The sequence below is a fragment of the Pseudorca crassidens genome, chromosome 5 (genome assembly GCF_039906515.1).
Source record: "Pseudorca crassidens isolate mPseCra1 chromosome 5, mPseCra1.hap1, whole genome shotgun sequence".
NCBI lineage: Eukaryota > Metazoa > Chordata > Mammalia > Artiodactyla > Delphinidae > Pseudorca > Pseudorca crassidens.
Window position 1 is genome coordinate 79,595,704 of NC_090300.1, and position 144,179 is coordinate 79,739,882.

At 45.6% G+C, this 144,179-nt stretch overlaps 1 protein-coding gene across 5 annotated transcripts; it reads right to left on the reverse strand.

Annotated features, from left to right (window-relative positions):
• Positions 1-215: 215 nt before the first annotated feature.
• LOC137225117 (kalirin-like) lies at positions 216-117,645 on the reverse strand. 5 transcript variants are annotated; one of them, XM_067738662.1, is made up of 27 exons: positions 117,322-117,645; positions 77,178-77,458; positions 75,670-75,774; positions 72,145-72,240; positions 62,958-63,088; positions 58,433-58,499; positions 56,456-56,559; positions 56,205-56,274; positions 55,796-55,882; positions 54,868-54,960; positions 54,062-54,112; positions 53,113-53,190; positions 49,598-49,783; positions 49,055-49,226; positions 45,377-45,615; positions 43,306-43,559; positions 39,603-39,726; positions 38,443-38,502; positions 24,501-24,528; positions 23,809-23,980; positions 22,519-22,640; positions 21,723-21,854; positions 20,040-20,204; positions 18,156-18,234; positions 12,177-12,377; positions 7,944-8,082; positions 216-7,387 (listed from the first exon to the last, which is right to left on the reverse strand). In XM_067738662.1, the coding sequence occupies exons 1-27, from the start codon at positions 117,404-117,406 to the stop codon at positions 6,842-6,844; spliced, it is 3,867 nt and encodes a 1,288-aa protein (XP_067594763.1). In that variant the 5' UTR covers positions 117,407-117,645; the 3' UTR covers positions 216-6,841. The 5 variants fall into 5 exon arrangements, with proteins under 5 accessions (XP_067594763.1, XP_067594760.1, XP_067594759.1 ...); XM_067738659.1 differs by lacking the exon at positions 72,145-72,240 and having other exon boundaries at positions 75,670-75,771; positions 117,322-117,642; XM_067738658.1 differs by lacking the exon at positions 72,145-72,240 and having other exon boundaries at positions 117,322-117,641.
• Between the last annotated feature and the right edge of the window lie 26,534 nt (positions 117,646-144,179).

The following is a 144,179-nucleotide window of genomic DNA, read 5'->3' on the forward strand; positions in this document are numbered from 1 at the left end:
TTATTTGGCACCTTTGGATAGAGACATGCCTTTGAATACTTCTCCAGGCAACAAAATTGTTGCTTTCTTTCCAAATGCTGGGTAAAACGTGTTATGTAATAATAACGCAATATTCTCACCTTGTCAAAGGCTTTCATATATTTGGAGGAAGAGCAAAAAAATTACTCCTTTCTACCAGAAGTTTTAATTAGAAAACAAAAGACCACCAGAAATAATATCTTTAGTGTAGTATATTTATAGGAATGCATAACTTGAGATGTACATTTTGAAGTTTCATCCATAACTTATAACATTTACCGTAGTAATAATAACAAGACAGCAGGTCATCACTTTACATCACACATGAGTGATTTTGACTTACAAATAAAATATTTACAACCTACCTTTACAAAACGACGTTGTGTGCATACAAAATGAACAACTGCAGAAAAATTTAAAAATAATGAGACAACCAAAAACCCAGAAGATACACTTAAGGCAGACCAGCAAGACACCGAAATAATTAAGGCTGTGGAATTCTTCTGCACCTTGAAAATATAGAGCTATTTATCAATACTGTGGAGTGATTTTAAATCAATTGTTACAAGCCTGATGGAAGTACGTACTTATATGTATATGTATATGCATAATGGTCCCTATGGGGAAACCTGTCCACTTACAGATAAGGCCCTTTATCTGAATGGCCAGAGATGCCCACCCCAAACTCTCAAAAGCCTTGGTGGGGAGGGGTCACTCAAAACCAAGAGGTGCCAGTGAAGTTTGCAAACCAACTGTTAAATATTCAAATATAAAGATCCTTCTGACTCCAGGTAAAAGGAATAACCTATATGATGATCCCACTATGTTTCAAGCTTTGTTCATTTGGCTTTGTAGACTTCAAAAGACAGCAAATAATTCCCCAGTGAGTAGAATCTAACTCTACCTATCAGCCCTAATGGTTTTGAATGGCCCTAGATGGTTTTCTACTAGAAAAATTGACACACCTGGGCTGTCTTCAACCGGATAGATTTCTGCATATGAGCAATAACATATACATACATATTATACACTATATACATGTACAGATGTACATATATCCATATTTTCCAACAGTTTGCACTTTGATCACTACTGTTCTCTGACTAGGATCTCATTCTGAAGAACAGGTTTAGTTTTTTCACAGTCTTCACATTTGTCCTAACTACTAGTTTTACCCACCTTCCCCACAGAGTAGGCCAAAGTTTGGCAGAAACAGAAGAAAAAGCACCAGGGTCAAAAAAATCAAACACAGAGATGACAGATATGGCTTAAGTTAGTAAGAGAAGATGTATGTTTTGTTAACTTCAAATTCATAACCACAGTCTTTGACATCACAGTAACAGTCTCCATAACACTCCAGGATGTGGCTTCATTTCTTGATGGAAATCAGGCATTGATGGAACTATTATACTAGCTATTCCTGGGCTAGCAAATTCGCTTGCTTAAATTAAACCTCAGGATTGGGACTCTGAGAATTGTCATTTGCACTCCTTTCTACCACCCTCCATTTTCTCAGCCATCCTCACTATCTGAAATAACATTTACCTGAATAAACAGTTAATCTTGATCATTTGAATAAAAAGTAAATCTGACGACATTTTAGAATCTCCCAGTAAATAGGCTGACAGGAAACACAATAGCCCATGAGTATTAATTTCAGTCTTTCCATAAATGTCCCTTAAAGATGAAAATTTGTCTCGGAGTAATTGTTTTTTCCTCTCCTCTAACTTCTACATGTACTGAAAATGAGGAAGAAATGTCTTTCATAGAAAATATGGCCTGTGATATTTCTGTGTTCTACTATTTTTGTATAGATTTCTCACATGCACAATATTCTCTATGAAAGACGTCTAATGCTATGGACAAATTTCAGTCGTTTTTAATCCTCTAGAATTAATGAAACAACTAAGAGCCTTATAGTTTTTAGAAAATGGATATTAATGTGGTAGCTCCCCTTTTCTTAGTGGAGAACTGGTAAACCTTATCCTTCCTAACTCCTACCTGGGTTTAATCATTCATTTCCAAATGATCCCTAGATTTTAAAGTTAAGAAAAACTGTAATGTAAATAAATATACTGAGAGCCCACATACTATGTTTGCCTAACCCGGACTCCACAGAGATGCTACACAGGAGAGAAATAAATAAGGCCCACATTCCTCAAAACTGAACAAGGAAGTGGTGAGTTTGCACTTTTGCCCTACTACAGAGACACCTTATGTTTGAAATATTTCCTCTTCTATCAAATTCATGGGACAAGGTTTTAGTTAATACACAGAAATAACCACCATCTAGTTTATGACATATTTGCTCCCTCATATTCTCACAAATCTAAATTTCCATGCTCTTCCACAGGGCAAGAAAAAAGTAATGACTGGGCTTCCCTGGTGGCACAGTGGTTGAGGGTCTGCCTGCCGATGCAGGGGACCCGGGTTTGTGCCCCGGTCCGGGAAGATCCCACATGCCGCGGAGCGGCTGGGCCCGTGAGCCATGGCCGCTGAGCCTGCGCGTCCGGAGCCTGTGCTCCGCAACGGGAGAGGCCACAACAGTGAGAGGCCAGCGTACCGCAAAAAAAAAAAAAAAAAAGTAACGACTAACTCACAGGCACTAAATCATGGAGACTATGGAAAAGCAAATATGCTACTCCTGAAACACCTAATTATCTTTAAAAAAAAATCCAAGGTTTTCCCTCTGAAAACTAAGAGTCCAATTCATTTCTACACCTGTACGTTTAATTTGCCTCATTATAGATACCTGTGAGAATCCGAAGAAATGAGTTGTGATATCAGAAAATGTTTTATTCTCACTTCTGCCCTCCCAGTGAGGAAAGTGCCTGTTTGGGCTCTTCTCTGTCAATTTTTCTAGAACGTAAAGCTTGAGAAGAGTGTCACGGTTGCTTTGGAGGGCATCTAACTCTTTGCTTCTGCCATAAGACATACTGGAGAAAACAGTTTATTGACAAACACTTCATCAGCTCTCCTAACCTTTTTCTGTACACAAGCTTTTAAATGATTGAAATTACAGGCTAAGACCAAATAACATTCAGACAAAGAGCACCTAGTACTTGCAATTAAAATTAATTTATAGAATTTAATCTCATGGGTTTTCAAATGGTATCTAAAGACATGAATATTGAAATCCTGGAATGTTCAAAGTTACTGTCGATAAAATTCTTAGCACTGGCAGTGTGTAGCACTTTAAAAAAATCAAAGTATTTTCTAGATATCCCAACTAAGGTATTTTCCCAACATTCCTATGAGATTAATTCCTCCCTCCATCCCCCCAACTCCCATTTTAACAATGGGGACATTTGGGGCAGAAAAAACAAAGACTTTCTGTAAGAAAGGACGAATCAGGAATAGCTGAGGTTGAAACTCAAGAATTCCTGGGCTCACCCTATGTTCAGATGGTTTCATTTAGAAGATATTTTAAAATAAAGAAAAAATGCTGCAGTATCAGTCAATCTAAATACAATGAACTTCTTTATCTCCCAACCTCCCCTCTGAAAGGCACTACTATTTATAAAGACTTGTGAACCACAAAGCGGTGCAGCCAGCTTTTCCTCTGCTTCCTCTACTCCCCCAAGAGTGTTTATGGCTGTCGGAGACCTGAAGGACACCTCCAACGTTATGATTTTTTTTTTTAAATTTTCCTACATTCAGCTGTAAGCGGATATAAATCTATTTAATTTGAAACAAATATAAAAGATGAAGTAAATTATTATACCTTAGAAAAATTATTGTGGGTTGTCCCTGATCGTTTCCTTCTTTCTGCATCCCACCCTTACAAAACAAAACCCCCCCAAAACCCTATGCAATGAATATAAGCCAAGCAAGAAACTTGTGACCTTAACCAACATTTATTTTTCCCATTTCAACTGGAAGTTCACTCTTACTAATTCCTAGTTAAGTTTTGATTGCAAGAACTACCATAATTATAGTAGAAGGGGACTATTTCCTTGTCTCTCCCCTCTTCTCTACCACAAATACTGTATGTGTTCATATATCCTATTAATAAATATCTCTGTCAAAATAGGTACAAGAAAGTGGTTCCTAATCCTTCATCCCTCACCACAGTTGCCCACAGAGCAACCTAAAGTGTATTTCCCAACCCCATCTTCTGGGATTCCTTGTTATTTCCAGCTTGCTATGGAGAATTCTTGAACCAGGAATGCTATCATCTTATCCCTGTTGCGAAGGACCAGGAGCTTTGCAGATAGGATGACTCCTTGTTAGTTTTCTTCAGTTATCAGACTATATAAAATATACACCCTTTCTTTTGGGGCCTCTATTAAATCCATTCTACTCTAATGATTGTACTTTGGGTCCAGTTAACAAAGTCATACTACTTTTCATTTCTCTGTCCCTCCTCTCCTGTCTCTTCACTTCCCCAACATGTGTACTTGGGGGAGATTCCAAACAACCTCCCATCTGGACCATCCCAACTCTGATGTAAAACCTGTTATAAAAGCTTTGGCTCTGCCTAATACTCTGTCAACTGCCCTCCTGACAACACGACTTCATTAACGCTCTCCTGTGCAGTCTGGACACCATTGTCCTCCTCAAGCAGAAACTCAAGCTTGTCTCCTACATGGTCATAAAAATTCACAATGACTCAGCAGGGAGCTCTTTATTCCTCATCCACAGTGGATGGAACAGAACTCGCCAAGCCATACTGTACAGATATCTGGAATCCTCAGTGCCTGTAATCTATCCCATGATGTGCCCTAGGGACCAGGCTTTCTTCTTTTATGTTGTATCTTATAATGAAGACATATTTACTAAAAGAGTTTTTAGTAAATATGTTTTAAATTTCAAAATACTGTATCATATAGTATTTGTATATACCTATGGGTTTGAATGAAGAATATAAAGGGTTAGTCAAGAGAGAGCTCTGAGGAAGGGAGCCTTGATGACCCAGGGCCATATGAAAACTAGGAAACGAATACAGTCGGAGTCAGTTTCCACATATTTGGTTAATCCTGAAAATACATAAGTGCTATCTAGTCTTATTGCTTGTACTTTCTACTAATTTATTAATCTATAATCTTGGATGGGATGAGGTGGAGGGTGGATGAGGAAATTGACTTTGTTACCAATGGAAAAGAATGATGAGTATTTTTAATTCTACATTTCCACTGTGGGAATAAGTGTTTTTATATATTAACGTTCAGGCTTAGTTTCCACCATTCCTCTTCATTAAGATTGGTTTGTAGTTCTATTTATCCTTCATAAACTTTTCTGCTTGCACTTCTGTGCTGCATGATTTTAATTTTCTCAATCCTACTACAGGAGAGAAGCGATGCCATTAAACCTGATTTGGACAAACAGTTAAGTTATATTTTTAAAATATCATTCGCATAACAGCAATTTTGGAAACACATTCTCGGAAACAAAGGGTGGATCACGTACAAATACAAAAACTCTTTCCCCAAAACTAAAAAAAAACAAAAAAAACAAAAGAAAGGAAGAAAAAGCCATGAAATGCCCAGGTTTAATTTTTTTTTCCCACCAGTGGAAAAAAGGGCAGTTCATAATCATCTTGTACAGAGAATATACACCAGAAAGCAGTGTTGGCCTCAAAGTGCAATTAGTCCTTTTAGCCCAGGGAAATATTGGTGGCTGAGAGGTGATAGATATTGCAATCACAGTTAAAACTCAATGCTCTGCTAGGGTGATGTATCAGATTTTAGTCCATGGCTTCAGAAAGGACTTGGGACCAGGCCTTTCAAAGGCCTATATGGCTGCCTCCTTTTGGTAAGCACCCCTTCACTTCCATAAGGGGTTAGAAATAAAGCAGGCCAGCTTTCGGAGGACTGCATTCTGCAGCGGCAGAAAACATCAGAAAGCATTGTTATGCTGTTCACAGGAACTGTAGGAAAGGTTTCTATTTGCACTTCTGTATGAACCTGTTTATTTGTTACCTATTTGAAATCAAGTGTAGACATTAAAAAATAGCCCCACACCTCTTACTGTATTTGGACTTATTTCCTGGCAGGCTTTCCTGCCAGATGAACTCTGAGCTGCCAGTGAATCTGGGGATAGCATTTCATAAACAGAACCTAGGTTAGTCAAATACCTGTGACGGAGAGAAAAATCTTCTCATTCACAGATTGCGAAAGGGTAACATTGCTTTCTCTTAATGCACAGGTTCTGGTAAAAGAGTTCTATACAAGATTTATAAAATGCTCTAAAAAACCTGTCATCTAATTGTGCTTAGTCAAAACAATGTAATGCTTCAGTAAATAAGTCACTGTCTTACCTGGAGTACTCAAAGTTACTTATGATTGATTTCATATATATCTCTATATTATAAAACTCTGAAAGCTGAATGCGATATATTTTACTGTATGTGTACATGTATCCTATTAAGAAACTATATCTAAGTAATCTAATCCAGTATAGTTGACATACATGACATCTCTGTTAAATAGAACTTTTTGCTTAAAATTTCAGCCAAGGCGGAAACGTTTTATACTCACTTCAGTGAGCCGAAGTTTTGCCCAGTTAACCACTCATTTTGGAACACGCAATTAAAATTTCATAACAGCTGCTATTCTTCTTATCTTTGCCTCTCTTTTGAATACTTTCCGTGACTATTTGCATCTGTATCCCTTCTGGATGACCTTCTGAAAAGTCCCTGGATTTAGGGTGATTTGACTGCTGCTCAGACCCTGAAAAACCACTGAGGAGGTTTAAGAGGTACATCTCTCCATCCAGAAAACCGCGTGGAGTGAAATCATGAACAGAATTATTTACAGACACATTCAGTCTTGCTTTGGTTCACACTGCACTTCCATGTGAAACCTCGAGGGCTGGGAGACGGCTACGTCCCTTGGTTTACCCTGTTGACAATGTAGCTCTTGACGTTGGGAATAGGCCGAACGTCGTTCTGGTGCTTGCGGCGCTCTATGAAGCACGCCAGGCGGGAGGTGTCCAGGGGGATTTTGGAGTAGCTGCCATTGTGGGGCTGCAGCCATGGGTGCTGCAGGCAGGTGGCTGCCGTGGGCCGCCTCCGAAAGTCTTCCTGTAGGATCACATTGATGAAATCTCTGGCAGCATTGCTCACGCCACAGAAGTACTCATGGGGGAAGCTGAAATCCACCCTGCATACATTGATACATGTCTCCTCCTTGCTCTCATCCAAGAAAGGGGAGACCCCGCTCAGCATGACATATGTCAAAACCCCGATGCTCCAGATATCAGTGCCCAGGGACACAGGGATGCCTTGGATCACCTCTGGGGCAGCAAACTCAGGGTTCCCAAGCAGGTGGTGGATGTGGAAGTGACCTGAGATCTGGACAGCATCCTCTAAGTCAATGAGCTTCACGCGAGGCACTGGAATCCGAAGGTCAATGAGCAGGTTTTCGGGCTGCGGAGATCCAAGGAGGTGGGGATAAGAGAAGGCAAGTTCAGCTCTCTGTTTTGACTACCAGTAGGACTCCATCCATTCAGACACGGTTCTGCCATTCTTTGATAAAGCCTGTAGTATATGGGACATTCCCTATGTTCAAACTGAACTAAACCCTGAGGTTAAATGGTACTTTAGGGAAGTTGTTTGACATTGGAAACCATGTCTTCTTAACTAGCCCTTACTTCCGCACTACATCAAGAAAAGGATAAATTATTTATTTTGGAGAACAGGGGCTTCTTTTTCAAAAAGATGGTGACATTTAGTGGATTCCGTCTATAAAGTTAGACAAGGTGGTTAAAGCCTCCCTCCCTTCTCTAACCCCAGGTGTCATGGGACTCTGGGGTGTTCTCACTAATTCACGAATAACACACTTAAATTGTGACAACCCATTTCGTATTTAATATTCACAGGGATTCTAGTGTAAGTAAATAAAATGAGAATTTACCTCCCTCAAGGGTAATGATGGCAGGTTAGACTTAACCATTTCCCTGCTAGGGTTGCTACTTCTTATTACCTTTATGTCCAAATGTGCAACCCTGCAGTTGTGAAGGTACTGCAGGGCTTCCATGATGTCTCGTATGTAGAAAGCTACTTTTTCTTCCATCAGCTCATCATGATTCATAAGGTAGTCTAAGAGTCGGCCGTCATCCATCCTGAAAATAGGGAGGAAAAGGCAAAGGAAATACGTTTATAAAGAAAACAGAAAAATAACACACACAAAAATCTGTAAGTTTGCTAACATTTCTCCTACTCCCTATTATAAATGAAGATCAATGTTGCAACACATGCATATTTTAGTTAGAGCCCAAAGTTAGTACAATGTTCAGAACTTATACTAAAAAGATAGATAGATAGATAGATACATGCATGTTTCAGGGAAGAAATCTGTATAACCTTAAGACACATTATGTTTCATTAACTTTTGAAACTGCTCACAAGGAAAAAGGTCTGACACCCCTTTAAGAGAGATTAGATTGCAAAATAGAGAAAGGAGGGAGAGAGAGATCTTGCAATTGTCTGAATAACTGGAATCTGGTGGCTTCAAGGAACCTCATATATGTCTTGCAAATAGCTTTTACTTGTCAATTTTTAGTTGGGGAAAAATAGAAACTAGGCAAAGTTTGATCTTGACATTCTTTTTTTTTTTTTTTTTTGCGGTACGCGGGCCTCTCACTGTTGTGGCCTCTCCCGTTGCGGAGCACAGGCTCCAGACGCGCAGGCTCAGCGGCCATGGCTCACGGGCCCAGCCGCTCCGCGGCATGTGGGATCTTCCTGGACTGGGGCACGAACCCGTGTCCCCTGCATCGGCAGGTGGACTCTCAACCACTGCGCCACCAGGGAAGCCCTGATCTTGGCATTCTTGACCCCCCTTTTGAATCCCATCCCTCTTGGGCAACTTTCCAACCTTAAAAACTATATCTGAAAGCCTGGTACAAGGGGCCAGCCAGACCTGGATTCAAATCCTGGTTCTGCCACTAACAGGTTGGCGGCTTGGAGCAAGTCATTTAAACTATCTGTGTTTTGGTTTCTTCATCTTTAGAGTAACAACAACAACAATAATAATAGCTATTTCATTATGAGGATTGTCCAAGGATCAAGTGAGACAATGAGGCATTTAAGCATAATTGGTAGCAATAGTAAGTGTGCAATAAATGGCAACTATTTTCAGGTGCTCTGGGCCCTCTTTAGGAGGGAGTGACCAGATGTCAGGCAGCTGGTCTCTAATATGCATTGGGCCATTGAGGCCCATCCCCAGGAAAGGCCCAGGCAGAGGAGCCTGAGCCAGAGTCAGAAACTGCTTTTGAACACAGCTGACATCCCCCTGCCAAGTTTCCATTCTCCTCTCTAGCTTATTCCTTCCCACAAACTTGTTCTCTTCTCCCACTTTCCTTGACCGGATTAAAGGCTAGGTCCCATGAAGGCCTCCTTTGCCTTCCTCTGATCCTGCCAGGGTGGGATAGGGGTGGTGAGCATGGAGTGGAGTAGGACTGGGCTTGTTAGATGCAGCCCCCTGAACTTCTTAGAGCGTTTTAGGGAGAAGTTAACAGTAGCTCTACTCTGAGACCAGAAAGTCTCAGCCACCAAGTTCATCCTTAGAGCGCTTAGATAATGCAGATGCCCAGGTCCCTCCCTAGACTAGGGAATCAGAACCTCAGTTGCCTGGTAGAGAAAAGCTCTACCAGCAATTTAGATGGCCACCAAAGGGGTACCCACAGTCATGGCATAACCAGGGTTTAGCTCAGGTACTGCCTCTCCACAAATCTTCCCTGAACCTCAAGTCCAGTCAAGCCCCTCTCTATGTTCTCACACAACTCTCTCCAAAATATGCATTTACTAGGCTATGCTGAAATCATTCATTTACCTATGGACTTTCTCATTAGACTTCTAACTCCTCAAGGGCAAGAAATATAACATTTAGGGCTTCCCTGGTGGCGCAGTGGTTGAAAGTCCGCCTGCCGATGCAGGAGACACAGGTTCGTGCCCCGGTCCGGGAAGATCCCACACGCCGCGGAGCGGCTGGGCCCGTGAGCCGTGGCCGCTGAGCCTGCGTGTCCGGAGCCTGTGCTCTGCAACGGGAGAGGCCACAACAGTGAGAAGCTCGCGTACCGCAAAAAAAAGGAAAAAAAAAAAAAGAAATATAACATTTCATCTTTGTTCCTGCCACCCAGGCCCAGGTCTACACAGCGGGTGGCACATAGTAAATGCAATATTCATCTCAGTTAATCCCTGTAACATCTCTGAGAAGTGGAAACATCTTCAGAATTCACAGATAAGGACCCTGAGGCCCAGGAAACTAAGTACACTGCCCCAAATCACAGAGCTGGAATCAGAGCCCAGGTTCTCCATGCCAAGAACAGCTTCTTTCCATAACTCTGTGGCAGCCTGGTAGTCAACACCTTCCCTCAGAATGGTAATTGACAAGTCTGAAGAGGCAAAGGTTCTGGGTCTGCTGTACCACCTTGGTTGATACACAAGTGACAATACTTTTTATTGGAACTCAAGTACAACATGTTGTCACTTGTAAACAAACATAGTTCACTGTCAACAGAATGTACCTTTTGAGTTAGGAAGCTCTTAACAAACAGGTTAGGCTCTGAAAGGCTGTTTGTAAATGTATTTATGAAATCCAAAGTGACAATCTTCACTATACTCCAATAAAAATTAAAAAAAAAAAGAACTGGACTAAATAGTAAAGCATGAGGTCAGAATAAGTGGTAATGTGCATATAAATTAAACTTATTTTTATCAATCGAAAAAAAAGAAAAACAAAGTGACAACTTACCAGCTACTACACAGCTATAGGAAGTTAAGTATCACAAAAGGATTACAATTACTAACAGTGATGGTTTTTCTCCTCTTGTTTCTTTTCAACCAGTTAAAAACTGTAGCCTAAGATGTTTGCATTTTGGCTTTCTTTTTTTCATCATAAATAAATTTACAGAAAGTTACTGCTTCGAACCCCTCCCTCCGCCCCCCCCACACACACCTAGACTAACAAGCACACAAGAGCAAGACTAAAATGACAGTTGAAAGGTGTAAACAGAGGTGCTTCTCTACGGAACGTAGGTTCATGTGGAGCCAGACACAGCACTGGTCTTCGGTGTAAATGTCTATCTCCTCTCCAGGTGCAGGGCCTCATCAGCACCAATCAGACAACATTTCTACGAGGGCTCCATACTTCTGAAAAGATTGTTCTCTTTAGCCTCTGTAAGATCTCCCTAAACCACAGAGCACGATCTCTGTTCTTAGCCTGGGGAAGAAGTGGGAAGGATGTGACCTTATTGGTCTATTCCGGGGCCCAGTACGTAGCCCCAAGTATATGGCTGCCTGAGTCCCTAGAAAATCTGGAATGAGTGGAAGGTTTTTTTTTTTTTGGTACGTGGGCCTCTCACTGCCGTGGCCTCTCCTGCTGTGGAGCACAGGCTCCGGACGCGCAGGCTCAGTGGCCATGGCTCACGGGCCTAGCCGCTCCGCGGCACGTGGGATCCTCCCGGACCGAGGCACGAACCCGCGTCCCCTGCATTGGCAGGCGGACTCTCAACCACTGCGCCACCAGGGAAGCCCGAGTGGAAGGTTTTGAGGGTAAGATTCTGCCCTTAAAGGAATTTCTTGGGTGGCAGATTGGGGATGCTATGGCAGTAGATAGATGCACAAACCCCTCTCTTTAATTCAACTCCACCCCTGTCAATAAGCCCATTGTCCATAAGCTTTTCCTAAACTCCTGCCCAGCCCAAGAGTCCATAAGAGAAAGAAGATGAAAACTGGAGTGAGAGAGATGTGGGTTCAAGTCCCAGCTTCTCCATTTCATAGTTTTAAGGAGGTACTTTTTTTTTTTTGCCGTACGTGGGCCTCTCACTATTGTGGCCTCTCCCATTGCGGAGCACAGGCTCCGGACGCGCAGGCTCAGCGGCCATGGCTCACGGGCCCAGCCGCTCCACGGCATGTGGGATCTTCCCGGACCGGGGCACGAACCCGTGTCCCCTGCATCAGCAGGTGGACTTTCTACCACTGCGCCACCAGGGAAGCCCTAAGGAGCTACTTTTAATGATCTTCCTTATCCTTGACTTTCTGATCTATAAAATGGGAATAACGTTTTTATACAGTGGAGGGGAGAGTGCATGTTACATAAAACACTCTGTAAACTAGAAGACATAGTATGAAATGTAACTGCCATTTCCATTAATTGTGGGCAAGAAATAACCCCAATAGCTCGGGACCACCTTCGAGAGATGACGCCTATACTTACAGTTCCAAAATCAGGATGTAGGAAGTGGGGGACTCATAGGTGTCATGGAGAGTGATGTATTGGGGATGCTGCAGGTGCTGAAGTAGGGCAGCCTCGTGGGCAGCCTGCTCTTTTTTCTTCATTTTTTTGCTAACAAATTTCACAGCGACATCTTTGCGAGTAGCTTTGTGAATGCACTTCTTTACTATGGAGAACCGGCCTCTGGAAAACAAAAGGAAGAAAGTGTTTTGCCAAGATTCCTCAATCAACTAGGTATCATTTTATTGAAGGATATGAGAAGTTTTATCCAAAGTGATTAGACAGTAACATTTTATTAGGAATCGACTTTTCTGTACTTTTAATTATAATGTTATCATTCAGAAAAGCCATCTTTCCTTTCTTAGCATTTTAGGGTTCTTTGAGATGCAAAAAACTAAACAATATTTTTAGTCATTATATTTTTCTGTCATTTTGAACATCAACCACAGGTTCAGTTTTCTTTTCTGAACAGAATATATTTCTATAATATATAACAGTGACAATGTTAAAGAAGGAGGAATTCTGCTTTACGGTAATTTCAAAACATTTTCTAAAGAGGCAATTTTTTCATTTTATTTTATATTTATGATCCTTCTGTTACAGAAAATTTCCAATATACACAAAAGTAGAGAGAATAGTAGAACAGATCTTCTGTGTACCCAGCAGCCAGCTTCAACAATTATCAACGCTTTGCCAACCTTTCATCTATTCTTTTCCCACCTCCTGCCCTTTTTTTCTGGAGTTTTTTTTTTTTTTTTGCGGTACGCGGGCCTCTCACTGCTGTGGCCTCTCCCGTTGTGGAGCACAGGCTCCGGACGCGCAGGCCCAGCAGCCATGGCTCACGGGCCCAGCCGCTCCGCGGCACGTGGGATCTTCCCGGACCGGGGCACGAACCCGTGTCCCCTGCATCGGCAGGCGGACTCTCAACCACTGCGTCACCAGGGAAGCCCCATCTGGAGTGTTTTAAGTGCATGTTATTTCTTGCATAAATACTTGGTTTGCATCTGTAGTTGACAAGGACATTTGAAAATATATAACCACCATGCCATTTTTATATCTAACAAAATTAACTGTAGCTGAAATAGACAGAATGGTTCCCAGACTCACCTGCAGGCCTATGGAAGGTAGTAAGAGAGTGAGATAGATGGAGAAACTGGTCAGCAATGGAAGCAGAGAGAGGGAGGGTCAAAGAGGTGATAAGGCAGCATCATCCAAAGCCTGTTCATGAGGTGCCCTAACCCAAGAGCAGAGGAATGAGCAGTCCAAAGGGCAGTCCACTCCTCTAGCAGAAACGAATGCATCAGACACCAACAGACTCCTTGACCTGGCTCTGTGTTCACCAAGCAACTTCCTGATAATAATTTTTTTTTTACTATAGATTTTCCCCAAAGAAGAGAAAGCCCTAATTAATAAAGCAAGTATTAGACAAATATTAATCAAATGCCTATTACATGTCAGACATCATTCTTGGCCTAGTGAACAAGTATTTGGTCAAACTGGCAGCTCTGTTTTACATCATCCATTAATAAACTACCATTCTGCGTTTTAACAGCGCCCTCTCTTGTTTGTTTATTACAGGTCACCTCCTTCCAGAGGACTTTGGATACAGGAAAACAATTGATTGCTGAGGAGAGATCTCCTGAATTAGTGGTTATGTCAAGGTACTGCTACCTTAATTTTTAAAATATATTTTGTGTGTATCAAAGTTATGCATCCCCATGGTTTGAAAAGTCAATTAGCTTTAACAAAGTTTCTTATTAAAAACAATAGTGCCTCATCCTCCACCCGTCCCCATTTTTCTTCCTCTAGAGGTAGTTTAATGTATCACTTCAGTGTATTTTGCTGATTATTTAGGTATTTACTTCTATGACTCTAAATATAGTATATTTTGTATGGCTATTTCTTGACTTTTCAGTTTTAGTTATTATCTGTTGACATCCCACTATAGAAGATGAGATTTTGGTCTCTTTCCTTCCTTTGTCCCCATCACACAACCACTTTTCCCATCCCCTGTCCCCCCAAGAGAATTATATTGTAATCAATATTCAGTGTTTCCATTATTGCAACTATGTCAGTGTTGGTCACAGTTAAACCTCTAGTAAACTATGACTGTTTTTCCTTTTTGTGGTAAAATGCATTCTTCAATCTTTTCTGAAAAAGAGTGCATGGGAAATAAGTTGTTTGAGATTTGCATATCTAAAACATGCTTATTCTACATTTATATTTGATTGTTAGTTTCTCTGGGTATAATTCTAGGTTGAAACAAAATTTGAAGGAATTATTCTATTGCCTTCTAACTTCTAGTGATTGATGATGTTAACTGTTAATGTTCAAAGCATTATTATTCCTAATCCTTTGCATATGATTCTTATAAAAATATTTAGCTCTCTCCTCACTGAGATTTCTCCCACATTCTTTAGCTCAAATGGACACTTTCTGTAGTTCCGCTGGCCAGAAATATGGGATTCTGTCAAGAGTTTTAGCCTCTGGCATCCTCATACACTTCCACGTGAATGCCCTTGTGGGTAAAAGAGTAAGAGAGGGGCTTCCCCGGTGGCGCAGTGGTTGAGAGTCCGCCTGCCGATGCAGGGGACACGGGTTTGTGCCCCGGTCCGGGAAGATCCCACATGCCGCGGAGCGGCTGGGCCCGTGAGCCATGGCCGCTGAGCCTGCGCGTCCGGAGCCTGTGCTCCGCAATGGGAGAGGCCACAGCAGTGAGAGGCCCGCGTACCGCACAAAAAAAAAAAAAAAAAAAAAAAAGAGAAAGAAGAAAGGGGAAAAAATAGGAATCTCCCTGCTCTCTTCCTGTCTTTTGGCCATAAAGATGGATTTCTCTTGGAGATTTTGCTCTCTGTGCCTGCTGCACAGTTCACTGATTTAGCCCACCCTTGGGTTAAAGCTAAGAGATCAGGAGAAAAACAAAACACAAAAAACCCCTCAGAACATAATAACCCAGAAAACTCAGTGCCACTGTCCTTGTCTTTTTTCAGGTGTTAACTTCCCTCCCCAATCTCTGTTACTTACTTCTCAGAATGCTCAGGTAGCTGCTATCTGTATTTCATCCGTGGATTCTGGTTGTAGCCAGTGGGAGAGAAAGGCTACAATGGGCTTACTCCATCTTGGCCAGCATCAGAAGTTGGCTCATTTTAAAAGCTGGGGACTAAAAAGCTGTTTGGAAGCTCTGCGTGTGTGGGTGGAGCCTGTCAACTCGACCTTCACTGTAGGGTGATCTGAATGGACTGTTTTGTCAGGGGAAACTCCAGAGTCAGTATCTTTAAGTCCTTCCTCTTGAGCTGGTCAGATTCTCCAGAGAAAGACCCTCCTACTTTCTGTCTGGAAGGTGAGGCCCTGGCTGTCCACCTCTGGAGGTCTGGTGGGTAGGACAGCAGGGGTTCTCAGAATCTAGCATTTATCTATTCTCACAGTGGCCCTGTTTGGAGTATGGTTCCATTGCCCTCAGTGGGGCTGGTATCCCTGAGAACAGAGGCACTCTGTTTCACCCTTTCCAGGGGATAAATCTTCAGTCTTTTCCTTGATTGGGAAGGACAATCACACAGCTACCTGAAGCTGGGGAGGAGGTCTGGAGCCACAATTTCTTCTCACACAAGGTTCAGACAACCCTTCCAATTTTAGCATCTTCATTACACATATTTCCAGAGGTACTGGATGCTTCCAGCACCTGAGCCTTCAGGGAATTCTGCTGCAAAACTTACACTGGCTCTCACTTGACCCCATAACTGACTTGGACTGAGTTTCTCAGGTCTCTCAGTCATTTGCCACTTTCACCTCCTTTTCTGCTTCTAATACTTGCTATCTCTTCTTCCAAGGTCCTCATCTTTACGTGCCTGCTTAAAAAAAATCCTTTACTGTAGATTCAGTGAAGTCTCAGGAGGGAATGAAAACGGATGCCTGTGTTCAACCTGCCATCCTTACCTGGAGGCGTGGTACCGCTACCTTTTGGGATCCTGTACAGGTAACCAGGTAGCATTCCCAAGGGATAAGTCTTTGGCGTCTTTAAGCTGCAATGGTGCCTATATAGTTTATTTCTGGTTAAGTATGCCATGCTCAGGTGCTCTTTGCTTCTATGGATGGGCTATAGGAGTGAAGCTATTTCTTTTTTGTTTTTTGTAATACTTAATTACTGGAGAGCTATTTTTAACAAGATAGTCATATAGATCTAGAATTTTAGGTTTAGGTGTGACGGAGAAAGCTGACTCACTTACATGGCCCTGGCACAGATATCTTTTATGTATCTCATGTAAGTATCTATATGTTTTATTTCCATTCTGTTAATATACAACATTTTAAAGGATCTTCTAAAAAGATGAAGACGATACTACTTGGGAGAGAGGGAAAGCTTCAGGTTATTGGAGATGAAATTTTAAAAAAAATCAATTGCTTGGAACAGATCAGAAAATTGATTTCCCCTTAAGAAATATCAAAACGTCCATCTCTTCTATGTAAAACATGCCTTAGCCTATGGCTATCAACAGCAAATACAGGCCTTGGGGAGGAATTAACCGGTACATCCAGGTGGTGCAACCAATTTCATTTAGAACCAGATGGGGATTTGATTTGCTTATTATTGGGGTCATATGTAGCTTCACAAACTTTAATATCATGGAGAAAACTAGATTTCAACTACTAGAACTTATTTTTGAAAAAAATTGCTATGATGAGAAACAACATATATTAGTAAAACAAGCACAGGCTTAAAGGCAGGTAGCCCAGGGTTTGAATCCTGGTTCTACACGTACTAGTTGTGGGATTTTGAGAAAGTTACTTGACCTCCTGAACCTGAGTTTCCTTTACTGGAAATCTACTCAAACACTACCTCATGGTGTTGTAAGGATTAGCTTAAATAACCTTTGTATACTATCTGCATGGTATCCAGAATGCTATATTACTCAAAAAGCTTCATCATCATCACCATGTCAATTTCCACTGGCTTTATCTTTTCTGTTTGGCTACACAAAGAAGATAGGAAAGTAGAGCTAAAGCTGGTTTTTGATGAAAGGAGCTGTAACAAAAGGCAGTGAATTACATTGTTACTCCTGCCTAAGAAATGGGAATAACGAACATTTTTGCTCTCTCCACAACCTCTGTCACAACCACGTAGGAAATTTTACCGTTCATTGAGAGCCGTCAATCAGAGATGGAGAGGACGCTAATGGCCGAGTGCTCTTTTATTTACACATCACAGGAGGGTGGGTGACTTGTAAGATCTACCCACATTCTCTCACCTAGACTTCCTGGAGACCAATACATCACAGGCATGTAAAACCTTCCCATCAACGATTTTGTGAGACAGGTGATACATTATTTTTCACTATTCTGTTAAAAGTCACATTTCTATCCTTTTTCATTTTTGAGGACACATTTTTCTAACCAAAAGAGAGAGAGAGAGACCTGTATCCAACAATTAGTGCTTATGTATTCTTCTGAAGAACACATGGAACTTCTTATGAAAATTGACCATATAGTACTCACAAAGCAAGTCCCAACAAAAATCAAGGAATCAGTATCATGTAGACCAAATTCTCCAACCACAAAGCAATTAAATTAGAAATCAGTAGCAAGAAGACAATTTTTTAAAATCTCATACATTTGGGAATTTTAAAACAGTTCTACAGTTGGGTCAAAGAAAAGAATCATAGTTGAAGGAAAAATACCTAGAACTGAATAATGAAAATGCCACATACCAGAACTCAGGATTTAGCTAAAATTGTACTTTGAAGAAATGACTGAGCCTTAAATTCTTATATTAGAAAAGTAGAAAGGCTGAGAACTTTAATGTAAGCAGTTAGAAAAAGAACCATAGAAAATACACATAAATACTCTAGTTTTTTCTTAGTATAGAGAAAATGCCCTTAGTGAAAGAAACACAAAACAAGAAGTCGTTATTATCATGTGATGTTTTTAAGTGTTCATGAATAAAGGAACAGAAAGCTGGATTATTACCTTCCAATTTCATTCAGCTCCGTATAAGCTGAATCAAAATTTTCCTTCCAAGAAATGGTGGTACCATCAGCCGCCGCATCTTTGGAAGAGAAAGAATCCATTTATAATATTGAGAAAGCCATATAAGAATAACGAAAAGGTTAACAGAAAAGCTCCAGCATCACCCCCAAAGCAATTCTCATGACTAAATATGGAACCTAACTCAGTGGGAAAATGCCACAATTCTCTGAAATGTTATCTTAAAAAAATATTATCCAAGGGGAAACTGACATGACAGAGTCAGACTCCCTGTACCATCTCCATAAACGAAGGGAAAACTCCGAACAATCAGAGATGTAACTTCCGGATGTTGTCAAATAGAAATCTGCTAGAAAAAATTAAAAGGGAGAAAGAAAAACACTTTGAAAGGCCTAGAAAAGCCAGTGAGAATCAGGCCTGCAGGGAGGTTGCAGCAGAGAGGAAAGGGGAAGAGTTATACGGCCAAGGGGAAAAGGAAACGAAAGTGCTCCAAACATTCTAAAAACTGCTTTCTCACTCCTTTGTTCTCAGCATGAATGAGCTTATCTGGTGTATTGAGTGATTTAGCCTAACCCCAAATCTTCGGTGGTATTACCTTGTATGATGCATTAATTCCCTGGCAATGATTTACACACACACACACACACACACACACACACACACACACACACACACAAAAAAAAGCACGCACACAAATATCTATCTGTGTTGACTGCTGGGGAGCAAGGCTCACAAAAAGCAGCGGTCATCCCTGGGCGGGATTTAGGCAGTGGCCTGGGAGAAGAGTAGTCAAGCCTGCAGCACGTCTCTTTTGACCCCGGTCACCTCAGGCTGCCCAGAGCACAGCCGGGCTGAGCCTGGACATGGCTAACCCATATTGAGTTCTCAGGAAATAGAGAACTGGGGCCAAGGTTTCCCAGTGAGTCACAGGCCCCTGGGAGCAGAGCTGAACCCGGCTGGCAGTGGGGAGAGGCCTGGGGAGCATTTCCGGAGCTAACCACGGGGGCGGGGCTGCAGCCTGGGGCCCTAGAGGGTCCACAGCTCCTCTTGAGACTCCAGGATGCCCTTAACCCCAAGACACAGGTTCACTGTCTTTTAACTACAGTGACCTCCTCTCCCTGCCCCAATGTACACAGCCCACTGCCCTGCCCTGCCCCAAACCTTGCTATTTGGAGCTTTCTTTAGGTTAACAAGTTTCCTCTTACAAAATGTCCCAGGGACCAAGGTGGCTTGATGAGCTAATGAATAGGGGGGCAAAATAAGAACCACGTTTGTAAAATACTCATGTGCAGCTAGTTAAATGCATATCTTAGTTGTTCAACACATCCACGTAAAAACAGATCCATGTTGAAACAAGACATTGTGGGAGGGTTGGGGGTGGAGAAACTATTGAGTACTCATTTTGCCTCAAATCCTTCAGGCAGGTTGCTTTCCTCGCCCCGTTTTAAATTGGTGGGTGGGGCTGAGGTACACGTAAGGCCGGCAGGGGCTCCCAGGGAAGAGGTGGCTCAGTGTTCCCATCTCAGAAGAGGGTTGGTAGCATCTATGTGACTCATGGCCCCTGCCTGCCCCTCTTGGTCCCTGGAGACGCACACAGGTGCCCAGGAACCTGGCAGGCCCAGGGTAGACATGGGTGGCAGCTCTAACTTGAGCCCTGTACTTTACGGAAACACCCTTCGTGAGGCCTCTGAAATGCCACTTGGCAGAAGCCGACAAGCAAATCCAGGTCACCTCTAGCTCCGTGGCCTATTGACACTGCCAGTGGGCAGTGACATGCCAGTGGGCAGCCAGTGCCAGTGAGTATGTGACAGTCGGCCAGGTGTCTTGTCTCTGTCGCCTGGGGTACTGGGCATGGCTGGGACTCACCGTATTCTGGAAGTCGCACGAACTCTGAGGGCTCGCTGGGAAGGCTGATCCCCCAGGGGTTACTGGCACTGACTCTGAACTGATAAGGACTCCCAGGACTGAGGTCCTCAATGACAAGGTAAGTGTCCAAGGTCGACGCTACCGACTGCTGCCAGGCCTGGGAACCTAGGGCACAGTTTCCGAGGAGAAGGAAAGAGGAAAGGCCAGAGGCACATTGTTTCAAAGACCTTTAGCGAACAAAGAAAGGAAAAGTGACACATTCCATTCAAGGGACAGTTGTGGTCACTGCCTCCGGCCTTGAGAGCCTGTGGGCTAACTGTGGCAGGTTTGGGTTCAATTTCCTAAAAGACTGAACACATCATGAGAGCGGTACAAGCAGCTGGCCTGTGGAGTCTGTTCATTTTCAAATGGGCACATGGGAGAGTGAAAAGACATAGAGCATGCAGAATTTACAGAAGCACACACGGCACATTTTTAACAAGGCCAGAAAAGTATATTGTGAATTAATAACAAAGTGAGAGAAAATATGCGTTTGGAAATTGAAACAGAAAGGAACATGTATGGAGCAGTAGGTACATGTAAAATACTGCGGAAGGAGTCTTCCCATAATTCTCTCTTTTAACCTTCTCACTTAAATCCTCAGAAATCCTATGAAGTTGGGAGGATTAATCTCACTTTACAGACAAAGAAACCAAGGCTCAGAATGATTAAATAACTTTCCCAAGAGAACTTAGTTCATCTTACAAACTATGACCTGAATAATGCTAAGGGAAATACAGGCTTGGAGAGATACGTCTCTCAGCTCAGCATCTATCGATACCTTTGTGCTGCTTTGAGAGACACAGTGAACAGCTAAAGAAAGAGGCAAACATAAACAGCTTTATAACTGCAGAGGGCCTGTTTAAGAGAAGAAAGAAGGGTTAAAATAAGAGGAGTAACAGAGAGTAAAACGGAGGATTCTGGTTCCAGGTGCCAGCAGTTGCTTTCAATTCAGGTGTGTGGCTCATCACACGGCTCAGAGAGGTGTTTTGTTTTAACAATTAGAGCTACCTGGCAGCTTCTCATTTCAACTAATTCTTCTGGATAATAGTGGTTTCTAACTGCTAAGGAAATGTATGCACGCTTAGCACGTAAATGTAACAAATTTAAAAACTGAACTATTTGAAAAGTCATCATATATATATATCTATAGTGGTCTCTAAAGTTTGTCTGGGGGTAAAGTTGGCGGGCGGAGGTGGGGTAGACCTCTGCTTTTGCCACCCTAGTTACTTCTCTGGGAGAAAGATCACAGATTAGCAAACTAGAGACCTGGGTTCTCGCGCCAGCTCTGCCTCTTATGAACCCCAGCCTTGTGTTTCTTAACTTTCTTTAAGCTTTAGCCTCATCATCTGTAAAATAGGCCCGATGGTCCCTGTCTGAGTGATCGGGCTGGTTAAGCAGAGAAGTGCACGTGAAGGTGCTTTGCAACCTGTCATGAGTCCTTATTCTGGCAAAAAACCCTGCTCGGTGTTTGAGATCAAAGGTGGCTGTAGCCCGGCACTGAGGCCTTTGTGCTGAGTTGGAAGACAATACTTGGAAGGAATAGCTGATGAAAGGCTTAGAGGCAAATAGTTTTATGACTCTGAAGGCCCTCCTTAAGAGAAAGAGAAGATAGAAAAAGAAGAGCAGGGGGAGACGGCGCACCTTCCTCTCTGTACTCCACAGTGTAACCAGAAATAGTGCAGTTTCCCGTGCTGGATGGGGGCAGCCAGCGGAGAATCACAGAGGTGCAGCTTCTCTCCTGGGCAATGGGGCGGTTAGGGGCCGCTGGAACACCTACAGAGACAGAAATTAGGGTCAAATGCTATTTCTGCAGAACTTGGCATTTTACACCAAGGCTGACACACCTAACCTGTGTCTCAAATGTTTCCTACGACCTTCTCCACCGAGTGGCACACCTTTCCCTAGGCCCGAGAGAGAGCTGGGAGATGTACCTTGCTGTCAGAAGTTCTTCCTCGGACTAAATGCTGCACCCTGGAGAGAAAGCTTGGTCAGAGAACTAGGCTTTAGGAAGTGTACGGTAGGGCCCGGCCAGCTCTTATCAAAGATTCATTCTGTTCCCATTTGCTGGAACTTTGCTTTGGAACTTTCACAATGTACCTCTTCTTTCCCAGGTCTCAGGGATCCCTTGTAATGTCCAGTTAAAATGTCTGACTAACACAAATTCATAGAGACAGAAAGTAGAATGGTGGCTGCCAGGAGCCGGGGGTGGGGAGGAATGGGGAGTCGTTGTTTAACGGGTGCAGAGTTTCAGCTTTGCAAGATGAAAAGAGTTCCAGAGATGGATTACACAACAGTGTGAATGTACTTGACACTACTGAACTGTACCCCTGAAATTGGTTAAGATGGCAAATTTTATGTTATGTGTATTTTACCAGAATTAGAAAATGAATATTAAAAAGAAAGCACAAAAAAGGTTTGACTATCCAAGAGACTGTACCTTGCACTTTAACGGTAGCAGACGTTGACGTGGTGCCGTGGTCATTTGCTGCTACGCAGGTATAAATACCGCTGTCTTGGGGCATCAAATTGCAGATTTTGAGGGTGATTTCCCCGGAATCACTAGGGACACGAAAAGGATGCCCTTCAGACTCCAGTAATGAGACAAGTGACTATAAAAGTATAAGGGGTGCTGAGCTGAGTCCTTAGGACCAAGGTCTAGTCCCTGTTCTGTTACCTTCTTATACACTTGGGTGAGAACCTTGCCTCTCCATCTCCCCAATGCCATACAGAGGAAGAAAATTCTTGCCATGCCCATCTCTCAAGTTGGTTGTAAATGAGGCTTAGTAGAGGAGTAAAATGGGATAAGAATCAGAACGTGGTTTGAAATATATAAAGTCCTATGCAAATACTGGTCCCCAATATAACTAGTGTCATTGCCACCTAGCAACTTGGTCCCAAAACATTTTCAGTCCACAATCAATAACAAGTGGTACAAGAAAATGGAAAGAGAATGAAATGTTCAAGTATTTCACATTCTACATGTGGGACCCTCCAGATAATTAAGTGACTTAAGCAAAGGCAAATTCCTCTACTAAATAACTTTCCCAGTAGTCCCAGCCTGGGGTCCAGGACATCAAGGGGAAGAACTGCTCTGAAAGGGTTAAATGCAGAGGTCACAGTCAGCCCTACTCCCTCCCCACTGGTCGCCACAAAACCTGGTGATCTCCATGAGCCTCACCATGCACTGACTCTCAAGCTAAGCTCTCTGGGTCCACTGATACTTCAGGACCTGGCCAGGGAGTCTCTGCTGGGAACCCCATTTCACATGCAAAAACATTAAGTTAAAGGATGCAGTGTCTTGATCCTTAAGATGTTTCTTAAGCATCTAGGGCTTGCTATGGCTTTCCTCTGTAAGCAGTACTGTGCAAGAAAGTTCTTAATTAGCCGCAGTAAATATTAACAGAATAATTGGGAGGCCGCCAACCAAATTTGTTAAATAGTCTTTGTGAGAAGCATGCTTGTGGCTGGATTTTCTGTTTTCTATTGCACACTTTGGAGTAAGTCATTTTTGTTTCTTCTAAGAAAATTGTTCTTTAGTTAATGAAGGAATTGAGTATACCACTGTTTCACAGGATTCCGAGGGGCACAAAGTTTCTGGGCTAGAATAGGCTCCAGGGCAGCTCTTCTCTTGAGACCAAGTAACCAGAACAGGAGCTACATGCCGAACTTAGCCTCCGGGTACTGCACCCAGGTGCTGGGGTTGCTGACGTGGGGAACGTTAGCTTACCAGGAGGAGACCGTGTACGTAGCTGAGCTGTTGTCAGTGTCAAGGATGTTCTGGTCTGGACCCTTCCAGGTGATGGTGGGCTTTGGCCGCCCACAGACTTTGCACTGCAGTGTCACTGTGTCCCCAAGCAAGCAGGTCACATCCACTAAGGGCACGAGGAATTCTGGCGCCACTGTGGTCAAATCAACATCGATATAAATTTGCATCGTTCAGAACAGACAGAATAAAACAGCTATTTTATAACACAACCCTCTCATTCCCCACCCATGTTGTGTAACGATTCACAAATAACCTTCAGCTTAACTCTGTAGAGCCACCTGTGTCCCGTGAAAAAGTATTTTTAAAGTAATAAAAAAAGTAATAAATGTTTATTTTAGATTAAATTAGGAAATATAGATTAAAAAAGAGAAGAAAAAGCTCCATGGTGACATCACACAGGGGTTACTGTGAACAGTCTGGTATATATCATTTTAGACTTTATATAAACACAAATTTTCTTACAAAAAGTGGATCCCATTATACATATTAAAAGGTGTGGTCTTTTTCACCCTAACAGTGTATCCTAAACATTTTCCTTGTCTGTAAGTAGTGAACTATATCACTATTGTTTAAAGGTGCTACCTCAGTGCTGGATTTGCCGTAATTTATTTAGCCAATCGCCACGTACTCAATTCTGTCACTTTTTAACTCACCTTCTTGGATGAAATTTGGATTTAAGATCTGAAAAACACAAAGAAACAGAAAATTGCTTAAATCCTAAACTACTAAAAGAGAACGGGAGACTTCTATCCTAGTGAGTAAAAGGAAAGTACAGTTTGGGGCGAGAAGCGTGGAGCCCAGCTCCTGTGGCTTGTGACTGCTTCACTACTGCAGTAACAACAAGGCCGCCTGGTTTACTTTCCCATCTGCTCTGACTGTTCACATTCCCTCTGGGCAGCCCGGGCCCCAGGCAGGTTTACTGTGACTACAGAGCTGGGCTGGCCACAGCTGGCCTTGTTATCCTCTGTCACCTCACCTGCTTTTCCTCCCTGCCCTGTGCCATTCTCCCCCACCTCAATATGCACTCAAGCATCGTGATGGCACTGATTCTTCCCAGCATCGGGAATTTTCCAAAACAGAGCGACTGACATCTATTAAACTGGAAGTCATGGACATTAACCAGCCCAGTGGTTTCCTTCCAGCACCTAAATGCAGAGCTTGTCTGGTTGAAGGGGGAAGAGGGAAGCCCCAGCTGTCCATCCTGCCCCACTGAACTGCTCCTGTAGCCCAGGCCTCCACAGGGCAACTTGCAAAGCACTGCACAGCCCTTTTGGCTGCACGGTTGAGGAAACAGAGACTTGGGCTGCCCTAGGGACCTATCTGGTCACGTGGCTGGTTGGCAGAGGCCGTGCTGGAGCCCTCTGCACACTACGGTGTCTGCTTTGTGACACCATGGATCTTACAGAAGGGAAGACCTTCCAGTCGACTGGCCATTACCCCTTCTTGAGAAGATGTCACCTTGGTTTTTCTCCTATCTTTTGTATTACCTGTAATCCTACAGTCTGGGTCATAAAGCTGGGTGGGGGGAACAAAACCTGGGCTTCCCAGTAGGAGAGGCTGGCGCTTACCTCTTTTGCTTAATGTGATTTTATCTTCGTTTTTAAAAACTTACTATCATCACTTTCCTTCACCGTAACATGGTGATAAATAATACCTAGTACAAAGCGTTATCATGAAGATTAAATGAAATATTGTATGTCACACAATGCTTGACAAATAACAAGTATTCAGTGACTATTTAAATAAATTATCTAAGTCTAATCATCTCCCTTCTGCTAAGAGGCCTATCGTTGCAGGGGCTTATCTCTAACAGTTCATCTTGCAAAATTCTTCTTTCCTTCATAATGAAGCTAGGAGGCTCCTGTGTCTTGCAAATCGTCTGTTGGGGCAGTCACACTTATCTCCCCAATTTACCCAAGTCATAGGTGAGCTTGGCTTCTGTGTGGTTTTACCTGACACAGGCACCCACACGAGCCCTTTGGAAAAAGATATTTCCTCCTCTGAGTTCCCCTCTGCACACCGATTGCCTGCATCTACCGCCCAGGTTTTTCACGAAGCAGGCTGCAGAAAACTCTTGCAACGCCAAGTCCCGGGGCTGAGTGTCTCAAGACTCTGACCATCACGGTGCCCTATACTAGCCTCCAAAGGCCACTCACACTACTGCCTGGCCTGCTTTTAAATCAATGGTTTTCAATCCTTGACCCAGGTGGCTTTAAAAACACACAAACCCCCCAGTGCCTGGGCCTCATGCTTAGAAATTCTGTTTTAATGGGTGTGAAGTGGGGTTGGGACCAGCAGTTTTAAAAGCTGCCTCAGGTGAATCAACATGCAGCCTGTTGAGGAAAGCTGCTGAAAGTTCCCCTCCATCCAAGGGGACTGATCTCAGATAAACCAACTTCCTGCCCCCGAGTCTTTTCTGGGGGTGGGTGTGGAGGGTGCATGGGGCATTTGGTAAAAGCGACTGCTTCTCCCACACCTTAGAAACCGCCTCTATGTGAAGAGGCCCTGGGCCATGGTAGGCAGAGAAGTGTGAAGAGTTGCTCTAGTTGAAAAATTAACTAAACTACCAGTACATATGGTGGGCAGTCCAGCATCACTTGGAGGGAGCGCCAAGGAGGCCATAAACTGGTCCACCTGACTTAGGTGAGGTGGGAGAATGACATCGAGCCAGTCATTTCACAGTCAAAGAAAAGGAAACTAGGAATATTTCCTAAGCGTTAATAGTGGTCTTCTTGGGGTGATGAGATGAAGGGTGGCCGTCCACCCACCCATTCAAAAAACGTTGCTTCTTGAGGCTGGTGTAAGGTTTTGTGGCTACAGAGATGCTAAGCCATAGGCCCTGACCTCAGGATTTATAAAACATCTGCACATTGGTGATTTCTTTTTTCGTTTTCTTCTTACCTGGGCTTTCCAAATATTCTGCAGTCAGTATGTTTCACTTTTGTAATATTTTTTTTTTAAGGCAAAAATGGTTCACTTAGAGCTATTAGACCGTAAGTTCTTCAAAGACAGGAGCCATTTGTTATTCATCTTTGTACCTCACGCCTCTAGCCCCCGGTCTGCCACGTAATGGGCATTTAATACGTGTTGGTTGAATGAGTATTTGACCTATGTCCACATTTCAGTTCTCCAATGAATTTAGGACTGATTCATACACAGAATCTGGAAGTAGGGCCAAAAGATCTATAACATAATTACTCCTGGGTATAATACTATTTGAATAGAGTCTATTTTCAAACACAATGGCACGCAAACGTTTTGGAAAATGATTAAAAAAAACCAAAACAATAAAATCAATGGCCTCTGAGAGAGGAGGGTCTTAAGAGTGTGGGTTGCAGGAGGGACTGTAAACTCTCCAGCAGACAGAGTACATAGTACCAGGCCCTAAGCCGACACACTCCCTGGCCTTGAACAACATTCCCAAGCACCTGAGGCCTCGGTTTTATCTGTAAATTGGGGACAATAATGCCCACCTGGAAAGTTGTTTGACTGAAGGGCTCTATTTCATGAAGATTTACTGAGCTGACCCTTGGTTAGGTGGTGGTGGCCTGCCCTCCCTGGGCCAATGGTCTAGTGGGCAAGATGGAATTAAATGGCTCACAGTGTCCAGGAGGGAGCCTGGCTGATGGCGATAGCCAGCCTCCAGCAAACACGGAGCACTGGCCTCTCTCTCGTCCTACCCCCACTCAATCATAAGGACTCCAGGGTAAAAAAGATTTGGGAATGCTGCCAGCTTTGTTCGACGGCCTGTATTTCCCATCTTGATGGGAATCCACAAGGGAGCAGGACATCGAGTCCACGCCAGGAGACACAGGGAGGAGAAAGATGACAAATGGAAGAGACAAATGGCACTTTCCTACGTTATAAAAAGTTAAGTGGGGTTTCGTAAACCTGCACTGTGGCAGTACTTCTATAAACATCCCAAACGGCTGCTTAGAGAATTTACCTTATTCCTCTTTCTTGTCACAACCCCAACCGTGTTAAGTATATTGTTAAACACAGGGACCGTTTAAAAAGAAAATCTTCCTAGCTTCCGTGTAGAACTTAGTGCGGACTTTGGAGAGAAAGGCTGCTGATACGGCTTAACTGCAGCTTCTCTCTGGAGGCGGCTTGTGGAAGGCACCCGTCTTCATGCCGCTGCCTCTTGGCTGGCCTAGGTGTTGCTGACAATGGTAATACCATCACTGATTTGCTTAACCTTGCATGGCTGGCATAAACTACTCACAAACTCCTTCACTTGCCCCTCCAAAGCACTGGGAAGAGGTGCCGAGCACCTGTTACCTATTCCCATTTCCAGAGGAGACAGGGAATTAAGTGCAGCCTTACGGAGACAGTGACGGGGAACTGGCCCCCAGAGCTCTTCCCACCTCAGTGCTCAGTGCAGAGGCAAGGTCTGGGGAAAAGCATCGCGAGACTTTGTCATCAATGTCAAAGGCCTGCCTGCTGACCTTTAATCCCCATCCTTGCTGTACATCTCATCTCTACCCAGTCCTCCTCTGCAAACTCCTCCAGCAAGGACCAAGAGCCTGGAAAAAGTCCATACCCATGTTTTCCTAACTGTGACTCTGGATTCTGCCCATAGGAGATTCCTCCCTCATTTATTTCTCTTTCTGTTTTGAAGCAAATCAGAGTATGGACTGGAGAAGAGTCATGCCAACCTTCTCACACTGTATCTTGTATTTGCCTGCGGCTCCCTATGGACTACAAGGCCCATGCAGGCAAGGGCCACGTTTCATTTCATTGTCATTGCCTCAGAGCCTAGCGTAATACCTAGCACATAAGTGCTCTGTTGATATTTGTTAAAGCAATGAAAATGTGAAATGGTGGGGTCCTAAGTTGGGGGAGGAGAGTTGAGAAAATGCCTTGCTGTGAACTTGGAGTGTTTTCGGATTTCCATTAGTCTGGAACTTGACTTGTTCTGGAATCTCATTGGTCAGTCAGGGTCTGAGATTTAGCCAACAGTGACCTTCCTCTCCTCTCTGCTCTTCCAGAGGCTGCTCCCTATGGCTCTGATCACGCACTGCCATCTATCCACACATCTTCCCTGCATGTTAATTGCCCCACCAGACTTGTGAACCATTCAAAGATAGTAACCTGTTCATGTACTGTTTTACGTACTGTTTGTTATGTTGCTTAACATAGCACCTTGCACATAGCAAAAGATCAAGTAAAATTTGTTAAATCAAGTTAACTGCGGCCACTCAATGAGTAGACTAGAATTTAGGTCTCCTGACCACCTTGTCTTATGATCACCGGTGGTGTGGGCAGGGACCTGAGGCGTCAGTCTGGGACCCGAAGGGTTAATCATAAGATGCAGCTATTTCCTAAATGCTAACATTTGCCTTCATTAGAAACAGTCTGGGGGCCACGTAAAGTGGTGGCTGGGCAGGAGGAGAGATCTGGAATCTAAAATGGAAGTGGCCGTGGAGGGAAGAAGACATTTACATAAAATGCACACTGTCTCTCTGGGAGACCCAAGCGCAGGAGGAGAAGGAGGCTGGTACAGGCCGGTGGGAAAGAACTGCTGGGAAGCCTGGTTTCATTTGAACAGCAGAGGGCGGCAGGCGGTAGTGCGTCCTCCTAGAACCACCATGACGCGGTCCATCAGCAACCCAATTTCTTCCTTCCGGAGAGAATTCCATCCGTTTTCTTGATTTTTCTTCAAAACGACAGGGCAGTGAGGTAACAGGAGAGAATCACAGGCGAAATCAACCAGCAATGAATAACGCGCTGAGCTCTGAGGAAATCTGGAGTCTATTTTTCTTGCCAGTCAGTGTCCAAGATTCTGACTTCAAGACCTGAGAGTGAGGGTGAAATCCCATCTGCCTAGAAAAGCAGGTGTCAACTGACTCCAGAAGAAAAATACCTGTTTTTTTTCTAAATCCCTCATCAGCTGTCACAAAACACAGTTCAAAACTACATATCGAGGGCTTCCCTGGCAGTGCAGCGGTTGAGAGTCCGTCTACCGATGCAGGGGACGCGGGTTCGTGCCCCGGTCCGGGAATATCCCACATGCCGCGGAGCGGCTGGGCCCGTGAGCCATGGGCGCTGAGCCTGCGCGTCCGGAGCCTGTGCTCCGCAACGGGAGAAACCACAACAGTGAGAGACCCGCGTACCACACAAAAAAACCAAAAACAAAAAACAAAAACAAAAACTACATATCGAGAGTGCTGAGGGAATAAAAATGGTCAAACGAAACTCAAACCAAATGTCCTGAACTCAACTCAGAGCTACCTTGACTAAAACAACATTTCTGTCTTCTGCCTCTTCTTTCTATTCTCTTTATGCTTGTTTCATATGAATCTGTGTTCAGAGGAGGAAGGAGAGGGATTTTAGATGATGAGGTTTGGCAATAAAATGAACAGATACCGGAAAAACACTTTCTAAAAATTGAGGTATGATCTCTGGTTTGGAGGTTTAACCCTTCATGTTTCCAATCTGGCCAAACCAGACACGATTTTCTAATTTTTTAGAATACATTTCTCTAAAAATTTAGAAAATATTCCTACCTCTGCTCATCTCTTAAGAAGACATAAAATAAATTGCAGTAAAAAAAAAATACATAAATGCAACACAATCCTGAACAGCAATAGAATTCTCTCTTTGAATTAGTTCTGTACCTCCCAAGTATTTTCATTATCATTTAGCTCTAAGTAGTTTTCTTCAACCATTTTTTTCTTTGACCCCATTGTAATAGCATTGTTTTCAAATTTACAAATGTATGAGGTTTAAAAAAATTATCTTCTTGCTGATTTCTAACTTAATTGCATGTGGTTGGAGAATTTGGTCTATACAACACTGATTCCTTGATTTTTGATGGGATTTGCTTTATGCGTAGTACGTGGTCAAATTTCATAAAAAGTTCCATGTGTTCCTGGGAAGAACGTATGAGCACTAATTGCTGCGTAGAGCTATGAATGTCCATATGTGGAGCACATTGTTTCACAGGGACGTCTAGTCCAAACCCCTCTCCTATTTCTCCTCGGTGTTTTGCTTAAAGAACATTTATTGTGTTCTCAAAAATAAAAAGGGTAAAAATATGACTTTAATAGAATAATGAAAAAAAAATCCATCGCCTGTCCCACAAAACAGTAGAGGGGAAAGGAACAGAAAGGGGGTTTACTGCTGTGCATGCATGGGTCTCCCGGGGCTGTCAGCCACAGAGAAGTCTGTCAGGACGGGACTGGGGTTGCAGGGTGGGATGGTGAAGCGGCGGTGTTATCACTTCCCTTCTATAAGTCATGTTTGCAACTTGGAAGCCAAGATCTTGACTTTGAATATTCAAAGTCTTTATAGATGAATGTTCTGAGGTCTCCTCCCTCAACGATTTGACCTTGATCATACCCCTATCCCCTAAGCTTCTTTTATTGAGTGAAACACCCTCCCAGAGTCTGTGGACCCACAACAGGTTACAGTGCGTTCCGAGGCCACGGGAGAGTGGAAGGTTGATTTGTGGGAATTCTCATGCCCAATGCTCCTTCTCTGACGTCCCCAGCTGCACTCAGCCGCTGTCATTTCTGCTTCCCCCACTGCTCCTCCTTTGCCTTTCACAGGCGCTCATTCCTCCCCGTCCCGCCCGTCAGGATCAGGTATTTACCACCTTTCATTAGATGGATGGCAACAGCCCTCCAACAGGCCTGCCTGTCCCCACTGTTCTCAGTCAGGGGCCAGCGATCTTCCTGAAGTCCAGAATGAATCACCCTGACTCTGCCTGACAACCTTCCACTGCTCCTCACTGGCCACTGGATTAAGTCCAGGCTTCCTAGCAAGTCCCCCGAGGCCTTCAGAGTCTGGTTTCAACTCACCTGCCAGGCTTTATCTCCCACCACTCTTCCCACACACCTAAACCCCGGCTACCCAGACCGTAGTCTCTTCTCAAAATGTGCCAGGCACTCTCATACCTCTGGGCCTTTGCTCAAGCCCTTTTCTGGCCCTTCACCCTTTTCCAAGACTGTTTCCATCCTATCAGTCCCTCCAACCCACACCCTGCCATCGTGGGAAGCCAATGACCACGCTCACAGGCATTCTGGGAGACAGGTGGTGAATACATAACCTTGGGGAAGTTACTAACCTCTCTGTGCTCTCTCACCTGTAAAACAAAAATAATGATAATAGTACCTACGTCAGGGTGCCGTTGGGAGGAAAGGACTCAGCACGGAGCCAGATATATAGGAAAGGCTGATAAACAGTAGCCACTGCTACTAGCCCAGGGCCTGAGTGGGTGTCTAGATATTCACTGAACGAGTACATGAATGGCTCCATGCCTCCATCAGAGCAAGTTTCGAAGTCTGCTGTATAATGCAGGCGTTTAATCAGAGCTGCCTCCCTCATGTGACGGCAGTAAGCAGTGGGAGGGACCAGATCTTACATAATTCTTTGGCCCTCCATAGTACTCACTGCGATGCCTTGTGTCAACTGGGTTTTGTTATATTGAGTTGATTAGAAAAACACGTTGAGTGAGCCAGTAGGTGGACCTCGACAGCGCAGGGTGTGGGCAACGGAGGTGGTGACCTCTGCCCCGCTGATAGCTGGCTCTGAGAGCGACTTCTCCTGGGTCAGTGGCACCTTGTAATCTCCTTGGTGTATGACCTCAATGAAATGGGCTAGGCCTGCAGACGAGGGTGAGGGTGTGCTGAGTGACTGTGCTGGTCTGAGAAACCAATTCAGACATTTCCGGCCCTTGAAATTGGACCTCTTTCTTGGCTTTTATGTCTGGACTCCTGAGTCATTGGGAGAGGGGTGTGGTGAGGCCAAATAATTAGCCCAGCTGTCAAGGGATTAAAAAAGTTGTTGAGGAAGAAATTCTCCTCTAACAAGCAAATATGCAACAGAGGAGGGCCTGAACCTGACCCTCCTTAAGGAAAGTACCTGAGCCTCCCTTGGGGAGCAGACTTCCTATCACCTGCCACGTTTGGCATCTCAAAGCACCACAGTCAAGACCTGCCCTTTTTCCTGGTTGTACGACCATGACCTTTCTGAACCTGCTTCTTCTAGGAGCGTAAGAAAACCGCATCTTCACCAGGCGGCTGGAAGGAACAGAAAGTATGACAGACGTGACTAATGCTGTAGAAGATCTTGTCATTAACCTCCCGGGAGGGAGAAACGCCAGCTCCAGTCCGCTCAGTGCCCTTCTCCCAGTGGCAGAATATAAATCAATCTGCATGTGGAGTTAGAACAGAGCTAGGCAAAGCAGCGTCAGTCTCCGGGCCCAACCTTTCAGGTCTATTACAAAGAAAATATTTTGTAAAAATAAAACGAGAGGCGTGTGACGCTTCACTTTTTCTCCAAAGAGTTCTTTTCGTTAAAAAGTCCTTTTTATAAAATGCAGAAACAGGCACCGGTAGAAACGCTGGTGATGCCAGGAGGTCAGTCACCCGACTTGGGGTGTAAACGTTTCCTTCAATCTGTCTGGCTAGGTTAGTTATTTTGAAGCTCCGAATCTGGGACACGGCGCCAAGGCAGCTGAGGTGGGAGCAGCAGCCTAGCTCTTTGAAGACGTGGAAGCTGGGCCTGGGGAATTGTGGATTTGGGGAGGGAAAGAAAAGTTCAGCTCTGGCCACTCAAGCCCTGCCCAGAGCCGGAAGTGGACACTCCAGCTGGGTCTCGGGAGGAAATGTACCCAGGCCATTCCCGCCGCACCCCCTGCAAAGCAAGTTTCAGGGGCAAAGCACAGAATCTTCTCCTTTCTCTCCTGTTGGGGTCTCACTGTTGTCAGAGTCAGACGTTCAGGAGAGCAAAGTCTTTGGATATCACACCTTACATCTGCACAAGGCTCAAAGGGCTCATGTCCCTTACATAAACACCCGTGCCCTGGGAGCTGTGCGACCTCCCACAGAGAACCCCGAGGCTCAGAAAGGCTGACCGGCCGGAGGTCTCATAGCTGACAGGGCCCAGACTGCAGTCCAGGTTTTCTGGCCCCTGTTCCAGTGTTGTTTCCATGTGATACTGCCTTTGCGTGACTTTCATCTAAGTCCTACTCCAGCCTTGGAGGGCTGGATGGGCAGAAAAGATATTCCTCTTTGTTGAGCTGGAAAGTTAAATAACAAATTCACAGAGGAAAATTGGCCCTGGAAGGCACGTCTTCTTGTCTGCCAGAATCTGTGTTTTAGATTAAAACCTACCTGGACTGGGAGGTGGGAGGGGCTCCAAGAGAGGAGCAGCATGGTGTTGGGTGGGGGAACGAGGGCCAGGGAAAACCAGAAACTGCCTTCAGGGCACCTGCTCACTTTTGAACAGGAAGTTACAACTTCCTGTGCCTCAGTTTCCTCTTCTCAAAGTCTTGGAAGGGGCTGGAGGGATGGAGTAAAGGGGAGTTATTGTTTACTGGCTACAGTTTCAGTTTGGGATGATGAAACAGCTCTGGAATGAATAATGGTGACGGCTGCACAACACTGTGAAAGTATTTAATGCCACGTAAAAATGGTGAATTTTATGTCGTGTATATTTTATCACCATAAAGAGTAAATAAATGAAGGGGATAGGGTTAACTAAAGTTTTCCGAGTTTCCATCAACTCTGAGAGTCTATGAGTCTTACCCTAATTGGAAATTTCCTTCCAAATTAGCTTCACCTTTCCAAGTGCCTTCTCTCCCACAGGATCCCAAGCCAGTTCTTACACAGCAAGCACCCCGACCTCCACCCGGAGCTAAATACCTGGGGGCTGGCATCATGACCGCACGCAGCCTGTGCCGTGGGGGAGGCTGGCCCTGCGTCAAATGGCTGGGGCAGAGATGCAGTCTTTTTGGAATCATGACAACCTCTTACTCTGATGGATTGACCATCTCTGCTAAAAGTGGTATTGGGCATTAACAAAACAATTAAGATGTATTTAATTAATTGCACTTGACATAAAAGCTGGGCTGAAGACCGAGGCCCAGGACTGGGAGGTTGGGTCAGGCCTTCCTACTCCTGTGCCTGCTGCGGACAAGTGGCAGTGCTGGGGTTGGAGGGTAGATGCCAAAACCCAAGCACCGACAGCCATCGACAGACCATGTTTCAGACGTGGCACGGATGTGGAAACCTTCCTAGCCTGGGTCCTGGGAGAAATCCAGTATAGCTCAGAAGAAATCCATGCTTCTCAGAGCTGGGTGTCAGCTAAGGGGGGGGATTCTGAGCCTTGAGCCTCCAGCCCTGGCTCCAGCCTGGGCAGGGCAGGATGAGAAGCTGGCAGGTGGGCATATGGCATCCAGCCCACCATCACGCCTGCCCACCTTGTCAATAAAAGGCAATCAGCGGTCTAAGCGCTACTGGAAAAAATGAATTAATATTCACTCGTTCCCAAGAAAGACTAATGTTTCATTTCCAGCCTGATTTGACTCTTCTTCCACGCAGAGACATTTCTCTCATATAGAATATCCCCCTCCACTGCCACCCCCAAAGTGTAATCAGTGCAGGGTAAACAAGAAGGCTGAACTGTGCACAGATCCGTGTCATTTTTACAATGGTCCCCTCTGAGGTGTGCCCACGGATCAGCAGGAGGGAAGGGGGTTGTGGCCACGAGGGGATCGCAGAGACCCAGAGCCAGTCCTGCAGTAGCTGGTGGTGTGGCTTGTGGTGCTGGGAGTGGGAGGTGGGTCTGTACTTGAGAACATTCACCAGCATGTCTCTACAGGGGAAGAAAAAGGATGTACACATTAGAGCAGAATTGCCTCCCTTTATATAACTGGGTATTCTCGGAAAGCTTTGTAAATCAGATTCCTAGGGTTCAAGGTGCTTTATTTTCCTCTTAATTAGCTTTCAAGGATGTGCCTATATATCTCCCTAAAACAGTATGTTGGGACATATGCCGGCCCTGAGGGGAGCAAGCAGCTGGTGTGTAAGGAAACTGCTCCTTAAAGGAACCCTTCAACCCACCAACTGAGAGTCAGAATGCTTTGGAAGTGATCTTCATGCAGAGGCAGGAGATAAGAGCCTACACATGGCTAGGCTTGGAATCAACGTGCTGGCGTCAGGTCAAGGGTGGGCAGTCAGCAGGGCAGGACTTAGCATTCGGAGCTCTAACATTGAGCAGCGCACAGGGTATGTGGCAGGGGTGTCAGCTGGGGGACCAGGGCCAGGGGATCTTAGCACAGGCCACAGGAGTTGCAGTTCAGCTCAGCAGGGCACAGGGACATGCTCCCAATGAGACAACACCTATTGCAGTCATCAGGTTCAAAAGACAAGAGTGAGGTTGGGGGCCAAGCTAGGCCTGGTGATGATGCCCAAAGCTATCAGTTTAGCAGCAAGAGTCCTTTATGAGGTGGCCAGCCCACCTATTTCTCAAACCAGGTCTCTAAGGTTTAGCTCTTTTCAGTAGGCACCCCCGACCATTTTCTTCTACAATGGACATTGCAATAAAGAGCTACCTACTTACCCCTTGAGCAAATTCTCAGTTCATATTGAATAGGCTGACTTTCTATATCTTATTTGGTATCTGTGTCTGAAAATACTAGCAGTGCCAAGATGCCTGCTTCCCCTCAGCACCTGCTTATGTACTCAGTTAATTTCAACATGGCAACAGAGTTCAGAAGAGCTTGCTGAGCTCTGCAAGGATCCACATGGAACACACAAGGGCTGCAGGCACACCTACGACAGAAACCTCGGGTTAACCAGAATATCTGCAGCTTCCAACCACATGCCCCCTCAAGAGTTCCAGTTCTGCCTCAACTTATTATATTAGAAAACTTTTCAGACATGCATCGACACAGTTTTCGGCTGTCTTCTGTTCAGCACTGACATCCTAACACCTTTCCTTACGCACCAACAGCACCTCCCTGGGACCCATCTCACACAGCTCGTGCAAAGGGCTGCAAGCCCTCATTCAATAAGAACCCTAGAAACGTGTGCAATTCACAAAGCAGGGCTAAGACACGTGCGCATGCGAGCTTTTGCTTATCTAAATGTTGCATGGAGCAACCGAGTACATCAGTTAACCTTCTCGGCGTATGTTGCTCATCTGGTCCCACATCTCCCTGTGCCCAATTCTTCCTTTGAAGAGCAGAGTGGGAAAGTCATTCTTCTCCCCCTAGTCCACCAGAGCTGAAAAACGTCCCCAATTGCCTTGTGGAACACAGATACCTGGCTTTCCCTCTCCCTCCATATATTCGCAGATGACATTTTCACTACATGCCAGCAATACTGAGGTCTGGAGATATAGGTGCCATGAGGCATCTGCAGGCCGACAGATGTGGGCTTCCCAGGAGCTGGTGCCTATCCTACGAAATGCAAGGAAAGCAGAGCCAGAAGTTTCCCCCGCCTTCCCCATTCTCTAAGATATATTTAGGCTATGAGCGCCATATCCACCTCCTCCCGCAGGGGAGCCCTGCACTGGCCCACACCTGCCAGATTTCGCTCCATGGCAACACCCACAACCATGGGGACTATTTTATCCTGGCAGAACTCCCACTTTCAACCACTGGTCTCTGGCCTGGTTCAACTCAACAGGTGCCTTCCACCGCTGACTCACGCCTCCTGGAGCCACATGGTCTTCCCTGGGTTTTGTGGTGGTTGTCATAATATGGTGGTGGCTTTCTTTGGGATTAGGTCAAATTAGAATAATAAAGGTGCATCTAGTTAAGTGAAAAGCGTAGGGCTATAAAAAGGAAAAGGTTTTCAGAAAATATTCTGTATTTTGTGCGCAGAAGAAATCTCTAAACTTTTATCAATTATCGGGGATGTGGGTACAGATTTGGAGAAAAGCATTTCAGTTTACTCGGAAGGGCAAAATGGCAGGGAAAGCCAAGTTTGCTCCAATTCTCTAGGTGTTGTAAATTTATGATGCTTGTCACTCACTGGCAAGCCATGTGAGAGTCCTATTTCTATTACCCCAAAGAGTTCCTGGCCTAGGAGGACCTGGAAGTTGACTGGAGGCTCTTGTTGGTGGAGGTACTGGTTTCACTTCCACATCTTTGTAACCCTGGAGTATGAGAAAGGCCCCTGGGCAAGATTTCAGCCTTCTTGTCTCTAGAGAGGCCTCTGCTAGGTCTACAGGAGGGAGGTGATCCCCAGGGCTCTTTTCCTCCGTGGCAGGAACAGCCACTGCCCGGGAGCCCTGGGGGCTGGAGAAGGGGGGGTTCTGGAGTTGCTGCGGTCACTCCTCATTTGCTATTGGCTAGGGGCCAGGTCTTCCCCCCAAACCATACCTACTCCATGATTTTACTGGAGGCTTCAGGGAGGAGAAAGTCCCAGAAGAAAAAGAACATACAGGGGAAAGAAAAAAAGAGGGGAAAGAGAGGAAGGAGAAACTAAAACAAATGAGTTCTTATCTTTAGCTGGGAACCAACCACTCTTTATAATGCTATTTTCCATGAAAAAAATGTTTTCTAAGTTTCCAGTTACGAAGTTGGCTATTTTCTACACAAAGCCAAATCTGCCAAAGAAGCAAAGACTAAGCAAGCATTCAAGAGAACCAGAAGTTTTAAAAAATGCACCTAGGAAAAGTTACCTATCAGAATCCAACTGAATTAAGGTTTGTTTTGTTTTCTGTAAGTTGGACGGGACACCGAGAGATGCCCATGTATCCTGGACTGGCTGGTCACTTTTAGCAAGGCCACTGTTACAGAACACATCGAAAAAAGACAATCATTGCAGGAAAGAGGACAACAATAGCTGCTTCTACCTCCATGCTAGTATTAGGGTCAAGGTCATCACACTCTGACTCCTCGGAACTGTTCGTCTCCTTGATGGGCAGCATGAGGGAGGGGGAAGAAAGAGAACACAGTTAGAACACAGGCAGCTTTGGCTAGAGGGTGGGGAGAACTTGAAAGAAGCATGGACCATGGGAAATCGGGCAGAGAAAAACCAGGTGCTGCTAAGGTGGGGTGCGGATCACCTAGGGCGGCAGCATGCTCTTTTCAGGGAGAGGAGGTTGGGATCGTGTAAGCCGCTCATCTCACGGGAAATAGCGATGGAAGCAACCAAATGAAGCATGAGTGCTGTCGAATTTAAACTGTTGTCTCCTGTGGGGCCGGACTTCCCAGATGAGGGTGAGGGAGAGAGTACAATTTCTTTTCCCCAAGAAGGACATTAGAATGGGTTTGCATTGTTCTTATTTTGCTCAGGAAGACTCGGGTAGATAATCACACAGTATAACAATATTCAACATCAGCGGTTTAATTTCCATTGTCCAGAGCCATGTCTTTTCTGAGCGCCCAATGTAAAGAAAACAGATCACATCGTTTCAAGATGGCGGACAGGGGTCTGTCAAAGCTTAGACTCAGCGAGTTCACTATAACAACTGGATTGTTACAAAGCAATAACGTGGGCTTCATCAATGTGCCTCCCTTCTCTGCCCATGCATAGGCCTGAAGGTGATGGCATCTGAATTCTGGGGAAAAGAAATGAAACTTCACCAAGGACACAGTAGCCCTTAAGTTCCAAACCTCAGACTTCAAAGGGTTGGAGGTTTGGAAAGCATGTCTAATCTCTTTACCCTGAATGTATTTTCAAACCTAGGACACTGAATGGGTGGCTTTGAGTACTTTAATATGAGTCAAGCATCTTGCATTTCTAAGAGAATAAATAATACTGCAGATAATTTTGCTATAAAACTTCGGCACAGTATGAGGAGGAAGGTATAAAAGAAAAAAAAAGAGATACTTACTTATTTGAATCGAAGTTGCCAGGAGAAATAAAAAATAAAAAATAAATTGATCTCGCATGCAAAATCCTACTAAACTACTTCCCCTCTGGTCCCCATCCACCCAAGTTGCCTCGTGAGAATGCTGCAGGGTGGGAGTAGATGAGAGGTCGGACACAGCTCCGGAACACCTTACTCACTTTAACAGAGACTTTGTTGCCCAGAATATCCTTGGGTTTACGAGGCCCTGTGGCTTCACTTTTACCCGTGTTCTCCACTTCCGCCCGCTTTCTCATGCGTAGAGTATGCCATGAACATGACTTCCTGTTGTACCAAAAAATGCACCAATCAAAATGGCAGGTCAGGGCAGAGTGAAGCGGTGGGTGGGCTTGCCACCCTTGGGTGAGTCAGTAGGTGAGGCGCTCCAGTCAAGCCCCTGCTTCAGAGGCCCCAAACCTGCACACCAGCTCCTGTGGTGGCTGGCAGCAGATCTCACCTCCAACAGGAAATGAGTGAGGATGAACTGTGACCCCTCCCAATAGATGTACAAGGTTGGTTGTAGCATTTGAGGCAAGTCTGGGTACTAAGTGATTAAACTCTACCGAGGGAAGTTTTCATATACTGATGAGGCCTTATAGGACTCAGGAATTCCCTTCCTGAGTATGGGTATGATGGATGGGAGAAGACTGTGGGGAGGGGGCAATAAAATAGGAAAGATAAGGGAAGTACATTCTATAGTGTATAAGCTATTGGTACTTTCCCAGGATCAGATATAAAGACCCAAAAGGATGCTTTTGAGGTTTTCATCTCATTATTTGTGTCTAGGCTGTGGCCACCCCCAAACACCGTAGTACAGATAGGAGGTTCTAGGGCGTTTGACTTTATAAAACTCGTGGGCACCACTCATTTATCTGGATGACTTAGGATGAAGGGTTTCTTGGTCTATGTTCTCCACATCACTCAGTGTTTGTGAATACAAGGATCTGTCTGACAACCACTAAGAGCTCCTAGAGTGTTCCTGTTGGGGGAAGACCCAACGCGTGCTCTCAGGGAGGTGAGGGTGGCAATGTCCCTTCACACTATCGTAACTTCTTCCTTCTCACAAGAGGGTTGGGAGCTATTTCTTCACAGACCTGAAAGAGAGGCTCAGAGCAGAGCTCTTGAGTTCCACATATGTTAGGACTCAAAGACACCAAAAGCCAAATCTCAAAGAGCATCAGGGACCCTGGGCAGGCAGCATCCGTTTCAGGTGTGGTCACAGAGTTTGGATGAAGTTCTGTCATGTCTGGAGTAAGTGAGGCTGGCTTCCCTTCAGTGTCTCCTTATCCAATTTAGGCCTACGCAGACAGGGCTCAATGAAAAGAGCATCATTAAGGGAGAGAGGGGAGAGAGAGAGGCCTATGAGATTTAGGAGGAAGGGAGATGCTCCAAAACGCATAGCAACTCCTCCACAAAACTCCATAAACGTCACAGATTTCAGGATGACCTGGGGAAAGTGTTCTCAAGATATTTATCACTAGCATGGAGGTTTAGCAATCAACTTTCCGAGTAGGAAAGAGCGATAATAGTCATGTCCTCAAATTTTTTTTGGAAAGCGGCTCCTTCAGATGGCAGAAAAGAATCTCTTGGCCAGACCTTCTCTTGTGCCTCCTGAAGAGGCAGGCTCCCTGGGAGTCCCTGCATACCAGCTCTCACTCCAACTGTTGTTTCTGAGTGAGAACGGTCACCGAAATGAACCTCGGATAATATCACTCTTAACTGCAGACTTTCACCCCTTATCTTTACCCCCAAAGCCATGTCCCTGGCTTATTCTGAGAACCTCTTGAGTCAGGGAGGTCCCTGCTGAAAAGACTCCTAGGGCGGCCGGCACAGCGCGTGTGCACGTGAGCATGGGACTGCATTCCTATGTTTATCACAACCCTCTGGGTCATTCAGTATGATTGGTGAGAAACTAGAAATGCTACAAGTAACACTGAGAAGGAGACTCAGAGTAGTGCAAGTGTCAGGACACGCTCAATTTCGTATTCTTCTTCCCAGAAGAATGCGTCATCATGGTTTGGGGAGCTTCCATCTCTTGGCCACAAGCCTGGGGACTGATGTGGAAACAGGGTTTCAGTGACATTTATCCCATAGGCATCACAACCAACTCTGACCCTTGTGGTCATAGCAGCCCTGGGGAGGGTACGGTGAGTGTCCTTCACTGATAAATAGTGACAACCACTTTTAGTCCATTGCTCTGCTCCACTCCCACCAACCCTTGTGCAAGAGCCACACTGACAAGGAACCGAATGACCAATTGGTATTTGAACCTGTTCTCCTTTGCCCAGCCTGACACCCTTCCTACCAGTCCTCCCATGGAAGGTATGAAAAAGTGACCAAAAGATGCAAGGGAGAAGTGCTGAGTGCCTGGATAATTAGATCCAACTCATTACGAGTTAGCTAGCTCTGTAAGTCATTGATTAATAAGAACCTCAATGCTTTGAGGGCCTTTATATCCAAGGCTTCATAAAAGGTACTGAAACCAAGTGTCTTTAGGATAAAATGAATCAGGCCTGTTGCCATTTAGGGGCCACCGCTGATTTCCAGCTGGGTCTGCGGTTACCTAGAGAGGCCAGGGTGGGGTCAGCAGTCTCTGTCGCTGAGCTAGAGAAAGCTCCAAGGAGGCGCAGCTCTGTTGCTGCTGCTGCTTAGATATCTCACGGGAGCTCCTCCACCCGGCCGCCGGTGACCACACGGCGTGGAGAGCGGTGGAGGCCGCAAGCCAGCCCACCGCCTTCTACACTAGCCTCTGGTTTACGTCAGCACCTCAGGGTCGCCCAGTTGGACAGCATCCCATCTGCATCATCCCTCACCTCAGAGGTTAGAGAGAACACACATGGGCTGCTTAGAAGGGAAGGCTAGGGTTGGACCTCTGGCCACAAAGGCACTTCTTGTGTAGGAAAGAACTGCCAATGCATTCAACCAACTCTTAAAGAAAAAAGAAGAAGAATCGTTTGTACATTTCGAAGTCCCAGAATAGTGCACTGAGGAAAAAGGGTCAACTAGTCTTTAACCTCATTAAAACATGCTCGCAGTGAAAATTTATTTTACATATTTAAAATAGTACATTTAAAATTATTAGTTACATTACAGGTACAATGATGAACATTGTGACTCTCCATTATATTGCACAGCCTGACCTCATCCATATGGGTTTCTTTAAATAGTGCAAAATACTTTATACAGGAATGTGTTTGGAAGGGTCTTCGCAACCAAAATAAGGAAAAGAAATATCTTACAAATGACCATGAACATATATTAAAGTGACAGGGGAGGGGGAAAGTCAAAAAAAAAAAAAGTTACAATCTGTACAGAGGAATTGCCATAGACAACCAAAAAGTTCCCTCTCTCCTGGGAGAAGCAGCAGGCCTCTGACCTATACAGGTCTGGCATTTGTGCTAAGGTAATTTTTTGGTGTCAATCAAAAAAAATATATATATATATATCAGTAATTTAATACAATATAAATAGAAGTCCAGTCCAGTGAATCCTGTGGTGGGTCAAATGGAGCAACAGGAGGCATGCCTCTTGTCCCCTAGGGTTTCAGTAGGGTTCTTTTCTTAACAAGGAGGGGGGAGAAAAGAAAAAAAAAAAACAAACAGAAAATTACAAATGAAAAGGAAAGAAACACCATCACTGTTACCACCACCACCAAAAAAAAAAAAAAAAAAAAAAAATCGGAACACTCCAGCCCGGTTGCCCCCTGCTGCGTGTGGTTCCAGCGCTCAAACCTTGGTGCTGGTGGCACTGTCGAGAATAAGCAGCAGTAATTCCCTACCGTGTGTTTGCATTTTTGTGTTCTTTGTTTTGAATTTTTTTTTAATCCACATACTCCTCTCCCGGGGAAGCCAACGAGGCACTTACTTGATGCTCCCGTCACTATTTTCTGCGGCTGCTGTGGCTTTGGTGAGGGGTGCCAGGATGTTGCCCGGGACCCAGCCCTCGGCGGCGGGGGAGTGGTCGCTGGCGGGCTGGTACACCAGGCACATGTTCTGCTGGTTGATGGCAAGGACCTGGACCACCTCACCTTGGCTCACACAGATTTCGTTCTCCTTCAGTGCATAGTAATCTTTGATCACGGCCATGGATGAGACCCCATTGCAGCCTCCCAGGTCGCTCTGCCAGGAGACAAGGGCAAGAGGGACACAGACACAGCAAGGCTGGTTCACATGGGCTTGCTCTGCATCCTAATGTGTGGTTGAAAGTCAGCCCTCCCGCTAGCAGGGTAAATGGCAGGCAGAAGATTATCTGAGAAATGGAATTATATTCCTAAAGGGGCTCTGAAAATGTATTTTATTTATAATGAAAAAGTCTCATTAATATTATAAGTGAGGGTGAAAAGGTGGAGATACTGCCCAGCCTTAGGTAAAGGTATAAACACGCCTTCCACCTGGGAGTCCCTCCTTAGCATGCATAGTCTCACTAGCATCCTCCAGCTGGAAGGAAGAGTGTGGCACAGACACAGGGATACGTAAGCACCTGGGCAGAGTGAGGTCAGGGCAAAGGTCAGGTCAGTGGTCACCATCCTCCAAAGAAAAGAACACAGACTCTTTGATACATGTTTTTCTTCCTTTTGAAAAAGCATTGGTCTTACTCTACATTCTGACCCTCCTTGAGACAGGAGTAACAATGAGACATTTGCCCAATTCAAAGGCAAGGCCATGACCTACCCTGACCCGACTCCTGTGGGAAGAGAACTCCAGTCCCCCTGTATTCATTAATATGAAGGGTCCTGCCTCCATGACCTTTGCACATGACTCTGCACCAGGGAAGCTGCTTCTAGACAGACCTGTAACTTCCACAGATGCCTGGCTGCCTCACAGAGCATGGTGAGAGCCAGAAATTCTTCAGTGAGTTAATGGGACTTCAACTTATTCACAAGGGCAGGGGATTTTTAAGATGAAAAAATAATTTCCAGCTGATGTGATAAAATAGGTCAGTATAGTTACTGTTACACAGAACTGAACTTAGACATTAATAGTTAATTAAAAAATAAAAATGAGGAGTTCCCTGGCGGTCCAGTGGTTAGGACTTGGCGGTTTCACTGCCATGGCCTGGGTTCAATCCCTGGTCGGGGATCTAAGATTCTGCAAGTTGTGTGGCGTGGCAAAAAAAAAAAAAAAATCAACATCATCTAATAATATGGGTAAGAAAAATAAAACTGTAAGGTGGGAACATGTAGGTAAAAAATGCAGATGTTCCCATTCACAGACCCATTGAGCTCTAGAGGAAACAGGCCTGATGAGATTAAGTAAACGGCTGAGGTTCTAGGGCAAGTCGCAAAGTTCTGAGCTGCATAATTTGGAACAGAAACCAGATCGCCTGACTCGGGATCTAGCACTTTTGCCATTCATTGTCATTCCTACTACCTGGTGGGGTCAAAACAGCCGTGTAGACTGGATCTGCAGTTACACTGATGACTCTCCTCATGGCGATGTTTGAATTGTGGACTATCTCGGATAGTCTAATCCAAGGCTAGCTTCCCCCATTCACACACTGATGGGCAACATCCTCTTGCTGCTTCAGCCAATGGGCGTGAGCTCGCTTCAGCAGCTCGTCGTTAGAAAGGGCAATGTCTTCAAGATGTCAAACCCTAGAGCTGCGACTTTTAGATGATCCACACCACAACTCCTCTATTTGCTACAAATCATAATTGCCACTCCAACATTACCATATTTGTATAGTGTTTCTGCAGATGACGACAGCCCTTTAACACAGAGTATCTGGACGGCGGGGGAGGAGGGTAGTGGAGAGGTAGGGAGCTGGTTTAACTCACTCAATTTGCAGGGGAAGAAAGAGAAATCATTGAGATTAGGCTGTATTTAGTGGGCCCTTCCTGCTAAAGTGAGCAGCATAAAAAGATGCTACTTATAAAGTAAGCCCAGAGGCTGTACCCTCAGAGTGGTGCGGCTGGCAGGTGTGGTCTGTCACTTACCTTGCTGGCCTCAAACTTGTCCCCAGCCTGGTGGTAGTCGAACCCCGAACTGCCATTGGAGGTAGATATCTTCAGGGGTGGCAGAGGCGGGTTACAGCTGGAGCCCTTTGGGGGCTTCTCGGAGCCCACGGGGATGGAGGAGTAAGGCCTGGGGCTGGCTTGGGGAACCCTAGCAGGCTGGGACCTCATCACAGCTGTGTTCCTTTCTTTCCGCTGATATTCAATGGGCGACTGTAGGGCTGCAGGGAAAAGCAGACCGTTACTCTCAGCTTTGGAAATCCCATAAGCTTTGGAGGCTTAAGAGGTCAGGCTTTGTGTGAGGCAGAGTGAGGATACGTGACGAAGATACTACCCTGTTTTTAAAGAATGTATCATCTACCGAGAACTATTCTTAGTTTTGTCTAAATGATGAAAGTGCAAAACCGAAATGGTGCAAAAGGAGGGAGAGAGGGCTCTGTAGTACGTGTGTGCGCGGGTGGACACAGGGATGGGTAGGGTGGTAGTAAAGAGCTTCAGAAACTGCCAGCCATCAGGCCCTGACATGCAGGCTCTGCAGGGTGGAAGCAAATGGGAAGTGGGTCTGGGCAACAGGATGGAGTCAGATTCCCTGGAGCACAGAGCCATGGGTCTCTGTGGAGGAAGGAGATGAGACAGGTAAGGGAAGTTGGAGGTGCCAGGATGTGAAAGATCTGGAAAGCAGGTGAATGAGTCTGGATTTAATTCTGAAGTTCATGAAAAGTGACTGAATTCAGGAAACGTTCATGTTTTCAGTGCAGGTGCACCAGAGTACACCTGAAGAATGTTAACCTTGCAGCGGGTGAGGGAAGGGACTGGCCAGGCTGATTAAGAGCCGTGAGATAGTGAAGGGGAGAGGCCGGACCTGAGCAGAGCCATGGGAACGCGGAAGGGGTGCGGTGTGGCAAGCGCTCCAGAGGGAGCTGAGGTTGACACAGGCTAGATGGGAAAAGATGGCAAGGAGCCAGGGTAACTTGGGTTTGGAGGCTGGGAGAAGTGGTGGTCAGTGGAACTCTGCTTTGAAAGGAAAGAGGTAAGCTTTGTTTTCCTGAGTTTAAGATGATAAAGTTCCAAGGTCTTAGTACTAAAGAGGTACAGCCAGGCAAAAGCCATACAGGTCAAATTCTGTAACAGTGACTTCAAGGCAGGCCCGATTATGCTGTTTCTGTCAGTGTTCACTGTAACAAATATTTAATTGGGTTAACAGCTGGGGCCCAGAGAACTTTCCATTATAAGGATATTTCCCTAGTAATAGGTATATACTTTAATAGGACTCAACATATAGTCCACACTTCCTTTCTATTTGAGGTCTCAGGAGGGAAAGGTTGGCTCTGAGGTGCCTGCATGTGTGTCTACAAGCAAAAGCCTGGCCCCAGTCCATTGTCACATCCTTGTCTTCTGAGTGTGTCAAAGTGCTGAATAGGCTGTTGCCAGGCCTCAGCCTTTCTCCTGGAGAGCATTAAATATTTAGGTATAGAGAATCCAGCTCATTAATAACTCCATAATCCACTATAATTAGGCAAAAGGTCTCTTGGAACCGTGTACAAGTCTGGATAACTGACTATGCCCGAAGAAGTACTGCTCCAAGTTTGAAGCAGATAGCAGACAGCTGTGAAGCAGGCCGTAGCAAACTGATCCGATGAATCATTACCCATCTCATGGAAGTGGGGTATTGATTGTACGCAATAACTGCGCTAAAGTGTTTGAAAATAGTATGTCTTCTTAACTAAGCTGCAAGAAAGTCTGTGCTCTTCGAGGGCCTCCGTCTGCATAACTTAGGTCTTGGGACCAGGAAAGCTGTGCATCTTCAGGTAGGGTTTGCATCTGGCTGAGGGATACGGTGTCTTATACCTGGTCCTGTGTTTTTGCTTTGTTTGCTGGGGAACTCATAGACAAATGTGTGCCCTACCACTAGCAACTATACTGCAGTTTTGGAGTTAGAGCCTAATTTTAAGTTATACAAGTTATACAGTTCTGGGTTCCAGTTCTTGTTTTAGCACCTACTGTTTTTGTGACTTTGGACCGGTTTCTTAACCTCCCTGAGCCTCCTTTTCCTCACCTGAAAAATACAGGATGATATTACTTAGCTTTCCACACTGATGTGAGGATTAAGTGTGGTAACACATGTGAAATGCTTTGCATCGTGCCTCGCACAGAGAAAGGACTCCATATATGGGAGCCATTATTGTTACTCAATCATTTCTGGTTTCAACTTATCGTCCTACCTTATTTTTTTTTTGTTCTGAATTGATGAACTTAAAAACCTCATTCCAGCTTAGAATCTATCAGAAATTCCCAATAGAGTCAATTTAATGAATGTATTTTATACATGCACATGTTTTTGCTTAAAATTATTTTATCCATAGAAGCATTAATTCAATGTTGTATACTCAAAAACTGTGAACTATATACAGCTTTCATTACTATCCCTCAGGACTGGGCTGGTGTTTAATTTTAGACTCTTTAGAATGAGAAAGAACCCTAGAGATCACTTAGTTTAGTTTTTTTCACCAAACTGTTCTACAGTCGGGGGACCTGGGGCACGGCCCCCAAATACTCTCCGTGTAAGTGTGTAACTGCTTTGAAGTCTCGTGTTCTAGCTTAAAAAGGCAAGGCATTCTGCTCCATAATCTCTTTTGACTTGTTTTAAAAGAAACACAACTGTGTTAAATCCCTTACCATGGAGTACAGTTGATACCTGGTAATCTTACAAGGCTCTCTAGTGTTATCTGGAGATACCCTGGGGTTTGGCAGACCAACTCAAATTCCCCTTTGCTCCCAACAGAGGTGATTGCTAACTCTAAATTTCAGTAATACCTTGAAACTTCCCAGAACAAACTGTCAATTACGCAGAGAATGACGCTCTCTCTGGGAGGTGGGCCATGTTTTCCTGCTTCAGTGCTGCAGAATAGGTCTTTCACAAAAAGAGCCCACTGAGGCCCAGAGAAACATCGTGACTTGCGCAAGGTCCATCCCCACAGCACTGAGTTCCGTGATAACACCCAGCAAGTGTCCTATTTGCGTCATTTGAAAAGAGACCAGATTCTAGACTAGAAAAGGTGACACACCCAAGGGTGGACATGTATGTGTAAACATGGGAGCACATATGGCCATACAGTACTCCTTCAGGTCCACAGAGAGCTTCATTCTCTGTGTAATTGATAGTTTGTTTTGGGAAGTTTCAAGGTATTACTGAAATTTAGAGTTAGCAATCACCTCTGTTGGGAGCAGAGAGGGGATTTGAGCTGATCTGCCAAACTGCCAGTTATCTCTAGATAGCACTGGAGAACCTCTGAGATTACCAGCCATTAGCTACTAAACGGAAAAATACACGTCATTGATAGTTGGCCCCTGAGACAAAGAGGATGTGCCCATTTCAGACTTTTGCCCCAATTACTACCAGCTGGTAATGGTGGCACAAGGCACATCCTCTATGTCAAGGTTGCAAGAGATTATTTCTTCTTTTGGAAAGATGGCCTTCTTTATCATGCCCCATCTGCCCACTTGTGCATTCGGGTTCAGAAAAATTCTACACGAAGTGTTTCTGAAAACTACAAAGTTGGAATGCATATAAATGTGATCGGGGCTCATAACTCACCAGGAGGTTCAGAGGTGTGGGGTCCCCTGAAAATGGCCCGGCAAGAAGCCAGACCCGGCACTCACCATTTAAGAAGTCTCGCTGTGTTTCTAAGACTTGATTGATGTCCTGCACCCAGGCCTGCTGGATATCAGCGTTGGCGGCTTGCAGGATGACCCTCTCCGAAGTCTCCCTGTTCATGAGTGCAAACTTGCAGGGGTCACTGTCCACGTTCTCCTCCAGGACCAAGTAATTCATCTGGAAGAAACCAAGGTGATCCTTTCCATACTAAGCAGTTTTAAAAAATCAACAACATATTACAGTTCCTCAAAGTTTTTATTTCAGGAAATGTTTCCAAAATTGTGCCCTGAATCTAACAGCTTAAATACTTTGGTTTCTGTCTTTGAGTGAACGACATGATCTTGGAGAACTTGCAGGATCATGTTAGAGACTGGCACCGAGCCTGTCACTTTTTCTCACAGATAATCAACCTTCAATCCCGAAGGTTACTAGGCCGAAAGACCTTCAACGTTCTGGATCCTTACTCTTGCCAGTGTCTCTGTCTTAGGGAAGTGGCTCCCCCAGTGTGACTCTTCTTTGCCCCTTCTCATCCCCACCTGCATCCTCACCTTGATGCTCCTTTTGAACATGTAGCCTGGGGTGAGGGATCCTTTCCTGAGCAGTTCACTGAAGATGACAATTTGCTCAAAGAGGAACACGCGCCTCTCCTTGGTCCGCGACTGCATGCCGGCATCCAGCTCAATCACGTAGAACGTATCCTGCTGCAGCAGCTTGCCCTGAGCGGTCAGGGTGCCCTGACGGAAAGAAGGACTGCGGTGAAGTAAGTGAGAGACAGGGAGATGACCACAACCCTCTAGGTCACAGAACCTCCCTCTGTGGGGACATGGACAACAGACCTGACAGCAAAAGCCTCAGGCTCTAGTAAGAGACTGAATCAGGGCCCACCCAGACATCGAGGGCAGACTGTGGCCACCTTCCCGTTCACACAGGGCCCCGGAGGGAAGGGAAAGGAGGCTACGGAACCACTAAGAAGCAGCTCCAGGAAAACACCAGAAGGAAGGTAAAATTATTAGCTAAAAAGATGTTTGGGAATGATGCTGGCCCCTCTTGTTTTTTTATTAAAAGGAGAACAGAAAGTAGATGATGCTGGAGCTGGAAGTGGCCTTTCTGTCCTCGGAGCTCTGAGAGGTGTGCCTGCCCGGCCCTTGCAGCCAGGACCTGGGGTGCTAGCCATGAACCTAGAACCAACCTGGGGCCAAGGGAAGTGATGGAGGCCGGACCACAAAAAGAAATCAGATGAGTCAGGCTCCTCTCTTCTATTATTTCAGGATGGGGAAATTCTGAGGTCTTGGTCTCCGGCTCCAGATCAGCAGGCACAGTTGAGATACTATTGACAGGTGTCTATATTTCAATGCCTCCAGTTGCCAGATCACTTGACACTCAGGGTAGGAGGTGGAGCCTATCTGGTTCGCCAGTTCTAACCAGATTTTCAGAAACACTGTCACATCTTCAAAGGGAATATGGCCTAACCCGACAAGTCTTCACGGATGCTATTGCTTTTTCTACTGTTCTGCAACAAGAAGACACTGGCATCTGAGATAGTGGCCAGAGGGCCTCCTCTGAACTGTACTTTCAGGTGACAACTTTTGCCCTTTAGCGCAAATGTGGGCTATTTTCTGTATGTGACGCCTTGTTCCAAACATTACCCAACACACAGGTCATTTTCCTTTCATGTTCCTGAGAAACGCCTGCCCTCTGCTTGGATGTGGTTCCTTACTGTCCAGGTCAGCAGCCAAACAGGCTTATGTCTACCCTGGTCCAAAGTTAATATTAAGCCAGTGACCAGCCCTAAAAGCTCTATTAATATTACATAAGAGCCTGACCCATGAGTTATAGCCCTGTCAATGCCAAAGGGAAAGCTAGAGGATTTAAAAGGGAGAGAATCTAAGGGAAGGGGCTAACTTCTCCCTGACCCAAAGCCACGGACTTCAGAAGGAATGGAAGTACGTTCATGGTCCTTCCCAATTAGCTGAAGGAATGAATGCAAAGCATATTCTCTAGGGCTTGATGAAAAAAGGAGATGGTGGTGCTTGATTTAAAAGAGAAAATAATTCCACCCTCCTGTGTGTGGCCTTCTGTGGACACACGACCATGCACAACACAGTTCCTGTGAAGTCTGACTTGGGTCAGAAGGTACATCAGATGCTGCTCCTCCTGTCAGTGGCCAGTTCCTCCAGAGACCAAGAGAAAGCCAAGTCAGACTCCTGCTCAGAAAAACACAGGGACATCAAGGATGAAGAGCAAAAGGAATTACTTCTGTTCAGAACAGGCTCAGATCTGGCATAATTCCAAGGGAACAGGTACAGCGTCATCTAGCATGGCTAAAGAAACACTGTGTGAGAACTCGGGGTGAATTTCTGCTGCATGATCCTGCTTCTCCAATGCCTCATGCCTACTGTGGAGAACAAGAACCTGTGAAAAAATGAACAGCAGAAAGGACCCTCCACATCGTTCCTGGTCACAACAAATCAATGGGAATCAGACAGGGACACCAGGATGGGTGGCAAGGGCCAAAAGGACAGAAGAATTTGGCTCAAGACCATCATGAATCCAACTCACTAACCCAAACCTGAATATAGCATTTCCTAACTTTACTCGTATACCAGTCTGCCTTATGTCTATTTTATTCTAGTTTAGCCAGAGGAAAAAAATGAATAATGAAATCTTGCAGGATTACTGGGAAACAGGATTAGAAGATCCACATCTTTCTCTAAGGGGCTCAACAACTAAGCACCAGTCAATAACTGCATCAGTTCCAGTTTTATCGTATTAATATTTAAAACAGATTATGTTTAGTTAGAAGTGTGGATATAAATTAATAACAGCCACTTATTAAGTTTAAACCAGGAAAGTCAATTTGCTCTTCTAAGGTTCACTGTTATGGGTTGAATTGAATCCCCTCTCCAATTTGGATGTTGAAGTCTTAACCCTCAGCACCTCAGAATGCAACCTTATCAAAAGACAGAGCCTTTACAAAGGGAATCAAGTTAAAGAGAGGTCATTATGGTGAGCCTTAATCAAACATGATCGGTGTCTTTATAAAAAGGGAAAATTTGAACACAGAGATATGTACAGAAGGAAGGCGATGTGAAAATACAGGAAGAATGCCATGTGAACATGAAGACGGCCATCTATAAGCCAAGGAGGGAGGCCTGGACAGACCCTTTCCTCACAGCACTCAGAAGGAACCACCCTTGCCTACACTTTGATCTCGGACTTCTAACTTCTGGAAATGTGAGACGATAACATTTCTGTTGTTCCAGCCACCCAGCCTGTGGTACTTTGTTAGGGCAGCCCTAGCACACTAGCATATTTGTTGAAATCCAAACCCTGGGTACGTCTAGCTGTTTCTCCCAAGACTTGATTCTTCTTGTCAAAGAACAGAAATGTGCACTGTGATGTTTCAGAGCTTTAAACATTCATTTAGCTAAAAAGCCAGCCACTGTGTAGACCCGTTTACTAGAACCACCCTCTCCGAAAAAAAGTGTTCCATTTTCCCTCTGGTTCTACTCTCATCACGTAGTCCTGTTCTCCCTCACATTCCCGGCATTTCTCAAGCAAGCAAGAAAAGGGAAGGGGTCATCGGCACGTCCATAGCTATAAAGAATCTGGGGTCTTTCCAAGCCCCTTGCAATCCTGACTGCAGCTTGGTCGACTTCCTCTGGCTGCCCTATCACTGGAGGTCCTAAACAGGTGCATCTTCCAGGCCTGTGATCTGGAGGGGCCTGGGCACAAGGGCAAACGCGGTGAGTGAGAGAGGCAGAGAACACGCGCACAGGACTTCAAAGGGAAGCCTGGGCTCCTGCTGCCCTGAAGGGAGAGGGCTAAGCCTTCTTTTTTTTTTCTTTGCAGTACGCGGGCCTCTCACTGCTGCGGCCTCTCCCGTTGCGGAGCACAGGCTCTGGACGCGCAGGCTCAGCGGCCATGGCTCACGGGCCCAGCTGCTCCACGGCACGTGGGATCTTCCCCGACCGGGGCACGAACCCGTGTCCCCTGCATCGGCAGGCGGACTCTCAACCACTGCGCCACCAGGGAAGCCCAAGAAGCCTTCTTAAGGGCTCACCTCAAAGCCCTGCAGGCGCCCCAGATTCATCATGTCGTTGCAGCGTTTTGGAACAAGGCACATTAACTCCACTGCTTTCTGTGGGAAAGAACAACAGCAGTCAGGGCGGGGAGCAGCAGTGGGGAAGGGGGCTCGGCGGTTCCATGCTGGAAGCCAGGGGCCTCCTGGGGGCTCCCTGATCCTAGGAAGGGACACTGGTCCCTGCTGTCCACTTCAGAGGAGGGAGGGCTTTCCTGTTCTAAGCTGGGGGCTGTTGGTCATCCGTGCAGGGGCTCCACGTGAATCAGTGAGCACACGCGGGGAGGATGCTACCAGCCCATCCTTTTCCGAACCTTCCCACTTCCGTTTATCCATTTGCTTTCCTTCTTGCATTTTCTTTTTTCTCTTTGTTGCTCCCCGGCTGCCGAAGCAACAGCTTAGCCTCGCTTGTGAAATACTAGAGGTTTTAACCTAAAATAACCTGCCAGAATGGTCTGTAACCTCCCTGGCTTAAAATAATCCCCATGGTGACATTGTCTCTAAGGACTTCACTTAGGGAGTAATCCTCGGGGACGGGGGAGGGAGTGAAAATGGAATAATTTCTATGTCAGCCTCAAACAGTACCTGGATTCATGGATAAAGCTGCACGATGAAACACCCAATCTCTGCAGGATGTTAGAGGGTTAAAATACCACCCTTTCGCACCACATGTCACTGGGAGCTACGAGGAGAACACGAGCAGGGCTAAGCTCTGGTCTGGCCCTGGACCGGATTCTCAAAAAACGTTCAACGTGCTCCTTAATACTCGCCACTACACCTCCTGCCGGGCAGCTGTTTGCAAGGGGCTCTTTGCTGTCTGAGAGGAGCCAGCCTGGACTCCCCATCCTCCAGGGCCAATCTTTCCCCTTTAGGGGCAGACATCCAATAACTGTCCCATAAGAGCCACCAGCATTACAAGCAGAAAACTCACCTCGATATCAGAACACTCCAAACCAGCCTTCTCGCTGTATCTCAGGAAGTCCTAGCAAGTGGGGGAAGCAGGGAGAGTGAAACCAGTTAGGAAAAGAAGGCCCTATAAAAAACGTAGCATTGTAAAAACCAAGATGACACCCAGGAGACTTTCCTTCCCCACAGAGATGGCAACGCTTTGTAGTCGCTGAGATATGAAGCTGGGAGTCATGGTGGATGTAATCACACAGAGAAAACCCCCGGAATATTCAAAGATTCAGAGCTATGGGAAAAGGGCGGCAGGGGTGAAGGGGAGAGAAAGTGTGTGAATAGGGACAAAAGGGGAATGATGACAAGGAGGAAAGGGACAAAGGACTGTCAAATCTCTCATTTGCTTCATATTTCTGTAAGACAAGTCAAACTACATGATTTTAAAAAGTAAAAAAATGATCAAATTTTAGGTTTTACTCATCTAGGGTTCCTAGGGCTTTGCCCTTCCTTTTCTTTCTCTGTGTGTTCTACTCTGATTTTATGCTCTTATTATTTTTTAGTTTTTAAAGGTACCAAGCCAGTCAGTGATGGCAACAACGTAAGAAAGTGATTTGGAAAAAAGAAAATCAAATAACCACCAACCTTAAGGAAGGAACAACAGGCATGCAATTTATGCAGGGGCAAAGCTGACACAAATAACCAGCCGGTAAAAGGTAAAAACCCACACATGCCCCCAACTAGTGTGGTGGAGACAGAACCTCGAGCTGACCTGCTCCCTAACTCAGAGCCTGATGAAGACCCTGCTCTGGCCCTGGGCGGGGCTCACAGCCCTCTTACCTTGAGGAGCAGCTGATACTTTGTGATTCTCTGAATGGGCTTGATAAGGAAGTCGCTAAGTGTCAGCCTTTCATTTATCTCCTGTTTCACCTCCTGGAACACAAGGGAGCTACATCAGGGGAAAAGGAACCAAAGGATTGGGGTGCTCTGGACAGGGGTTCAAAGGCAAGGATGGCAGGTCTTCATGTTTGCCAATAAAGGTTTAGAATCTTCAAACCACGCAACGGGTAGAATTGCCTACACAATAGCTCATTTTGTTATTAACGACAAAGCACATCTCACCATCACCTTCTTACCTATCAAGCTCTGTCACACCCAGTCCCAGGGACAAGCTGGCAGGGGTGTTCTGTTCTCTCTCCCACTCCACGGCCAAGTCAGAAATGAAGGGCTTCCCCTGGGACACCACAAGCCTACGGGCTGGGCCCTCAACTCAGATCTGCAAACACTCAGGCAAGGGCTCTTTCCAGGTGATGGTGTTGCCTCTCCTCCAGCACAATAAACGCCTCCAGGGTGCGGCAGCACACACACTTTAGGTGCTTGCCGGGCCTCGGGGAACGGGACAGAGGCTGCGTACAAGGTGCTGTGAGCCCCTTGTTGAGGGTCCTTAGCAAGCAGCCTCCAGGGCCCGGTGAGGAAGAGCGTGGGCGCAGTGGGCTCCGGGGTCACGGAAGGGGGACCGGAGCTTCTGCAGCGGGCTCTGCGTTACAGAGTCGTTCTGCCGACGGGGGCTCTAGAAGAGGAGAGGAGCTAACGAGAACTTAGCCAAGAAGCTAACGGCTCTGTTGAGGCAGCCCTCCCTGTCCTGAGGGGTGGAGAGTGCGGTGAGGGGGACACGCACGGACGGATGACGGCCGGTGTTTGTGAATGGGGTGGTCCCGGCCTGAGCGTCTTGCCCACACTGTGGTTCAGCCAGGCCCGAGCAGCTCACCTCAAAGTAGGCGTCGTACTCGGCGACGATGTACTCGGAGCGCGGCTTATTCTGGCAGTACCACACGTAGATGTGCAGCTTCCGCTCCTGCAAAGGCAGAGGGAAAGGCGCTCAGGCAGCTGTGCCTCGCGCTCCATCTCAGAGTGCTAAGCTGGTCTAGGGGCGGAGAGACAAAGGACAGAGATGTGGCCCATGTTCTGGGGCCGCACCAAAGAGGCTAAATATCAAGGACAGAGGAGAAAAACACAGTGGGCAAGAGCCCATCTTCCAAACTGCCAGGAAAGAGAGAAAAGACCCCAACAGCTCAGAGAGGGATGAGGAGGGAGAGCAGAGGAGGGAAGGGACAGTAAAATGCATGCAAATGCGCATGGTGGGAGGGGGCGCGGAGGGGCCGCAGGGCAACACTCACATATTTAATAAAGAGCTGTGCCAGTCTGTCTTGCTCCTGGATACATTTTTCCAGCTCACCCAGGAAAACACTGTAAAAGGATGGAGAGAAGAGAAGGAAGGCACATTCTTCAGAACTGTATCATTTCTCAGTGGTGAGATGAATGACACAAGACTCTCCCCAAACCCCACCCCTAAGGTCAGACACAGGGGGAGGACAGGAGAGTCCTGGATTCCAAGACCCCCTGAGCCTCAGGGCAACGTAGCACTTACTCCTTATGCCAATCATAAATCTGGTGAATATTTCCAAACACGATTTTATCCTTTCCTCGCATGTCCTCAGGGACACCCTTTTCTTCTATCCTCTTCATGAAGCCCTGCGGGGCGGAGGCAACGGTGAGTAAAGCGTTTTCACGAGGAGGCTTTCTGGGCCAAGCCCCACCCTGCAGCCCCGTGGAAGCCCCCAGTGCGTGTGAGGAGGCGGCCAAGGGCTTCTGTGGTTTCTCCGCACTCAACCAGGACTTCACCCTTGTGCAGAGGGACAGACAAAACTTCTGTGAAGTTCTGGGCCCCTTTCTTTGTCTCCAGCCCCCGTAAGAAAGCAGGACAAAGAAGAAACAGTTGCCTGTTCTTCTCCCATCTCCCAATCCAATTAATTACGTCTTTAAAGGCTTAAAACTAGATGTGTTTGACCTAGAAATAAGTCTTAATAGGTGAATACTTTCGATTCTGTAAAGTGCTATCATATATAATCTTATCGCAGTTTTAAAATCAGGTTCTGAGGTTGTACCAGCACTTATCCCCATCGAAAGATGAGAAAGCCAGTGCATGGGGAATTATGGGATTTGTCTAAGTCACACCACTGATGCCTGACTTCCCTGGACCTCAGTCTGCAGATTCCCAAGCCTTCCACTTCCAGGCTGGACTGCTTATGGAGGCTGCTACAACTCTCGCTGCCCCCATCCCACCTTGGAACAGAGGATAACTTTCCCCAAGTTAGAATTCAAGTCTTCTATCTGCCAGGTTAGTCTGTGTATCCAAGGTTCAGGACAGGTAAATACGAACCCCTAAATCAGCAGACTGCATAGGATGGGGGCTTACAGACCCAATGTAAGGAACCAGCAGGTGATTCAGATATCAGGCATTCACTTTTTAGACTTCACATCCTGTCGTTTAAGATGATTAACAGCAGGGCTCTAGGGCATCTAAATTATCCATTTAGTTTCTTAGACTTTTTCCTCCAAGTGTCTAAATCCCCCTAAAGTAAACCCCTATGGAGAGAGCTGTTCTATTTACTATCAAGTTGACGTTTAACTGTGGACCTGCCAATCTCGCCTTATTGGTGGTTTTTTCTTTGTCCTCTTGGTAGCAAACTAGGGAAACATGGAAGCCCCAAGGTTTCACTAAGAGTGACCTGCTTGACTTGCTTAGTGCCCATGCTGGCTCATAACTGTGAAGAATATGTCTGTATATTCTTATATTTATGGTTTTATATATATATATATATATATATTTATTTATTTATTTATTTATAACTAGTATATATATTGGTTAGATACCAATGAAAAGCTCTGGAGACAATAACTTGGTCACCTAAAACAAGGTGAAATGGATTCAGGTCTAACTAAGAGGCTGCAACATTTGGGGCCCTACCCTCCTCTAAATCTCTTATAATATTTCAAGGGGAAAAGAAAAAAACTTACCTACATATTCTATTTGATCTACTACCATTTTTAGTTTCATCTCTACAAATACCCAGGGAGAGTAAAATACATACTGTCAAGTTAAATCACCATGGGGCCAGGACTTCCCTGGTGGCACGGTGGTTAAGAATCCTCCTGTCAATGCAGGGGACATGGGTTTGATCCCTGGTCCAGGAAGATCCCACATGCCGCGGAGCAACTAAGCCCGTGTGCCACAACTACTGAGCCTGTGCTCTGGAGCCCACAAGCCACAACTACCGAGCCCACAAGCCACAACTACTGAAGCCCGCGCGCCTAGAGCCCGTGCTCTACAACAAGAGAAGCCACCGCAATGAGAAGCCCGCGCACCGCAACGAAGAGCAGCCCCCGCTCGCCGCAACTAGAGAAAGCCCGCGCGCAGCAACGAAGACCCAATGCAGCCAAAAAGTAAATAAAAATAAATAAATTAAAAAATAAACAAAACAAAACAGAACACCACAGGGCCCAGGTAGGGTCCAATATGCCACTGGCTGGGTGACCACAGACCCGCCCTGAGCCATGTACTCACCTCTACCACAATCCCCAGATCCTTCACATAGTCTTTCTCTGTCTGTACCAGTTCATTCAGGACAAACCTGAGCAGGAGATTAAGAACAGTGAGGGTTCCTCTTCACTGTGAAGCAAGAAATCTTCACACTGAAGTTCACAGGAAAGTTACTTTGGCGTCTCTATGACAAGACCACCCAAACCCACGCTGGGCACCCTGGGGGAGGTGCTGGCTGGTGCCCTCTGGATGAGAGGCCCCCGCTGCTCAGGAGCTGAGGGCAGCGGGGCTGAGAAGGCTTTCCCAGATGGCAGCAACAGCCAGAAGAACAATGCTCACAACCCAGCATCTGTCTTCCTATTCCTTATGCTTCCTCCTCCCTCACCTACAACTGAATAGTTGTACAGACACAAGGCAGAAGGAATAACAGTCACTTGGGCAAAACTGAGTTATGAAAGCTTCGAAGCCAAGGGATCAGCAGGAGGCTTTTCCTCCTTCGTGTCAGCTCTGTTCTTTGCTTAACAAGAAGAGAAAGACATCTGTCTGATAAGCAACCTTTGGGCCTCAGAGACACTGTCATCAAGTGAAGTGTTTGAGATACAGAAGCTACAATCATTCAGGTAGGCGTCCATGGTAACTGGCCTGCAAAAATCCCCCGTCCAGGCCAGAAAGATTCCCTAATCACCCCTTTCAGTGTGGCCACATCCCCATCCCCACCCGATGCGGGATTTAATCACTACGAGGACATTTACTTTCTTGGTTTCTTTCTTGTTAATGATTTCTTCCTCTTAGAACATTTGCTTTTGTGCCAGTTGCTTCATCTGGCTTTCCTCAAGCTTATGAGAAGGTAAGTACTATAAGCCCTGGTTTATGTAGATGGAAATACTGAGGCAGTATCGCCCAAGATGACAATGTGAGAAGCAGAGCTGGGATTTGAACCCAGTTGTACAAGAGTCCAAAGACTCTGCTCTTTCACTGTCGCCCGCTGCCTGGTTAAACGACTCAGACTGGCTCTCTGGAGTCCCTGAGGCGTCAAACCCAAACACTTCTTTCTTCCTGTCCAGACAGTAAAGAGCTGGACATAAAACACGTATGGCTGTGCACAGGGGCAGGGTAGGTGTACGCAGCTTAATGGAGTCTGATTTGTATTATCTAAGTTTGAAAGAGTTTAGCCTGGAGCCATACAACTGCATTTTTGACCCGAGTGGCAGAAGGGGTCAAGCTCTAGGATGTCAAAGAGGGGCCCCAGCCCAACGGTAGTAGCCGTTCTGAACCCAGGAAGCAATTCCTCTGAAATTCTTGTCCATACAGCACAGAGAAGCCACCGAATCCCCGGGCCTAGAGCCTCAGGGCGATGGGGAACACAGGCTTCTTTATCAGCATGCCCAGCACTTCCAACCAGCTCCCTCTCTCTGATACACACAATTATGTGTTTCAGGCCACAGGAAGGAACTGGCAACGCCAAATAAAAGCATTTAAATGTATCTTTAGCATGGTCCGAGTTACCACTTGGAAGAAGGTGGTAGAAGAAAAACCACAGGAAAGTTAGAGTGGAAATTTGGGGCTAGAAGGGCCTTCTGGAGATGAAGTCCAGTTCTCTGCCTCTGGGTGGTATTTCTGTGCTAAGCTACCTGCTGACATTGAAGTGTGTCCTGGGCTTTCCAGCCTCTAGGGAAGAGGATTAGACTAGGTGCTGCCAGTGGACCTAGCATCTCCTCCCTTGAAGAGCTGATGAAAAACACTTGGAGAGATAATGACACATTAAAAGACATTCTGAAAAGGTACATAAAAGATTTATGCTACATGCATCTCAAGGCAGTACACAATCAATTGCCAAATAAACTGAACTGACAATAAAGCAATTTTTTTCATGTTCAGTTCTTATGAGTAAAGGTTATTTACAAAGTAAATGCTATTCTTTGGTCCAACTAAACTTCTTCCAGCTACAGGTCAGACCTACTTCTGACGTCTATCCTTCACAATGGTAGGGAATGGCTGGTCTTCCACAGAAAAATCTCTTACAGCCTTTGCACTGGCTGTTGCCTGTGTTGAGAATACGTTTCCTCCATGGCTACAGGCTAGTTCCTTACCTGCTTCTGGTCTTTGCGCAGACCGCTTTGGTCAGAACCATTTAAAGCCGCAACGTGGCCTCATCCATACTCCCGATCTCCCTTACTCTTTTTTCTTTTCTTCCAGCTTCTAACACACTACATGATTTATTTTACATTTTGTTTATTGTATGATTTCTCCCATTAGAATGTAAACGTGTCACGAGAGCATGGACTTTTCTTCTGTCGTTATTGTTTGTTTTATTCACTGCTGTGTACGCCAAGCACTTGGTACATAACAGGTGCTCAACAAATATTTGTTGAATAAATGAGTGGCTAAAACTTGAAGACAATTGAGTCCATTCTTCGCTTTTTTCTTCTCCTGGACAAATAACTGTCTGTTTACACCTTCTCTCCATGGAGCTCTCATTAAACCTTTTGAGGGCTTACTGGATTGAGTCTCAATTCTCTATCCCCCCCAGCCTCCAGCTTCACATCCTCTCTTTCATCATGACCATAAAGTATAGCAGAATAAGGACAATATACAGTAAAAGGAATGACTCATTCTAATGCCTGGATTTTTGGGACACTGCAGGATGTGAAAATATGTGGAGGAGGGCGAGAGAGTGAGAAGAGGGGGAAGAAATGAATGAATTGGGTAAAAGAAGCAACAAACCTTTGCCTGTTGGAGCAAAATTAGACAATATCATGTCTGGAAGCAAGACAATGACTTAAATGACTGTTCATAGGCCCTATTACAAGAGTAGAGATAAGCTTTGCCAAGGAACACCTGTCACCTTAAAGGTTACCTCCCTAATAGAAGCTTTCACCTTCCTGATATAAGTTTTGCTTTGGCTTGACAAGACTGGAACATCAGCTCCAACCCTGCCTCATCTATGTAAAAACTGAAAAGCTAAGGAGAAGCAGCTTTGTACAAGTCCTAAGAAACTTCCCTTTGGGGATGGTATTTCTTTACCCCTATTCTATTCCTGGGGTTCCCCCTGAGCACCCATAAAGTTAAGGGGGTAAATATGGAACCAGAGCACTTACATGACACTTGCTCATTTCCATTAGGAGGTGACAGCCCTGCTCTGGGGCCAGGCCCTAGCTATGATGTTTCCTTGGTAACAGTTATAAATGGTCACTTCGTCTATCTGCAGGCAACAGAAGGACCTGGCCTCCTTTATTTTTGCTAATCTTCATGTCTATGACCAGGCTAAAGGAGTGACTAGTTTGGGGCAGAAGGGCAGGCTAATTAGCAACAGGGCGGGACCTTTTCCGCCTGCCTATCCCATTCTCACTGTGCTTACCATCTCTCACACATCAAGCTATGTGCAAGACTCATTAGCAGCTCTGCGTGCAACACAGAGTGAAACCCTAAACAACAAAACAAGTTTTGGAGGGACTGTAGTTTTGCAGTAATGGTGTTGCTATCTTCTTGATCGAATCAAGTAATAGAAGATTGACTTCACATCACGGTAGATAACTCAAACCTTGCAAAACATATGGGTTCTTGTGAAATGGACTGCCAATGTGAATTGTATTTACCCCTAACCATTCTAAAAGTAAAGAGGTTCTCTTGGAACTCAGCCCACAGTGAAATAAGTCAGACAGAGAAAGACAAATACTGTATGATATCACTTGTATGTGGAATCTAAAAAATAAAAAAAAACTAGTGAATATAACAAAAAGGAAACAGACTCACAGATATAGAGAACAAACTAGTGGTTACCAGTGGGGAGAGGGAAGGGGGACGGGCAAGATAGTAGGAGGGGATTAAGAAGTACAAACTATTATGTGTAAAATAAATAAGCAAGGATATATTGTATAGCACAGGGAAATATAGCCAATATTTTATAATAACTATAAATGAAGTATAACGTTTAAAGTTTGTGAATCACTATGTTGTACACCTGTAACTTACGTAATATTGTACATCAACTGTATCTCAATTAAAAAAAATTGGGCTAACAAAACCCCCCCAAAAAACAAATATTACTCTATAAAAATTTTTTTTTAAATAAAAACCGCTGGAGAAGGGGTGGAGCTAGAACCCAGCATGGTAGCCCAACAGCTCCCTTTTCCTATACGTTACTTTCCTACATGTGGGGAAACGTTTCCTCAGATGAAACTCCGTCAGACTTTCTAACATGGAGTCTTTGATATGGAGCCACAGTAATGGTCCCATAGTTCCCTGACCTTTGTTGTTTTGTTTTTTATCAGCATGTTTTAAATTTCTAACAGACTTGGTTATAACCACACCATCAGTAATAGCCCTTATCTTACAGAAAATATTTCAGCTGAAAATCCTTAAAGTCAGTGCCAAACAGCCCGTTGTTGATCAAGGTCACACTGTATAGACCGGTCACCTTTACTTAGAACGAATGGCGCCAATGGAAACACAGTGTGGGGAATCCTTAATTCTCCCCAAACTGCACAGGACCCCGTCCCTTGTCCATTGCACACACGTGCACCAGGCTGGAGTCTGGGGAAGCACTTACATCCTGCCTCTCAGGGCCTTGGCTTTCTGTTCTTCTTCCAGGTTTCTAGGAGGTGTGGGTGGGGTCATGCCCTCATTCAGGCAGCCTGTGGGGTCTTTCAAGCTCCCCCGGTACGAGCCTCCTTCCAGACTCTGAAAAGAGAAGAATGAACAGCCTTAGAGAAGTGAACGTGGGAAAGTGGTCTGGAAGTCCTTGTGCCCCCCCAGCCCAGCCACAGCCAACTTGGTGGATTACTAACCAAGGCTGTCCTCACTGAACTTCAGTGAAGTACCAGGAGGCCAGAGACTCCCATCTTCCTGCAGCAGGGAGCCCAGAGCCGCCACCTTCTCAGGCAATTAGGATGTACTTGGTGTTAGGGGCCGCCAATTTCCCGAACATAATGAACACCGTCAAAGTGATTGATCTCTGGGTAAGAGCTCCAGAGGTAAAGCTAATCGTCGCAATTCTACACCAAACAAGCAATGAGGAAAGAAAATCCTCACTCGTAGGACCACCAAATGTGAATTGACAAGGGGAGGGCAGTGATAGGAGAATTTGTTCAGTAAAATCATGTTTGTTAAATCAGCTACGATTTGCTTTGAAGAGGCCAATGAGATGTAGACAAGAAGAGGTAAACAGACTTTAGCCTTTTCTAAAAACATCTTTGCTAAGATTATTTACCAAGGGCTTTCTTTCATTTATTAATCCCTTTCATCTCTTTTAATTAAGGTGCTGCAGGACGAAGAAACAAGTTAAAGGGGCACTTCCCTAGTGGCGCAGTGGTTAAGAATCCGCCCGCCAATGCAGGGGACACGGGTTTGAGCCCTGGGCCGGGAAGATGCCACATGCTGCGGAGCAACTAAGCCCACGTGCCACAACTACTGAGCCTGCGCTCTAGAGCCTGTGAGCCACAACTAGTGAGCCTGCACGCCACGACTTCTGAAGCCCATGCACTCTAGGACCTGTGCTTCACAACAAGAGAAGCCACCGTAATGAGAAGCCCGCGCACAGCAATGAAGAGTAGCCCCGGCTCGCCACAACTAAAGAAAGCCCGCGTGCCGCAACAAAGACCCAATGTACCCAAAAATAAATAAATAAAATAAATAAATTTTTAAAAAAAAAAAAGAAAGAAAAGAAACAAGTTAAAGGGATTAATATGTTACTCTCGAAAGAGCTAAGGGTAAAGGATTCTAATCCTAGATCTGCCAGTCCCTGGATGATTTTAAGGGAGACAGATAAAATTGTTCCATGCTTCAGTTTTTCTCCATTTTCAAGTTGGGTCTCTCCTTTCTACAGATTTTTAAGGAAAAGTCAGAGACAATAGGTGTACAACCCCTTGAAAAATTTAAAATGCTCTACAGTGGTGGGTTCCCCCACTGCCCCCCATGGATGGAAGTATTAACAATAAGGATGCTAAAAGATGGGGTCAATCTTAACAGTTTTATAAGTGCTGTAGAAGAAAGAGCACGCAGCTTAGCATTTCATTATGCAAACTGGCAGAAACCATGTGGATAAACAGTAAGACTGGAGACCAAGGTCACGGTGGGCAAATGGAAAACAAATATGGGAGAGTAATCCCAACTAGCCACACAAAACGACTGTCTCCTACAGCCACTGTCGTAGGAAAAGGAAAGGCTTTACTTTAGCCGTCTTTGAAAACATCAGCCCTAAGGTTAAAGTCACAAAGATCAAGAAGTGCCCCCAGGGCTTCCCTGGTGGCGCAGTGGTTGAGAGTCCGCCTGCCGATGCAGGGGACACGGGTTCGTGCCCCGGTCCGGGAAGATCCCACGTGCCGCGGAGCGGCTGGGCCCGTGAGCCATGGCCGCTGAGCCTGCACGTCCGGAGCCTGTGCTCCACAACGGGAGAGGCCACGGCAGTGAGAGTCCCACGTACCGCAAAAAAAAAAAAAAAAGAAGTGACCCCAAAGGTAGTAGGAACAAAAGGCTTCAGCATGGTCTCAAACAACCCACACTTGGAGTATCTGTCACAAACTCACTTAGCTGCTGTATTTCAACAGAGGCTGAATAGAGTGTAGGAAAAGCGCAGGTAAACAAAACAAAAAGCGAACGAGGTGACCAGTGGGGCCATTATATGAGAACAGGTGGGGATTACTAGAATTGGAGGCTGAAAAACTTAAAGCTGAGATGTCAACCTTCTTTCCCCCCACTCCATCCCCAAATCAAAGGCCTGTGCCAAGGGCCAAACATGAATTTGTTACCAACACTAGAAGCCAGCATTAAGAGGACAGGGTCTTCAAGCTCGAGAGAGAGAGCTGCTTTTAACTTGACATGAAGGTATCTCACAGAACAAGTAATCAACCATGGACGTTGTCATGCAGAGAAGCAGCCTAGGCTAAAAATATAGAAAGGTCAAGAAGAGTTTAGCTACATTTATGGATTCAGGATCTGTAACCAGTTATTAAGGAAATGAGTGTTTGGTGCCGAGGTCTGACAAGCCACCGGACAGACAGGCTTTCCAACGACATGTGACATGTCCCCTGGTGCCACCACCAGAGACAGGCTCCACAGGCAGATGGACCCAGCTGGTGACTGATCCAATTACATGCCTTTTACCTCCCCTCCCACTGTCCCCACTGTCCTGTTCTAGTCTTTGTTCCGTAGCTTGCTGGCTGGCAGGGTGCTGGCTGCAAGGCGTGGGAAACAGGCTTACACCTCTGCTACAAGGCCCTTCCGTGGACCATCCCTCTTGGCGTGGTCCACGCTCAACTCTTCTACAGAATGAAGGACATCTGAGGAGTCCAAAGTGTCACACAGGGAGATATGTTCCATCTCCTCTTGCCCGACCCGTTATACGAGCAAAGAAGCCCAAGTTATCTCTGGGGAAGGACTCTCTGGGATGCAGTTGAGGAAGGCAGAGGCAGTGAGAGAGGAAGTAGAGGGAAATATAGGGTTTGGCTAAGCTGTATGTTAGCTGTCTCAAATAATGGCATTGGCTATAAATACTTATAATAATTCAAGAGTGATTCCTTCTGAGAACCTGGCTACCTGTGCTAGAGTTGGGATACGAGGTTCCAGCCAAGGGCAACTATGGGTGACCTGCAATTGTCTGTGCTGCTCCTTGGGGGACATGGGAAGTGATGGCTGGTTGATGAGCGGTGGGCTGTGCTGCCCAGGGAGGACTTCTGCACTGTCTGGCGCTCAGGGCCACAGCAGTCTCAGCAGACAAAGGAAAAGGTGTGCAAAGGAGGAAGCAACAAATGTTGCAAATGGGTGCTCCTATAGCTGGTGCCATGTCAGGGAACAGAGATGCAAATAGGATTCAAAAAAGAAGATTAAGTATGGAGGAAGGCTACTGCCACAATAAAAATGAACACATTTCCTGTCAGCTCGATCTTGGACCACATACCCAGAAAATGCCCTTCCTCTGGTCTCCTATATGCACCCTTTCTACACCCCCTGAACAGCATTTATTACACAGTGTTATGACTGATTTGTTTGTACTTAAGCAAATATTTATTGTGCTTCTACTATGTGCTGAATATTTACAAAGTGCTGGAGAAATGAAGATGGATAAGACGTGGTTGCCTGCCCACCAAAATCTAAGCTACAGTGGGCATTCTTCTAGGTAGGAGGGGTACTATGGGGAGGATGAAAAAAAGGAGCAGGCAGCTCTATGATGGGATAGGGAAGGTTGGGAAAGGCTTAATGGAAGAGGCAATGCTTGAACTGAGTACTGAGAAATGGAAAGGATTTCACTGGATACACCAATGGAAGGATGATCCAGGCAGGAGGAGCACTGTGACTAAAGGATCAAGTTGAGAAACTACACAGGGCAGCCTGGGAAGCTGAAGGCCACCTGGTATAGGTAGGATACAGAGTGTGAAGCAGGGGGAGAGGGGGATTAGCAAGTAACTGTGTGTTATGTGAGTTGGGGGGAGTGGGTACTAGGGAAAGAAGAAGTAGGGAGTGAAACAGACAACGCTGGAGAAGGATGCAGAGATCAGATCATCAGAAGCCTTGTGTGTAGCATATAATCTGCAAAAAACCCAAATCACTATGCTGAACACCTGAAACTAACACAAGATTGTAAATCAACCATATTTCAATTAAAAAGAAAAAGTAGAGACTTTACCTTCGAAGACCAACGATGGGAGAATTTTAAGCAGGAAAGTAACATGATTGGATTTAAGTTTTAGAAAGATCAGTCTTAATGCTCCTAAGAGCTTTTCATGACCTGGGAAAATGTATCTGATATGACAGTAAAAGGAAAACAGGACTTAAGTTTTATATACTCTATGATTAACTACATTATTTTAAAAATATCTAAATTTCAACACTGACTATGTCTAGATGATGATAGGATGAGATATAATTTGTGTTTAAACTCTTGTCATTTTTCCAATTTTTCCTGAATGAGCATATAATTGCTTTTATTACAGAAAAGAACTATTAAAAGTTTTTTTAAAAAGGAAGAACGAAAGAAAAGCAAGATCCCTCCAGCAGTCATGTGAAGAGACGTCAGGCTGAAACCAGGGAGGAAACGGTTGCAACAGTCCAGGCAGGAGAGGATTTTTGAGCATTGACCCTTGACTGTGAGCTCCATTAAGGAAGGTTCTGTGCTGGCAGGACTGGCACATAGTAGGACTCCGAGAATTTACTGAATGAAACTCAAAGAGTTTTATATGAAACTTTTATATGAAACCTCTCAGTCAAAGCTCATCTGATAAAACAACAGTCAAGGAGCTGATTCAGCACCACCTCCCACAACCAACCCCTTAGCTGTCCCACCCTTTTATATGAATTATAAATTATACTAATTTATACAAGTTAGCATGAAATCTCTTGACAAAAAGTATTAGATCTTAGTCATTCCCAGGCAACTTGGGGGTAAGGGTAGGGAAGACATTTTATAGTAGAAAAACTGAAATCTGGATTTTCCAGGCAAATGACATTACAGGTTTGTGACTTCGGGTTAAAATTTTTGTTGGATATTTAAGCTATTCCATTTTAACAAGCTCAGGAATCTTTTCCACAGAGGGATGCCAGAGGAACTCGGCTCCTGAAAGCATACATCTACATATTGGATATGATGAGGGGTCATTATTTCCTCCCGTCTGGACAATGAACTTCTGTTAACTCGACCTTTTACAGAGCAAGCTGATTCACCTAAAGGAGAGCAAAACACCCACAACAAATGCAGCCTTGCCCTAGCCACGTTCTGTGGCCCACAGGTTGACCTAGGGAGGTGAATGCTATCAAAGTAGGAGATCCAGAGGGCAGGAAGTCTTGCTGAAGCAGGTGGGACTAATTCTCAGGATGCCAGGCCAGCAGGCAGACTGAACAAGAGCTCGGTCCTGGCCAGTCCCTTCCCTAAAGATTTTCAGCCAAGGGTCTGCGAGTGCCGTCCTGAGCCCAGTAAACTACTGTGATGTGCCTGAGGACGGGAGCTCAGGGAGGAGGCTTTCTTTTTAGGGGCTTAAACGTTCACCTCAGGCAGGTGATGGAATCCTGGGCTGTTTAGAAACACACTAGATTCCCTTACGGCCAGGAATCTCTTGCTTCTCAAACTTGAGGAATAAAGCCAAATGACATAGATTGCTAAACTATTACCCTGCAACATTCACCCAACCAGGATCTACTGACTGACAAATACTGTGTCCCTGTGTTCAGGGTGTGACTACAGAAGATAAAGGATGACTGGTTCCCTTTCCCTGCTTCTTCACAATGCAAACGAGCTAAGAGCTAACATTTGTGGGATGCTCGCTTATCAGTTTACAAAGTGCATTCACACCTGACTCAGTCTTCAACATGACTCGCTTGAGATGAGATTCAGGTGGACAGAATCGTCGTTGATAAGTGAGATAAAAGAGAGGCCCAAGTAGATGAAGTAACTTGCCCAGGGCTACGCAATAAGTAGCAGGGACTGGACTAACATCTAGGTCTTCTGATTCCTTATACACTCAGCACCACCGCCGCCAGTCCCTACGTCTAGGAAAAACTTTATTAAAAATCACATGGGAAAAGCAGGGGGAGCCTTAGTCCTGGCTTAGAGTTAAAGACAATACCTTTAATACAAAACCCAGAACAAGTATTTGAGCTCTCTTTCGGGGGAGGCGGGTGGGCATGCTCTCTTGGCAAACAAAAGCACTGATTAAAGACAAAGGCTGGTAGGTGAGACCTCAGAAGTATCCATTAATGCCCAGAGGGACTCGCCAAAGGAGTTTCTGGGGGTCTTCGGGGTTTTATCTGCAGGTGAATGGGGAACCGCTGTCCTGGTTGCCTAACAGCAGCTTTCCAGCAGGAGAGATCACAACTGCTGGAGGCCACAGCCTTGGCACAGTCATGACCACGTGACCATACAGCACCAAGGGCAGCTTTGGGACTCAGGGACACAAGGGATCTTATGGCTTCTGGGTGGAGCCGGGGGGCCAAATGATTTCTTTTTTCTTTTTTTCTTTTTTTGCTGACAAAGCAAGAGACTTTATTGGAAAGGTGCACCCAGGCAGAGAGCAGCAGGGTAAGGGAACGGAGGAGAACTGCTCTGTCACGTGACTTGAAGTCTCAGGTTTTATGGTAATGGAATTAGTTTGCAGGTTGTTTCTGGCCAATCATTTTGACTCAGGGTCCTTCCTGGAAATGATTTCTAACTACAGCATTTAGTGCCATCACTTGAGCAACCAAAATAGAAATCAGAAAGAACCTAAGCCCTAGATATAAAAGTCCGAGTATGCCAGATGCCCCTGTAATATTTCCAGATTCTGTAAATTGGGAAGGACCACATTAGTTCTTCTTATACTGAGCTAATTTCCACCCACACGTTCTGCCCTCTGGAGCAACCAAGAGTGAGACCAGCCCTTCTTTTCCACAGCAGTGCTCAGTTATGAGAAGACAGCTCTCGTGTGTCTTCTCTCTCCTAACTTCTTCTCCCCATTCTTAACCCCAGTTTCTGCAACTCTCCATCAAATGACATGGACCACGTGGTATTGGTTTCCTCCTCCAGGGAGGGCCCTTCCACTGAGTTCAAGATCATTTTAGAATGCCAAGTTCAGAACCCGATACACGACTCCACACAACTCATGACGGGCATGGTCTGAAGAGCTTTGAGTACAATGGGGCTATGACGCCCCTGGATCTGTACGTTGTACTTTCATTAACCCAGCCTACGACCACACTGGCTATTCTGGCAGCTGGAACACTCTTGCACTTACAGTTAAATAAAAACTCCAGAACTTTTACAGGCTCTAGATCTTATCCTCTTCTAAGCTAGAGAGCTCATGAGAAACAGGCATACCAGTCTCGGAGATGAAGACGTAACTCCGTATTCTCAAACGCAGCTGAGGAAACAACCAACTACTGGTGCTCCATCACTATCCCACAGTGGGTACGTATTGAGATGGGAGGAAAGAGAAAGTAGATGAAAGGAGAAAGGATAGAATTTTGGTTAGAAGATTCTGAGAAATCAGACTACTGCTCTTGCATTCCTTTCCATGACATACGCTTGGTTTTATATGTCTGGCCAAAGAAATCTCTATAATTCTGGGTTCACTGCAGGTCCTCAAGAAGTAGCTAGTGGTGGAAGAAAAAGCTGAAGCCCTTATTATGGTAAAATTGCCACCGAAAGGCCATTCATCCAACAGTCATTTGTAAAGAGCCTGTTACAGGGCCAATCAGCTCCAGCGTTATCCTACACTCCCTCTACTCCGGGACATTTGCTCTAATGTGACTTCTCAACACCTGACCCATGGATCACACAAACTAGAGGCCCACTGAGGTGCCCAACAACAGCAGTAGGTGAGCAGTAGCAGGAGGAAAATGGTAATCCAAAATATGAAAAACACAGACTTTTAGAAACAAGTGTTTACTGATGTAAACACTTCCCTGGGCTGGTCAGGGAAACTCTTGTGGAGACATGAGATCTGAGTGGGACCTTGAGGGGCTGTTATACTTTAGACAAGCAAAAGTAAGAAGGACAACATTCTAGAGAATTGGGGTGGTTTGAACAGAAACCTGGGGGGAGGAAAACCAAATGCATGTTTGGGGACAGTGAAGAAAATAATTTAGCTGGAGCCGAGTTCATCGCCCGGAATAATACATGGATGTTGGGAAGGTAAGTTGGAGAATAGGCTGCAGAACATTAGACTACTAGGTAAGTGTGGACCTTATGGGCCAGGGTTTTCCAAACTTTGATTATATACTTCAATTAGTAAACACAATTTTGGTCATGCACTCCCCAAACATGTAATTTATTTATAAATTATATTTCTGTACTCCTGTATTACCCTTATGTACATAATAAAACATACACAAAACCATTTTAAAATGATGAGTTAAAGAGATTCTAATATTTTGTTCCAGCACCTCAAAAAACCATCTTGTGTACTTCGAGTCTCCCCCACATTGGAGACCATCGTCGTGTAGGCAAGAGGGAGACAGGGAGCCCTCACTGAGGAGGGAGCCAATCATGGGAGCCTGAGGCCGGAGGCAGATGGTGGGGAGAAGGATTAAGCAATGGCTACTCTGGGCATGAAGTCAGGGCCCATGCTCAGGTGGTGAAAGAGAAAATGCAAAAAAAAGGGATGATTTTTTTTTTTTTTTGTGGTATGCAGGCTTCTAACTGTTGTGGCCTCTCCCGTTGCGGAGCACAGGCTCCGGACGCGAGGGCTCAGCGGCCATGGCTCACGGGCCCAGCTGCTCCGCGGCATGTGGGATCTTCCCAGACTGAGGCACGAACCTGTGTCCCCTGCTTCGGCAGGCAGACTCTCAACCACTGCGCCACCAGGGAAGCCCCGGGATGATTTTTTAAGGAAAAAAATTTTTAATGGTTATTTGCCGAATGAAGAGGGTATATGGGTCAGTGTGGAGAGGGATGGAGAGGTAGTGAGGAGTGGTCAGGGAGATGGGCTTCGAGAAGTCAATGCAGCGTCCGTGAGAGCACTCAGCTCCCTGCGTGGGACAGGGAAAGATGGCAGGAAAAGGCACGACCTTCAGGAGTTTGACACTAGTACTAAAAATACCAGCTAACTTTTTTTTTTAATTAGTGAGAAACATTAGAAAGAAAAGAAGAAGGTCATATGTGTGAAATTTCATTGGTCTTCTATAAACTAGGATATTTGAAAAGAGAGTTACTGTAATCAAAATTATGATGAGGCAGCTTTCCCTAGAGAGTATCCATCATTTTCAAGTGGAGAAGGGTTTAAAAGCCGCATGGAGGTGAAACACGCAGAACTGCCTCCAGGACCCACACTTACCAGCTTGCTTTTGACCAGCTGTTCTATTGCACTGACAAGGTCTGCAGCAGTAGGTACTTCGGTGGAAGCCTGCCGGGCTGCTAGCAAAGAGGAGGACTGCAAGACATTGAGCAGCAAAGGAAAAGCAGATTAGCGAGGCATGAGGAATAGCGATTAGGCAGCAACACAGCAAGTCCAAAGCTTCAGGCAGGCAAGGGAGGCAAAGCTCTCTGTTTAGAGGGAAGAGATGACAGAGGGAGATAGGGGTAGCGTGGGTGTGGGGCAGCGAAGCAGGGGTGGGACCAAGCTCTTTTTAGTCAGACCTCTTGAGGAGCTGAGGGGAGGGGTCACTGAGTTCCCAGGAGGCCAACAGGGAAGGGCTGCACCCACTGACAGCAAGGGGGGAGGGGGCAGACAGGATTCTGGCCACTACAGGGCTGCCCACTGCTGTTCCAGGAAATGAGGGTCAATAAACCTAGCCTCGAGTGTGTCCAAAGAGAAACTGTCCTTACTTTACTTACATGTAGATCTTCAACACAGACTGTCACCATGTGTCAAGCAGAAATGCTAGGAGTAGGGCACTTGGAGACCAGAAACCGCCTCCCCCATTCACACACACACACACACACACACACACACACACACTGTCACACTCTCTCTCTCTCTCTCTCTCTCTCTCTCTCTCTCTCACACACACACACACACACACACACACACGCTCCTCCACAAACACTGCTGTTTCTGGTAAGGCCCCCGAACTGAAACACTAGGGAAGTAATAAAGGGCTTTAGCAGGACTTGTGCGTCTCATGGTGGAGCAACCAGGCACTACCCTGTTCACAGTGAAAGGCGGCTCAAGCCCGGGGCCTTCCTCCTTCCCTCACACCAGCAGTAAGGACTGGTCTACCGGACTGTCTGGTCAACAGTTTGGGCATTCCTGCTCACTGAGGGACAGTGTTTTGTTTTGTTTTTTTTTCTTCCTACTCCTACTTGAGAAGAAATTGGGAGAGAAACGGTTAACCCTGTGTAAGCTTTAACCCACCCTGTGCTTCAAAGCAGAGGACAACGGAGTTCCCAGGGCCCAGGATGCGTGGGCACAGTGAGCGTGGGAGTAGAAAGTTGGACATCCTGGCCAGGCTGTGGCTTCAAGTCTGTCCTTTAAGTTATGGGGAAGAATTTCTAAAAGGAAGCTTCTTGTTGTCTAAGCTAAGACTTACTTTAGGTAAGTCTTTGCTTCTGAAATGGGCTAAAAAAAATCAAATGAATGTAATTAAGAGAGAGCAACACTCTTTTCCTCTCCTGGGGAAAGCAGGAAAGGAACTTAAATCTCTTTGGAAATCCAAGTTATCTACTTTCTGCTCTAGTAATCCTTCCTCTGGGAACTTATTCCAAGGACAGAAGTCAAAAGAACAAATGCTGTATGTACCAAGTGATCTGTAGCAGTATTACCCAGAGCAGCAAAAACTGGAAACAATCCAGGATATCCCCAAACAGGCTGGTCAAGCATATTATGATACATCACATAAGTGAAATACTCCTCAGTTATTAAAATTATAGTTCTGAAGGTAAAATTAATAAGATTTTAGGAAATATTAAACATTATTATTTAATTTATCGATATTAAAAATATAAAACAATGAACACATCCTATGCCTAGTATAATTATAAAAATAAAACATACCTGCATATGAACAAATAGAAGGAAACAGAATGAAAGTAACTGCACAACACTAGAATGGGTGAACTTTTAGAAATTCCTTTTACACCGCTGTAAAAATTATTTTAATGAATCCCAACTCCATTTGCTAGAAATTCTGAAGCTCATCCCGCTCCCAAATATTCCAGAAAAACAGACTTTCAGAAACCAAACAGCAGGACTGAGGAGGTTCATGTGTCTAAAAAGGCGCTCATGCCAGCTGCCCTAATCCTGGCTAAGAAAAGGGCTACACAAATGTCTGGGGGTAAGTCCGCATTCTCAGTTAAAAATTATCCAGGAACAACATAACGTCCTTTCCCCAAAACAAACCGTGCTTGAGGGACGTGGAGGGGGAGGGCTCGTAGCCTCTCCTTATCTTATGTAAGCTGGTACTTCCATGCGAAGGCGGTGTGGGGCGGCAGATAATGTGACCCGCGTGCCCTGCTCCCCACACACACTATCACTGTGTCTAGAACATTTTACAATAGGCCTCTGGGAACACAGCAGGTTGGTTCTCGTTCCCACCTCAAGGCGAAGCACAGGCGTTTCTGCCTCTGGGGATCCAGGATGGGCATCATGCCATGCTTCCTCTACTTCTCTTCCCAACAGTCCAGAGACAGAGCCTTAGGAGGGGCCGTAACTGTGTGCTTCTCATGGGTGAGTCACAGAGGGGGCAGCGACCACATCTTAGTCATGGACCTGTTCCTGGAAAATGTCCCTCTAGCTTAGCACAGAGGAAGACCTCAACTAATGTCTGGGGGCCACCGATCCAAAATGCAAAGCAGAGAGAATTCAAACAAGATCTGGGATATCACCAGAAACACTGAAGCAACTGCATCAGTACTTCCTGGATTGTATCCTGGGTGGCGTTGTGAAGGTTTGCTCCCTGCCCGTGCATGCTGGGCCCACCACCTCGGAAGGGGCTGCTGACTGCAGGGCAGGGCACTGGAGAGCACAGGGAGGCCCCAGGGGGATGGCTAACCACCACCAGCGGCACAATAACACGATACTCTGGAAAGCAAATGGGAAGGACAATCAAAAACTGAAACCACCACCTCAGCCTCCAGAGTCCTCCAGGACAGCGACGCTAGAGAAGCAAGAGAAACACAATGAAGTGACAGCACAGTTAGGAAGACCAGTGACGGAGCACACAACGAAAGCAGGGGCCTACCCGAGCCTCAGCTCAGTACCAGGAAGCACGTTCAACCTGAGCCTCTGCTCCAGAACAATCGGGATGATGACCCTGCGCCCAGAGGCTTGGTGGACATTCACATTTCAGACACCAGAGAGTCTCTGCAGGCCAGTGAGCCAGAGAATTTTGCAAATCAAAGAACTGAGGCAACCTGGCATGTTAGGTTTGTCCAACTTTGACAAAACCTCCCCTTAGCAGCATCTCCATCCCTCGTGCTTTGTTTGCACTGGGCTTGACTGGAAGTTACCATGATTTGGATTTTAGAGTTGAGGATGAGGAAAACAATCAACTAACACATCGGCTGAACAACAAAATGATCATGACCTAGCACCACCTTGGATTCCTCTTCGAGACAATAGTTCTTTTCGGGATCTGCTGCTTCCAAAGACAGAGCCATTACCCTTCATCAACAGGGCGAGATACCAGGCAGATTTCTGCTTTGAGTATTTTACACCCATCCCTGTACTGCCCAGAAGCAAGTCAGACCTCCAGGGTTGGGGGAGGGGAGCCCTCCCCAACACAGATGGAATCTACGTCACCTCGGATTCATGCGGCATAAGAGATAACAAGGGAGAGAGAGTGTTACTACCCCTGACACACACACAAAACGAAATCACGTGTTTTACACATGGCTCTTCCAAGTGGGAAGGAAGTCCTACCATCTCGTCCTGCGTGGGGTCGTTGTCAAAGATCTTCATAGGCGGAGGGAGGGGTGTGTGTGACTCTTCATCTGGCTCATCCTCACCCCAACCTTTCTTGCTCTTCTAGAACAAAAGAGCAGCATTAGTCACTGTTTCCTACAGTTAAAGATGCCAGTTGGTTCAGGACTTGGGATTTTTAGAAAAGAAACATATAAGATACCCGCCTCTCTCAACACACTCCTAGTTTTTTTCAGTTTCAGGGTCCTCCTGTGTGGAATGGGCACACCTGCTTATCTCAAAAGGACAATGAGGTCCAAATGGTGGAAAACACACACACACACACACACACACACACACCCACATACCCACACACACACGAAAAACATCTACTTTATCGATTAGCCAGGAAGAGCGAAAGCTGAGAGAGTGGTTGGAGAGAAACTAACTTTTAAGTTTATGAAGGACTCAAACTACAATCTAAATATCACCAGGCTCTACTGCCATTCAGAGGGAGAAAAGGTAGACAGCCTAAAACTACAAAGAGAGTCTGGTTTCACACCAGGAAGAATTTCTTAGCCATGTCAGTGACTAGAGTAGGTTAGTTTGCCAGATAAAATAATTATCTCATACCCGAACCAAATACCCACTATATTTTGATCACAGAATCCCAGTTTTGGAAGGGATGTAAGAGGTCGTTGCCCAGTCTGACCTCTCAGCCAACACTGGTCTCTCCAACTGTTATGTGAGGTCATACAGTCTCCCAAACCTTTTCAGTATGGGTGTTCATCTGTTTTCATGAAGCCCCATTTCATCCCTGGTTGAGCCCCCATTAAAGGCTGCAACCTTGGCTACTGTAAACCTTCACCTGTTAATCATAATTCTGCCTTCTGGAGCAACCAGGAGTTGTCTACTCCATTTTATAAATGCCACTGCTCAACATACTCGAAAACAGCCATAATCTCCCAAGCCAGTCTTCTGTTTTCCAGGCCTGGCAGGTTTAATGCGGTCTTTAGTAGAGGCTGGGGACTTGGTGACCAGCTGGCTCCCCGTGGGCCCCGACACGCATCTCCAAATCTGGCAAAATGGTGTCTGTCTGCTGGACACTCTAGGTGCCAGACTTCAACCAGTCACAAATCAAACTGGCAATGTCTTTTTTTTTTCCTACTGTTTTTAATTTTTTTTAAAAATGGAACTAAACAGATTCATAGGCACAGAGAACAGACTTGTGGTTGCCACGGGGAGGAGGGGAGAGAGAAGGATGGACTGGGAGTTTGGGGTTGGTAGATGCAAACTATTACATTTAGAATGGATAAACAACAAGGTCCTACTGTACAGCACAGGGAACTATATTCAAACTGGCAATGTCTTGAGAATACAAAGATCACCTAGGCCCAAGAAGACCAACTACTGGGAACTAGAGTCTGGCTAGTTTACAAACCCCGGGGAAGGATGCCTCTTGAGGCTCCAGGAAGGAGGTACATCAGAAACCCCTCCCGATGGAAGGCTCCGGGGCTTCGAGTAAGTACCTCGTCAGCGCTGTCTCCCTGAGGGGTCGTCTCATCCCCAGGCTTGGGAGATCCCAGGTCGAAGCTCTTCCGACCGTCTCGTACTTTCTTCTGCTTCTTGATGTTTCCATCTGCCTTCCCGCTGTTGAGCCGCCGCACGGGACTCGTCAGCCACTTCTTCAGGGTGTTGGTGGAGCGCTTGGGCCCAGGGGAACTGTGGATGGAGTTCAGGGAGGGCTGGGCCTGCAGGTTGGCCACCGACTCGGACTTGCCTCCGTTTTCACTTGAATGAGAGTACGCATCTGAGGAAAAAGAATAGACAGACACGGCGTGTCAGGGGCAGTTAAGGCAGGCTGCCAGCCTGGGAGAAAGACAGCTCCAACCCCAGGAAGCTAGGGCACCAGGCAGAATGTCAAGGCCAGCTGCAGACAGAAGACAAAGACTCCTGCAAAATCAAGATTCTAAGCAAGAACCATTAACCAATAACAATGTCATAGAGCACCTATGAGTATTATGAAGTTGTATAAGACACAGATTCTATTTTCATAGATGCCTTATCTAGCTACACACACACACACACACACACACACACACACACACACACACACACACACACAAAGAGGGAAAGAGAAGAGTCAAAGAGCAAGACAGAGCACGCAAAATAAAGATGAATGCACAAAGCAGTATGTGGTTAATTGCCAGAGGGCTGGCATGGACTGCAGACCATAAGGAAGCAGAGCTGAGAGGAGGGTCAGATCAGCGCAGGCAGGACTGGTCTGAAAAGCTTTAACGGAAGAGATGTGTCTGAGTAGAAGGGAAGGGAGAAGGAATTCCAAAAGCGGGAGATGGCAGGAACAAAAGCACAGAGGCAGGAAAATGGAGAAACAAGTGAACACAGCCCTTAAGCAGACCCTTCCAATGAAATAAAGATGAACAGAGAAGGAGAAACTGGACAGAAAGAAGAGTGAAAACATTTAATAGTAAACTAGAGGAGTACGAACTTTATTGTGAGACGCTAATGGGAAAGGGGGCAAAAAGCGCTTTTGTTTGCTTGTTTGTTTTTTAATTAGTCTGGTAACTACAGACAACATAGCCCTGGGAAGAGGGATTGGAATCTAGAAGCCCACACTAGGAGGACACGGGGAGGACAAAGGAATGAATGTGAGGCATTTCTAAGCAAGAAGTGATACAGTTAGTATCTGGATGACACATCACAGGTGAGTTGTCTCTCTTATGCTGCTGCTTCTCTTTGCCAAAGAGGTCTTGGGAGAATACCTGACCAGCTTCACCTCAACCCCTGATGGGCCCTGTGGCCCTGGTACCAGTTTGCATACTGGTAGTTAAACCAAACACATGACTAGGTATTTATAAAAAGTACTGCCGTGGCTTTTTACGCCCACTTGTCTCAAAGACCGAATCATCTTTTCCTATACAGTAGACCGAGACTAGAGGTCTAACCTGGCCTTGGAGGCCCGATGGCCTAGACCTGTCCAATACATTAGAAACCAAATCTTAAAATAAAGAGAATAAATATTTTTGCCAGTCAAGAGCTGCCTCCAGCCTCTATAACCGGCTGATCTCACAGGCACCAAGCTCAGGCTCCTGACCCTGCGGGAACTTTCTTAGATATGGTTAGAGTTCTGTGCGTACTTTAGAAAACAAGAACAGAATATCTGCATGTAGAAGCATTCAAAATTGAGCTTCTAAAGCCCCCTGGTATGAAGGATAACTCATAGGGTTGCTCAGCTCAGGGAATATTTAGGGATCGACTGACTTGGTTGACATCCCTTTAAGGACAAAGCTGTAATCTTATCTCAGAGAATTCTGTGCTGGCTGTGGTCTTGGGTGTGTTGACATTATTTCTGAAGTGTTTGGTATGGGTCAAACTCCTGTTCTCAGAAGCCCGGGTGATAAACATCTCAGCAGCACCACTGCAGCACTAGTAGTGGGACCTGGGCCTCTTATCTCTCTGCTGATAAGCCCCAGAGGCTTTTCATTCACCAGGCCCCTGTGATACCACAAGTCTCTGTTAAATCCAAGCCTTCAAAACTTAGATTTATCAGTATATGTTGTGTCAGCAGAGCTAGAGGCCCAGCCACATTAACTGTGCCTTGTGTTACTAAGCAAGACGGATGACTGCCTAAGTTTTCTGTTCCATGACGAACCACAGCCTGGCTTTGAGATTCATGAATGCAAATTTTGACTGACCATTCTGCTCCTCTCTCTATCATCTGATTCTGCTTTGGTGCATTCTGTACAAATTAATGGCAAGTGTACAGATTATAAAGTACAAATTAAAAATCAAGAGTATTCTCAATTTTGTTTCAAGTTTATTCTGTGTAAACCATCAGGGCCATTCAACCACAGCCCACATAAAAGAGAACTGAAGAGTTGGAAGCAATCTCTAACTTGTCATCTAGTGAGGGTCCCGTATTGAGACAGGACTATTTCTAAATCACTTTGAATGCATGGTTACAAAAAGATGTGGCATCGTTTAGTCTAGAAAATGTGTACTTAGTTTATTGCTACTTCAAAGAATTATTGCCATGTGATGCTCACCCCATCTTTGGAAGATGGGCTGCAATGAGCTGTTTGAGAATTTATTCTAGTACCTTTCCGGGCACAACAGCTAACTGACCAATCTGTAACAACTACAACAGTAATACTGTTATCTCACCAAATCTTTCCAAGCTGAGACAGGTACTAAGTATAAGTATCATCTTAGGAAATAGAGTGTTCCAGGAAACCCAGGGTCATCATTAGTGTGGCAGACAGGCAAAATTTAAACCCAGATCTGACTCCACTGCACATATATTTAATCTTATTCCCACATCTGTGTCTACTCCATGAATTCTGTTAGCCTCTATAATTATTGTAAAAAAGAACATCAAGTTGTTAGTCTATGTGACATTTCATATAGACATTTATATATAATTTATATGTTATTAAATTTCAATGCTGAAAACAATCTCAGTCTCACTAATTTTACAGATAAGGCAATGAAAGCTTGTATATGGGAAATCCATGGTCACAAATTAGTTAGCCATAAAGCTAGGACCAGAATCCAGGCACCTCTACATCTCTCCAGGGTTCCGAACCAATGCTTCCTCTTCAGCCCTGAGGCATTAAAAACTGTCCATAAGATTGGTATCTGGTTTTACGTCACTAGGAAGACAAATGTGTCCTTGGACACTGCAGGAACAAAGTTCCCTGGTATGTCCAACTTGCTTCCTAGATCAGAAAAAATAATATTCTGAGGCTGATTTTACTATGAGATATTTTTATTTTTTTCATTTTGTTTTGGCTGCACCACTCAGCACGTGGGATCTTAGTTCCCCAACCAGGGATCGAACCCTCACCCCCTGCAGTGGAAGCACGAAGTCTTAACAACTGGACCGCCGGGGAAGTCCCACTATGAGATATTTTTCAAATAGAAAAAAATATAGAAAAAATTTAACATCTAAATACCCATCACCTAGATATGATAAGTGTAGACATTTTTGCCATATTTGCTTCAGTTTTTTTAATCTTTCTTTTAATTGAACTATAGTCGATTTACAAAGTTGTGTTGGTTTCAGATGTACAGCAAAGTGATTCAGTTATACAAACATATGTGTATATATATACATATATATATTCTTTTACAGATTCTTTGCCATTATAGGTTATTATAAGATATTGAATATAGTTCCCCGTGCTACACAGTAGGTCCTTGTTGTTTATCTAATTGATATACAGTAGAGTGTATATGTTAATCCCAAACTCCCAATTTATCCTCCCCCATCACTTTCCCCTTTGGTAATCATAAGTTTGTTTTCTATGTCTGTGAGTCTATTTCTGCTTTGTAAATAAGTTCATTTGTATCATATTTTTTTAGATTCCACATGTAAGTGATATCCTATGATACTTGTCTTTCTCTGTCCGAATTCCTTCACTTAGTATGATAATCTCTAGGTCCATCCATGTTGCTGCAAATGGCACTGTCATTCTTTTTTATGGCTGAGTAATATTCCATTGTGTGTGTGTACACACACACACACACACACCCCCCACATCTTTATCCATTCATCTGTCAATGGATATTTAGGTTGCTTCCATGTCTTGGCTGTTGTAAATAGTGCTGCTATGAACACTGGGGTGCATGTATCTTTTCAAATTAGAGTTTTCTCTGGATATCTGCCCAGGAGAGAGATCATTGGATCATATGATAATTCTATTTTTAGTTTTTAAAGGGATCTCCATATCGTTCTCCATAGTGGCTGCATTAATGTACATTCGCACCAACAGCGTAGGAGGGTTCCTTTTTCTCCACATCTTCTGTAGCATTTGTTATTTGTAGACTTTTTCATGATGGCCATTCTGACCAGTGTGAGGTGATACCTCACTGCAGTTTTAATTTGCCTTTCTCTAATGATTAGCGATATTGAACACCATTTCATGCACCTGTTGGCCATCTGTATGTCTTTGGAGAAATGTCTATTTAGGTCTTCTGGCCATTTTTTGACTGGGTTGTTTGGTTTTTTGATATTAAGCTGTATGAGCTATTTGTATATTTTGGAAATTAATCCCTTGTTGGTAGCATCATTCGCAGTATTTTCTCCCAGTCCGTGGTTGTCTTTTGTTTATGGTTTCCTTTGCTGTGCAAAAGCTTTTACATTTAATTAGGTTCCATTTGTTTATTTTTGCTTTTGTTTCTGTTATTCTAGGGGAGAGATCCAAAAAAATATTGTTGTGATTTATGTCAAAGAGTATTCTGCACCTATGTTTTTCTCTAGGAGTTTTATAGTATCCGGTCTTATGTTTAGGTCTTTAATCCATTTTGAGTTTGTTTTTGTACATGGTGTTAGAGAATGTTCTAATTTTGTTCTTTTACGTGTAGCTGTCCAGTTTTTCCAGCACCACTTATTGAAGACACTGTCTTTTCTCCATTGTATATTCTTGCCTTTGTTGTAGATTAATTGACCATAAGTGCATGTGTTTATTTATGGGCTTTCTATCCTGTTCCAGAAAAGGCTCTTGATAAAATTCAACATCCCTTTATGATAAAACTCTCTCCAGAAAGTGGGCATAGAGGGAACATACCTCAACATAATAAAGGCCATATATGACAAACCCACAGCCAACAACATACTCAACAGTAAAAAGCTGAAAGCATTTCCTCTAAGATCAGCAACAAGATAAGGATGCCCATTTTCATCACTTTTATTCAACATAGTTTTGGAAGTGCTAGTCACAGCAATCAGAGAAGAAAAAGAAATAAAAGGAATCCAAATTGGAAATGACACAATGCTTATATATAGACAATGCTAAAGACACTACCAGAAAACTGCTAGAGTTCATCAATGAATTCAGTAAAGTTGTAGGATACGAAATTAATATACAGAAATCTTTTGCACTTACATACACTAATAACAAAATATCAGAAAGAGAAATTAAGGAAATAATCCCATTTATCATTGCATCAAAAAGAGTAAAATAAACGCCTAGGAATCAACCTACCTAAGGAGGCAAAAGACCTGTACTCTGAAAGTTATAATACGCTGATGAAAGAAACTGACGACAACACAAACAGATGGAAAGATATACCGTGTTTTTGGATTGGAAGAATCAATATTGTTAAAATGACCATACTATCCAAGGCAATCTACAGATTCAATGCAATCCATATCAATGGTATTTTTCACAGAACTAGAACAAAAAAATTTTTAATTTGAACAGAAACACAAAAGACTCCGAATAGCCAAAACAATCTGGAGAAGGAAGAATGAAGTTGGAAGAATCACACTCCCAGACTTCAGACTATACTACAAAGCTACAGTATCAAACACAGTATAGTAAATGCTCACTCTCATTTTCTGTATTCATCTCCCTGTGGACTGGAAACATAGCTCACAAACCTTCACCATCTATAGATCGCACATTGAGGAGCACAGCTCTCAATTCTAAAGCATGTATTTCAAGGTGAAACTGCTGGGTTTTAGTGAATACACATCACCAGCTTCACTAGGTACTGACGAATTGCTCTCTGATTTACTCCCACCAACCATGTGCAAAAGTTCTCATCTTCCTGTATTCTTCTAGGTGTTTCAATATGCACCATTAGTACATAAGTTTCCTCTGGAAAAATTAAATGTGTTCTCCCTAACCCAAAACACCTACTTCAAAGAATGAAGTTGAGATGAAATAGAATGTTTCAAGGAGAAGAAATAAAAAGGTAAAATCCAGTGCCTCTAGACCAATAGGAAATGCATCCTCTAGTTGATTTCTCAGCCACAAACTGGAAAAATAGGAAGCTTGGCAGGGTAATCCATGAGGTTGGAGGTCCAACTTCATAGACTCTGAATTGCATGAGTTGAATGAATTCCCATGATTGGTCACGGGAATATGAAGATACTAATGAAATCAAGAAAATCTATATAAATAAGCCAACAAACTCTTAGCCACCAGCAGACTTCCATAATATTTTTTATCCATGCTTCCTTCAATTTCCAAGCCACCTCTCTAAACTGCCCAATTTCTTCCTTAATACCTAAGAATAGAAGACTTGATGCATGGTCACAGAACACGTTCCAAAGCTTTACCAATGACTAGAGAATTCTTGACACCAACACTCATCTTTTAATGATATTTTGTTCAAGTTGATTAAAAGAGAAAACTCTGTTGGTATAATTTTCCTGCCCTGATTGTATGATTCAAGAATAATCTACTGGTGTAGGGCTTCCCTGGTGGCGCAGTGGTTGAGAGTCCACCTGCCGATGCAGGGGACACGGGTTTGTGCCCTGGTCCGGGAAGATCCCACATGCCGCGGAGCAGCTGGGCCCGTGAGCCATGGCCGCTGAGCCTGCGCGTCCGGAGCCTGTGCTCTGCAACGGGAGAGGCCACAACAGTGAGAGGCCCGCATACCACAAAAAAAAAAAAAAAAAAAAAAGAATAATCTACTGGTGCCTACTCTATGGATTGCAACAGAGAGATGGCAGCACTGGACAGAAACTCAGGCCTCTGTTTCTTCATCTACAAAATGGACAGATTAGACAGAGTGCATTCAAAGCCTTGCTCTACCACTGGCTAGCTCTGTGACTCTGGGCCAATTACTTGATCTCTGTGTATCTTGGTTTTCTCATCAGTAAATGAAGATAATATTGGTATCTATCCTATAGGGTTGTTATCAGGATTAAGGAGTTAATATTTGTGAAGTGCTTATAACAATGTCTAATTCCACTGGAAGTACCATCTAAGTTAAATAAAAATCAATAAAACCATAACTATCTCCCCTAGTTCCATGTCTGTGATTCTATTCTGTATCTTCCTTCACTCCATCTGTATGTTCCTCTAAAGGCTAGACTCTAGTAATGTAAGCCATTTTTAACCTCAAAGTACCTCATGAAAACAAAGAAAAACTTCAGGCTACCAGCTGCCATTCTGTGTTACTCTCCCTCCCCACTTCAAATAACCACTCCTACGATCAATGCCTGAAATCTCATTGGAGAATAAGGTAGTCACATCCTTAGGCTACCATGTCATTGTTGTCCACCCTCCCACCATTAAGAAGTTTAGGCAGCACAGGTTACTCCCTGGAGATGACATGTGTCTTTTTATCTACAGGGTATCCATCCCTCAGAATGTGAGCTTCTGATGGGCTTGATGACCAAGCAACTAAACAGCTGTTGATATTAGGGTCTCAGATACCATCATGGGGTTAGAATAAACATGTCAATGCTATTGGCCTAAGACCTGGGACAAAGGCTCCATAATTTTAGGTAATTTAATCACAGCAGCACGTTTCTAAGCAGCACAGGAGATGAGAGCTGTCTGCTTGACATAAAGATGAAAATTGGAATAAAGCCCATGAGAGTTTACAGACTGAGCACATCCTAATAAGTCCATTGTCTATGTGAAACATTCTTTTAGCTGGGAAGCCCTTCATTAGCAATCAAAATATAATATATTTGTGTACCACATGCATAGTAACTGAATATACTAGAAATTTTTTTTCCTTCCACAGTGGCATGTTGTTTATGAAAACTTTCTTTTTTTTGAAATGTATTTTTAAATTAAACATACTGCTTTTACAAGAATCTACAATTTGTATTTTGGTGAGGAATTCCTGAAACCTCTTCATCATGTGTATGAATATACTAGAAAATTTTTTTCCTTCCACAGTGGCATATTGTTTATGAAAACTTTCTTTTTTTTGAAATGTATTTTTTAATTAAACATACCGCTTCTACAAGAATCTACAATTTTCATTTTGGTGAGGAATTCCTGAAACCTCTTCACGATGTGCATGAAGATACTAGAAACTTTGCTCATTCATAAATTCAATTTTCTTTCTAAAATGTTTTGCCTCATTATTTCTTTCACGTTTTATGTTACACCTAAAAAAGTCTTCTACCCTTTTTGGTTTCATGTAAATTTTGTAAAACTATTCTGAAAGGATACATTGTGTACAAGTCACCACAGAATGCAAATTCAGGATACGGCAAATGCCTTATGGCTGCATCCACAGGACTGAGAGCTGTTATTTTTTCTAATCACAAAATATTGGTTCTGCTTTCCACTGACCTCAAAGTGAGTTGAAAGTAAAGAAGGACCACATGTCCTACACAAAGAGAGAAAACAGTTCTATTAGTTGTATGGGTTTAACAGCCCCGAAGACCAGGAGTGGTGTCCTTACAAGTGCTAGGCTGGGACCCCACAGAGTTCACATATGTACAGGTGGCATCCAAGGTTTTGGTGGATTGTGAGTACCCCAGATGCATAACTCACTAAGCTGGCCCACCATTTTCTACACTGACTTCAAAGACACAACTCAAGAAGGAAAACTCATTTCAGTCTGTTCTTCTGGAGTTCAGTGATGGTATTCAATCACACCCCAAAGGCAGGTCTTCCACATACTGTATTATGTAATTGCTAAAAGATAGGGGGTCTACCTAGAGGGGTGGGATAGGGAAGGTGGGAGGGAGGGAGACGCAAGAGGGAAGAGATATGGGGATATATGTAGGTGTATAACTGATTCACTTTGTTATAAAGCAGAAACTAACACACCATTGTAAAGCAATTATACCACAATAAAGATGTCAAAAAAAAAAAGATAGGGGGTCTAGCTGTTCATTAGTCTTACCTCATCATCCACCATCTAGTTGGACAACAGGTCTATAAAATCTCCCTGGTATTCATCATAATATTGTTTTGGAAGCTTTGACGCCAGTAGCTGATATCAGAAGAAATCACAAAAGTTCCTAACATCACTAGATATTTACAGAAAAGTCCTTTAAATTCCTTTTGTCTTGCTTTAGCTCCAATGACACAAGAATCATTGTAAACTCATCCTTATTGCTCTCCATGGCTTGAGCTATATAAGGTAAATGCATTTCAATACATCTGCCTGAATAGATTATATACCCAAACATTCTTGTCTCCTTTGGCTTTCTATAAATAATTTACTTAATATAAAAACCATAGAAGTATCACACATACATTTTTTTCACACTGGAAATTGCACATCTAGAGAAGGGTGTATGATGGGAAGGTCAGGGTGAAAATTCTCTGGGTAATAAATCCATAAATTCAATTGTTTGTAAGCGTGGAGAGCACAAAACCTACAGTAAGTATTAGTACATCTTTCATGATGTAGGAGAAGGGCCCTGGTAGGCCTTTTAGCAGAATGCTTAGCAAAGCCCATCTCCTGGTTGCACTTTCAGCTGAGGTCCTGAGGCTATGTACCACCAGGTCCTGGCATGGCTGGCTTCCCTGAAAACCACTTGGCTGCCCATCTTGGTGTCTGGGCCACTTGGTGCCAGAAGAAGGATGCTATGGTGACAGCAACAGGACATGGGGGAGGGGGAGAATCAGCCTGGTGCAGAAACACTGTCTCTTAACACTAGGAAACTTGTTGCCCTTGCGATTGCTCCTACCACAATGTTAGACTAAAGCTGGCAAACACCTTGCCTCAGGATATTCCTTCCCCCATCCCTTAGCCAGATTCAAGTCTCAAATGCATAGTGCAAGCAAGCCCCTGCCTCCTGCTTACTAAGCCATAGCTTTTACACACTTAGTTCAGGAATTTCTTCTCCAATGAGTCCTTTGCCAACTCACCATTTTTTTTAAATAGATCTTTATTGGAGTATAATTGCTTCACAATACCGTGTTAGTTTCCGTTGCACAACAAAGCGAATCAGCCGTATGCATACACGTGTCCCCATATCCCCTCGTTCTTGTGCCTCCCTCCCACCCTCCCTATCCCACCCCTCTAGGTCATCGCAAAGCACTGAGCTGATCTCCCTGTGCTATGCTGCTTCCCACCAGTCAACTATTTTACATCCGGTAGTGTATATATGTCGATGTTACTCTCACTTCGCCCCAGCTTTGCCCTCCCACCCCATGTCATCAAGGCCATTTCTCTACGCCTACTTCTTTATTCCTGCCCTGCAACTAGGTTCACTCTACTCAGGCTTTATGGGTTTTTTATACATTTTTTCACATGTAAATCTCTATGATTTATAATGTCTGTGTCTGATTTTTCCCATTAAACTAGGAACACAAAATGAAGGACCACTCTGAGTCCCAAAAGCACACTGCATTAGGGTCTATCTTACTTTATTCCTACTTATTGGTCCCCTTCTCTTCCCTATACTGCTGTTCCTATCCTGGTAGCATGTGCACAGAAATCTGAACCACAGGGACAATTCCAAATCCAGTGGCATCCATATAGGGCAGAAAGCCTTTTCATCTTCAGAGCCCATTGGGACATAAGCTCTTCACATCAAGATCTTTTCCAACAGACAAAAGAGTCTCCATGAGGGTGAAAAGTCAGCACCTCCAGCTTTCATCTAAATGAACTCTTCAGAATTCTGTTCTAATTCAGTCCAGATCTCCCTTGACTACTGCTGGCTCCTTCAGTGCCCTGTCCCTGCATTGACTTCCATCAGGATGCCACTGGATGCAGAGGGTAAAATGAAGTTTCCAACTGCTTGTTCTCAGGTCTCCTTGGTCTCAGCTTCCCGTGTAATCTTCTCTCTGAGTCAGAGACAGAGGGAGGAGCAACCTCAAAGGGCACTGAGTCCGTGCCCTCCCCCGACCCCAGACAAGCACATCCTAAACACGCAAGGCCAGTGCTATGACAGGCTGTCACACTGGATCACGTGATTCACTAGTCCCCCTAGTTGGCTTTAGAAGTTAAGGGCTAAAAATTCTCTCTCTACGTTCCAGGGGTAGATTCTGCAGCTTGACATGTCAGAGCAGGCAAAAGTCAGTGAAAGCAGCTCTGTCGCCCTTCGGAGAGCAAATACTCCAGATACGACTTCCATCGATATGCCCGTTTCATTCTCTCAGACTTGTCCACAGCCTCGGGAGAGGACATGCACATTGTTTCCTAAACTGTGGAGTAGGGAACTTTCCTAAAAGCCTTCTGAACTGTTCAAAACATCACCACCAGAAGAGTGTGGTAGAACTTTCCAAACTGAGACTGAAGAAAGGACATGTCATATTAGTATAAAACCTAAATACAGAATTTTTATTTAAGTAATGGGCTTGTAATAGGGCTACAAGAATCAGTGGATCAGTAGGAACTGAGGTCACCGGGGATCTGTTTTCTTCTATAAAGATATCATGAGCACAAGGAGGTCTTCTAATCAGGACACATGGTAACTGTCAAGTCCCAAGGCTGGGGAAGGTGTCTTCTTCTGGCCTCTCCTCATATGCCACCCTCCCAAGTGTACGCCTGGCAGGGAAGTCAAATTTCCATGGTAAAATAGGGCCACTCCTGAGTCCATGATGTATCCACACTGGAGCTTCCCCCTAGGCCTTCAAATAAGCCCTCAAGTGGGTTAAATGTAAGCTCTCTAATATAACTTACCCTACTACCTTACATGGTAACATTTTCCACTTTTCAGAATGTGTGAACATAAACAAGTTCAGCTCCAGTAATACCCACAAAGCCTCAAAATAACATTATACAAGTTACCGTATATAACTGAAGACTCTCTCAGAGAATGACCAAGACTACCTTTCAGTTTTTCTGTCCTGCAAGCTAATTCTTCATTCACAAAGATTTCTGCAAGAATATTTCTCTTTCCATTCCTGCTGTCACTGCCCTAATTCAGAGCTTTTAAATCCACTTGCTTTAACTATGTAAAAACCTCCAAATTGGTTTCTCTGCAGCTAGTCTTTTTCTCTTATCCATTCGACATCTCTCTGCTACCAGAACAATTCTATTGCTTTGGGCAAGTCCCTGTTCAAAACTTGATTAACAAAGTCTAACTTGTCAGCCTGCCATTTAAGGTACTCCGTGGTCAGGCCTGAGCTCACCTTTCCAGCTCTCTGAGCTTCCACTCTTTGATAATCCAAGGTTCTCAAACTGTGGTCCCCAGACCAGCAATGTGACCATCATCTGGGCCCTTGTTAGAAATGCATATTCTTGGGTCCCACTCCAGAGGTACCGGATGAGAAAATATGGGGGTGGCCCAGCACTGTGTTCTAACGAGCCCTCCAAGTGAATCTGATGTATGTTAAAGTTTGGAAACAACTATTCTATTTGAACCACCTACTTTAGGCTAATTATTCAGTTCACTGCACCACCCATGTTGCATTTCTCATTGCTCAAACCATTCTGCAGCCTCTCGGCTTGTCTAAAGCCTACCTAGGACTTCTTAGATGACTAAGCCCAGCATGTTCTCCTATTTCTCTGGGAGTACCTCTCGTACCATTCACTTGGCACTGATAAATGTTTGTTTATGTACCTTACCTCCCTAACTCTAAGGAAAGTCCTTGAGGACAGAGCTGTCCTCCATCTTTGCATCCCCAGCACAAACTGTTTAGTCATAGAGGAGCTCACTAAACGGCTGGTGATGAATAGCTAAGGACAAAGCGAGAGAAATCACTGGAGTCTGACTATTTTTAGGCCCAGAGACCTCTAAGAAAAAGTCAATGTTGCCGAGGCATTCGTCTCTAAAACTTAGTCATGTGAATATCAATACAGGCTCGTGCTTCCTGTTCCTTAAGATGTTCAAACTGTCCCCCAGTCAATTAAGATGGGTTAAAGAAGTTACCTGTTTCTTTTCTGCAGGACTTCCAGGAACCTTTAATATGCTAATTAACATGCTCATGTCGATGATGACTCTCCAGAGGGAACATTTACCAAATGCTATTCATGTGTTGTAGAAAGCAGTGTGGCTAGCTAGCATCGTTACTGGCTATTTTTCCATCTCAGTCTGGAATACAAAAGGTGAATCGACTCCCGAGATGGTATCCTGACAGCAGGGTTGACGGTCAAACTCAACCTCTTATGAACACCAAAGTGGGAGATGAGTTTAGGTCTCCCTAAAGACCAGGCCAGTTATTTCTGGCTATGTGCTATCACATCAGAGTCTACCCAGGAGCCAGTGGGAAGCCTGACCTGGACTCAACTTATAATGTGCCCTTCAGTAGTAACCTTAACCAAAGGTAACCATGCCAGGTTTAATTATAGAGGTGGAGGGAAAGAGTTAAGCAGGGAGCCACAGGAACATTTAAGCCTGTAATAAAGTGCTACTTAACCGAAAATGTCACAATGGAAATTCTCCTAGAGAACCTGAGGGAAGAAGAAAGAGGAGGAAACTGCGTATCTGGAGAAAGAAACAGGTGATCAGTGACTGGGTTTTCAGGGTCCTCTTTTGGGAAACTACATTTTTTTGTGTGGGGGGTAGGAAAGAAAGTGTTAAGATTTAGGGTCTCCAGGACTTAAGGCAGCTTGAGACCCTGCAGTCTTAGCCTGGCCCTGCCTCTCCTAAGGACCTGGGCCAAGTGAGTTTGCCTCTAGGGCCTTGCTGCCTGGCTTGGGAAAAGCAGTAGGCAAACAGGACTGTGTTCAGTCTGGGCTTCCCAACCAAGCCCAGGCTCTCCTCCTACATTCCCCCTGTGTTCTTCACTCAGCAGCGCCCTCATGGTCCTCTCTGGCCTATCCGGACCCAGCGTACAGATGTACACTCAGGGTACACTAAGGGAATTCATCCCCAGGTTGATGGGGACAGGAAAAACCACTGTCTGGGTTCTTCCTATCCCCATCAACCTGGGGATGAGTTCACGAGTATGATCCCGTTGGCATTATTTCTTATGAATTTTTTATTTTGACATAATTTCAGATTTAGAGAAAAGTGCCAAGATTCGTACAAAGAATTCTTACATCTCCTTCACCGAGATTTCCCAACAATTAACATTTTCCCACTTGCTTTTTCTCTTCTTTCTCTTTCTGAACGGTCTGAGAATAAGTTACAGAGAAGATTCCCCTATATCTCTATATACTTCAGTGTATGGCCCCTAAAAACAAGGGCGTTCTCTTACATAACCACGGTATAATTAGCAAAATCAGGAATTTAACACTGATCCCCTACTTTGTTCAAATGTTGCCAATCATTCCTATAACGTCCGTTATAGAAAAAGGTCTTATCTTTCATGACTTGGACATCTTTTATGAGTACAGGGTGGCTATTGTGTAGAATATTCTCTCAATTTGGGTTTGCTGGATGTTTCGTTATTTTTTTTTTTTTAATTTCTTTTGGCTGTGTGGGGTCTTCATTGCTGCGCACGGACCTTCTTCAGTTGCGGCGAGCAGGGGCTACTCTTCGTTGCAGTGCGTGGGCTTCTCACTGCGGTGGCTTCTCTTGTTACGGAGCACGGGCTCTAGGCATGCGGGCTTCAGCAGTTGTGGTGCGCGGGCTCTAGAGCGCAGGCTCAGTAGTTGTGATGCACGGGCTTAGCCGTTCTGTAGCATGTGGGATCTTCCCAGACCAGGGCTCGAACCTATGTCCCCTGCATTGGCAGGCGGATTCCTAACCACTGCGCCACCAGTGAAACCCCTTGCTGGATGTTTTAACATCCAGCAAATTAGAATGTGCATTTTTGCAGGAATATCCCTGAACACGATGTACCCTATCAGGAGGCATATAATATCAATTTGATCCAATTCTAGTGATGTTATGGTGGGATCTGGTCCTGGCACAATTTCCTCATCCATCAAGTTAAACTGCATACATGCTTAGTACTGGTGTTTTCGAAGTCTGGTATAAACCAACTGTAAATGATATTTGAACATAATTCCTAGGTAAAATACCCAATTCCATTCATGAAACAATTTCTGATCACAGATGTGAGAGAATAATTTTCTGTTCCACTGAAAACAGACTGAACAATGTATAATTAAAACAGTGATTATGCTAAAGGCTAGAACTAGATTTTGTTAAAATTTCCTAAGTTGTGCTTTATTTGACATGCTATTTAAAGTTGATTTTAGCCTTGTGGGTATATAAAATCAGTCAAGTTGAAGTTTCCCAGGAGTTCCTTCTACAGATCTTGAAATTGTCACTGAAAATGATACTGGAGGTTTTGGGGGAGGCATAAAATTCTGATTAGCTCTGTTAATTGTTTACAATATTTTACTAATAAGTATAGAAATATCGTCATGACAAAGAGCGCTGGTTGTTCTATTTTGAGCCTGTGGGCTGACCAGCTAAGAGGCTGAAGAATGGAAACATGATTCTAAGATACTGGTAGACAGTGAGGCAACTCCTGTCTCACAAGTCAGAGTGTTAAAGGTGGGAGAAATGGCAAGTAAGTGCTAAGGGAATAATCAGTGAGAAGCTTAGCTGGCCCCTAGGGCACAGGAAAAGCTAGGTAGAGAGGCTGGGTTGGGACCATACAGCGGGACCCGGAAGGGTCACTTCCTAATTACACCACATAGGTTATTTGCATAAGGGGGACAAAGAACTCCCTTTAGCAGGCATTTGCTGCCTTTGGGGCAGGTGAGACACCTCCTCCTCTAGCCATAAGCTGGTTCTTGAGACTTACCAGTAGTATTTCAACTTCCCTTCAATCAGTGAAAACATCCAAAGTGCCCACTGGGCTGCTAGGGAACAGAGCACTTATTCACACAGGGCAGGGGTCAAAGCTCAGACGTCTCCTTAACAGGGAAGGTAAACATGAGAAGAGTTTGGATACAGGACAAACAGGAGAGGCATGGAGTGGCAAAACGGAGAGTGCAGGTCTGCTAAAGACATTCACATTCATGTTTTAAGAAAGAATCCAAACGGTGCTGCCAAACAGCACACACCTGGGAGCCAAGGCCCAAGGGCTGCTACTCCGCCATGCCTGTCCAGTGGTGACAAGGCCATCTCCTCATTACTAGAGCTGGAACCCCCAGCTTCCTGATCAGCAATGACTGGACTGGCCTTTGCAAGAAAAATACACAATTAGACTATTTCCATAAGAAGGCCTCTTTCCTAGAAGACTGCCTAGACTGCCCCACTATGATGGCTCTCTTATTCCTTAAGTGCTGGGCCCTGTAGGCTTGATTTATGTTTTATATTTGAAGACACTGTGTTATTACTCATTCATTCAACAAATGTCTGAGTGCTGCCTATGTGCCCAGTGCTGTTCCCAGAGCTGGGCTACAGCAGTAAAGGAGACAACAAAGTCCCTGACATTTGGAAGTTGACATTCTAGTTGGGGTGGCAGTGGGGGCAGATAATAAACTAAGAAACGAGTTAGAAAAATTTCCAGTACTGTTGAGCAGCATTTGGAGAAATAAACTGGCTCATGGGCTGGGGAGGGCCTGTATAACTTCAGCGTGAGCAGCCGGTGACAGTCTCTCTGAGAAGCAGGCTGAGACCTGAATGACAAGACAGAACCAGCCTGTAAAGACGGGGAGAAGGCCTTCAGCCCAGGGCACAGCCTGTGCAGAAATCCTAAGGCAGAAAGGAGTCTGGGATGCTCGAGCTACCCGCAGGAAGTTCTTGGGGCTGCAGCACAGCTGGTGGGTGGACAGATGTAAACTGAAGTTGGAAAGGTAGGCAGCGGCTAGACCCCAAGCCTTGCAGGCCAGGGCAGGGAGCTGGGACTTTAGCCTAAATGCAGCGGCAAACCTTCTGGAGGGATAGGTGATAAGACCTGATTTACTTTGACAATTTTTAACTTCTGATTGGTCCACGTTGTATGGTTTCTCATGAATTCGAATCACCTTTCCACCAAAAATCACCTTTTCTTCCAAGAGGATTTGGGGAGAAACATCTGACCGAATATGGATGAATGGGAAATATCAAGATATTCAAATCTGGCCTATGGACAAAATACTCTGTATTCAGCTCACACACATAAGGCCATCCCAAACCTTTCTGCTATCAGTTTGTGTTTCTGATACCTACATATCCCCTGATCTTTGAATTATATTCTTCCTGCTATGGTCTAAGGCATACTGATGCAGCTGTAGGTGATATTATCAATGAGATACGTTCCCCTCTCTGATCTTACTGATCTCTCTGCCTAGAAAGTTCCTCCCCCAGATCCCACCTGGCTCATTCCCTCTCTACCTTCAGGTCTTATTGAAATGCTACCTTCCCTGTCTTCCCTGACCACTCTCTTTAAAACAGCATCCCACCCTTTCATGCTGACACTCCCTATCCCCTTCCTCTTTAATTTTCCCTGTAGCACTTATTCCCACCTAGCCTACTGTATTAACTTTCTTTCAATTTTCCGTATTCTGATGCTTTGACATCTGGGGCCTTGTTGACCCTGCAGGAAAAGCCCCTCTCAGGGCGGGTTAATTCCTAGAGATAGCAAACAACCTGCTTTTGACTGTGCATTTCATATGCAAACCCACCAATCCAGAGCCCGTACACCCAGCCAGCTTCTTTAGCAGGCCCTCATTTCAGGCCACTATCCACCTGCCCTAATCATCCCAGGGCCAGATACCAGAACACTAGGACAGCCCCTACACTCCAGAGCCTGCTGAAATTACTCAAACTAGCCAATCCAAAACCTGATTACCCTGATTCACCTCTTAAAGGCTTCAGCCCTCTAGTTCCTTCTCTCTCTCCCTGCAACCAATCTCAGTGTTTTCTCCCATGGCCCCATGTGATGTGCTGCCTTCCTCTGGGGAACTGTGAGTGAGAGAGTATCTTTTCAGGGTAATCACTCCTGATCTCTTGGCCTCACTGAACCTCAAAATTTTCTAATAATATACTACATTTAAAAATACCTACTGTAGGGCTTCCCTGGTGGCACAGTGGTTAAGAATCCGCCTACCAATGCAGGAGACACGGGTTCGAACCCTGGTCCGGGAAGATCTCACATGCCACGGAGCAACTAAGCCCGTGTGCCACTACTACTGAGCCTGCGCTCTAGAGCCCGTGAACCACAACTACTGAGCCCGAGTGCCACAACTACTGAAGCCCATGTGCCTAGAGCCTGTGTTCCGCAACAAGAGAAGCCACCGCAGTGAGAAGCCTGCGCACCGCAACGAAGAGTAGCCCATGCTGGCCGCAACTAGAGAAAGCCCGCACGCAGCAATGAAGACCCAAGGCAGCCCAAAATAAATAAATTTATAAATTTATAAAAAAAAAAAACCTACTGTAGAACTTATTTATTTTCTGCCTCTCTTACTCCCCTCACTAGAGTATAAGCTCCCTGAGGGCAGGGAATTTTTGTCTGCTTTTGTTCACTGTTGAGGTTCTAGTACCTAGAAGAGTGCCTGACACAGAACTAAAACACTCAATAAACATTTGTGGGGAAAAGATTTCATCGAAAGTGCTCAATAAATACGTTCTAAATATTAAATGACTAGAAAGGAAGCCAAGGTGCCTGTCTGTGTGTGCATGGATAAATACGGAGCCAAGTGGGAGAGGGACACGTCCTGGGAGCTGACTTCCAGTTCTACCTCTTAACCTTTCTGAACCTTGATTTCGTCATCTATAAAATGAGGATAACCAACACCTACCTCTGAGATCATAATACTTACTTAAATAATGAAAGGTTATTATATAACAATAAACAGTAATGACAGTGACTGTTGAATGACAATAAACAGTATTGTGCTGTAACAGAGTAATGCCCAGTGAGCCTAAGGCCTGCCAGATAGGCCAGCCCTGATCCTGTGCCATAAGACTGCTGTGCTTTGAGTCAACTGATGAACGAACTCTCTCTCACTTTCCTTCCCAGGACAGCAGCAAAGGGAGAATGCACTTCCTTCTTCCAAGCAGCTCCATTACCCCTTATTCCCTTCTGTAAAACGGGCTGCTCCTCAGTCACAGATGCAGAAGCAGATCCCAGCAGGTGCAATCCCACGTATGCACTCACAGACAGGCACAAGTATGAACGGGTGAGCTGCATGACACACTTAGCACTTCCACCAACTCAGGCTGGAGACCCCAGAACTATCAGACTCTTTTTCCTCCCATTTCTCACTTCAAAGTTAGGAAGTATATCATGACTTCAACAAATAAAAATGCTTAGATGAACAAGAGGACTTGAAAAAAAAATTCAAGCTTTCAAAGGTAATATTTAGTCATTATAGGGAAAAAATAGAAGAAAATGAAAAGTTTCTGTAATCCCACCACCATGTGATAACTCCACCTTTATCTTTAGAACATTCCCCCCCCCTCTGAGCATGTGTTAGACGAGGATATTTGCTGAATGAATGAACTAAAACTTAAGCCCTTAAGAAGATGACCTTTCTTCATCTCACTGTCCCTTTGGCTAAGTCTCAGCGTTTCAGGCAGCCTGAATGCTGTTTGGAACCCTTTTATGGTAACTTCACGGTCCTAGGTCAGGCCCCAAGCTCCCAACTCCCTAGGAGAGGGAAAGCGCAGTATAGTAAAAAGAGCACTGGCCATACCAAGAGCCCCAGGGGGAGGATTCCAGCTTTACTGCTAACTTGCTGCACGGTCTTAGACAAATCTCAATCTTACCAATCTGTCATTTGGAAGCACAACTCTAGATCCTCTTCACCAGCCCTTTCACCTTTAAAACTCAGAGATATGAAAGACTGCAATTTGTATTCTAAGCTGACTTTCAGATGCCTTATTTCAGAGGAGGGCAACATTTCAAATCCTCAATTGAAATGAGGCCTCAATTCGTAGGCAGGCCTGCAGCAGAGAAGGCAGCTCCCAGAAGCCAGAGTTAGAACCTGGGCTGGGGAGAAGCAGAAGCATAAAGTTGTTGATGACCTCACACAAGAGAAGGCGAGAGGGGAGGCAGGATGCTGTGTGGCTTCTGCAGACTTCTGGTGACTGGTCCTTGAGCCTGACTCAGCCACCCCCCACTTACCACTCTCACTGGAAGGGGCTCAGGCTCCAGGTACCCTCTCCTCGTGGCCCTTGAAAATCCTGCCATCTACTCCTCAGCCTTAAAGTGTCTGAATTTATAATAAACATTTAAAGGTAGCATGAGAGACTATGAATTTGTAAAACTGGCAGGAAATGCTTAGACAACATTAAGTGAAAGAAGCAGAATACAGTATTGAGTATACAAACTGAACCGGCTGTGATTATATGCATATATAGATAGGTAGTTCATACAGAAAAAAGACTGAGAGATAAGTAACTAAAGTCAAAGTGTCTCGGACGACAGGTGATATTATTTTCCTATGTTTTCCAAGTTATCTGCTATAAATATATATTACTTTTAAGAGCACATCAAACATAAAAACGTGCTCATGAAATTTCAAATGATACTGTAGAGATTATAGGGCAAAATGTCCTCCATCTCTAATTTCTTCCCAGCTACAACCCCCATACCCCAATTCCACTCTCCTACCTGTTTAGTAACCTTGGCTGTTTAGTGTGTAACTCTCAGACTATTATCCACGTATACACACAAACGCACAGACTTGTTCTTATGCAAAGCAGTTCATACCATATAGTTGACTGTTTCTATATATTTTTTAAAATTTAACAAGTGGGAGATCTTCCCATGTCTGTGTTTTCCTTTTTGTTTTAGTGGTTGCAGAGTATTCCACAATAAAACTGTACCATAACCAATCCCCTATTGGAAATAATGCTACTGCCCATCTTCTTGCTATTAACGAAAACTACCACTTGAGCATCCTGGGACAAATAGAGAACTTCTTTACGGTATACTCCTAGAAGAAAGTCAAAAGACATATACATGTTCAATTTTTTTTTTTTTTTTGCGGTACGCGGGCCTCTCACTGTTGTGGCCTCTCACTGTTGTGGCCTCTCCCGTTGCGGAGCACAGGCTCCGGACGCGCAGGCTCAGCGGCCATGGCTCACGGGCCCAGCCGCTCCACGGCATGTGGGATCTTTCCAGACCGGGGCACGAACCCATGTCCCCTGCATCGGCAGGCGGACTCTCAACCACTGCGCCACCAGGGAAGCCCACATGTTCAATTTTTGAAGATGCTGCGAAATGGCTCTCCAGAAAGACGATATCAATTTATATTCTCACCAGTGTATGATTGTCTATTTCTCCCCACCCTTACCACTAATTTTGCTCATCTGAAGGGTTAAAAGTTCTTATTTGTATTTCTCTGATTTCTACTGATGTTATCTTTTCCAAAAGTTTACTGCTTTTTTTTTTTTTTTAAAGTCCTGCTTCTTTTTAACTTTTGCCCATTTTCCCATTGGGTTGTTGCCTTTTTTCTTATTGATTTCTAAGAACTCTTTATACATTCTGGATATTAATTTTTTTTTTTGCGGTATGCGGGCCTCTCACTGTTGTGGCCTCTCCTGTTGCGGAGCACAGGCTCCGGATGCGCAGGCTCAGCGGCCATGGCTCACGGGCCCAGCCGCTCCGCGGCATGTGGGATCTTCCCGGACCGGGGCACGAACCCGTGTCCCCTGCATCGGCAGGCGGACTCTCAACTACTGCACCACCAGGGAAGCCCCTGGATATTAATTTTTGTCTATTATGTAGGTTGCCAGTATTTTCTCTCAGTCTATCATTTGCCTTACTTCCTTTAGAGTGCCCATTACATTTGCCTGAAATCCATCTGGAATTTATTTTTATGTATAATGTTATTTGAGGACATAATTTACCTTACTCTAATGTCAGGAAAAATATTTTAAACTTCAAAAGAACCTCTGTTTTCCATTTGTCTTATAAGCTTCCCATATTTTATAAATCAGAATCATGGAACTTTTAAGGAGACAGGACTGTGAGAAAGGATGAAGCAGCAGCCCTGCCCCCCATCTCACAGCCTGGGTGTCTCCATGCCCAGTGGATGTACCACACTGTGCAGGCACCAAGCTTGCCAGACCCATGAGAAGCAGAGCTCAGGCTCTGGCTCCAGGGGCAGTTCCCATGCTCCGCTCCTCTGGGTCGCACGTCACCAGCGAGGGTCCCCATCTAAGAAAGGATACGCTCCAGTCTAAATATGGCATAAGGCCCAAGTTTAAGGACCTCGGAATGCCCCACATGAGGACAATGTAGTAATGACTCCAAAGCATAACTCCCCTCGTGCAAAAACTCCACTAAATGTGATTTTATTTCTCTGTTTTATGTTTCAGAATATTTAGGTTCAGTAAGTATTTGCTGGATGAATGCATGAACATAATAAGTGAAATCTTTAAATCACTCATGATGGGGATAATCAGGAGTCGGCTGGGCATTGAGATGATAAAGGGGGTTAAAGTTAACAAGAAGTAGATTTTCCCATAAGGCCTCAGGAGAGATGCTAGAAGCTGGGGCAAGAATAACATGCTGGGGGTGTGTGTTTGGAGGAGGGGGGAATCCCAGCCATGTGTAACGGAGAGCTGGGGTGGAAGGGTAGGGGGATGATGGAGGCGGGGCCGACTGCCACTCTGCTCTTGGATGTTGACACGTCACACTGCCATGTGTGAAGCACAGAGGCTGAAAAACGCCTGTGAGTGCATATGCATCTTTATTAAATACATGAACCCCAAAACCCCAAGATACTGAAACTCTGCAACTGGGAGTCAAAAACTGATGTGGCACCTGTAGTCACTGCAGCTCAGTGGGTTGGGCCACAAGGAACCATCTGCACTGTCCCACCCGATCCTCCCAGTGACCGTGGCCATGGGTACGGTAGACAGCTGACTAGGTTAGAGGTCAGGTAGGGCCAGGACAGGGAGGGGCTGCACTTGCCACCCTGCCCCCATCAACCCCAAGAACCAGTAGGGCAGGTGGAAAACAGAGTCCAGGAACCTGCTTGAAAATGTGGGTGGCCCGTCATTGTTTGACTTAGCTATGCTTTTGTTCACTTAGACTTCTGTTGTAACTTAATATTTTCTAGTTGTAGAAGTAAATAATGTTATTGTAGGAATTTGCAAAACTCAACAAGTTTTAAGGAAGAAAATAAAAAAAATCACCCAGAATCCTTCCAGAGAGCAGGTTTTGGTAAATTACTTTCCATTCTTTTATACATTAATAAATTGCTCTCTTTCACACATACATCTACTTTTTTGGGGGTATGGCTTAAAAATTCCTTTTATTGTGATAAAATATAAAATTTACCATTTTAACCACTTAAGTGCACAACAGTGTTGTGCAACCGTCACCATCCTCTACATTTATGTTTTACACGTTGTTCTTTACTGAGATCTTACAACATGACAGATATGCTAGTCATTTTACTTGCAGTCTCGTGTAATGTCTGCAACATTGCATGTGCATAGGTGCTATTATGATGCCCATTTGATACCGAGAATGTGGCATAGAGAGGTTGAGTCCCTTTGGGCAGGTTGCAGAAGTGGTAAATGACAGAGCCAGTGTTTAGGGCAGGTATGCAGGACTCTAAAATCTACACTCATAGTTTTGAGCCTCATCTGGATGAAGGACCACAGTAGGGGTGGGGATGAAAGTGTCTTAATGCACCCTATTATCTGTACACACAAAAATGAATTTAAAAATTTCTAGTTCAAATTTCAAGTGTGGAAAATCTGAACTATTTCTAACCCAGGAGAATGGAAATTGCACAGTCCTCATTCTATTTAGCGAGATAATTTAAGGACCATAAAAATATTTACAGGGCTTTCATGAGCTCATCTGCAACCTACATCTCCCAAACCTATTTTCTACCATTAAGCACCTCACCTTTCAACTCTACTATCACAAGGTTATGCAGAAACAACTTCTGTGGTTCAGGATGAGCAACACAGCCCAACAATGGCACCAGGAGTGGCTCTTCTCAGAGCCTAGTTGGTGACCTCCATGCCCCTACTCTGGAGAACACACTGTTCAAAGCATACAGCGAGCCTGAAAAACGGAAAAGCAATCCTGACAAACTATTTTTTTTTTCAGTCCTTACCCGAGGGTTTTTGTGTTTGCCACCCACATGTCCCCTTGATTGTTTCAGAAAAGGCATCTCTTAGCGATGGGATCCAAGTCCAGAGCACACCACCCAGAATCACACATGTGAATTGATGCTGTTCATTTCCTTTATCCTGATGATGCTGTGAGAAAGACCCGCTCGAAGACCACCACCGGGCCCCATCGGAGAGCAGGTTTTCCTGGCTTGGTATGATGTATTATTCCAGGGATGGGGGATGGTGGGGAGGGGGTGATTCGTAGATAGAAACTGTGAGGTAAAACAACACCTTCATCCCCCTCTAACTCTCTTCAAGTTCAAAGTCAAAATAAGCAACTTTTACCTTAAAGCAAAGGAACCCGACAGGCTGGCAGAGGGGGATACTGACTTTCTCTGAGACAGAATCCCAAAGCAAGGACACACATTTTTAATATCCATGCTGAGGAACAGGGCGAAGGTATATTCCATTTCAAAAATTGGCTGGGTCCACCCACAGGTCAGACACAGCTGGGCCTGTAGGCGGCTCTCCTCTGGGGAAGTTGACCCCTGCAGAGTGGCATGGCCTGTGGGCAGAGGCAGGGACAGGAAGGAAGAAGGGCTGACGGGACATTGCAGGGAGAGCTACACTTTCGGTTACTTGAGTCAACAGGTGGGCTCTCGAGGTGAAATCTAATCCTCTCACTAGGAGAGCTCTGTGAACCCTAAGGAAGAATTCAGGAGTGTCAACACAAGGGAGCAGGGAAATTAATCACAGTCAATCACGGCTGTCCCGGCTACCAGAAGGCAGGTGGAATACACAGGGCTCCGGGAGGGCTGTGTTGACTAGAAACAGCCTCCCTGGGAGAGTCAATACTATTTTAAGAGACAAACAAGTGTGACTGTGGTTAAAGATAATCATAGTCAGATGTTGGCAAAAGTAGACAAATATTTCTAGGCCTCTGCTATTTAGGGTATGAAAGTGTGTGTGTGTGTGTGTGTGTGTATGCCAGGCAATGCTTATGTTATGTTAAGAGCTTTGGCGGCAAAGGGTTTACATATGCAAATAAAAGTAATACCCCCGCAAGAAAAAGCTGCTTCTGGAATTGCTAACCCATCTGATAGTTTCAGGGACACAATGTGGAACTGTACCAAATTCCATTACAGTAATAAAAAAATATAGAACTTGATAAAAGGATCAGAATTAAGCTGGGCAGCAGGGTAAGTGGGAGAGTAGAATATTGAGAAGAGACCAGGACGCAATTTATTAACCACATGCTCTCGGGGAAACCGCTTCATCTGTCCGAGCCTCAGTCTTCTCATATGTGAAATGTGTAGGCTGACTCCCCAAAGAAGAACAAAGGGGAGACTGTAGTACCACGTGGTAAATCATTTCCATAGATACTCCACTCCCATCCACGACCCCACGTCCTTTCCCCACGCTATTTCCTTTGTCCGACTTCTTAGATGAAGAGTATCCCACCTGACCCTTCAAGACACACTCCCCATGTTACCCCTTCACAAGGCCTCCCCAGCACACAACTTCCTTACCCCTCCAGGAGAGCTGGCCATGCTGTCCCCTGAGCACGTGCAACAGAAGAGGCAGGAGGACTTCAGCTGTCCTTAAACTCACTGCCGTTTCTCATTAGAGCAAGGGGCCTATGGGTCAACAGGGACGAGGCCTGCTGGCTGGCCTCCCCAGCACAGGAGCACCCCAGATTTCCCAGCTTTGTGAGCTGAAACGCTGCCCCTGCTCAATCTCTAGCCTCACCCCCACCCCAGGGGTGGGTCCTAAAATAACTGGAATGTTTTATTCCCTGGGCCACGGGGATTAAGTCAAGGACGGTCACATGGCCTGACTCCACACAGGTCCCAAGGGAGTCAATTTGGGGGACTTTTGACTTCCTCCTACCTGCTGAATATGAAGGTCTATAAGTGAGTTTCACTCTTGGAAAAAGTAATCTCAAATCTAACCAATAATACGTTTAACCAAAATGTCAAGTTTCTTTGGTTTTGTCTAATAGTGATAAATACGGTTTCTGAATACAAGACGCTCTGATTGGTTGCTAAGGACAGAAGAGAAATTTCTAAGCCATAAATGGAAGATCAGGTATTTACCAGAGCGGATCAGGTAACTGCAGTAATTCAAGGAACACATCCAAGATGATCAACTTTGGACACGAATATAGGATAATGGCACAAACTAAACAAATAAATATAAAGGTCTTTAGTGGCGACCTGCTGAAAAACTGCTTAAGAATTCAACACGCTGGCCAGGTGTAGGCAGGAGACCTTTTACCTCTTAAGAAAAACTGTCATCCTGAATCAGCCCTAGGACCCACCAGATCAGCAACTTGTTTTGAACAAGGACACTCCCAGGGATCAAAAATTAGGCAAAAGGCCAGTAATTAGAGGTCTAATAAGTTACAAGTCTGTTTTCCTGGAAAGCTTTGAAAAATATTCACTAATCCTCCACCCCACTTAATGGTCCATCTCAAATTACTGCCCTGTAAGTCAGAGAAATATCTGACAATGAGAAAGAATATTATTGTTCATAATAATAACAGCATTTATTGAGTGCATTCTATGTGCCAGAAAGCTAAGATTATACTAGGTGATGTACACACACACTCCAGTAAATACCTGTATTTTCCCAAGTATAAGGATGAGGAAATTAATATAAGAAAGCTAAGTAACTAGACTAATGTAATTTAGTAAATTCTAATGCCAGGATGGGAACTCAGTCTGACGCTCTCTATCCCACAGTCTCCCCTTAGAGACCTGAGCTCAAGAGAGAACCGCCCTCAAAAATCCTGCTCGTTTACTTGCAGAAAATGACAGAGGAGCACAAGAGAGCTAAATGGCCCATGTTCCCTTCCTAGACAAGTCCCTTGTAAGACTAACCCGGACACTGTCACAAAGTGCTAGAATCCCAGCTCTAGAAGCTTTGTGATCTGGTTCTCCTCTCAAGCGCACGCCATGGCATTTTGGAAAGACACATACGCTTCACATGGCGTCTCCAAACCTGCCTCTGTTTGTTAGAGAGCAAACAGAAAAATAAGGTTGTCCTATCTGAGTCACAATCTGATACCATTCTAGAAATGTCACATAGGTATGTATGAATTTTATGGGGTAGGATGCTAATTATGACTATAAACACAAATTGGAGGTGTGACTAAGTTATAATAAGAAATCTTTTACAAACTAAACCAGTTTCAATCCTTTGCATTTGCATATTTTTATACTAAAATTTTTTTTTAGTATAAAAATGTGCAAAGCTATTCTACCAACAGAATTACAGACACTGCCTCTGTCCTGTCTCTGAGATATGTACACATTGAAAGAGAAAAAGATTCAAACCCAACAAAGATGCACCCCAGACAATGAAACAAGGGCTGAAATCTATACAATACAATGTGTAGATTGTATCTCATGAACCTGGGATTGGTGACTTTGGAATAAGAGGCAAGAGTGAGCACATAATTGTGGCATAATGCTTGGCAGGAAGCCACGGTAATTACAAAGCCAGGTGAGCTATGTCGCTGATACTTTACAGTGGGAGGAAACCAAGAGGGTGGAGAATTTGGCTGACTTTCTCCCAGGGACCCAGCCAAGCTAGGATGAACCCCAATCATCCTTCGGGATGACTATACTTCTCCCCACCCTGAACTCCTCCACTTCTCCCCCCAGGGCTGATCTGGTCTTTTGGGGAGACTTGCCCACCTACTCTTCTAACTCCTACAACACACACACACACACACACACACACACACACACACACACACACCCTGAGAATGGACCAGCTCTGATTTTGCTCTTGCAGTCCTCGCTTGTGTATGCTGGCAGAAGGTCACAGTTAAACTTAGACCTGACTACCTCACCATGAAGGAGCTGGGAAACTGGCTGTTTGAGGAGATCCACAGACACTCTGGGAGAGGTAGCTGATAACACTCCAAGTGGAAGCATTATTTGGTAGTCAGGGTGTCAGTTAAATCGGGAAGGGGATATAATTTCCCAACCAAAGCACAACGAAACAGGGACTTAAAAATTAGAAAGGCTGGGAAAACCCCCAGAAGGTTACTGAGGTCTTCGCCCACCTTCACACAGAATCCAAGTAAACAAATAGGACTGTCTGTTTTTTAAACCCTTTGTGGAATGGGAACCGGAAAAGGTCTCAGAACTCCACTGAGTACACTGACCCGCATGTTGTAGAGTCAAGTCTACAGCACTGCTGCAGAGGTTCCCTCTGACTCAGTTGAAACCTGTCCTCATGTGCGATTGGGGGTGTATCCCTACAGGAGGTGGCAGCTGTGGATGGCAACACCTCAGAGCAGAAACTAGAGCCGGGGGGGAAGCCCAAGGTGGGTAATGGTGAATGGGAATCTGGCCCTTCCCATCTGGATCCCAGTGTCAAGATATGTAGGAACATGACAGCTCCCTAGGACTCAGGTCATGAATTAGGAAGTGAGGGCCTTGGCAATGATCCCTTATGGACACAGTACAGGTTCCCCCCAGGTGCTTGTGAACCAAAGAACGGCACATGAGCTCTTGAAGCAAGCCAGTGTCAAGCAAGATGACCTCCATAAACCGTCTCACTTTATGCTTCTTTTACTCTACTTCCCTGTATTCTCCCATGATATTTAGCAAAACCTTCTGGAAAGACCCTTTAAATGTGGTCCACTTGGGGACCAGAAGAATGGCAGTAACAGACTTTCAGTACTTACGTCAGTTCCTCACACAAGGTCCCTTTTGCCCCAGTGTAACTTCTACCTCCTCCCCTCTCCCTCCAACCGATACGCTCACAGTGCCCTCTGGGAGCACTTACAAAGATCTGTGTGTGTGTGAGATAGAGATCTGCTGCCCTCTCGAAACTGTAAAGTTATAAGGGCAATGCCACACCCACTTTGTTCACTGGCTGACTGCCAATGATCACCCAGTGTTGGAGGAGTCAGAGATGACCAGCCCAGGAAACTTTGAGTAAGGTACCCAGAACACTGTGGCAGCCACAAACCTCCCTGGGTCGTCTGGGAGGGCTTCATGGGACCCTGATTAGACTGGAGCACACTGGCTATCCAGGCCTGGCTTCGGATCAACCTTGACCTTCCATAAGGCCTGGAAGGTCATAGGAAGATCCCATGACATGTCTAAAGAAGGTCCCCCGTATAGCCTTGCCTCACTTGGAGACTCCAGGCCAGTGGAACAGATCCTGATTTTGTCAGGACCTGTGGGACCTAGCCCTCAGCTCTAGGTTCTGGGAATCCAGCTGTGATTTCAGAGTGGTTAAGTTCCCCCAGAATCCGTCTAGACATTTAGAAACACCAGATGCAAGTGGCCACTGTAGGATAGATTCCTATGGGAGCAGATCTAGAGCAGGTGGCTAGGACATAGTTTCAGGAACCTGAGAGCGATTTCTGATTCACTGGGATCCCTGCCCCCCCAGATTCCTTCCAAAGAGCTGGATTTCCCAGAAGGTTTGATCCAGTGCTTCTACCCTCTCCATCTCTCCCCCCTCAAAAAAAAAGGGCAGGACTATTCTACGTTTCACTGTCTTCTCTGTAAAGGTATAAGCAATATGCTACAGACAGAATGATACCATTTTACTCATTACCAGCTCAGACTTCAGGTAAGTCTTTTGTCTTTTCCAAAGTGCTCTTCTCATGGATAAAACTGAGATCTTTATGTTCTGCGATGCTGTAAAATTCTAGTGATGATGCCATACAAACAAGGCGGTTATATATTCAACTTTCCCTACGCAAATAGGGAGATGGTCCCAATAGCCTGTATAACACTGCACTCTGCCAGGCACTCGGTGATGCCTCAGGAGGGCAAAAATGGGATGAGAAATGCTGTTCAGAATGAATCAAACACTCAAACGTCACTCAGCTAAATGGCAAAACGAACTTGCCCGAGTTCAACCAGGAGCTGCATGCACCCACCTAGTCATGCCTTCTCTGGACCTCGGTCAGAGCAGCGGGCTCCCTCCGCCCCATCTTATCCCTGAGACCCTGGGGACATGCAGGCCAGCCACACTTCTCATGTCACATGAAGAGGCAGGACTGGAGTGAAGTCCGTCAGCTGGGGGTTAGACAGCTGGGAGGCGGTAGCGCGTTGTCAGTCTTCCTGTTCACTATTCTTTTCAGCACTTCCCCACATTCTGTTCCTAAAATCTGGCTAATCTGTGCTCCATGAGGAGAACTTGCAATTTCAGTCCTGTTTGTTTCCTCACAAACTACGTTGCTCAGAAAGGAAAATGTATAACTGCTTTGCTTGAAATTTTCAGTGGAGAATGCCCATGGGCATCTTTAAGCATCAGAGAGACTGCCATCCTCCTGTAATTATGCAGGGGCTGCAGGACAGCCTTGGATTGGCCCTGGAATGGGGTGAAAGTTTCTAACTCTATATCCTTTCCACTCCGGCACATCAGTGTATCATGGACTATAAAGTCTAGGACAGCTCCATGTAAAGGAAATATAATGCAAGCCACAAATGTGAGCCACGTGTCTTATATAAAAAATAAAATTATATAATTTTATATCATTTAAAATCTTCTAGTAGTCACAGTAAAAAAGTAAAAACAAACAGGTACAATTGTAATATACTGTATTTCACCCACTATGTCCAAAATATGATCATTTCAATATGTAATGAATATAAAGATTACTGAGCTACTTTACATTTTCTGTACGAAATCTTTGAGATCTGGTATGTAATTTATACCGACAGTACAGCTCCATTTGGAACCCCCTCATTTCAAGTCCGCAATAGCCACACATGGCTAGTGGCTACAGAATTAGACAGCACAGCCGGAGAAGGCAGGTCTCACCTCTCCTCTGTGGTCCCCTGCACATCCCTGCTGCTTTGCTCACACTATGTACTGAGCCCTTTAAAAGCCCCTGTAGGGCCCAGAGACAACCCTACATCTCCTGAGAAGCCCTCCCAGATCACCCCAGGCACTGTGCTCTCCTCAGCTTCTGCATAACTATTTTAGTCAGAAATCAGGTAGGACCTTGAAGCATCTTTCCTCTTATTGTCCTCAGCAACTATTTTCCTTTTTTTGGTCATTATTTACCGTTTTATGCTTATGGGGCAGCTCCCAAGTTGGACTGCAAGATCCTCAGGGGCATGGATACATCTTAAATTCTCTATGGTTGCTAGTCTAATACCTGCCACATGGTACTCAAATATCTGGGGATCAATACAAAATATGCTCAGCTCAATTTCTCATATGATTAAGGAACTAATGAAATCATTTGAATGTGATAGTTGGCACAATTCCACAGAGACTTCTATATACTCATTCATGCTAAATAATCCAGCGGTGACACAGCACTCACCATGTGCCAGTTCTAGGTGATTCACGTATGTCAACCCATCTAAGCCTTGTAAAAACTCCGTGACTAGGTTCCGTCATCCTTTCCATCTTCCAGACAAGGATACTGAGGCAGAGTTTATGTAACTCGCACAAAGTCACACAGGTAACTGGCAGAACTGGGATTCAAACTCGTTCTGGCCCCAGAGTCCAAGCTCTTAATCATCATGATCTATTGCCTCTCAATCCAGAACCACCCGCAAGATGAGTTTTTTTACACCTGCTTATCAGTACGTAGCTTAAGCATCAAAAGCGTTCAGCCAGCATATTTCCTTATCTAAAAAGAATTAAGTTAATTCAGAAAATGTAAACAGAAGTAAACAATAGGAGAGACATGAAATTCCTGGTCCCAGAGGATGTTTCTCATAAATCCTCTTTAAACAAAGAACAGTACACTCTTCCTTTCAAAGGGTATAAAATTGGGGATAACTGGCAACAACTAGGTCTTGAAATCTGGGATGTCCTTTCATTTAGGACCTCCGCTTCAAGGGATTTTATCCTAAGGAAGTAATTATAGGTGTGTGTTAAGACTTAACTAGAAGAATGTTCATTACAATATTGTTGATAATAGCAAAATTAGAAACAACCAAAAATAGGGAGGTTGAAAATAAAAACAAGCCATATTTACACATGATAAAATGAGCACCTCGTAGTATGTTGATAAACCAGCTCTCTGAATAAAACGAAAAACCTTGATTTGTGGTGTCTGGTAACATTCTTAGTATAACTACTCCCACCACGGCTGATTTCAAGCTACCAATGGCTTAGCCATTGAATATTTAACAATCCCAACCTGAGCGGAGCTGGCATATCACTGAATGCATCCACAAAAACGTCGTGGAAGTTGTTTAGTATGTTATGAGAAAAAAGTTTGTAACACTACTACCCTATTTCTGGAAAAAATACACACATGGAAAAAAACTAAAAGGATATATTTAAAATGTTAACAGAGCTCTCTCTAGGTAATGGGATTTTATTTTCATTTATCTGTATTTTCAAATGTTTTCCCAATGTTTATGTATGATTTTGCTAGGCAGATAAAAAAACAAAATCAAGGCTCTCTTTCCCAGTAACAGTAATTTTGAAATGACCTATATTTGGAGGCATGTCTCAAAAAGAGAAATCCCTGGACCTACTCATGAAGGCAACTGCACAATTAGAAGTCTTAGAAGTGAGGAGATTCCTAACACCACGTAAGCAAGAAAAGGCTGAGGGAGTAAAACATGCAGCTCTAGCCCCGTGCACACTGGTCTCACGGGGGAGAGGGGTAAGTCGTACCCCTCCCGTGGGGTGAAATATACCTCATGGAAAGGAAAGGTGGGATGTAGGGAGTGGAGATTCGTAAACTCCACAACAAGAATCTGCCTGTACAGTCTGATTCTGGAAAGATCTACTTCTTAGCCCAGGGGTCTTCCTCATCCCTTCTCACCAAATTTTAGCCATTATATTAAATCAGTACCAACAATTGTCAAGTTCAATTCTTGTCTACAGCGAAACCCTTTGTAGCCACTAAAAAGATCCTGGAAATGCATCTCTATGGAAAGACGTTCCGAAGATTAAGTGAAATCATGTTTTAAGGCAGAATATATTTATAAATATGAACCCATTTATTTTAAAAGGGGTAAACGTATAGAAAAGGATACATTAAGTGATTAAGTAGTTGTTACGAGGTAGTTAGGATTATGCTACAAAGTTATGCTTTTATGGTCTTTTTTGTTTGCCTAACTTTTGATTTTTTTCTGAAGTAAGCATAGTTACCTTTTAAGAGTCTGAGGAAAATGAACATAAGAGGGAAGGAGTCTTAAATGGGAAGAACGTTGCCACAACTACCCTTACTTGGCCCTAGGTGCTGAAGGTTTCAGGGAAGATGTAGGTAATTCCTAATTCCAACCTTGTCCCTGTCACCCCCGACCCTCCTGGCAAGTAACAGTGAGTGGTAAGGGCCTCCCCCACTTCTCAAAGCAGAATCCCCAGGAAGCAGGTCACAGACACCCTTGCTGGAGCCGGGGGAAAGGAGGAGGAAGGTGGGGAGGGTGGAGAGGAGAGAAAAGAACAAACCAAAAATATGAAGCCTCCTGGAGGGCTTGTTAAAACACAGACCGCTGGCGCTAACTCCGGAGTTTGAGTCAATGGGGCCAAGAATCTGCATTTCCAACATTTTCTCCAGTGTTAACCACTCTTGGAGAACTTCTGCTCTAAGCAGAGAAAGAAGATGAGGAGGCAGCACGCAGGTGTGAGCCTGACATCCAAAACCTGTGCAGAAGTGAAGTGTTTGCAATTCTTTTTAACAGTGAGGCTTGATTCTCTTTTGGATGGGGAAAGATAATATCCCTTTCTCCCTGGGGGCAATAATGGAGATGCTGATGGTGGGAGAGCAGAAACTGGGACTGTCCTGAGAGCCTTTTGCACACCAGGTGCTGTAAGAGACCAAACAGATGCCTACAACTAATCCTACCCCAAGGAGAGCAAGTACCTGCATACAGAGATGTTTTATGAGGCACTGTTTCAACCGAGCAGCGGAAGGGGTTTCCCTTCCTTTCAATCTGCTAGTTTCCTCACTATGGTCTCCAGCAAAGCAAGAAGAATGTGAAAGGACCCGTTGCATAACTCTGATCTTTGCTCTTTCACCTGGCTAAAGCCAACCTGGCAGCCTCTTGGCTGCCTTGCAGCTGTAACCAGGGCTCACCTCCTTGCAGGAAGTATAACACAGAAGGTTCTGTCAACCTCAAAAGAGGAACTCCATTAGTCACTGAATAGACCAAGCAGGGGGGCCAAGCTACCCATGTTTCCCAACCACAAGGAATACACAAGATAATGGCCAAACCTCAGAGAATGTCCAGAACCTTGGGGGCTGCTGTGGGCAGGTAATGACTTTTACCTAGGCAAAAACAGCCTGAAGAGGTGCAAAGCTTTGCAAATGAAGGGTGTGCAACAAACGTTGGCTGATGGGATCAGAAAAATGGCTCTCGATTAGATTGTTAGCCAAAGTCAAGGGGCAGGCAGGAAGTGATGTCTTTTTACATAACATAGGTTTTCAGGACCTAAACTTCAATCCTGGTGTAGCCATGTTCCAATTCTTGTACACTGTGTTTCCCCTCAGAGAAGACTAACTTGAGGATGCTTCGGGTATCTTGCCAGTACCTTCTCTCAGATGTTCTTTTACATAACCACAGTGATTATAATACTAGAAGCATTGTATCTTTTTAAAATTTTTAATTGGTTTAATTTAAAAAAAAGGAAATCCCTATCGTACTTATAGATCACAAGCTTTCTTTCCCCACTGTGGCAACTCTACAGCACTGAGGCACAGCTGACAATGGTTTGAACCAAGACCATTAAATTGCTTAGGAATGTAGATTTGCAGCATTACCACCTAGAAGACCCACAGATATTTAGCTGTGAGTCCCCTGAGTATGGGTTCTATGTTTAGTATTCCCAACTACTGTCACCGTTACTAGCTAACCTTTTTAAAGCACTTTATATGCCTGGTGCAACGCTAAGCCCTTTACATACATTGTCTTAACTAATCCTCACGGCAGCCCAATGGGGTCAGTGCCGTTATGATTCCCATCCATTCTCCCCCAGTATCCAGCGCAGGGCTGGCAGGCAGTCAGCACATAAACATTTGTCAAATGGATTAAAACACTGTGTGTTACATAAAAACCAGTGACTTTCAAAAACGGAATGATAGGAATGTATTTCATTGATTCATTTCCACCTGAAAGGGTACACTTCCTGAGAAGAGACAAGAAAGAAAGGCAGGGAAAGGGGCCTTTGGAATGAAATTGAACCAGAGGGGAAAACATGGACAGATATTTACGAAGAACAATGTGCAGAAGCTGCTCTGGGAAAGACAGAGGTGTGACTGCGGTCTCTGCCTTCTGTGGCCTTGGGACAGAACAGCCACTGAAGGCAGAACAGGGAGGTCCAGATCTCAGTGGCTCCAGGCAATGCAATCGTCCCCCAGAATCACAGATCATTCCACAGTTAACACCCCAGTTCCAGCTTGGGGTCAGCCTCTACCCTTCTAAGTTGGGCTCGTCTAGAGTAAGAGAAACCGCACGCCCAGGAAGACAAAAATGGAGTTACAGAAAGAAGGCTGGAAAAGGGCTCTAGGTTTGACTCTGCTACTAAATGGCTGGATCTCAGTTTCCTCCTGTAGAAAAAAAGATCTATTAAATAATCTCCGAGATTGCTTCCAGTTCTAACTTCCCATGGTACAGCCCCTTCTGCTTGAGAAGCCCCGCTCAGCTTTTAGACCCATGCTCTTCCGAGGGCATGGAAAAGCTGGGCCTTGGTCTGAAGGAGAGGGCAGGCCGTGCAGCCACTCACATTCCCTGCGAAGGAAAAGCACTTCAAAAGGATGGGGAGTCTTTTTAGGGCAGAAGAGAAGCACCAAGATTCAGGAGGAACTTCATCAAGTACAATACCAAAAACACTGCTCCAGACTAAGGTAGGCTTACAGCATTTGGGGGCTCCGAAGTGAATACCCCACGTTCACTTTAGAAAAAACAAAACCAAACCAAAAACCTTTTATTTTGAATAAAAACACAGAGTCTGAGTTTTTATCTTTTTATCTCAGGTTAGGACTTACCAACCTGTAGCCCATGGAACCCCTGGGGTGACACGCCTACAGCATGATCAGTGATGGCTGGACCCACAGTTGTACCAAAAGAGGACATTTGGCTTCCGCGTCCAACCTCCTCCACCCCAACCAAATTCATACACTCCTATTTCTACTAGGCTACATTATGACTGGAAGGCAGGGAATAATTGAGATTCTTGTTACTACCCACTGGTCAAAGAATCAGGTATGGGAAGAAAACCATAATATCTAGGTCGGCAACAGGACGTATGTGTGGAAATTCTCCCCAGATTAAGGTATATCCCTGGGAGGCAGAGAAAATCGAGAGATACAATGGACAAACATACACGCTAAATGGTCAATTCAATTTTCATAGTGGTAAAGGCACTTCCTGGAAGATAAAGAAATAAAAAGGGATGTATACCTCAAGGCCCCAAGGCTTCTCTGACCCTTGGGTGGTTAACTAAAGTAAACAAAAGTGAATGTCACTTTTGTTCCTCTCTGAGGTTACCAACACCTTTCTAAAGGAACTTGGTATCATGGTTTCACACATTAAATTCCGTTTATAAAATGAGCTGTATTAATTCATGGGCCAAAGAAGGAATATTCACATCCAGTCATAAGATTCCTGCTTAGTGATTCTGGGGAAACGTAGGGGGGAAAAAAAGAAATTATAGATAAGGATGACTCGGGATGCCCTGTAATCCCCCATAACTCTTACCCATACCCTGTGATGTCAGCCCCAATCGCCCCTGTGGCGAAAGAGCCATGGGACTGTGATCCCAGCAACTCTCCTGTGAGCTTACTTGGCCTGGATAAGTCGCCACCCTTTCCTCTCTTCGCTTCTGAGACAGTCTTCTGAACCAGGTACTGTCTCACAGTACAAATGGGGAGATGTGACGACACATGGGCTTGAGAGGCAAGGACAATGATACAACAGTAAGAGAGTATAAATAAATGCCATGCACACTGTGGAGAAGCAGAGGAGGGCAACAGTCAGGAAAGGTTTCCGAGGAGGGACTTTTGTCCACATACCCAAAGTTAATTGACTAGAAAATTAAAGGCTCTAAAACTGGCTTCCAACTCTCAAGGTCTGAAAAGTCTCTAGGCTCCATGATCTAAGAAGTCACAAATTCTGGTCTGTAGCACATGACTTGGCAACCCTCCAGGGGACTTGAAATCCTTTCTGTCACTCGGAAACAAGTCGCTTTTTCAAACGGTAAGATCACTAAAGGAGAACCCAGAATGGACCCACTCCTTCAGGTACAGAGGAAAGTCGAAGTAGTCAAAGAAATCCTGAAACTTCCCACAGGGCGTGACGTCAGTGATGAATCACCCTTCAGACACACACATGCCACTATTTCATGTCTGGCTATTTTCCACTTCCAAAAAGGCAGTTATAAATGTATTTGCTGTCCTTCTTCCTTCTCACCCATCTCTATTTCTGTTCTACCCTTGGTTTTCAGTTTTCCTGCCCTTCAATACTTATTTCAAGGTACGGGAAGGAAGGTCATCTTTCATCAAACCCCTTTGCCACACCCATACTCAATAGAACCAAAAACTGGAACAGAAGAACACAAGAGGGTTGCCTTCCTCACTTCTCCAAATCCAAAGACAAGCTCCACTAACTTCGTCCATATTTTTCTCAAACATGATCTTTAAAGGCCACACAGGTACGTCACTAAATCCTTGACTCTTACCCTAGTGTTAACAATTACAACCACTTAGGATTCACCAGAGCAAGTCCAGGATAGCTTAGCTTTGTGTCAAAGAGAACCAGAACATTCCACTTCCTCTTGGTTCCTTTGTCCCAGACTTTAGAAGGAGATGTCCTTTAAATGCTGAGTGACTGGAAGCCAGTTAGTCAAGGCCCCTTGACTCAGGAACCATAGTAGTGAGTTCTAAACCATTAGCTTCACAGTCATCTGTACAACCAGAGGAACTGGTTTAACTGAAAAGGGAGGCCAACCATCCCTGGTGTAGATGCCCTGCACTCCCATCAGCCTCTCAGACTCTCGCCCGAACCCTTCTCTGTGTTGCAGTTGGGCAAGCCTCTTCCTATGGAGTTCTGGGGCTCTGGACACTGCATTCAAGCTCAGTATAAGACATTATCTTTTCAGTCTGCTTCAAATATATGCCTTCGGGCTGGGTGGGGACTCTGAGCTCTCCTTGCTGTTAGAGCAGACTCAGGGAGCCCCCGGGCAGTGCCCAGCACCTCAGACACATCATCCTGTCCAGCGGCTGCCAGGGGCTCTTGGAAGGGTGGCTGAGTCACGTCCCCCACCATCTTTCTCAGATTGGAGCCCCAGTTTTCCATCTTCACATGTTTCAGATGTGGCAAAGAATAAGGACTGAAGAGGGAGAAGGCAAGAGGCACCCGCCTTTGTTATCCTCCTTCTCCCTTTTAAGCTGCTTTCATGGCTTGGGCCTTTTGCCTCCCTCTGTCTTCAGCTGAGAGGCGATGGTCTCCTCCAGCTCTGGCTCCAGCAATGCCCCCACCGCCCCCACCCCCTGCAAGCCACAGAGCCTGCAGCCGCCGCTTTCCCAGTCCTGCAGACAGGAGGTGACCCAGCAGGCACCCCAAGGGGGCTCCCTGCCCCCTCCTCTCACTGCCACACGGAGGGCCCGCCAGGGCAATTCACAAACAAAGCAAAGGCTGAGAGACCCCTGGAGAATTACTCTGTAAGGGAGCTGCGGCTGCCACACATCTGGACTCAAGGAGGCAGCTGCAGGGCCTTTAGATAAGCACCGCCCACGTTCCCAAATTCTGCCTTTGGACAGGAAATGGACTCCCAAGAAATCCTGCTTGGAAACCCTTCACCATGAAAGCAGCCCAGCCTTCAGCGCAAACCCACCCACTCGGATTCCCTTTGGCCATTTCCTGCTTCCTCTCCCTTTTAATACCCCCTTGCTTCAATTCCCAGCCTTGGTTCTGAATGTTTCTGAACTAGGCTTGGATTTTTGTGAGGGTCCCTGGCCTGTTAAACTTCCTTCTCCCTCTGAATTCTGATTTTGAGAGTTAGCTACTACTCAGTTCCAAGCTATTCTAATTAAATGCAGGATTGAGAGAATCTGACGCTGAAATTATGAACCTTAATGACTTGGGGAAAGGTCCTTCAGATTTAATTAGTTTTTGTAGTCTCCTATCTGCTTAGGATGGAGAATTTGTCAGGGCTATGCGTGGGGTGAGCACGGAGGACTTGGATGAAGTTTATTCACCAGTAACTCCCAGAGAGTTCCATCAGGACTCATTAGGCGAGGATGGGTAAGGAGACTGGGGCATTGCAAATAGGGGTGGAGGCGAGACACCCAATAGGTGAAATTTTAAAAAGGCTTATGTCAAGTGAGAGCCTATATTCTCACTTCTAACCACACAGAAACAGAATCTCCCCCACCCTCCAAGCTGAGGTGTTAAAGTGACATGAACTGTGTTAGGAACATCTGTTAAGTCTGTCTAGGAAGGGCTCGATTTCTTTTTCAGCATTGATGACTTTCCTTCTGTCATCCTTCTCACCATCGTGTTTTGCAGGCTGATTCTGGGAAAATTAGTTGCTTCCTGCAAGTCTCCTCGACAACACTAAAATTAGCAGAATAATTAAATACAGTCTTAATTGGGTACATAGAGGGTTCTTGGTTAATTAATGAGCCAAGCTCCGGCCCAGAGCTGCAGACCCACGCTGACCTGCCAAAGCCCTGGCAGACAAAAGCCCGCTCTAGTCCCCAAAGAAAGTTGTCACTTGGCAAAAATATTTCCTGGTGTAGAGACAAGTGTCAGACATTCCTATAGCTAAGAGTCATCTGTTAACCCCGCGGCTGAGGTCCATATGTAAATGGGAGCACGAAAGTGTGACTCTGCCACTACAGGGACGCGCAGAGCTCCGAGTGGCCTCTCCCTCTCCCTCGCATCCGCGCCCCAACCCCTCTGCAGGCTGGAGCCCAGCAACCACAGTCGCCGGTAAGTGAGTTCCCAAACTTCAGCTCCGCATCCAAGTCAGAAGCTTCTTGAGAGTGGAGAGCAAGCGAAACGCTTCGTGCCGCAGAAACCGCAATGAACACAGTTGGGAGCAAACCCTCCCTTTGCCGTGCTCCCCTCCCCACCCGCATTTTCCCCAGACCACGGTCTACTCCCCCCCACCCCGCCGCCCCATACTCAGCTTGCCCGGTCTCTGCCTAAAATGAAGGCGCAGCACCGACAGCCACTCACCTCTGCAAGGGAAGCAACAGCAGCACTTCGCCAAGAGCCACCCCAAAGAGGGACCTCGGGTGTACGCGCGGTCGCCGCCCTTCATGCTGCCGCGCGGCCCCAGCGCTCCCGCATGGCCCGGGGTGCCCGCCGCTGTGGGAGCGCAGCAGGCAGGCCACCGCGGCCCCGCGGCCCCGGAGCCAGCTCGCAACCTCGGCCGTCCCTTCCCGCCCTCCTCTCCCGCACCGCGGCAACGACTCCGACTTTCTGGGAGCCAGGGCCACCTTGGGGAGAAGGGGAGGGGCCGGTGGGGAGGGCGGCGCTGGGGGCGGAGTTCCAAAGTCCAGCTGTTTGCCCGAGTCCCGCCGGCAGCGTGGCCCAGAGCCTTATGCAAGGCCGCCCTGGCCGCCGGCACGGGGCACGCAAGGGGAGGAGGAGCGTACACAAAACAGGCGCAAAACAGGTGCTTCCCCTTTAGTGCAGCTTCCTCTCCTCAAAGGCCGCCACAATCAGCTCTGGCTTAAAATCCGCAATCCGATGAGGCCAAAGAGGTGGGAGAGAAGCAGATTTAGAAGGTTCGAGACTCAGTAGTGCTTTTTCTCTGACAGGTTCACCCCCTCCTTCTCCTCAGCCTCCGAACATGGACAGCCCCCTCTGTGTTGAAAACACCTTCACCTACGCTTTTCGTTCCTTCTTTTTAATATTTCAGGCTAATAATTAATGATAATTGTGCCTCCCCTTTTTATCGGCTCCGGGGTGGTAATGATGTTGTGGGAAAGCTCAGTATTGGAAAGAAACCATAAGACGGAAGTTCAAAGCTGTTTTGTCACCTAGTAGCTGTCTGACCTTAGACGAGTCATTTCACTTTTTTGATCTTCAGTTTCCTCATTTAAAAAATAAAAGAAGGAAAAAGAATTCCCGGGGCTTCCCTGGTGGCGCAGTGGTTGAGAGTCCGCCTACCGATGCAGGGGACGCGGGTTCGTGCCCCGGTCCGGGAAGATCCCACATGCCGCGGAGCGGCTGGGCCCGTGAGCCATGGCCGCTGAGCCTGCGCGTCCGGAGCCTGTGCTCCACAACGGGAGAGGCCACAGCAGTGAGAGCCCGCGTACCGCAAAAAAAAAAAAAAAAAGAATTCCCATGTTACAGGATTGCTAAGAGAATTTTAAAACACATATCCATGAAGTAGCTGTTAGAGAGATGTTTTATACTTCCAGTTGAGTGAGTGCCTACAGAGAAACTGCAGACACCTTACTCATGGTGGAAGATGTCCATTCACCACCCCCCAACCACACCCAGTGGGTCTATCATCCCTTTACTTAAACCCCTATCTGTTTCCTTTTTAAGTCTTTTCATATTTCAGGGTCAAGCTCACATTCCCCCGACCCCCCCAAGAAGCCCACCGGCACCACACCAACTAGACCTTCCCATGAACCACTGCGTTTATCACTCACAAAGCATCTCTCCCATTCCTTGGCGTCCAGATTTAGGAAAAGGGATGGCTGGAAACATACAGCACTCAAAGTAGCCCATTCATCAGGAAAAAAAAAAAAAAAAAGGGAAGTTTGTAAGAGGGATAAAAACCAGAAGCTTGATCACTCAATTCCAACCTGGAAGAAAGACAGCCACAGGACAAGACTTTAGGAGTTACTAGGATTTGGGGCTTCCTTTCTCAGTTTGAACCATGCTTAGGTTTTGGCCTTATTTGTGTTGCAGCACCTGCCACATGGTTGGAACACAGTCGATGCTCAGTAAACACAGTAACACAGCTTCATGAGTAACAAGAGCTAGCATTTATTGAGCATTTATTTGTGCCAAGCAGTTTCCTGGTTGCCTTCTATACATTAGGTCCTTTATCCACACCAAAAAACCTTATAAGGTAGGGTCCTCTTTTAAATCTGAAGAAACTAAATGAATGAATGATGATGAGGCTTCGATGCTTTAACTCTAAAGAGAAACTCTAAAAAGCTTCACCATGTAGGAAGAGCAGAACCCAAAGTCAAAATCTAACTTCTAGTTCTACCACTGCCACCTCCCTGATGGCCCCTCCTGGCAAGTGTTATATAAGAATCCCACTGTCGAGCAAGAAATGTACCCCTGGTGCTCCACATATGAAACAGCGAAATGAAAGTTCAAATTGCTCATGCAGCCCACACCCCAGATTCCGGAATGCACTGATCATCCTATTGGTCAGTCTCATCTCGACAGCTTGAATTACTGCGGGATGTGGCAACCAGTACTGTTGTCTAGTTCTCTCTTCTATATCACCAAATATAACACCCATTTTGCTGTTCTTGCAAGCCCAGAGCAGAAAATGGCCAGTACCTTCAGCCCTTCGAAAAGTGAACTTGGTTTGCTTGTGATCCACTGTCTGGATGCTATGATACAAGAGTCCATATTTGGTCTACCCACCCAATCCGCCTCCTTGAATACTTTTGGGGCACTCTCATAGGAATTCAAAAATGCTTCAAAGTTGCTTGGTGAGTAACCAGTTCCTTTTTTACTTAAACCTTCCTGTGGGCCTTTGTGTTTAAATGACACTGGATCATCTTTCCATCATAATCTTTTGCAAGAGGCTGACAACATCATCGTGTAGAAACTGGCTTGAATTAGATGTCTGAGGAAGATTCAGCCCTTGCTTCAGAAATCAGAGTCCTGGAAACTATTAGGTAAAAAAATAAGCTTCGAGGATCTATTGTACAACAAAGAGAATATAGCACATATTTTATAACAACTATAAATGGAGTACAGCCTTTAAAAATTGTGAGTCACTGTGTTGTACACCTGTAATTTATATAATATTGTATAACTTCAAAAAAAATCAGAATACAAGTAGACTTTAAAGTAGTCTTAGTCTCTATGAAAAGGAGCCATCAGGCATGTTTCCATTGGTCCTTATTATAACCCAGGAATCCATCCTACTGTCAACTTCAAGGCATAAAATCATTAGGAACACCTACCCATCTTGAATTGATATGGTCAGCACATTTTGGAGACTGGTTAGGCATCAATAACCCAAGAGTCCCACTGCCATCCTCGTGTGCCTTCCAGAATGTTACCAGTGATGTCTACAACCCAGCGAGGAAGTCTTGAACACTACTGGGACACTGACTGATTTCAGACCAATTCATTAACTCAGCAAACACTTACTGAGTGCCTACTACATGCCAGGCTCTGTTCTAGGCACTGGGTCTACATTCACGAACAAAAACAATCCCAGTCCTTGTGGAGCTAGCCACTAGGACAGATTCAACAATGAACGTGAAAGAGAAGGGAATCAATGTCAGATATCTGACCAGGTTTTGAGTTGAGGGATTTAAGAAAATAGGTGCCTGAATCCTCTAACTTACATCTAGATGTTGTAATTGTCCTCAGGACAATATGGAGGGGATGGTAGGGAAATGGTTTTTAAACACAGATGCTTAATAGAATCATCAGGGAAGATTTTCTAAATTCTAGGTATTAGAATTTTTTTTTTAAGGTTCTCCAGGTGATTCCAGGGTGGAACCAAGTTTAAGAACAATTGATGCCTGGGTCTTCCTCCCTCCAACCCTCTCAAGATTCAGATTAATTCCCCTTTGGGTGAGGCTGGGCATCCGTATTTTTTTAAAGCTCCTCAGGTGTTTGTAAGATGCAGTACAGTTTGAGAACCATTGGTGTGGTGTGCTGGTTCTCAAACTTGAGTGTGTATCAGAATTACCTGGATAGTGAGTTCAAACACAGATTACTGGGCCCGCTCCCAGACTTTCTGATTAAGTAGGTCTGGGGTGGGGCCTGAGGATTTGCATTGCTACAAGTTTCCAGGTGATGTTGATGTTGTTGGTGCAGGGGCCACACTTTGAGAACCATTAGTTAGCAAAGTCTCTCCCATCTGTTTGTAATCTACACCCCCTTCTCTTTGTAATAGCACCTTGATTTTTCTTTGAGGAACCAGCTCGCCTCCCTTCTCAGACCATGTCTGTGGATGTAGTTGACTTCCTCCCTCTGTCCACCCTCCACTCTAAGGATGGGCCCATGACCCGGGCTCGGCCAGCCAGCCACAGGGACTGGTTCAGATTTAGCCCATGACTCCATTTCAGCCAATGACAATAAATCGGAAGACCTTAGCAAGAACGACTGGGAAAGCAGCAGTCCCTTCCCAGAAGATGTCTGAGTTGGTGGAATGTTCATGTAAAGCAGCTGCAGGCCATCCTGCCGTAACTACATAAGCAGAAGCTGCCTGAGAATAAAGCCAACATGGGGGAAAGATGAAATGAGAGACAGGTAGCGGGTTGTGTGTGAGGTTTGATACCATCACCTGAATCCACTTTTCCTCCAAAGTCTTATCTATCCCTGGACCTTATCTGAGCCCCCCAAGTAAACATCTTCTTTTGTATAAAGCAGTTGAACCTCTATAATCTCAAGGTTTTCAAACTCCACTCCACCTACTCCCACAGTTCAGGTTAAGAACCTCTGAGCTACAGCAATATCTTTGGAGTGTTCCTAATTTCCAAACAGATGGTTCAGTCTTATTCTTATTTTTGGCAGTCTTCAGTTATGCTTCCGGTCAAAGTCTGTCTTACATGAATTAGGCTCTCTGCCTACTGATGTGTCCATTTTATCTCATCTCCATTTCCCACAACAGTGAACCCCAAAGGATTCCTGCTGGTCTCAGCCTGCACACATACTGGGCCCAGTATACCACAATGCTGGGCTTGGTACCAGGGACTAGTGGGTCTGCCCTCTCCCCCCAAGTTAGCCACAGGCTTCAGGAACGCTGGACCATGACCTCAGGCATCTGCCCTTTTCACCAACAGACATGTGTCCAATTTTGTCCTTTAGACTTATTCTCCTCAGATTTGCAGGAACTGAGTTTTTCAAAATCACATTTATCCAGATTTCTTATTGAGAGCTCAGCCCAGAGAGAGAAGGCAATAGCAACTGTGCCGCAACTCAGACCTAGAGATTCCTGTGAGAACCTTCCTACAGCGACAAGTACAGTACACGCCTTCTCCAGAACATGCCAGGTGAGGGCTGTGGGCGTGGTTTCTGGGGACTGTGGGCAGCTCCACCCCAACCGGTCACTTACCTGCCTTTTCCTCCAGTAGTACATCTCTCTTCCAGCACCCACTCCCAGATTCTGATCCAGATTCCCATCTAGAGTTTGTAAAAAGCTCTGCACGTGATTTCAGTAAGAAGTCAGGGCAAAGGACCATGAACCTTGGGACTCTGGGATTACTTCCTGCGTGGTACCTACAGAGTTTAGGGAGCACCTGGACTCAAATGTTTTCACTTTCTCAGACTCTGACATCCTCCCACGACCCGCGACACTCTCTAGTTACTAACCGCATGCTCCTTAACCCTCATCTTCCCTGTGAACTGCCTGATGGCTGATACCAGGGTGGTTCATAATTTTCCCCATATTATCCTGTCCTGGCCTCCATTTCTGACTGTGGCTTAAAACTCTGAGGTTCTTGTCAAGTACTGATCATTTATACAACAAAGAGTTGGTTTTTGAATATCTACAAGTCACTAAGTTAACCTGTATATGGGAATTTATAACGGGAAAATTATATGAGAAACAGGAATTGAATAAGACTGTTCCCTGAGCAAAGACAAGAACGAGGTGAGTTCTAGGAAAGCAGTAGGTTCAATTTTTTTGTGGCAGAAAAGGGAAACTGGAGGCAGACCAAGACTGGACATAAAGTAGAGGTTTCATCCTTGTGTGAAGAATAATAATTATCAGTGACCAGAAACACTTATTAAAAGAAAGGAGGTGCAATTTGTACATTGCTTCTGTATTTAATTAGAACTCCAAATACGTCTTTCAAAATTGTATAACGTCCATGTGGACAACCATTCCCAGGTTATATGTGTTATTTTAATAGTAACGTCTACAGGAAAGCATGACTGCCAGCATTATGCATAGTAATCTCTTCTCCTAACTATACCTGTTTAGTGTGGTCTAACCACTGCACGCCTGCTGGCCCCGTGGACGCCTCCATCCACCTAGCGACAGCTCCCAGACTCCAAGGACTAAACCACCGCTGAGCTCGTCCAATCTGCCTTCAACTATGCCCTGCAAAGGTGTCCCTCGCTCCCTCTCTGCCTGCCCAGCTGACAAGTGTCTGCCTCCTTCTGGCTGTCACTTATGTCACTTATGCGCAAGAAGCTTAGCCTCGGCTCGCCCTCTGGTTTTCACGAAGGAAGTACGCCTGATCACCCTCTGGACTGAACCAAGCCCCAGGAAAGGGTAGTCCAGGCGACGCTGAAAAGGCTGTGGGGTTTCACAAAGGACCCGGGTGTCTCCCCCAGAACCACCAGTGCTCATGCTTTTCTGGGGTGGATCTGCAGGCAGCCAGGACGGGTTCCTGGAGATCCGAGCTCAGCAGGAGACAAGTTATTTATCAAAGTGAGAGATGACTGCAGCTGGAGTTGCTAAAAACAAACCACTCCAGGTTTATCTACTTCCAAAAACATTCACTTCTAAGTAGGTCAAAGTGTTCCCAAACTCGGACAGTCAGAAGTGCCCGTCTATCACTCTGAGTTCCAATTTGGGAAGGCTTGCCGTTGCTAAGTGTCCACTATGAGGGATGCTATTTTCATTCCAACTGTCAATGCCCCCTCCCCTCCCACAGGCAGAAGTAGCAGCTGCGGCAAGCATGTAGATTCATGGGTGCAATGAAGAGGTTTCCGACACGTTAAATGCAAAGTGGATTTTGTCTTGATGTAACTCAGGTCAATTTAAGGAAGATTTCATTAATAGGAGGGAACGTGGAAGACACTGCCCATCCTTATATTTCTGAGTTTTCAACCGTTCCAGATAAAGGAGAGGTGCTTAACCCATGTGTCCCCAGAGAAGATTTCCCAGGAAGCAGGATTTCAAGGAGTTTCTCACTCAGAACTCCTAGCATCAGAACATCATTCCCTATATCCCCATCCTCAGGCTCCCCTGATAAAGCTTTGGCCGGTTTCCTCTACAGTTCTCAGGGGATGGAGGACACACTGAGCCTCGCCCTTCACACATGAACTCTCTCAGGGGTCCCTGATTCATGGTCCTTTCTCTTCCCCTCCCTCCCTCCTTCTTCCTTCCTTTCCTTCCCTCTCTCCCTTCCTTCCTATAAATATTTACAGTAACTTCTTTTATGCCAGCTACTGTTCTTGATACCAGGGACAGAGTAATGAACAAAATAGACAAAATCCCTGCACTTGTCCAGGAAATCTAGGGGGGGCAGTATGGGGAATAGACAGTAAACGTTAATAAATATGTCATGTAGCGCCATAATTGCAATGAGGAAGAGTAAAACAGGAAAAGGGGTACACAGTGGGATGGAAGAGGGTGGGAGTGAGGGAAGACCTCTCTAATCAGGTGACATTCAAGCAGAGATGTGAAGGAACTGTGGTGACAGCCGTCCAGGTATCTGAGGACCTGGAGTGTTCCAGGCAGAGGGAACGGAAGGGGTGGGTGCTGCATAGCAGAGTGTCTGGCTCAACTGGGGAAGAGTTCAGTCAGGCAGGCTGGTCAGGAGGTGGTAGGATTTGGTAGGAAAAATATGCCCCTCGCCACAAGGATGTCCGCACCCTAATCCTCACAAACTGTAAGTATGTCACCTTACACAGCAAAGGGGACTTTGCAGATGTGACTAAGGACCTTGGGATCGGGACGGTGTCCTGGATTATCCAGGTAAGCACAGTGTAATCAAACGAGTCCTTAAGAGCAGAGAACCTTTCCCACTGTTGTCAGAAGGAGATGTGACTTTGGAAGAAGGACCAGAGGGATGCAACGTTGCTGGCTTTGAAGATGGAGGAAGGGGCCATGAGCTGAGGAATGCAGCTGGCCTCTAGAAGCTGGAAATGGTGAGGAAACAGCCTCTCCCCTAGAGCCCATGTTGGACTTGTAACCTACACAACTATAAGAGAATAAACGTGTGTTGTTTGAAGCCACTAAGTCTGTGGTAATTTGTTATAGCAGCAGAAGGAAACTAAGACAGAGGAGATGAAATCAGAGAACAGGCTCTGGGGCGGGTTCTGCAGGAGCCTCCTTGCAGCCACAGAAGGGACTTTGTTATTACTTGAAGTGAGACAGGGGCTATGGACTGTTTGAGCTGAGCCCAGGCCTGCCCCTGCATACGGGAGCCAGCAATGGTAATTATCTACGCGCCCACCTGTGTACAAAAGTAGGCACCCATACCTCCTGTGGCCTTCAGGGCCTTGTGGAGAGTAAGGCAAGTGGTTGTGGTATCAGAATCAGTGTTCCTGGCTGGGGCTGGGGGACAATGGTGGGGAAACTAGGCAGCCCAGTCCTATCCCAAAGGCAAGTACAAGAAAAGGAGCAGGCTGGTCCATGAGTGGACAGCCTCTCTGCTGCTGGCGGGCAGGGAGCTGGCATGAAACGTGGCGAGACTTGCAAACGGAAGCACTCCTCAAACATGCTGCAGAGTTTGGGTTCAGGCTGCAGTTTCAATCCTACAAGGGTCCTGGAGGAGGGGTAGCTGTTTTCAAGGTCTGAGTGACACAGGGGAAGACACTGAGGTGGGCTGAGGCGGATCCTGACACTGGCTGGCCAAGCAGCATCAGAATCCCGCCACTGAGAGCTCCTGAGGCCGAGGCCTGCAAGGGCTGTTCCTCACGACCTTTACGATCCTCTCACCTGTGACCTTCCCTAAGCAGATAGGGTGGGCACACCCCCAGCCATGAGACCACTGCCGCTCCTTCTCTGCTTCCCAAGCCACATCCAGTGCATGTCATTTCTGGGTCCCCTGCTCTTTTGTGGGGAAAGTGGTTTCAGCTTACCTAGCTCTAGCAAGAGAAAACGGCATCATCTTCTCTTTGGGGAAAGTTCTGTTTTCTGGAGTGACCTCCTCTCTGTCATCTATCCCCAGCTTCTCCTAGGCAAGCACCATCAGTGGCAACCTCTCCTCTCTAGCTGAATCCGAGGCTCTCCTTTTAGCTCTGAGCTTGCTCACGAGGCTTCAAGGAGCAAAGATGCTATTTAAGCCTCACCCTCCCTCCGCTCTGGATGGTAAGAGGCATCGTCCTCACGCAGATGTCACAGATTTACAGTGGACACCAGGAGGCATGAAAGTGCTGTTGAAACAGGTGTTTGGCATGAGCTAAGTCTCAGCAGGCCAGCTACGAAAAGGAGAGGGGCAGGATCTCTGCAGGGGGCCCCAGAGACATCAGTTCCTTCTCTTGATAATGCAACATCTCCTCCTGTGCCAGTCCTCCTTGGAGGCAGCACTGCACTGGGGTGTACTTAAAGGAGGATGTGGCCTGGCCTGACGTTTTCCTATTTGAGGCCTTCATTCCAAGCCCTTTGATGTCCTAAATAGTATCAGAAAGACGGTAGCTGGTCTTAGGTAGGACATCTCACCCAGAACAAAGTAGTCTTGGGGCAATTTCTAATTGTCTTTGCTGCTCCCTTAGTTTTAAATGGAAAGAAAGGAGGGAAGAGTGTGGACTGAATGGCACCTATATCTCCCTCTTCCTGAAACTGTCCTGGGAGGGCTTCCAGTTGGTCAATAACTATTGAGCCATCTCTGGCCCATCCTAACATAGACAGGTAAGTGGAAGAAATTCAGTTAAAAATAAAATAAGGCAGTTCTTACAAAACTGCCCTATGCCCTTCTCCTCTTTGAATTGACGAAGGACACCTTCATGCCCAGCCCAACATTCAACATCTCAGCACAGCCCTCCTCACATAGGTTGGCCCATCTCTACGGCATGGTCGGAATGTTACCTTTAACAACCAGAGTTAATCACTGAAAGAACAGGGCATTGAGAGGTACAAGCCAGGGAATAAGTTGAATTTTCAGCTTAAATATGTCGTATATAATCTCTACCCACTGGGTAGAAGACAAAAGAAAGTTAGAAAAGAGGAGTAAACCATTATTTCTTGGGAAATCATAGAGCCAGATGGACCTGCTGTTGGTAGACTGCAGAAAGGGCCTGGAGTAGGCCAGGAATGGAAACTGAGAGAGAGGGGAGGGCGCAGAGTAGAGACAATGTCAGGCCTTTGCAAAACCTATGGATGGAACTAGAAACAGAACCTTGACCCCTTGACCCCTGGAGAAGATTCAGGCTGGAAATACTCTAGACACCTCCCTACAGAGGTATCAGAACTAGAACAAAGGGCAGGCAGGGAAATTAACATTCATTGACTGCCTCTAGGGTGGTAAGCATAGGCTAGAAGTCTAACTAAAGGGAAGTGGGCATTATTGCCCATTTTATAGAGTTTAAGTATCTTGTCCAAGGTTATCAACTAGTCAGTATCTGAGCCAGGATTCAGACCCCCCAGATTTTCTACCCCGAGACTCTTAGTTACTCCACACCTCTCATCATGTCATTGTATGGTCTACCACATACCATTGTAAAGCCTTGTGCATAGCAGGGTCGCTTTTGTTTTAGTCTAAACAATTAGCCTGCACACATAACAAAAAGACCAACTTCGCAGTTTAAAATCACTTTTCCTTAACATTGCCTCCTGTGAGCTTCCCAGCAGCTCTGAGAGATGGGTAATTTTTATCAGCTTCCCTTATAAATGCAGAAACCAAGATGAAGTGAGTTTCTACTCATTCCACACCCTGTCCTCTTCCTGGCCCATCTGACACCCTGAGTACAAAGCCCTCCCTTGTTTTCTCAAAGATTTGCAAGTACACGCCTATGAAAAAGATAGGCTGATTGTAACGTATTAGATTGAACCATTTAAAATTGCTGACTTGCAACCAGTTTTGACTACCAAAATGGCAATTTCATGTGGTTCAACCTAATAAATTGGACCTCAAAATGAGGATATTCATGCTATGCCTGGATGGATTAAACATAGGATACTTAGGCTAATCACTTTAGGTTGCTAAAGTGATTCTCTCCTGATGTGGAGAGAAAGCAGACGTTTTAGAACTGGAAGGGATTCTAGAGGTAAATCAGGAGGATATGGATAAAAGGTAAAAAAATGCTACTTTAGAACAAGTAAAAATATGAATGACGGCAGGGAATAACCAGGAAAAAAGACGAGCCCATTGAGAGCCTCAGAGTGGAAGGCAGTTACCACTAAGCCTGAGCCCAGGGAAAAGGAGATGAGATCAGAGGAGTGTGAGGGACCAAGGCACCAATGTGCAGGGGTAAACAGTATGGAGGTTCCTTTAAAAACTAAACACAGAGTGATCATATGATCCAGCAATCCCACTCCTGGGCCTATATCCGGAAAAGACGAAAACTCTAACTTGAAAAGATACACGCACCCCAATGTTCACAGCAGCACTATTCACAACAGCCAAGACATGGAAGCAAACTAACGGTCCATTGACAGATGAATGGATAAAGAAGATATGGTATATATATATATATATATATATATATATATATATATATATACACACACACACACACATACACACACACACACATACACATACATACAGTGGAATACTACTCAGCCATAAAAGGAATGAAATAATGCCATTTGCAGCAACATGGATGGACACAGAGACTATCATACTAAGTGAAGTAAGACAGAGAAAGACAATTGCCATATGATGTCCCTTATATGTGGAATCTAAAATATGACACAAATGAACTTACTAATGAAACAGAAACAGACTCACATACATAGAAAACAAACTTATGGTTACCAAAGGGGAAAGGGGGTGGGGAAGGGATAAATTAGGAATTTGGGATTAACAGATACACACTTCTATATATAAATTAGATAAATGACAAGGATCCTGTATAGCACAGAAAACTGTATTCAGTATCTTGTAATAACCTAAAATGGAAAAGAATCTGGAAAAGAATATGCATACCTGAAACTAACACAACACTGTAAATCAACTATACTTCAATAAAAAACCACACACACAAATAATCACCTTAAACAATCTAGGATTGTTGAATTTAATCCATAATGTTTTTTTCTGCTCTAAGGATTTAATAAAAGATGTATGGAGAAATTGATAGGCTCTAATGAAACTCTCCCCAATGAAAGAAGGGTCTATCATTTTAGATGCAAATCAAATTACTTTGTTCTAGATGAAGATCAGAAGCGGCTGGAGAATGAGAATTAGGGCTGGTGGGTTTCAAGTGGGGGGCTGGGGAGGAGGGCATAGGAGAAGAATGAGCAGAAAGGACCTGGATTTCAGCACTGAGTAAGAGGAATTTTCCAACCATTAGAATTGTACCAAAATACAACAGTCTTCCTCTATAAGTAATGAGCTCCCCGTCCCTGGGAGTGCTCAAGTAATGCTTGGCTGACCACCCAACAGAGACTTTTTTTTTTTTTGCGGTACGCGGGCCTCTCACTGTTGTGGCCTCTCCCACTGCGAAGCACAGGCTCCAGACGCGCAGGCTCAGTGACCATGGCTCACGGACCCAGCCGCTCCGCGGCATGTGGGATCTTCGCGGACCAGGGCACGAACCCGTGTCCCCTGCATCGGCAGGTGGACTCTCAACCGCTGCGCCACCAAGGAGGCCCCAACAGAGACATTTTAAGAGGGGGTCCTATATTAGGGGAGAGAGTGAACCAGAAGACTTTCAGGGTGCTTCTCAATTCTACGATTCTAAGAGCCCATAAAATTCAATGTTCTGAAGTAAAATGAAATCTAATCAAGGACCACTTCTACTCAATTCTAAAAAGAAAAATTTTAAATTCTAACCTTTTATAATTCTGAAAAATGACTAGGAGCTCCTTTTAGAGTCTCTACAAATACATCTCCATCCATCTTAAAACACACTTTTCTTCAAGAAGTGTCAGCCCTCAGGTTAATTACATTCTCATTCAAATGTATTAATTTTTGGTTTTAGTTATTCCTATTCAATAGTGACTTTTAAAAACAACCTTACCACTATTTTTCATTGCAAACAAACTATATTCAGTTATGTTACTCTTAAATAAAATTTTGTAAGCTAGCATGGAAACTTATTCCCATCCTCATCCATCACACTTTCACATATAATTTTGTCCTATGGGGTGGGGGGTGAGTCCTGGATTTCCAAGTGGCTGCCTCACAGCTGGTCAATTACAGATGTGGTCCTCTGCAAATGGAGTAGGAGTGGAGACCAGCAAGCTGTAGTCTTAACACGTCACTTCATTCTTGAAAGGCAATGTTTGGGGACTATTCGTCCTTCAATTTGTTTTCTCAGCTTCCCGTGGTACAGCCCCATGGGTGGCATTATGGAGTAAACGAAAACCGTGAGAGTTTAGTTGTTGACTATTGCTCCTACTGCAGAATTACACTGAAAAGCAAGAGAGAGAGACTTGCAGTAGACCCTCCAGAGTCGGTAGACGGGAGGAGCCTGTAAGTGTCTGCATTTCATAGCAGAGGAGATAGGAAAGGCACATTTTGGCCCCTGGAAGCAGAAAATGCAGGGGGTTCCCATCCTGCAGTGAATCTGCTGGACAGGCTGGACCAGCTCCAGCGGTTGGCTGGCCCCTAGCGGAGCTGGACCCCATTCAGCCTGCTAGCCAGAGTGCTGCTTGGGGCCATTCTGCGCTCCAGCCAGGGACACCAGGCTTTCTAGTGGGCAAAGCACACACAGGATGAAATCTGTCTGCCGCTACTGCCCATAGGGAAGGGAGCACAGGAGGCCAGAGGGGAGAGAGAGAGTGGGAGGGCAGTATGTGCTTCCGTGTATACTGGGCTCACGCTCTCTCAACCTTCACCCAGCTAGACTGGTTAAATCCAAGGGAGTCGAGTCAGAGTGAAGGATAATAAACTAAAGTAGCTGTCTCAAACGCCTTCAGACTTGGGAGGTCGTAGAGCATTGTGAAGAGTGAGACCTTGGGGAATGGACAGACCTGAGTTCAAATCTAGATCTACCACTAGTAAGCTATGGGCAAGTTACCTGATCTTTCTAAGACCTGGTTTCCTTGTCTGTAAAATGAGGAAAACATTAAAGCATGAACCCAGAACCTGGCCCGTAGTAAGACTCCATCAACGTCAGGTATTTTTACGAGTTGACGTCACACTTAATATAAGTCCACAGCATCACAGACTTGCCCAGCATCTTCAGGCTGTTGGCGGTACATGCCTCCAGAGCCCATTGTTCTCCACTGCTCCGTACCTTCACACCTTCCCCGGCCTGGGTAAGCTGTTCCTAAGGCCATCTAGGTGATGACAGGAGAAGGCATCAGGAGACCCCATAAGACAGGACTCCCTGTCAACAAGCCGGGATCACCATGGGCACCGCCCCTCTCCTCCAGGACATCTGCCCCAGGGCTCACCTGGCCCTGGTTTAGTTTGGCTAAGCAAACAGGCGTTTCCTTATAGCTTCTCCAGGTGCTCAGCTGGAGCCAGGGCAAAAACTGTACAGGAAAAGGAAAGGAACACAGGTATCCTATAGAGCTGGGTGGAGAAGAACCTAGACTGTTTTTTGGAACCTGGGCAGAAGTACCTAGGACCAATGCTTTTTTTAAAAAAAAAACATTTTTAAGGGTACAGTTCAGTGGCATTAAGTACATTCACAATGTTGTATTACCATCACCATCATCCATCTCCAAAACCTTTTTCCTCTTGCAAAACTGAAACTCTGTACCCGTTAAACACTAACTCCACATTCCTCCCCTTCCCCCAGCCCCTGGCAACCACCATTCCACTTTCTATGAATTTGACTGCTGTAGTTACCTCACATAGTGGAATCATACAGTATTTGTCCTCCTGCGTCTGGCTTATTTCACCTAGCATAATATCTTCAAAGTTCATCCATGTTGTAGCACGTGGCAGATTCTCCTTCCTTTTTAAGACTATATAATATTCCATTATATGTACATACCACATTTTGTTTACCCATGCATCCCTTGGACACTTGGGTTGCTTCTACCTTTGCTACGAACATGCGTGTACAAACAATACCTCTCTGAGTCCCTGCTTTCAATTCTTTGGGGTATACACCCAGCAGTGGAATTGCTGGATCATATGGTAATTCTATGTTTAATTTTTTGAGGAACCCCATACTGTTTTCCATAGCAATTCACCATTTTACTTTTCTACCAGCAGGGCACGAGGGTTCCAATTTCTCTACAGCCTCACGAACACCTGTTATTTTCTACGGTTTGTGAAAAAAAATAATAGCCTTCCTGATGGGTATGAAGTGGTTTCTCATTGCCATACTGACCTGCAGTTCCCTCATGATCAGTGATGTTGCCCATCTTTTCATGGGCTTATTGGCCATTTGTATACCTTCTTTGGAGAAATGTGTATTCAGGTCCTTCGTCCATTTTAAAATCTAATTTTTTTGTTGTTGTTGAATTGTAGGAGTTCTTTATATAACTGCATATTGCCCCTACCAATGGATCTTTAAGTCCCTCCTAAGCCTGACACTTGGGGGGGGTGGCAAACCCCTAAAGCAGTGACTCTCAGCCCATTAGAATTACCAAGGAACTTAAAAAATACTGATGCCCAGGCCCTTGGAGGCTCTGAATTAATTGGTCTGGGGTGGTGTGTGAGGCATCAGTAATTTTGAGTCTCCTCCAGGTGGTTCTAAGATGCACCCAGAATTGAAACCACCACTACAAAATCTTTGTCCCTTGGGAGGTGCTGCCCTCGCCACTTACTGCTGAGAAGGTGAGAGGGGATTAGGAAGAGAATGACTAGGTCCACAGGGCCCAACCCCGGGGAGAAGCTCTACGATGTCAGGGGGGCATTAAAATAAGAGGAAAGGCAGGCTGCTCTACTTTGTCACACAGTTCCACCAACAGTGCTGCCACAGATATATCAAGAGGAAACAAGCAACCACTGTCTCCTGAGAAAGCACAGGAGGGAAAGACTGGAGAAAGGGCCTCCGGCCCCCAGGAAGCCCAGCAGGCAGCGTGTGTGGTGCAGGGCAAGGAGGCGGGAGCCCTGGGTCTCCTCCAGCTCTGCCACCAACTATCCCTGTGACTTCGGGGAAGGCACCTTGCTTTCCTGGGCCCGAAGGTGCCCCTACAAGAGAGGAAACTGGCCGGTGCAGTGGTTCTCAACCCTGCTGTCCCCTGGATTCACCTGAGGACCATTTGAACAACTCTGGCTCACTCCGGAAATTCTGACCCCACTTGTCGTAGGTGCGGTCTGAGCCTTGTCATGTGGTAAAGCTTCCAGGGGAGGCTAGGTGGCCAGGCTGAGAGCCCCGCTCTAGTGCTTCTCCAAGTCCCCCCCTCGTGCTGACACTCCAGGGCTCTTCTGCCTCTTCTCCTGCAGTCATGGCCTGAGCACTCAGCACATCACACGGACACCCCCTGCTTCTCACAGCCCCCGTAGGAGCACTGGCCTGACGCTCCCTCGAAGGTTAAGAGCACCAGTTGCCTTCTAAGGACTGAACAAGAAATGGATTCGGACCTCCAGCGACACCGGAGGAGGCCCTGTCCTATTCCACAACCCCCGAACGTCTCATCTGCAGTCCCACTGGGCATAACTTAGAAGGTGGAGCATCTGCTGGAGACAAATCTGTCGGAGAGGAGAGAAGGCCAGGTGGCCGGCAGGCAGCCAGCTGGATGGGAGAAGGGACAGCTTACTGAATTTCTGCTGAGGCCAGTGCTCTGGGCAGGCCCTGGAGAGAGAGGGACGGGCTCTTCCAAGCTGAGGCGTGTGCATCAGCACACAGACTTCCAGCAGAGGTCTTGTTAGGGCCATAGTGATGCTCAGTGGAGGACAGAGACTTAAGCCTGACTGTGGGAAGTCCGCGCAGGCGAGATGCCAGTGAGAGCTCACAGGCTGTCATTGGAAGGCCCCGCCTAACTGACTCATGCTGGGAGAGAGCAAACGGACTGCCAACAGGAAGACCCAAGGAAGTGGGTGATAGGCACTGGAGATTCTGACCCCACTTGCCGTAGGCGGGGTCTGAGCCTTGTCATGTGGTAAAGCTTCCAGGGGAGGCTAGGTGGCCAGGGCTGAGAGCCCCGCTCTAGTGGTTCTCCAAGTCCCCTCCTCGTGCTTGTAAGAAGCCATGATGGCGTCTGAGGCAGCTGGAAAGTTCTGTGACACACGCCCTGTGTTCTCTCTGACCTCCAGCTTGCACCCCGCATCCTCAGCTCCATTTTCAGCGAACTCTCTGCTAACTCCCCTCCCTCTGCACTACTTACCCTGAATGCCCCCAGGTCCCCAGCTGAGCCGGGCCAGGGAGGCCAGACCTAGGGCAAGAAGCCTCCGGTCTCCCCTTGTAGCCAAGCCCTTCCTGACGGACCACCCCACCCTTGGACATGAGTGACCAGTTAGCCTTGCCCAGCAAATAAATCGCTGTCCTTGCTTTCGTTTCTGGAGAGAGAGTTTCTAGTCATTTTGCTGAATAATCTATGGAAGTGATATAAAAACTGTAACTTATCATGACACCGAGGATGTACTGAGTGCCAGGCACTGTTCTAAGTGTTTTGTGTATCTTATTTCATTTCAGGTGCACTATTCTGACCTCTTTGTGCCCACGTCTTCCCCACGGTCAGACTTCAAGCAGAACCGTACTGCCGAGACCCCTGGCCTTTCCCTTGCCTGGTCCCGCGAGTTTCTCTAGGGGCTGCTTCAGACGGCTGAGAGCTGCACCTGCAATTACAGATGCCACACAACTTCCTGACACAGAGAAAAGGCGGAGAAGCGGGTGGTGGCTGAGCCGATAGAGGGGAGCACAGGTGCGTGTGGAGGGAGGAGAATCAGGGTTTAGTTGCCATTCTCTGGATGGAACCCCCGCCCCGCCCCCCGCGAGGCCCTTGCAGCACCAGAGCCAGGCAGCACCAGTGATGCAACCTGCTAGAGCCACCTCGTGGAGGAGAGGAGGAGGTCAGGCTTTTGAGATGGACCCGATGGAATTCCAGCAAGGAAAACATTTCACAAGGTAATTAGTCTGTAGCATCAACAGGTCTCCGTGGCGACCCTTGTCCCTTCCTCCCAACAGAACCAGGTCCCTCCCTCTTCCCAGCCCATAAATACCTAGCACAGGTCTGCATGGAAACCTGACGCAGGTTATCTGACCAGTGACAAAAAGAAGCTCAGAACTAAGAGAACTCTGGGTCTGTCCCTCTCTGGGCCCGTTTCCTCCATGTAAAACGAGTGACTTCAAGGCCGCTGCCAGCCTGGGCTTCTGAAGTCAGTGGCTGTCATACTCGAGTGCATCAGAATTCCCTGGGGACTCGTTAAGACACAGACCGCAGCCACCCCCGCCCCCCGCCCCCTGCGTTTCTGGCCCAGAAGGTCTGGAGTGGGTTCTGAGAAGTTGCATTTCTAAAAGTTCCCAGGGGATGCTGACCCTGCCAGTCCAGAGACACCCCTCACACTGGAGAATCACTGTTTTCAGTGGTTCAGTCTGCCCAACGTGAGAAAAAGCGAATAAACAAGCATGCGGAAGGAACACAGAGCTTACATAAAACAGAAGCCAAGGCTCCGGCAATTTGTCTGTCAAAGGCACGTAAATGAGTGTCTCAGGCCCTGGCAGGGCTGAGCGGAAGGTCAAACCTGTCGCGGTTGTGCCATGTGTTCCCCTGCAGTTTGCTCGGTCCTTTGTGAAGCATGAGCAGCTGGGTAGGGGTGAGGGGGCCGGGGAGCCTGCAGTAGCTGTGGAGGGGGCGAGGGTCAGAGGAGAAAGGAGGAGTCTAGGCTTTGGGCCATGGGTAGAAGAGGACTTTTCTGGAGGTTGGGTGATACAATGGGAGAGTTAGAAGAGCTCTTAGGGGTCATCTAAGTCAACCTTCATTTTTAAGATGAAACTGACTCAGAAAGGTTAAATGACTTTTCCAAAGTCACATGGCCATTCCATAGCTCTTTCCCTTTAAGCTCGCAACCCACTTTCTTCACAAGTGGGTCCCAGAGAAATCCCACAAGGTCAGAACGGGTTCCTGAGACAAGTGAGTGCTATGATGCTCTTCTAACAAGCAGGCCACGTCCCCAGCAACCTCTGGTCCACATCCCTCCCCACCCCCACCCCCCCACCCCTACCTTTCACCAAGGGGAAGAAGCAGTCCATCTCCACGCTGCTTCGGGAGTGGGAGATGCACAGGGCGCTGCTGGGGACCAGGCCCTCCTGTGGGGGACTCCGTTCTGTGGTGCGGACCAGACACCAGCCCGGCCGTTCGCTCGGCCGCTCCAGCAGTTCCACTGTCTGTCCCACCTGGATGCTCAGCTCGCTGCTGTGGCCTGCGTTGAAGTCCTGGAGGACCACGGTCAACTCACAGCCGCCAGAGAGCTTGGGGGTGGGGTGGGGGTAGAGTAAAACATGAAGGTGTGGGGGGAGGAGATGAAGGGGGAAGGTGCAAAGTGTGCATGAGAACAGAGGAGATGGGGAAGGAAAATAGAAAAGATGGGATTCAGGGTGCAGAGAAGGCAGAAGATGGGAAAGGGAGTTGGGAACAGAAAAGGAAACAAGAAAAAAACATGAAATTAACACAGTGCCATTCAATTACTCAGCTGTTCTCCCTGCAGCAACAGTCTAGAGCCTGCCCAGAATGGGGCTTTGCTTCTAATTCCTTCTTGTTCCAGTGGAGTTCTTTTCATTATTCCTTTACCAAGCTTCCAGCTAACTGTGTCCTCCAACCCCTTCCCCTGTAGTCCCTTTACTTCTTCCAAGGGCTCCGCCCCGTGCCCCACGCCTGCCTGCACTCCCAGGCCTCGGACTCTTCTGGGCATCATTTCCAACTTGCTCACTCTCACTTGACTCTAGTTGATATTGGGAATCATGGAAGAGAAGACCTCCCTTCCTTCTCGGCCCTGCAGCCCTCCCCATCCCTACCCCGCGCTGGAGCCACCAGCATAAGCAGGAGGCACTAGTGATACAAAAAAGAACGAGCCTTCAACTCAAAGGCAGAAGAAGAAAACTGTTTACCTGGAAGGGGAACAGAACTGTTTTGCACTAGTGATATAAAAAAGAACGAGCCTTCAACTCAAAGGCAGAAGAAGAAGACTGTTTATCTGGAAGGGGAACAGAATTGTTTTACACTAGTTCAGCCTCTGGGGACCAGGAGGAAGAGTGGAAAGATGGGCAGGGAAGAAGGGGCACATCTTCCTTAGGAACCGTCCTTAGTGCTCCAGCCTGTCCTCCCTCCAGGCCTGGCACTGCTCCTGGGGCAGAATCGATAAAACTGGGCAGAGAGACCCCGAGATAGGAACACCCTCTACTAGCTGAACACTCAGACTTTCACTCTTACCACGAGAAACCATTAGTTATTCATTTGTCTTCTAGAACTCAGCGTAAAGCCTCCCTCTTGGAAGAGCTGCTGCACTTAGGGGCAGGGTGACAAGGAGGGAAGGGGAAGAAAGGGAGGCCCAGGGGCCTGGATCGGCAGCCTGTTCCTAAGGTTTGGGGGAAAGCCCCCTACCACCTCCAGGTAACTCGCTTTCAGTCTGCACATCTCTGATTTAAGCCTTTAGGGCCTGCGCTGTCTGCACCAGCAGCCGCAGTAATGCACTAGTCCAGATATGTTGGGTAGTTACTTCAAGCACAGTGAGTAGGGAATCAACAAGCTCAGCGTTCAGGACGGTGAGAATTTTCTATTAAAGGAAGCTGAATGTTACCGTGGGCTTGAAAAGGTTAACATGACGCGTCAGACTGACGGTTGCAAAATGTATCATCACCAACCATAAAGCACGGAGCCCACTCTAAACACATCTCTACGGACGGGCACGGTACTGCCGTTGGGCTTAGGTCAAGAAGAGAAACTTTAGGACAGAAGGTGGGAGATGCAAAGAGACAGAAGAAGAAGTACACATGGTTCTGGTTCCTTTTTTTTTCCGTTTAACTTTCCTGGTCCCATTAAGTGCACAGACCCCACTACCCCCCTCTCCTGGTGCTATCTTCCCTGAAGTGTCATCTAGAGAAGGGTGTCATGGGATGGGAATACCTCAAGTCTGAAGAGTGCTTTTACCGTGTGTAACGTACCTTCACATACATTATCCATGCCACCTCTACCTCTTGTATCAAGAAATTTAAGCTCAGAAATGTCAAGGTCAGTGGTTGGAACATTGAGTGTGCGTAACAATCACACTCAATGGGAGGTTATTGAAAATGCAGGTACTCTAGCTGAGCCCTCCCTTGCCCCGGCCCCCAATTACAGGTTAGGATTCAGGAGGCCTGGGTTAGGGTCCAGAAATGCATATTTTTAACAAGGAAACTCCCCTCCCCCTGAAACTCACGATTCTGAAAAGGGGGTCCTTGGGATACTGTTTGAGAAACACTGCTAGATGGCTTCCCACAGTCACCCAGCTAGGCTTGAACCCAGACCTCGACTACAAATCCCACGTTCCTTAAACCACACACCACAGGGCAAATTACATATTTTCAGGTATGTTTGTGGTTGGAGAGGGTGGGAGCCACGTGGAGAGAAGAAGACATCAGTGGCTTGAGCTACTGCGCCTCTCAGTTTGCTTTAGGAGACCTCCATCAGGTCTCTTAAGCTTTTTGGATTGCAATTCTTTTTTTTTTTTTGGCTGTGTTGGGTCTTCGTTGCTGTGCGTGGGCTTTCTCTAGTTGCGGCGAATGGGGGCTACTCTTCGTTGTAGTGCGCGGGCTTCTCATGGAGGTGGCTTCTCTTGTTGCGGAGCACAGGCTCTTGGCGCATGGGCTTCAGAAGTTGTGGGGGTTTTTTTGGCTCTAGAGCGCAGACTCAGTAGTTGTGGCGCAGGGGCTTATTTGCTCCGTGGCATGTGGGATCTTCCCGGGCCAGGGCTCGAACCTGTGTCCCCTGCATTGGCAGGCGGATTCTTAACCACTGCGCCACCAGGGAAGCTCTGGATTGCAATTCTTGATGAGTCTACACTACATATGAAAAACTGTATCACTGAAACACAAATTGCACTCTGATATTCTGTTTAACTTTTTTCTCAATTGCTGGTGGCATCCCACTAAGCTGATTCCGCTTTCTATGAATGGACCATCTGTAGGGTGCTAGGCTAGATGACCACAAAATTTCCTTAACTCTGAGAAGCTCTGTTGCTGAGCTGTTATGCCTCCGTGGAGGTCTCCTCTGTGCCACCCTCAGGTACACAGGTTCTTTCCCGGGACCAAAGGTGCACAGGGCCCGAGATGTAACCTGCAGCCTTTTCAGGGCCGGATGTGGTCCTCCGCAGACTGCGGAGGCAAAGCAGAGAGGGCCTGAGGTTCTGGCTGCAAAGAGCCCGGCGGGTTCCCAGACACAAGGTTCCCCGCCCTCTGGGGCAAGGTACAGCCAGACCCAGCCATGGGCAGGCAGGTAGGGGGCCAGGGTTGGTTGGGGTAGGACAGCATAGAGCCAGGCTGTGTGCTTGTACAATTCAAAGATCCAGGTCCTGGAGAGAAGCCTGGAAACACCACGAGGTGCTGCTGTCAGGCTGCCCCATACAGAGACACAGGAGGAAGTGGAAGATGACGGATGGGCATTTCTGTGGTGCTCAAGCTCTAGATCCAGCCAAACCCATTATGAGTCAAATAAAGGGTGGATGTCCCGGTTCCTCACCTCAAGGGCTTGGTCATAGAGGTTACTACTCGGGGTCCCCACCCAATGGCAATAAGGGAATTCCAAAGAGTGGCAGTCGAGGGGGTTAGGAGAAATGGATGAGGCAATGGTCAGGCATGGCTGCCCGCCGAACAATCCCTTATCCTCTCCCCAGAGCAACGGGGAAGTTATAGGGTACACGGGGGACTTGGGCTTCACACTTGAGAAACACTGCTGCAGAGAGCCCACGATAGAAACAGTACTGGGAAGTTCTAAGAGTCCCTGCTGCTAGGGGAAGGGTCACGGGCAGAGGGGCCAAGAGATCTTTGAGAAATCTTGGCACACTTGAGGCTTTTCCTAGCAATCCTCAGAGTAATTCATTCAGGCTTCGCGCTTTACGTCTTCTGGACTGCGATGCGTCCCACTACCTACTGAACGTTAATTACACAGAATGTGCCCCTCATTAACCAATAAACCCAAATCCCTCACAAATCCTGAACTAGCAGTTGCATAGAAAAGTACACGTGTTTCTCTTTTCTTTCTGTCCGATTCTGGCGTGTGTCTCACAGAGCCCCAGGACCATTATTTTCTCTCCTTCCTCTCCCCATTTCCAAAGGACCAGTGGGTGTGTCCCCACCCTCACGGCTTCTCACGGCCTTTGTAGTGAGTGGCACCTTCAGAAGTTCCCACCTCCCTCCCTGAGCTAACTCTCTGGTCCCAGGAACTTAAATAGGTTTATCCAAACAGCCTGTTGTAGAAAATGCTGCGAAGAACATTTCTTGCTTTCACCTAATTCTTTTCTTCTCCATAGCCATTTAAGAACTGTTTTCATGTCCTCCTTTGCAAATCTTTAGGTTTTAATTGTATGTTTCTTGGCATATTCATTTTCTAATTTTCCCTTTTAGGCCTGCAGATTATTTTTCACATCTGGCTTCATCTTCAACACTCCCTGGGCAGAGATGTGACCCCTTCTGTGCTTTCCCAACAAAAAAAGCTGCCGCATATTACCTGTCTCTCAGCTGTTCCCGTGCTTGACTAACTAACCACGGAGACATGGATGGAGCTGGAAAGCCACTGCCCATTTACCCTCTTTGCCTCCCTGCCGGGCTTGTCTTTTGGCCACTGGACCCCTCCCTGTAGAGCCGTTCACAGCTGAGGCAGCACAGAAGCCCCTCCAGCTTAACACTTTCTCTCTCTGTCTCGCAATGGCTATCTCTCCCACATACTGACTTAAAGACGGGTCAATTGCTTGAATAGCTGCTTCCTCCTGCTTTCCCCTAACCAGCCTCCACTCCTACCTCTCTGATGCATCTTTCCTCCCCTCCCCTTACCCCATCCTCCCATTTCATGGCTCTAAACTTCGACTACTGTCATAACTTCCTCAGGACCCCTGGCCCCTCTTCCCTGCTTTGACTACCTGCTCTCCCCCCTGCTGCCAGCCATCTGTCCGCAAATCCTGTGTTATCTCGGCCTCACCCTTCTTCACCTGCAGGCTTCACTCTGTAGATCTGTCATCAGGCAACTTGCTGACTTTCCCGGCACTTCAGATGCCCTGCTCTCCACTGAGCTGAGTTACGTTCGCCCTCAAAGAAGACAAAGCTACTACGATCAGGTCCTCTCTCTAAGGATTTCTCAAGAGAAAAGCAAGCCTTGTGGTGTAGACCCTTTTTACCGACTGAAACGTAAGCACTTGACTTTTCTCTCCATTAGCAGAGTCCCTGATTTCTCTAAGATGACCCCTCAGTAGCCTATTTTCTGTCTTTTCACGATGTACGTTGGGTCTTTTCTATAAGCTCGTTGGTTATTCTCTCAATGAACAACATTCCCATTTGAGGGGTGTGCTTAGCCCCATCTCTCACCACCACGGAGGTCAGAGGTGACTCGGGCACCAGGAAGGGCTATCATGCCCTGTTCAAAACTCCGAGGCCGCATCGTGGTTTTGGATGGATACTTAACTTCCAAACATTGATCCTATTCCAGATTCTAAGATCAAACTTATTCCTGCCAGAGAAATGTTGGGAGCCTTGACCTTATAGCACAGACTCAGCACGGGGCCAGGTGTGTTGGAGTCTTTTCTGATTGTACCCCAGTTTCTGTAATCGCCCATCTTTCTCCCTTCACAGTGACCCCCAGCGCCCAGTGAGTCTCAGTCTGGCCTTGGCATGAGTCTTTGGGTGAGGCCTGCTAACCTCTTTGATGCTAATTGCCACTTGGATCTCCTCCCATTGCCCCTGAGTCATCATCTGATTCTTTCGCTTCCTTTCCCAGTCTCCCTCCTTTCTGGGTCCAGACTTTCTTGGTGGAGCCTGTTCCCCTCTTGCCCAGTCCCTGGGTGACATCGTCCTCCACCCTCTGCGAGGCTTCCCAGAGGGCAGCTTAAGGAGCACCTGTCCCTCAAGTTCCTCCCACTCCTCAGTGACAGTCGTGTGGCCCTCTTTCCAGCGTGCACAATGCTATACGCCAGAGGAGACTTCATAACCACCCCTGGTTCTTGCTCATATTCGCCAGAAACTATTGCTTTCATGTAGGTCCATTTTTGCTCGGTTACTATTTGGAGATTAACTGAACCTCCTTCTTGTATAAACAGTGTGAGCTAGATCACCCCTGTGAGCTTCCCCGTGTTACAGAGGAAGAACATGATTACTCCCTGCGGGGTTTCCAGTGACATTCAGAAACACAGGACTGTACCCCTCCCCACTCTTGTCATTTCAGGCCCTCAGCTTCTGTGTGCTCTGGTAACCTGATTCTCCCAAGGCAGCACAGCCTAGTGGTAAGGCACATACTCTGGAGCCCCTCACCAGCTGTGTGACCAGGGGCAAGTTATTTAACCTCTTGGTCTCAGTTTGCTCATCTGTAGCATGGGGATAGATCACAGTACCTAGTTCATAGGTTGCTATGAGGATTAAATGAGATGCTTTACAGTATCAAATGAGATAATACTTTTAAATACTTTTAAAGCACTTAGGACAGTGCCTTGAGCAGAGTTAGCTCTCTAAATGTTTAAAAATAAATTCCAGAGATATTAATTATTTAAATTTGAAGGGAAAGTTCGGAGTAGAGAAGAAATGGAAAAGATAAATCAATTTGATGGTACATTTGCCTGAAAATAGACTGTACCAGATGTATATATGTATTAATTATGTCATAAATTATTACGTAAATGAATATTTTTTTCCCCTTTCAAAAATCTTAATGGAGTCTTGCCCTAACCCTGGCCAACTAGAAGAACTGACCCTAGCTGTCTAGGGAAGGTGACACGGACACCTTTAAGCATTCCCCAAGTCAGCACGTGCTTTTCCTGTTAAAAACAAGGGAATGGTGGGACCCCAGACCCCTTTATGGAAAATGAGGATTCACCACCTCCTTTTCATTCTGCACTGCTTTCCATGAACCTTCCACCTGAAGAAGCTCTCCTTTCCTATGAATCTAACTGGGCACAGTACCTGCCACCTGACTCTACTGCTAGCTGTGGTCATCAGCTCCTGACACAGCCTCGCCAAGCACTAGGATCTGATGCTCCGACAGATAGGGAATCATGCTCAGGAGTGCCCACCAGGTAAGTCAGACTTCCTCTCCTGGCTGCCTGGGCTCCGACTCCCACATCTAATTCTTCCGCGACGCTTAGGCAGCGCCAGGCATAGAGTTCTGTGAACTAATGTCTACATGTGAATGGCAATGCAGGAGGTCAGGGCTGGCCCAGAAAAATGTGAGGTTGGAAGGTGTCTACTTGCTGCGGTTGAAAGGACACAGAGAAGGCCTGCCAACTCCTGTTCAAAACTGTCGTTCTCTCCCCCAACGCCCGCTATGCCTGCTGCCAATACCTGGAATCCCACCATCAGAGATTAATCTCATTTCATTAAGTAATATCCCTTTCCACAAAACGCCTCAAAGCAGAGTGTGTTTATGACTCCCTTCCAAGTAAAATGATGAGAAGCAGTATACGGGTAGCAGGCTGTGGTACTCATATGGCTTTAAGCATGAAGATGTTCATAACAGCATTTTTTAATGAGAAAAACTTCACAGCTATAACATTGAAAAGCCCCTAAAACTAGAATATAAAAATCTAACAGGAAGGAAATGGTTACGTTATTATGATACGTCCACTAGGTGAATGCTTAATTGTGCAGCCGTTAGATATTTATAAAGCTTTATAATAGCTTACAAATTGCTTATCACATACAAAGTAAAAAAGAAAAAAGGACAGGACGTAAAGTTGCTTATACAACTATGTAAAGAACATCAACAACTTAACAACTCTATTCATAGGAAACTAACAAGAAAGAAATTCATCAAAATGTTAAGCTTGGGTTGGGACCTTCAAGATGGCGGAAGAGTAAGATGTGGAGATCACCTTCCTCCCCACAAATACATCAGAAATACATCTACATGTGGAACAACTCCTACAGAACACCTGCTGAACACCGGCAGAAGACCTCAGACTTCCCAAAAGGCAAAAAACTCCCCATGTACCTGGGTAGGGCAAAAGAAAAAAGAAAGAACAGAGACAAAAGGATAGGGACGGGACCTGCACCAGTGGGAGGGAGCTGTG

Coding starts and splice junctions, on each gene's coding strand:
- LOC137225117 (XM_067738662.1), bottom strand. CDS start 117,406: ATGAAGGGCGGCGACCGCGCGTACACCCGAGGTCCCTCTTTGGGGTGG. Junction 58,500..62,957: donor AAGGCCCTGAGAGGCAGGAT/GTAAGTGCTTCC, acceptor TCTCCTGCTCAG/GTTTGTCCTGAATGAACTGG. Junction 43,560..45,376: donor ACAAGTTTGAGGCCAGCAAG/GTAAGTGACAGA, acceptor GTCTCCTGGCAG/AGCGACCTGGGAGGCTGCAA.